This window comes from Ochotona curzoniae, unplaced genomic scaffold (assembly GCF_017591425.1).
Source record: "Ochotona curzoniae isolate NIBS_2020 unplaced genomic scaffold, NIBS_Ocur_1.0 contig_1014, whole genome shotgun sequence".
In the NCBI taxonomy this organism is placed as follows: domain Eukaryota; kingdom Metazoa; phylum Chordata; class Mammalia; order Lagomorpha; family Ochotonidae; genus Ochotona; species Ochotona curzoniae.
Window position 1 is genome coordinate 45,865,837 of NW_024464920.1, and position 141,876 is coordinate 46,007,712.

The window sequence follows — 141,876 nt, forward strand, 5'->3', positions numbered from 1 at the left end:
CCTTAGACATGCTTTTAGGACAGGGCACTCATCTTGGCGTTTCAGAACAACTTACTCTGCCTAAGGAGACATTACAGCTTATCTCCTCCCTGGCACTAGGAGCATGGAGACGCTTGCCATCTCCAGATCAAAAGTCTCCAGGTTTTGTAAATGTTAAGCAGAAGCCTGAGGAGCCTTTTGCAGATTTTGTAACTAGACTCACCGAAGCAGTCAGCCGGACAGTAACTAACAATACAGCTACAGATCTCATAGTTAAACAGCTAGCTTTTGAGAATGCCACTCCAACTTGCCAAACCTTAATTCAGCCAGTGAGAAGGACAGGAGATTTGGCAGACTATGTTCGAGCTTGTGCTGAGGTAACTCCATCTTATATGCAAGCGTTAACTATCGCTGCAGCTCTTCAGGGTCAAACTGCTACTCAGATTTTAAAGAACATAAGAGGCAATCAAAGAAATAGAAAAAGAAACAATTGCTATTCTTGTGGTGGAGTAGGGCATATCAGCCACAGCTGTCCTGCCAGAAACTCATCCCAAAATTTCAAACAGGAAAAAACTTATAGGGACACTCCTAAATCCAATTTAAATATTCCTCGCACTGTCTGTCCGCGGTGTGAGAAGGGATTTCATTGGCAAAAGGCTTGTCAGTCTAAATTCCACAAGAATGGGACAGTTCTATTGCCTCGCAGTCGATCTAAATTGAGTAAACAGTCTGTACAGGATGAGATGCAGGGAAAGGAGAGATGGGCCCTGTCCTGGGCCCCCCAAGTAATGAGGACATGTATGGATATTGTCTCTGAAAGGTACAAAACTAAAATGATGAGTGCTGCATTAAGCAATGGTTTAAAGCAAAATAGATCTAAATGTCATAATTGTGGCAAATTGGGACATATGTGGAAAGATTGTAGGAAACGAAATACCCGAAAATTTGGTGAACAGGTTATGGGTTATCTAAAAGCCTGTGGTAACATGGGGACTTTCAAACACCCTACTCACCTTGCAAGGTTTCAAACCACTGCTATTCAGAAGCAAATGAATGCTAAGTGTTCTAACTGTGGGAAACCCAGCCACCTTCCAAAACAATGCCAAGCAACACCTCCTTTAGCTCAAAAATGTGGCACTAATACTGTTAAGGATCAATGCCCTAAGATAAATTCTGAATGTCACAGAGGTGTACATTGGGCAAAAGTATGTAAATGTAAATCTAAAATTGATCATGATGGCCAGCAGCTGTGGTCAGGAAACTCCTGGCGGGGCCAGTCTCGGGCCCTAAACAATCAGAGGTTTAAAAGACAGCAATATTTTACCCACGCTGTGCCTATAGAAGAGTAACAGACTTAAAATCTGATATTGATTATGGAAATGCTAATTAAAAGTTGGTATCTTCCTTGGCAATTAATTATGCTACCTACTGTTCATACCCCAACTGGATGTTTGTGACAACAAGGGTCTTTAGAGTGGCTGCATCTCCTTTCCATGTATAAAAAGGTTATTACTCCTTATTGTGCTTTGGTCTCCACCTTAATTATTAAGAGATATCATAGGAATAGGAGCCTTTTTGCAAAGATGTAAATTAAATAATTATTTCTTATAACTCTTAACAGCTTAGTTATCTAATATCTGAGGATGAGACATGACAAATAGCACTCTTAACCCTTGTGGGTACAATTTCATACCATTTAACTAAAAATCTCCTTGTTAAAAGTCATCCGGTAATATTTCAAAAGATTTGCTTCTTTAGTCTTTACAGATGGGTCATCTAACAAAATAGTTTCTCTAATCATAGATTTTGAAAATATCCTTACTGACCAATGGAAAGAACCCAATTTCCTCTTAAAATTTGGAGGAGGGAATGCTTTCATTTTTCCACAGGTCACGGACTTGCTGATGTGGATTCCAGATCGACTGATTAGGCATCCTTGCCCAATTTACATTTTGCAGCGGCAAGCATCCTCTACTGAAGTTCCTCCTCCTGCCCAGCAACTTCAGGGTTAAACTCTCTTCTCTCCAGCAGGTACAATCACTCCCTGACCTCCTCCCCCTCCTCTCTGTTAGGATACTCAGCCCACAGATGCAGTTTCTCCAGGACCTTTTACTTTTTTTTTCCTTTGTCAAGCCTACCACCTCCAACCTTTTTTAGCCAAAAGCAGCAGGGTAGGAGATAAACTAACCTGGGTCCACAGAAAAATATCTAACATCTTGTACTTTATAAATAATGTTTTCTCATAATTAACATCTCTTTTTTAACTCTATTGAATCTTTATATTGAATTTTTGAATTTTATGAATATAACTCTTAAGGTATTGTTTAAGACATTCCTTTAAAAGTGTAACATTTACACCAAACATAAATTGGAATCAAAGTAACATCTAATCCATTGTTAAATTTTTTCCAGGTATGGGATGCACCCATGCTTTTATCTGCTAGTCTTTATATTTAGATATATCGACTTAAAAATACTGTTTGCAGCGTTTTCTAAAATGTTCATTATTGCTTCATGGAATTAAAGTCTGATCCTCTGTTATTACAACAAAGTTTTGAAAGCACATATTATTATAACATCTCCTCTTAATTGTTTTTATCTAATTAATGATTACCTCCTTCTAGTTAGCTCCAGTGAACTCCAGACCTGACTTTGTTGAAGTGTCTCAGCATATAAGATTCTATGTTGAAGTGATCTTTGTGTTTTCTGCCTTTCAGTATGTTCACATTGCTTCAGATTGATAAAAGTTATGTACTTATTTTATAGGTATTTAAAGTGATCACTTAATGCCAATAATTACATCTCATCTATATTGTGTTATATAACGAGATTCCATTTCAACTAGATGTTATAAATCTTGACATCCTTTATGCATTTTAAAAATTCAAAAGTTTTACTTAGTAGATACAACTGAGTAGGCATTTGGATTGTATTAAAGATACTGTCAGATGCCAAGTGGGGTAAAATTTTGTCATCAATATATACTACAAAAAATTTTTTTTATTTGCAGAAGTCTAATTCAAATTTTTGTATTTCCAACAGTACCAGGACAGGTAATACTTAACAACAAAAAGCCAGATAAGGATAAATGTTTACAGTTTTGCAAATATGTCTAGGCTGTTGACTACATATCTCTTGGGTTAATTTATATTGCTAAGATAACTAAAATCAGGGTCTTCGATAATGACCAATTTTTTTCCTCTCAGGTTTCAATTCAGACCGAGTTATCATTGTTGACTTTTCTCTTACTAATTTTTTAATAAGTACTGCTATCACCAAGCTTGGTTTATAAAGTCACCTCAGTAAATCCTAAATGTATCTGACATGATCTGTCATGCATTTTGTAACATTTTGGAGGCCTCAGTCAGAGGGTAGTAGCCATCCTGTGTTCTGGAGCCTGGCTTGGTCATCTGGGGAGGCCACCGTGATGATTTACACGGCCCCACTGCCAGTCCTGGCTTCCTGGCTCACAGGATTTGCACTGACCTCTGCCTATATACAGTTACATCATCATCCAAATTTGCTTGTTTTGAGTACTCATCCTCATCTGGGACTCAAGAGGGCTGGATACAACACAACTTCTTGAGTCAGGGTCCATATGAGACCCTCATTAGCTATTTAAAATTGAATGAGTGTGGTGGCCACCTATGTCTGTCTTGCTGTATGTCTTTTTGTTAAAATTGCTTGAAATTATACTCTTACAGTCCTCTATAGTTAAAAAAAAAAAAAAAAAAGCGGGAGTGTGTGTGTTTTACTGTTTGGTCTCAATGTTCCTTGAGATCAGATGAGAAACCATCTGAATAACCACGCAAACTTATTATACAACAAGCAACAAGTTATTCTAACCAATTTATAATTTCAAAATGTCTAAGATCTTAGATCATTACTGAAACTATTTTATTGCTTTTTCCTAAATTAAGGTTGCTTTTGGCTCACATAATTTAAGCCTCAGACTATCATTGAAAATGTTTTAAGTCATCCATATGTTTGTGCTCAGGTTCACTTAATAACCAGGTTACTCATGGTATATTCTCACTGCCTTTTCAATGTACTATGTAAGCCAGTATCTTTATTTTAAATTTATTATTTAATAGTTTTCACCTGATATTATTACTAAGCATGATTAGCTTTCTCTTCACTTCTCTTCTCTTCCTCTCTGAAACTCCAAAATGCCTCTCAGAATATACAGGTAGACCTCCAGAATTTATATAGGTATGGCTAACTTATAAACCTGACATCCCAAAGACTGCCTTTACAGCCCAATTTCCTAGAGGCCCAGAGGAAGAGTAGCGACCTAGGTACCAGGAGGAACCCTGGTGCCATCTCTCCTTCTTGCTTCCCTCTGGCCAAAACAACAGAAAGAGTTCCACTAGCCTCAGTGCTACCCTTGCTGAGGTCAATGGACACTTCCACCTGGAACTGTTTTAAAGGCCAAGTATGCGCAGAAGATCAACACCTGCCACGAGGACACGTCACATGTACATCTGCTGACCACCCTCAGCCACCGAAGACATCCCTGCGCAGGACTCAAGCTACTTCCAAAAGGACTGCTGATAAGTAACATTCCTCCCTTACAAGATGGAGCCTTAAGCTCCCTCTCGCTTTTCTGAGATGGCTCTGTATACACTGTAACGTGTACTAAGTGTGTTGTCACTAATTGTCTTAATTCTAACCTTATGCCTGGTACTTTTGGTGTCTTGAGAAGGTCCTTATATGTAATGTTAACTGTAAATTTGACTGAACCATGGTATGATGCTGATCTTTATGCTTTGGAATTGTTTTCAACAACTTTGTCCATGCTTTGTGGTTTATATTTGGGCCTGACTGCATTTGTTACCCTTACTGGACCTCTTACAGCTGGTGCAATAAGTTCATAGGAAAGTATTGATAGATTTAGAAGCCAAGATTGGTGCATTAGAAGAAGCAGATATTTATATTGGCACTGAAACTTAACACTTAAAAACCAGATTTGGTACCACTTGCCATAGTATCTACAAATGGATTTGTGTCACTCCCCTTCCTTATAATGATTCGCATGTCCCTTGGAGTAATGTTAAGGCTCATCTCCAAGGTATATGGAATGACACATCCACCAGCCTTAGCATTCAGGAATTACATGCCCGGATCTCTGCCATTTCTCACTCTCACCTTCAGGCTCTCTCTGCAGGAGGCGTTACTAACCATTTCTTGCAATCTCTTTCATCTTTTATTTCCGATAAGACCTCCTACTCATTTTTTATAAATTTGGGGATCACACTAATTATTCTCCTTTTTGTATTGTTTTTTGGCCCAGTCATCTTCCAACGTTTAAGCTCCACAATTCAAGCCACTCGCAGAGAACTCCGCACCCTCCAACTTAATAATAGGAAAGGGGGAGATGCTGGAGTCCGTGTGATGGGGGTGGAAGACAGGAAGGTGTGAAGAGCATGGCTCCATTGCAGGCAAGGTTGCAAGGAACTTCCCGCTGTGTGGCAAGGCCTGGCGGATGTCTCTACAACACCTGAATGCGGCTCTGCCTCCCTTTGCATGGACACCAGACAACCCCACTGAGAATTCTGTAATCTATTTAGGCATTGTCTGCCTCTGCGGAGTTACTGTTAAACGTCAGTAGGAACTTAGAAGCTAATGTTGCTAGTGGCTAGTTTTCAGCCAAAGAGCTATTATCGCTGTTAGGGCTGCGTCCTGTGGCAATATGTTAATCAAGAGTGTTAACTCCCCCTTTTGATCCTATGCTAATCTTTTAGGTCCCTTCCTTCCTTGACTGTCTCAAGACCTAGCTGTAAAGTAATTGTGGTAGGAATGTGCTACTGACTGATATGCATCATCTATTGAAAACCTTTTCCTAGCCAGGCACCAGTTGGTTAACATTCTAGCCTTAGGTGAAACAAATGGCAGAGTTATCTTTGGAAACACCCACTTGACCATGACGTAAAAAGTCTGAGCCAGAGTTTGACTGATTTTGTATAAATAAAGCGGACAGCTTTTGTGCGTGGTCCATTATGATGATGAAGAGTTACTAGTGGTCCGTCTCTTTCTTTGCGCCTCATCCATGCACCCTTCGCGAGTTCCGAACTCAGCTGGAGCTGGACTCCGGCACCCAGGTGTCTACGGGGAGAGCCCGAGGAAGGGGTTCTGGCACTGTATTGTAGTGGGAGCAGCTGAGGGCATGTTTGACAGTTTGACAGGGGAGGAACAGTTTCTAGAGTCTTCTACAGACTAGATCACTACACTCGTGGATGGGTGAGGAAACTAAGACCAAGTGGTTTCGAGGTAGGGGAACTGGGGAAGACGCAGCTCCCACTGATGATGCGCATGAGAGCAGGGTTAGGAGCAGGCCAGGCCAGACTGGACTACAACATATGTGTAAGCCAGGTCTGTGGGTGGGCTGGGCAGGTCCACAGCACATTCTGGCATGAATGAGAGCCAGGACGGGGTGCAGACCCGGCTGGGTTGGACTCAATACCTGTGAGTTCACATGTGGGCTGGTGCTGCTAGTGGGGCAGGATGGACCAGGATGCTGCACCTGCTGTCGAATGCTGAGTCTCCCCTGGGGAGCTTCTGGGACTCCTTTGCTAGGCAGCTGCTTCCATTGTTGTCTCAGAGCTGGGACTGGGGTGGGCTGGTCTGGGCAAGGCTGTAGCACCCATCAGCTAGCATTTGGGCTGGGCCATGAGACGAGCTAGGCTGCTGAACCTGCTCATGTGAGAGAAAGCCAGGATGGGTGTGAGCCAGCTAGGCTAGGTCACGGCACAAGCTGGCAAGTGTCAGGCTGGATCACAGTACCCCCTGGCAAGATCTGGGGCTTTGAGTATGCCTGGCAGGGAAACTGCGGGCACTGTAATGCTAGGCTGTACCTATTGCTGGTGAGCATGAGAACCAGGGCTGGGGGTGGGTCAGGCTGAACAAGGCGGTAGCACCTGTTGGCATATGTGAGGGCCAAGTCTGGGGGCAGAGCAGGCTGAGCTAAGCTGTAGCATCCATGGGCATTCCCAAGAGCCAGAAATGTGGGCTAGGCCACAGCAGAGGCTGGCACACTCAAAAACCAGGGCTGGGGTGGGCCGGGTGGAGGTACTGGGGGTGGCCCCGACTAGGCTGCAGCACCCACTGGTGTGTGCGAGGATCGGGTCTGTGGTGGGCTGGCTAGGCTGCCTGGGCTGGGCTGTAGCACCTGTCAGTTTGCGTGACTTATGTGCTGGGGCAGAATGACCAGGAAGCTGCATCCACTGAGATGTATGTCGGCTGGTGTAGGTGACAAACCAAGCCTGACCCTGCACTGACTAGTGCACAAGAGTCAAGTCTGAGTTCACCCCAGATGAAGTTTCTTGGGAGTCTCCCTAACTAGACTGCTGGACTCAGACTCCAGCCACAGGGAAAATCACATATGTGGTCCAAACTTGGATTGCATGTGTTGGGACTGGGCCTCCTCAGCTGGTGATGGCTGTGCATTGGAAATCAGGCCCACATGAACACTGGTGACATTATGGCTAGTCCATTTTAGCCAGCAGGGTACACTGACTGCCTTGTCACAGGGTGAAAAGTAGGACAGGCTGGACGGTTTTCCTGGCCAAGCTTTGCAGCAAGTGTCCAGGGCTGTGGATGCGCTAAGATGGACTTGGCCAGTCAGTAGACCTTGGAAAGATTTTCTCAACTCTGGAGCAACAAAACCAACAACATTTCAGAATGATCAAAACCACTCTAATAACCCTCAGAATACTTTTCCCCACACCGGAATCTCTAAGGCATAATCAGATGGCTGTCTCCCATCCCCAGGGATGCGTGCTGATGTAGTTTGACAGCAAGGAGCGCCCCCCTCCCTTTCCTTCCCTGTGGATACAGGAAGAAAATAACCTGGAAGTTTGTTCCACCCATCTTCCTCCATACTTGACCCTCCCCATTCTAATCAGAGGCCCACATGGGTATGTTTCTCTCTCAACTGTGTAAACAATATTAAAAAGAAAATTGAAATTTTAAAAAACATTTTTAGGGGTTCTTGTCTTCCTGCCACTATGGCAGAACACTGGGGTCCTTTTCCTCTTGCCACTGTGGCAGGGGGTGAGGGTCCTTTCTATCTCAAAACCCCCTCCCGTCACTAGGATGGGAGTCTTCTCTTCTCAGCTTTTCTAATAAATCTTGTGTTAAAACTAAAAAAAAAAAAACAAAAAACCACATTTTTAAATAGAATATGCATTCTCAGGATCCAGCTGGCCCCTGAATGGCTTCTTGTTATGAAGAATAATGACTTGCTTTAGCATGACAATGTATGTGACGAAGTCCTGAGTTCATTTGAGCCTCATGACTACAATATTGTAATATCAACTTTATACCTGATAAAGTTCAGACAGGCCCAGGTTCCTGACTTAGGCCTGGCCTAGCACTGGCTGTTGGGGTATTTGGAAAGTCAACTGATGGATGGAAGATCTGCCTCTGTTTCCCTGTCTTGGAAATGAACAAAATAGAAAGTTTTAAAAAGATAAAAAGTCCCAAAAATCTTGTTATAGAGAAAATATGCCTGACAAAAGGTGTCGGCTGAAACCAGCCCCTGTTCAGTGGGGCATATGATCGCCCTTGGGGAGAAATGTTGAAATAGCCCTTTTTTCTGGCTGTCCACTGCTGTGTAACAAATCACTCTGAAATTTAGAAGCTAGAACAACAGTGGTCGTTGGTTAGCTCTTTGGCTTATGTGGGTCAGGAGTTGGGGAAGGATCCAGCTGGCTGGTTCTGGCCGGGAATCTTCTTCTGACTCTGGGGTAGGTGTGGGAGGAGCTGGATCAGCTGGCTGTTGGCTCTGCCTCCCTTCCCCTATTTAGTCTCTGGGTTTTCTGAAGTCCACGTGGGTAGTTGGGCTTCTTCACAAGATGGGGGCTTTGGGGACATCAGGTTACCTTACACAGGGGCTGAAGACACGAGAGCAAGCGTTCCCATGAGCTAGCCAGAAGCTGCACTGCCATCTGCCTCTGGGACTTGTTGGTCACCATTGAGTCACAAGCTTGCCTGAGGTCTAGAGAAGAGTGTTCACATGATTTCCTGCAGGTGAGGCCCGGTTTGGGGAGAAGCATGTGACAGTTGAGGCCATTTGAGGAACACCAATGGGCCTTGCTCAAGTTGCCCGGAATGTGTGAGTGAAGAGTCTGAGACACCTCAGATGGCACACTCAGTTTCAAGGGGTGTCTGGTTGGGAGGAAGCAGCTGCCTGGGGTGTGCTTCCCTGAGACTCTCTTTAGAGAAAGAGTGTGTGGAAGAGCCCCTCGGGCCTGGGAGAGAAGGAAGGGCTGGCGGCATGCACAGGGCAGGCACGTAACTGCTGGCCCAGGCAGAGCTTCTGCTCTCTCTCCTGAGACAGCTGCTCTGCCAGTTAGTGGGTTTGCTCTTGATGTTTTATTTGAGAAGCAGAGTGAGAGAGAGGGTGAGAGGGATCCTTTCTGCTGGTTTACTCTGTAAATGCCCACAGTGGCCAGGGAAGTGGAGTTGAGTCCAGCAGCTGGAAACTCAATCCAGGTCTCTTATATGAGTGGCTGGTATCCAACAATTTGAGCCACCTCTTGCTGCCTGCTGTGGTCTACACTAGCAGGCAACGGGAGTCAGGAGCTGGAGCTGGGAGTGGGGGATGCCAGGGTCTTAACCGCTCTGCTAGATGCCACTCTGGCCAATGCTGATCCTGCTACTCATTCTGACTCCTTTGCTCATATAACCCTGTGAGGCCAGGGATCCCCATGGAATGGCCAAGGTGGGGAAGCAGGTGCTGGCTGGGCCTGCAAAAGCATCCCACCAGAGCCTGTGTTGCTTGTGCTCCTGGTGATAGACCTTCTGGTCGTGCGGTGGCTTTGTACGCCTGGCTGATGGGACTCCTCCCCCTCCTGGTGTGCAGACACAGCCCTGATGTGCTGCGGTGGACTCTCCCCTGGTGACGTCTGTGGGGCTGGTCACCACCCCCTCCCTGGCAACCCACATTTCCTCACATGCCTTCTAGGACCGCCGGTAGAATCCTCACTTGGTTTTATAGACTGAGGATCCAAGGGAAGGGCCGCTGTGCCCCAGGTCAGCCAGCTGGCCAAGTTGCATCAGGTATAGAAATCTAGGTGCACTTGTCGCCAGAGCTGCCAGTCCTCATTCTCAAACGCCTCCCATCCCCCAATCCAGAAGGCGTTGGTGTGAACTGGAAATGAGTTCTCCCTGCTATTTCAATCTGTATGGATATTCATACATTCTACTGCAGTATAGTGAGGTAGAGCCACACTAAACCATTCTAGAATGGGGTTTCAGATGAGGAACTGTGGAGGCAGAGACCACTGCTCCCATTTCACAGATAAGAAAGACAGGGTGGAGGCTGGATGTCCCAGGCAGAACTGTAATTATTTCATCATCCTGTCGGAGGCTGCGTCAGTGGGAAGGGACACTTTCAAGACCCCTCTTCCCCACCCCCGCCTCCCAAGAGTCCTAGCAGAAGTTTAAAAATAGAAAACCTGGAAGAATGAAAGCCCCCAGAGGCTGCTCCATGACCCACAAGATGGAAAACTTTGTCTCAGAGGTCGCCATTCAAAGCTATTTATTTTTTTCTTTCAGCTGGAACTACACTCACCCATCACAGGACCGGCTCTCAGAATAGAGGGGTACCTGTTGAGCCTCCCTCCCACTTCCTGCCTTGCGCGGGCACTTGTCCAAATGCTGAGCCATCCGCTTCGCCGCCGCAGCCTGAGATAGATCAGGATTTGCAGTGCTGGCGGCGGGAGACAAAATAGACTCCCATTTCCTTCAGAGTCACTCACCTACTTTAGAGAGCAGTCAGCGGCGTCCATGGCCTGAGCAAGTCCCCATGCCTCTCCTTGACCCGTTCTCTCTGTCCTGCTCATGTGCCTCTGTTGGAAGCTGTGACTTTGACCTGACTGTGCAGCCTTGGGCTAGTGGGTGCTCCTCTCTGAACCAACATCAGCGCTGATCTTTCCTGTTTGCCTGCCATGCCATGGTTCCCACTGTCCCACGGTGGGGGATGTGGTTCCCACTGTCCCACGGTGGGGGATGTGGTTCCCACTGTCCCACGGTGGGGGATGCACAGGGCTGCTGAGGCGCTGCAGGAGTTACTGAAGGGAGCTGCACAGGGCAGGGGGTGAGAGGATACAGGCAATGCAGGCAGGCTGTGGCTTAGCCACATCACAGGCATGTGACCTCGGGCTGGCTGCTAGTGGCAAGGCAAGGGACTCTCCAAAAGGCAGATTTTGATATGATAATCCAGATATTTGGCTTCTCTTAAAAATCAAGCAGCATTAGGCCGGCCTTTTTGTGCAGTGGTATGAAGCTGGAGTAGAAGAAAAGCTGTCTGCTTGGCCAGTCGTCTCTCTGCTTTGCCCTAGTCTCCACTGCTCCCTATTGCACCGACCCAACCAGCTTGAGATTCGTGTGTGTTTGCGACCTGGGCCCAGGAGGACTCGCAGCCAAGGCACAATGTGCTCCTGTGGGTGCTTTGGCACATTAGCAAGGAGCTGGCTCAGAAGCAGAGCAGTCAGGATTTGAGCCAGATCTCCTAAGGGACACCGGTATTGCAGGCAGTAGCTTTACTTGTTACGCCACCCTGCCCGCTCTTCCCTATGTGAGCTCTGCCATTTGCTGAGGGAACCAGGGCAAGGGTTATGACCTCAGGGTTCACATGAGAAAACTGAGCCCAGAGAGGCCAGTGGTCTACTCAGAATCATGCAGTGTGTGAGTGGCAGGGCCAAGTTCAAGTCTTCTCTGATGGGAAGCAAGAAGCCCCTCCCACAGGGTCTGGCCAGGCAGCCTGAACTCATGACTGGACTGCCCTCTGGGCACTGCTTTACCCAGACTCCAGTGCAGGGAGGCAATGCAGCATGCTACCCGCGCTCTGTGGACAGGGGGTGCCACCACCGGGGGTGGAGCGGTTCTGCCTCTGTGGGGTTGGGCCTTCAGCAGCCCTTTCCTGATCGGGGCTCCTGCACCCTGGCCACACGGTGGCGCTGCGCCCCAAGTCATGAAAAGTCACCGCCTGCCCCAGGCTACACCTTTTCCCATTCCCCACCCCACTGTGTGCAAACCTTGGGGGCTGCTGGCAGGATGGAGCTGCGGCTACCCAGGAGACCCAGGAAGAGTGGCAGCAGGACTTGCACTGAGGTGCGACACCGCCTCCATGCTCCTAGGCCGTGGGGATTGATTGTGTGGTATCATCCTGACACATGAGAAGGGGTGGGTCTTTCCACCCTTGTTCAAGGGGCACAGGACTTGCAGAGTGACAGTGGGTGGCATCCAGTAGGCACTCTGTGCTTTGGAGGTGGTAGATGGGATGGGGTGGATCCAGAGTCTGGCTCTTCTACTCCCTCTCTGTCTATAAGGTCAGGCACTGAGTCTTAGTTAGCATCTTCAGCAGACCCCTGCAGCAGGTGGAAGGGAGGCAGGGGCCCCCTGAGATGCCTGGCTCCTGGGGGAGGCTGAGTGATGAGCTGCCGTGGCCTTCCTGCCAGGCCTGGAAACCTTTGGGGTGCACTCCGGCTGTGAGCTGCAGCTTCCAGGGTGGAGCTGTGGAGGAGACTGCAGGGCCTTGGGGACTCACCTGCAGGCTGCCAGATGGCTGAGTGGGCGGGGATGACCATTCATTTGTTCATTCATTCACTCAGTGAGCACCTTCTGGGTGCCAGCTACCTGCTGGTCAAGGGGAGGCCAGATGCTAACAGTGCGGTTGCTGATCTGAAATTGGTACCAATCACCATGGGGGAGGGGCAGGGGCTGGCAGTGGCAAGGGAAGTCTCCATAGAGGAGGGGAAAAGAGGACTGTCCCAGAACCACTGTCATGCATTTGCAGCTAAGGATGAGGTGTAGCAGGGAGGGCCAGCCAGAGAGGACCTTGGCAGCTGTCCTGAAGCTGTCAGAATCTTCAGGCAGGGAGCCGAGCCAAGCTCTGGGCCCCAGCGTCAGAGCTGTGGTTCTCCTCTTCCGCTCCAAGCCCTGCGGCCAAGGTGGACAGAGAGGGCTGTCCCTCACGTTTCCTGAGCTCCGACCCCCTGCCATGAGTCAGGCGCCATTACCTCTCCCCATCATACTGATGAGTAAACCGAGGTTTGCAGTGCTGGAGTAAGTTGTGCAAAGTCACAAAATCAATGCTGCTACAGATGTGTCAGCTTTCTAAAGTGAGCGAACTAACCACGTGGGGCACGGAATCCAAAACATTCAAAGGAAGTTGGGGGAGACTGCTCTCTTGTTGCTTTCTTGCTCTTAGGGCTTATCCAGACACAGGCTTGCATGGTAAAAAAAAAAAAAAAAAAAAAAAAAGCCAGGCATGCCAGTCGCAGGTGTGGCCTGAGCAAGGGGCTGCCTTTACCCATGAGCCTGCATGTCATCACTCAGTTACAGTTTGAGCAAGGGTGGGAGGTGGTGTAAGAACTGGGATGTGAATGTCAGCAGACCCCTGTACCTGTCTGATGGTGGAGACTGGGCCCAGGGCTGGGGTGACAGGGTGGAGACAAAGGAATGCAAACCAGTGGGGCCTGGAGGGGAAGACAGCATGAGACGAGAGGCACCAGCATGCTGGCAGGTGTTGGGCAGGGCTGGAGGCACTCAGAGAGGCTGTGGGTAGACACAGGGCCTGTTGAGGCCCTGGCTGGCTCCAGGAGCAGGTGCAAGAGCCATCGGCCATGCCCCAGAGCAGAGCCCTGGGACTGGGCAGGTCTCAGAAGCTGAGTGCTGGAGGGGCTTCTGAGCAATTATTTTCACCCCTAGGCTTTGGTGCTTATTAGGGCCATGTGGAAGTCGGGGTGCTCCTGTCAGTTTCCATTGTGGAGGGAAAGACGGGAGTGGCCTTGGAAGGGCTCAGACTGGCATGGGTTGGTACGGGCTGGGCACTGCATCTGCTCATGTACCCACCATGTACAAGTGTCCTAGTGCCTGCTAGGCAAGTTTGGGTACCTGTGATGTCCCCGTGGCGTGTCACAGAAGAAGTAAGGAAGATGCATTGCAAGACATACTGGTTTCAGGCATACCTCTTCCTTTTGCTTTCTGCCGTCCTCCCCACACCCTCTGCTAAGCAAACGGCCCCTTCGGGTGGGAGCCTCAGAGCCGAACCTCCCAATCTGCTCTTCAGTTTCTGGTCACTTCTGGGCTTTCTGGAGGAGCAGGTGCTCCCACCTCATCTTGTCCTTTCCCCACCCCAAGCCATTACCCGTCTCCAAGGAGCTGTCTGGCAAGGCTGCTGTCTGGGTAGAGGCTGTTTAGGGAGAGCCCCTGATTTGGACAGTCCCCTAGCTCTGAGCATGTCTCCCAAACTCCCTGGGGGTGGGGTGTTCAAAGACCATGTGATCCCCCTCTGGGCTTGTCTGAGGCTGGTGGAGAAGATGTGGGAAGACTTCAAGCTGCAGCCCCCTGGGTTGCAGTGGCACACAGTGAATGCTGGCAGACTGGGATTCCGGTGCCAGCTCTGCCAGTGTGAGGCTATGTGGTTCTGAGCATGAAACTTGAGGTCCTCATCTGTGAGGTGAGACTAACAGGGCACACATGGGGCCCAGGTGAGCTGATGCGTGTTGTGGCACCTCTTAGGGCTTTTCCAGACACAGGCAGGTTGAGTTTCTTCTCCCTCAGCAGCCATCTGACCGCAGCACACCAGGAGATGAGGACTGGGTCCCTGTGCTGGGGCAGAGGGTGCTAAGGTGAATGGGACCCCTCCCCTGCCCCCAGGAGCGCCAGCTCCAAGCAATGAGCTCCCCCCCCCCTGCCCGATTCCTCTTATGCTCTGTGGCTCTGAAGGTGCCGAGCCTCGGGGGGCAACTGGCAGAGGGTTTTTGTTGCGTGCCTCTGGGTAGCGGTCCGCTAGGGTTGGAGTTGGCTGTGAGCAGCGGGAGGAGGACGCTGCAGTGTTCTTAGTGCGGAGGACACACTGTAATCTGTCAGTGTCACCCTGGGAGCAGCTGGCCTGGGAGCCATCATGCTGTTAACTCCTCTGTTCCCAGCAGGCAATGAGTACGCAACTTGGACATGACTTGCCCCTCTGCCTCCCTGTCTCGCTAGATGAGGGAGAATGTGAGTGTTTTAGTCTTTTCTTGCTTCTCTCTGGCATGACCTGTCAGCCACACGCATGCTGTGGGCATTCCTACTTCTGTGTCTTCTGTTAGTGGATTTCCTTATCAGCTGTGATCAGTAACCAGTCCTCTCTCTGCTTTCCTCCCTCCTTACAGGCACCCAATCACCTGCCCATTCTATCCTCCAACTTGCAACCATTTTTACACTTATCCCACTGAAATATCCATTCGTCTTACAATCCATCCATCCTTCCTTCTTTCCACCCTTTCATCCTCCTCTTCATCCACTCACTGCTAGCCTCCATCCATTCAAACTTGAACTTCAGTTTGATTCAGTTAAACTTGGTTCAGTGAAACCCATTTTCATTCACCCTTATGCAGTGAATCAGGTCACTGGGCTTTGTTCTGCGCCAAGCCAGGGACGAGTGAGGCACGCCTGTGCTTGCGAGGAGTCCGTGGGCGAATCCTCCCTGCCCTTCACGGCCTCTCAGCCTCTTAGCCCTCTGCCAGCCACTGCGCAGAAGGCACAGACTCCAGAGGGCTGCAGTGGAAGAATCTTTGGACTGGTTTTCCTGAACTCACAGGACAGAACTGAAACAGGGAGGGACACAAAGGGCGGTAAGGATGTGAAAGTGAGACAAGTTAGTGGGACAGGTCCCTTGGCCCCTTGAGGGAGGCACAGTAGTTCAACAGGGGAGTGTCCTGAGTGGGAATTAAGGGAGGAGAAAGAGCAGGAGGCAAGGACAGCACTGTTGGAGAGCGGAGCCAGCGCAAGGCAGAGTCAGGCATGCTGCATCCCCCTGCGGTGACTTGTCTAACTGACCCAGCTGTTCCGTGGGAGGACCTAGGCACAGAGCTTCCCCTCCTGGAACTTCAGCATACTCGTCTGTGACGTGGTGCTAACACATACCTACAGGTGAAGGGATCACACTTAAGCCTGGCCAAGACGGAAGGCTCCACCTGAGGGAATTTCTGTGTCTGTGGCATCCCAGATACATCCGGGAGGCACAGGCCTGGGGCTGCCACTGTCTCTTTTGCATCCCAGCTGTGAGGCCTGGGTGGGGATCCCTGAGCTCGTTTTGTAGATGAGGACATGAAGGACAGGGAGGCCAGCCCATATGTGCATCACACAGCTGGTGAAGGGGGCAGCTGAGTCCAAATTCAGGCCTGTTTGTTTTGGCTGCCTCCACTGCCCTGCCTGCTCATGCCTGTGCCTCTTAAGGAACAATGCTTCCACAGGGAGAGATGCTAAGACTTCCTGCCCAGTTTCTGTCTGGGGTACTCCGTTAGCCTCCTGAATTTTGGCTTTGAGTTGGTCATTACTGTTCCCTGTGTGTTTTCGCTCTTCCCCAGAGAGCTTGAGGTCAAGAAAAAAATTTTCCTCTCCGTAGACCTCAAGTGTTTTCTGCCTCATTTAAAAAAATGTTTTTAAATTTCTTTAAAAGGCAAAGCAACAAAGAGAGAGGGAAGAGATCTTCCATTTGCTAGTTCCCTCCCCACATGAATGCAGTGACTAAAACTCCAAGCAGGTCTCCCGTGTGCGTGGCTGGGACCCAAGCTCTCGGCCATCCTCTGCTGTCTTCCCGGTCAAACCAGCCCTCAGATGTGTGATGCCAACTTTGTTTAACCTGCCATGCCACAGAGCTGGCCCTGGTTTTCTGCCTTCAAAAGCCTTTTTATTTATGTATCTTTTACTGTAAGCTGTCCCACTTAGAGAAGGAATGCAATAAATGGAAGCTGAATTGAGGGGAAAAAGGCAGATTGCAAGTGACATGTAAATAACTCAAACAAAACAAAATGCATCAGGAAAGAAGCATGTCTTTCTCTTACAGGGACCAGTTCCTGCTCCTGGTGCGTGCTGCGTCTGTCCTGGAAAACCCCGGTCACACCTATCACTCTTCTGCCACATCCTGCATACCACCCCTTTCCCGTCCTCCCCAGTAGTGCTGGATCTTTCAGGTATGCTCGCCTGCCACGATCTTTCCTACCCTGGCTCCTCCTCTTGCCCAGAGTCCTCCCAGTTCCGTCATTCCCTGCTTTGGCCCTGGTCAGCCTCCGAACCCTGCTGGTCTCACGTGAAGGTCAACTTCTTGCAGGGGCCTCCCCTGATTGCCCTATCTTCAGGGATGGGAGCAGCTGGGCCTCTGAGATGTTTTCCCACATTCCCCCACCTCTTGTGCATGCTGCTGCTTTTCCCTGACCCTCTTCAGGAGCTGGGCTGTATGTCTGGTTCTGTTTGTACCTGGAGCTGGGCTGGGCCATTGGGACTGACTTGAGGCCACCAGAAGGTGGCATAGGCAACTTGCTGAGCTGAAATGAGGCCTTCAGATGATCAACAGCTTTGACCTTCTGCCCCCGGGGACCCAGCTGGCCTGCTTGGAGAGGCTCAGGTCAGGCAGACAGACCTCAGTGGGGGAAGAGACAGGTGCGCAGGTCTGCACCCCAGCTGAGCGCCCCACTGATGGTCTGCATTGACTCCAAGCAAGTGCATCAGCTAGTGTCGTTGCTACCGCCTTGAGAAGGATCCACGGTCCTTATCCAATTGTGTGGCACAGATGAGCCACCTGCTTGGTTCATAGAACTGACAACCTGGTTATGGTTGTTTTAAGCTACTGAGTCTTAGGAAATGAAAGGTCAACTCTAGGGAGGGAGTGAGGTGGGGGACCGGAGTTTGGAGAGAGAGAGAAAGAATGGAGGTTGGAGTGAGAGGGAGAATGAGCAGACAAATATGGGCATATTTGCTGGTTCCCTCCCCAAGTGCCTGCAGCAGCTGGAGCTGGGCCAGGCCAAAGCCGGGAGCCCAGAACTTGGTCCAGGTCTTCCACGTGAGTGGCAGGTGGCCCACGACTTGAACTAGCCCTGCTGTCTCTCAGGGCATACACTGGCAGAGAGCTGGAATTGGGATCGGAACTAGGACTTGAACCCAGACATGCCTGTATGGGCTGTGAGCACGCCATGCAGGCCCATAACCGCTGTGCCAAACGCCAGCAACCCTGGTGTCATCTGAACCATGACCCCACAGGCATTTCCTCTGCAGCATTCATGATGATCGGCAATGATATAATTATTTAATTCTGGCTAATGTCCTTGTCTCCCCATGAACATGATCTCCTGGAGGCAGCGGCCATGTCTGTGGGTCACAGCTGCTCCCAGCTTGGAGCTCAGTGAGTGTCCCAGCAGGAGCTGAAGGGATGGATCAATGTATCCCCAGGGGCCAATGCCTGTCACCCCTAACCCTGGAGCCCCAGTTGTCACATTTGCAAAGGTGGGGCTCATGGCTGCTCCCTACAGCACAGGCAATCTCAAATCCCAGGGGCCGGGCTGAGGAAGCCCTTCTGGCTTCACAGAGGGCTAGGGAGCCACAGGAGGTTCCTGAGTGAGAAGTGACACAAGTCGAAGTCCTGCACTGTTCCTCCTCTGCCCCACCAGCCTGCCTGAGTGTGCTGGCTGACTTCCATAGTCCTGCCTTTTGTCTCTGTGAACTATTGGGGTCTGAGCTGCTTGAAGCTATTGTTACCCCAGACCTCCTGCAGTGAGAGGGAGGTCTCAGTCTTCCCTCCATGACAGGCGACCCCAGTTTCCGCTGGTCCCACCATGGCCATTACCAGCTGCCCAAGGGACCTTCCTGAACACACTGGTGAAGAGATGAAGAGAGCTGCGTCTGTGTGTGTGCACGTGTGTGTGTGTGTGTGTGTGTGTGTGTGTGACCTGTAGGAGCCTGGGAGGTACACTGAGCTCATGGCACAGACTTGGGTCTGTGACGGCTGGTGGCAGTGCAGGACTGGACACAGTGACATTCCATTGGCCTCTTCCGGTCATTAGGGTCAGCTCCTGCCAGAGCTGGAGCACTAACTGAGCAGGCATGGGTTGGCCACTAGCCACCTTTCCCAGTTATCCAGTCACTTGGTTGTCACCTCAGCAGTCGCCTCTTGGCAGATGGGGGCAGGGTGTGAGAGTCCTCAGGGGAGGCAATTGGAGAGGGGCCGTGGGAGGGAACTCTATGAATGGAGAAGGAAGAACGAAGCTTCAGTGTCACCACCCCTCCCTCATGTCCAGGTGGCTACCTGAAGGTGGAGAACGGAGGCCGTTTTCTACCTGTGACGTTGTCAGTGGTTGTACAGTTCTTAGACTTACCACATATGGGCTTCTGTTTGTACTGCTGCGCCGGGGGTCTGGCAAGTGCCAGGGGGTGAATCTGGAAAGAGAGAGGCCTGGGCTTGTGGGGTAAGGGGTAGAGGAGGCTGGGGCGGGGACACTGGGCGATGGGGCTGAGCTGAACCGGGCGTCGAGAACCTCAGTCAGTTCTGGGCCTGGGGCAGGGCAGGGATGACCTCCTCTTGGGTCTGTGTGTGGCACAGGTCTCCCCTGCAGGCTTTGCTTGTGAGTCCCCAGTGAACTGCCCACTCCTCCCACCGGAGTTCCCAAGGTCATGGTCAGGGCTGGACCTGGAATCTGGTACTCACAGTCATTGCAGCTGTGCCATCAGGGCTGTTTCTAGAGTGACCCGGATGCTGGATTAGTTCCCTCTCCAAATATCCAGAGGAAAACTTGGAAGGAGCCAGGCCGATGACAACCAGTCATGGGGGGTTGGTGGAAGGAAGGGCTTTCCCTTGGGAGCAAGCTTGGGCTGGCTTTCTTTCCCTCCTTTCCTTGTCTGCTGAGTGCTGGGGACAACGGGAATCTAGGGCTGTGCTTGGCGTGGTGAGCAGGCTGGGTTGGATTCTTCTGTTAAAGTCTTTCTGTAATTTAATATTTTTAAAAATATTTTTGGAATTACTAATCTGTAATGTGTATTGTTTGTTTTCACCTTAGAGGTGGGAGGAGGAGAGAGAGAGAGAAGGAGAGAGCGCTTCCTTCTGTTGGTCTACTCCCTGAATCCTCGGGCCAGACCCAAGCTAAGAGCCTGGGCTTCAGTGCAGGGCTGCCCTGTGGCAGGCAAGGACACAAGCACTTGAGCCATCATTGCTGCTTTCCAAGGTGCCCAAGAGCAGGGAGCGAGATTGGACACGGAGTCTTCCCAGAACTCAAACCAGGAGCTCTGCTGGGCGATGGGTGATCCGGCAGTGACTAAGTTACTGTGCCAAGTATGTGTCTCAAGCGGCTGGACTGCTCTTTATTATATACTTCTAAAAACTTATTTATTATTGTTGGAAATGCAGATTTATATATATACAGAGAGACAGGGAAAGATCTTCCATCTACTGGCTCACTCCCCAAATGCTTGCAAATGGCTAGAGCTGTGCCCGATCTGAAGCCAGGATTCCCCTCAGGGTCTCCCACGTGGGTGCAGGGGTCCAAGGCTTCAGGTTGTTCTCTGTTGCTTTCCCAGGCCACAAGCAGGGGATTGGATGGGAAGTGGAACAGCTGGGACATGAACTGGCGCCCATATGGGATCCTGATACTTGCTGGTAGAGGATTAACAACTGATTTATTCCAAAAGAGGAAAATGTCCTGTTCTCTGTCTCCAGCTTCTGGGGAGTGAAGGGGGTTCCTCGTGTGGGAATGGGAGAGATACTGCCCTCAACTTTGGAGGGGTGAGCCTCTCGTCACTGGTGGCATGCAAGTGTCTGCTAAGAGGGAACTCTTGGCCTACAGAGGGGGGACCTCCACTTCCCAGCCCCCAATCATAAGACTGTGGCTATAGGGTCGTTTGATATGGAATGCCCAAAGTTGGGGAGTGATGAAAGAAATCCACTAAAGTGAAGACCAGGCTATAAAAAAAGATCTTTATTTCATGTACCAGGATTTTTTTTTTTTTTTAGTTTTCAGCTTTTTAAAATTTTTTCTGTTAACAGTCTGAAAAAAAAAAAAGGGACCCGCCAAGAAAATAAAATGGAGGTTGGTTTCTCAAACAGATTTGAGCTGGACACAAGCATTCGTCCACTCCGAAAACAGGGCCCTTGCATTCCGTCCCAGCTCCTTTCCTCCAGGGCCCCTAGCCCTTACTTGGCCACGCTTGGTGACCACCCCCTCCCCCAACCCCCCTACCCTTTCTTCCTGGCAGCCTGGAAAGAACCAGGAGTGCCAGGAAACTGGCATGGCCTACTTGGGGCCTCACTCTCCCCTCTAGTCCGAGTGTGGAGGCTGGTGGGGCAGCAAGCAAGGCTTGGGTGCTGGAGGGACAGTCCATGCTTGTGCCCGGAGTGAGAAGCTCGTCTTGAGTGAGCACAGGGGCTGTGTCCAGGACCCTCAGCCTCCCCACAGCACTTCTCTGGCTGACTTGCCAGCCTGCAGCTGGAAAAGTGCAAACGCCCTAAACCTCGTGGCCAACCCCCTACCCTCCCTAGAGTCCCTAGAGACAACCAGGGGAGGTAGCAGGTGCCTGGCCTTGGTGGAGTGACGCTCTTGTCCCTCTGGGGGGATACAAGGGGAGAGACAAAGGGCGCCCCCAGACTTGACTCTGGGCCTCTCATCCTGGGATTGAACTTTTTCTGTTGAAGCCCTCTTTTTAGCACCAGGGGTGCCTTAACTCCTCCCGGCAAGCATCCGGGGACCCTCTTTTCCACCCAACTCCCCAAGGCAGTGAGAATACCTGTTGGCCCATTTTGGATGACTCCCACCTCTCAGGGACTGGGGCAGCACAGAAAGGAGATGCAAAATGAACCGGGGGTTTGGGGACCTCCGCCACCTCCTTTGTCGGGAGGGCAGCATACGTTGGCTCATGGGGTGTATTTTTGCTTCGACACTGAATGTGGGGGCAGGGTATGGGGAGCACAGTGAGGAGGCATACAGTGTGTGTGTGAGTGTGTGTGTGTGTGTGTGTGTGTGTGTGTGGCTGATGGACGAGGTGGACTGTTGGTGTCTGGGGACCTGGGTGGCAGCTGTCGGGTCCTCCCTGGTGTCTTCCACTGGGTAGGTGGCTGATCTGAAAAGTCACCAACATCTAGAATGAAAATGAGCCTCGGGAGCTCATCGGGTCAGCCCACAGTGGGGGGTCAGGGTAGGAGGGAAGCTGAGACCACATAGCAAGGAGTTCCAGAACACGTGTGTGTATGCGTGTGTGTGTGCGTGTGTGTGTCTGATGTGTGAGATGTAGTGAGAGGTATGAGCGTAAAGGCCAAAGTGAAGGAGTTGTGGTTGTGGCCATGGCTTTGGAGGGGTGAGTCTGCTTTCTCTGAGCCGTGCCCCTGACTGAGAATGTGATGGAAGGATTGGGGCCGAGCATGTGTCCCTATGAGCCATCAGCGTGGCGCTGGCTTGGGAGGTCTGTGGCTGTGTGTGTGAACAGGGTGTGTGGTTTCTGCGCCCCTCAGCAACGGCAGGGCCTTCCTCCGGGCCAGAGACTCCTTGCAAGTTGACTGGGGCCTGGCTCCCCTCTCTGCAGCAGCTTTACGCCCAGCTCTGAGCTCTCACTGCATTGTTTCTATTGTTTTAAAATGGATTTGTATATTTGTTTTCTGTTTTGTTCTTTACAAGTTCCCTGCTAAATTTTTTAAGTCCCCCATCCCACCCCACCCTACCCTTTTTTTTTTGATTTCACAGTTTAAAGCTGGAAAAGAATTAAAAGAAAAATACTATCTGATTTTCTTGCAAGTAAATCCACTTATTATATATTTACATTTATGTATAGTCTGTGGTTTTTTTATTAAAAAAAAATCACCACTTGTTTTTCCTTTTTTTTCTTTTGTAAAAAGAAAACCTTTTTGCAGTGTCATTGTTGGACCCGCCCAGGGCCCCTAGGGGGCGGCAGCGAGTCCCAGGACCCTCCCCAGAAAGGGTCCTGGAGCCCCTTCCCAGGGGACAGGGCGGGTCTATGAGTGGGGATGGGGGAGTCCACCATCACCCCAGGGTCACCAGGTGGCCCTGTGGTGAGGGGGGAGGAGAGAGAGTTGCTTTGTAACCCCCTGGAGGGCGGATGTCCCCGAAGGCCCCAAGGATAGGGACTTGGTGGACAGTGGCCCCAAGAGGCTTACCCTGAGGATTCCGGGGGTGTCTGGCCTCCCAGGAAGTCCCCAGCAGCCACCCCCCCTCTCCTTCCCTTCCCTCAAGGCCTAGAAAGTCATCACAGTGGCTTAAGGACCATTCAGGACTGGGCACCTGGGGCTGGGCACACCGCAAGGGCTTCCCCCTCCAGGCACCTGAGGGACAGACAGGAGAGACCCAAGACTCAGTCACCTGGAGGCCTGCACTCCAGGCCCCTTGAGCTTTCCCAGCATTCCTGGGGCACCCAGCCTTTGTTGGGGGGCAGGGAGGTCAGGCTCCAGGGACCTGGCAGTGACCCCCTGAGGCTCCACCCCGCACTGGGGGTTAAAGGGAACAAGAAAGAAATCTCTCCCGCATTGAAAAATAAAAATAACCAAAAACTCAAGAAAGCAAAGGAAGCCAAGGCTGACCACCGGGAGAACAGCCCCTCGCCCTGTGGCTGTTCCCTTTATTGTTCCAGTTTAATGGTTTTCTTTTTTTTTTTTTTCTTAAATGTTAAAATAATGGTACATGGGAAATCATGCATTTTCTTTTAGATTTATTTTCTAGTTTAAATTTTTTATTATCTCTCTCACTTTTTTTTTTAAAGTTTTTCTTCTCTCTATTCCTCCACATTTCCTGTTAGTTTACTTGTTGATTCCTCTTAGCTTTTGTTCTTTTTTTTTTTTAATTTACGTGTTATGTTTTTCTCTTTTTTTGTGTGTGTCTGTGTTTTTGTTGTTGTTGTTTTTTGCTTTGGGAAGGGCTCCCCGCCCCCCAGCCCGCCAGTGCTTCCCCGGGGTCTTTACACGGGGGTGGTCCGGCGGTTGGCTGTGTTGGAGTGAAGCGAGTCTTTGTTCTCCTTCTGAATACAGTTGTGGACCTGGAGGAAGCTGTTGTCCCTGTCGGAGTTGTAGGTGGCGGTGGGCGTGGTGGCGGCCTTCAGGGGGTCCCTGCTGAGGGTGTACATGGAAATCTCCGTGGACGGTAGGGTGTTGAAGCCCTTGATGCCCACGGGCGAGGCGTCCCTGGAGTGGGAGGGCTCGGTGGAGCGCGAGCTGGAGCGGCTGCGGCGCTGGTAGCGGTAGCGGTAGCTGGGGATGCGGGTGATGGCCGAGGCCTGGAGGTAGTCCGTGGCGCGGGCTGTGGCCCGCAGCTGTTTGTGCCGGTCGATAAACATGTGCACGGCCAGCACCCCGACCATCTCGGCGATGATGAAGGACAGGGCCCCGAAGTAGAAGGACCAGCCGTACGAGTAGCTGTTCTTCTTGGAGTCGCTCTTGGAGGGGTCCCCGGCGTTGGCGGATATGTACACGATGATGCCGATGATGTTGCTCAGCCCTGGGGGGGGGGGAGGGCAGGTAGGAAGGCAGTGAGGCCCTGGCAGGGCGAGGACGCTGCCGCTCCTGCCGCTCCACCCTCCGAGGGGCCCAGAGAAGATGTTTGCTGTGGTCTTCCAACCACTCAGGGCTTGGCCCATGGGGGAGACAGAAGCAGAGAGGGGCTGAACCAGCGGCTCAAGCCAGGATCTCAGGTGTGTGTCTGAACCTAAAGCCTTGGGTAAGCTGGCCTGGGGAGTTCTGGGATCTAGGAAAGCCGGGGTGGGATTGAGGGTGGAATGGGGGGATGACAGGCCTGGTACTTGGTCCTTGGGGCCTGTGCTTCTTGATGATGGGTGTGGCCAGGGCTCCTTTCATGCCAGTCTCCTGGGTGCCCACGGAGCCTCTAGGGCCAGAGTGACTCAGGATAGTGACCTGGCCTGCTTGCTCCCATAAGGACACGTTTGGGAGGGCATGGTGGAGCTGGGCACAGGGCAGGGGCTGCAGGAAGAGGGAGAGGAGGGACAGCTTGGCTGACCCCTCTTTCCTTCTCACCTTTTTTTTCTGGCACCAGGAAGGGGTGACAGCAGGTAACCACATGCCTTGTCATCTGTGAGTTTTCGGGGGCTCTTTCCCAAGGGCGGCAGGAAGGTGGAAGGAGGGCCAGGGCAGAGGTCTCGGGTCACCATGGCAGTGCTGGGGATGGGCACTGCGGCCCCCCCACCCCGCCAGACACCCCGGAGATGGCTACCTGCGGACACGAAGAAGATGCCGGCACTCAGGATGATGTTGTGTCGCGTCTTGTAGAACTCACTGGCCGCCACGCACAGGCCGCCCATGAAGAGCAGGATCACGCTCAGTATCGGGAAGATGCTTGAGGCCCGCACCGCCCCTGTGGACACAATGGGAGGGTCAGGCACTGCCCCAGAGCAGCCACGGAGCAGGGGAGGAAGCCAGCCACTCCTCACCGGCACTAGGGATCAGCCATCCCCGGCCTTGGCTAACTTCCCAACACTGGAATGCCTTTCCTGCTGTCACTCAGCAAGCTCCTATCCATCTGTCAGAACCCCAACACAAAGTCCCCTTCTCCATGAAGCCTCCCCTGACTGCCTTCGGTGAGCATAGTAGCGCCCTCCGCAGGACTTTGTGGGGGCACTGTGGAGAGACAACTGCGCTAGAGTGGTTAGGTTGACCGCGTGGACTTGGATTAGAATCTGCGAGCTGGGTGTTTGGGACCATTGGCCTTGGTTTTCTCTTCTGTAAAATGGAGTTGGTAAAAGAGTCTGCTTCCTGGGGCTGCAGCCAGGGTTAAGTGAGCTGACGCAGGTGAGACTTATCAGGGTAAGTCAGTGGGCACACTGGAGAAGAATGTTGTAATAAATATTTGCTCCTACCCTGAGCCACGAGGCCAGGACATGGGCTGTCTTTTTGCTAAGTTTCTCCTCTTTCCCATCCCCAGTACCTTGTTCATGGCCAAGGACATCACAGGCCCTCAGTCCAAGCTTGTCTGATGGATATGTAGCATGTGTGACGAGAGAGCAAAAACAGCACACAGGAGACAAAACCTCCCCGGGGCAAGGTGAGAAGGAACAGCTGACCGGCAGGACGGGAGACGAGAAGGCCGTTTTATGGGCAGAGGGTGCAGACGTGGCTGGGGCAGGTGGGCAGTGGGGCTGTATCTGAGTGAGGCTGCTAAGGAAGTGTCTGTGCGAAGTGAAGTGTGTCTCTGTGCAAATTCAGGTACCAGGGGACCTGAGGGTCCTGGCGGTGCCACAGGCAGGGCATGGGCCCTGCATTCTCTGGCACCTGTTTTGGCTGCAGAAGGGACTTCCAAAGAGCTGGCCTTGGGGCCAAGGACTACCTGGGAAGGTGCATGTGGGGTGCACAGGTGCCAGGAGCTCAGCCTTTCCCAGTGCTTGTCCCTGCCACCCATGGGTGTGGCCCAGCAGATGGGTGAGATGGGACGAGCTGGACGGCTTTTCCCTGGATGACTGGCTATGGCTCTGTGTCTGCCCCTCCATAGACCTGCTGTGGAGGTGTTGGGCGTCCCCTGGGGGCGGGACCTGAGGGACAGGCCTCTGTGTCTAGGCAGGCAGCACAGGGCAGAACCCAGCTGTCGGTGTGGAAGCAACGGGCCGGAGCCAAGGGCACAGACAGCCGGGACAGCAGGTATTCTTAGTACCTTCTCCCTCCGGGGGAGGATGGGCTGTTCTGCCACTGCAAAGCATTTCTAAGTGCACTGAGTGGCCAGCTCACACACACACACACACACACACACACACATGCGCACATGCACAATTAAATGCTTCGGTGATCCTCGTCTTTGTCACATAGGGCCGGGGAGAGTTTGCTGAAGGTAGCCTGAAAGAGAATCTTTGCTAAGCCCCCCACTCTCAGCTCTTGAGTGGACCCTGAAACAGAATTTTACGTAACAGCGTCATAACAGTGCCACAGGCTGTGTGATTTGCTGCAATTTAGAGATGAGAAAACAGATTCAGAGAGCTGAGATCACGGTCCCAAAGCCACCCAGCTGGTAAGGATCAGAATCAGATGAGCACTTGTACTTCCCCTTTGGGAAGGGGGCTTCAGGGGGCCTGGCTGTGCTCCTCACTGGCTGTGTGGCTAAGGCAGGTCCCTGACCCTCTCTGGTTTTCCTTGGTGTGAGATGGGGTGTGGATTGCCAGATGATTTCTGGAAGCCATATGGAGAAGGTCTCCAGCCGGCTGGAGGGGGAATGCCAGCAAGCAAGGAAGCGGGTGCCGTGGCTCCTGGGGGGCAACAGCAGCTGGTCCGATGGGCCAGGTGGAGGGAGGGCCCAAGACTTCCCTTCCCAGCAAGGAGCAGACCCCGACTGCACTTTCAGAGCAAGCAACCTTGGAGCAGCTTGAGGCTGGGTGTCTGCCACCAGCTTCTCCTGCTGGGAGGCCTGGATGCCGGCCGTGCAGCAGCCATGGAGGAAGCTGGGATGCCAGCTGTGCACACACATGATGCACCTGTGTGCATCTACACCCATGCATATGTTTCTGTGTGGGTTCACGTGTGGACACTGGCTGACATACATACAAGGTCACCCCCAGTCGCTTCCATCTCCATCCTTTACCTGCTCCTTGGTAAGAGGGAATAGACACATCTGTCAGGCCTTGGTCCGGTCCCCAGTGGGAAGAGGGGTCAGTACTGCACTGGCCACACCCCCAAGGGATCCAGAGGCTGTGTTGGCTGTCCTCAGGGGGCCTCTGGACTCCAGTTCAAGAGAGGCTGTGGGGAGTGAGTGCTCACTCCCTCATTTACTCAGTCATACATTCGTTCATTCACTCATTCACCCACTCATTAATTCACTCAGTCATGCATTCACTCATTCATTCATTTAATCATTCAGTTACTAATTCATTTATTTATTCATTCAGTCACTAATTCATTCACTGATTCATTCATTCATTCAATCACTCATTTACTCACTCACTGGTCAGATGTTATAGAGTGGCCCCGTCAACTTCTGGCTTGGGAAAATAAACCCTGGACGCCCGACCAGAGTGCCCTTCTGGAGTCCTCTCTTCTCCTTCTTGGTTCTACATGCTGGGTTGAGCTGTGACGCCCGGTGGACAGGTGTCACCCTTCACTGACCATGCCTCCCCTCCTGGGGCCTCCTCGCCTAAACCTCGGTGTCCAAAACTTGGTGTCTGGGCCTCTCCTAGGTGGGTGCACAGAGCCCCATGACTGGAAATACCTGTCTTCCTTCTGCTCACACCTCTGTTGAGCACCCTAGTCCCCAGGGCTGCTACTGGGTCCTGCCCCACAGCCTTGCCCAGTCCCTGGCCAGCACCTGGGCTCCCTTGAGGCCCCAGGTCCCATCCCATACTGACACCATAATCCACCCAGTACTGACGGTGGTGGTTAGCCCTGGGTGTGTGCTTGTTCAGTCTCTTGTAAGTGGATCCCTTGAGTCTGAGAATCAGTTCTGGTGCCACCTTCCCTAGGAGCCCTTCTGGAATGATTTCTGTCATTCTGGCTCAGGGGGCAAGCAGTCCCCTGAGTGTGGACCCCCATGCCTCCTTCTAAATCTATGAAATATCAGGTTCCCGGTTTTGTCTCTACATGCTAGCCCTCAGGCACAGAGCCTGCTTCTGTCTCTCTCGTAGCCTCTCACGTAGCTGGTGAACTTCGCAAATAAAGTAGGCTTGACATACCCTAACCATTGGTGGAGGCTCTGCCCACCTCAGTGAAGCCCCACCAACCTATGGGAGAAGCCCCGCCCCCACCCTGTTTCTCCGCAAGCTTGCCTGGCCCATACTGTCTTCCATGGCCCTTGATCATGACTCACTAACCACCTGCAGAGAGGACAACGCACTTGATGGGGCACTAGTTCCCTGCCAGGTCCTGAGCTTGGTGCCTGTGGTGTCCACACAAGTGGGCAAAGCGTCAGGGTCTAGTGAGAATGCCAGTGTGTACTGACAAGATGACAGTTAAGGGTGGTGAAGGCTGGGAAGTGGCGGAGGCCCCCAAGGCAGCTACCAACCCAGATAAAGGAGGGTAGGGTAGGGAGCAGGGCTCAGAGATCCTTCTAGAAAGAAAGACAACTCCTGTCTTCTGGTTTCTCTCACCAGTCAGGACAGAGCTTCCTAGAGAAGGAGAGGAATGCATGTCTTCCAGGCCCAGAGCACGGGCGCTGCTGTCATTCAGGCTTGGCTTGACCCACAGCTGGCTCAGCATACGGCCAAGTGCAGACCGCAGTTGCCATCTGAGGACAGTCTAGCTGCCCTGGAGCCACCACATTCCCCTGCGTCCCTGTGGCCCGTGGCTGTGTTCATGCAGGGATGAGTAGGGGGAGATAGATCACAAAGTCTCAGGGTCTAGTTCTGTCCAGAAGAACTAAATGAATCCCAGGATTAAGTTGACTTGAATCCGGCCCTCTGATCCCTGCTGCAGCCCTTGAGTCCAGCCAGTTCTCTATAACCCACTCAACCACCAGCTTCTCCTTGGGGATCAGGGACCGTGCTGTGTCCTACCTTGGTAACCTCTGACACTGGCACAGGGCAAACATATGGCCAAACATTTGGCCAGTACCCATCCCACGGCTCCTGCACTGCCAGGCATCTGCAGCCGTACGATCAGGCTTGGTAAGAGCCCTTACAGGAATCGACACCCTGCCTTTAAGAGCTATGTTCCCAGGGCTTTCCTAAAAAAAAAAAAAAAATACTAAGTCTACAAATCACCTCCTGATTCCTTCTCTGCCTTCCTAGTTGCCTGGCCACCCTTGTTCACCTTGCGTGGGCCTTTCTGTGGCTGAGCCTCTGAAAGCTGGCTGAGATGGCCTGAGCTGCATTACAAAGCGGCTGGTAGATTGTTCATCTCTCTTCCCCTCCCCAACCTTGCTACGTGGAAAGGGGAGGACAGACAGAGGGGGCAGGAGAGATGGGGCAGGGGCAGCGGTGCTGCGGGGAGGAGAGCCAAGCTGGGCTGCAGAGCCAGCTGCAGCTGCTGCGGGCTCAGCGCTCAGCGGGCCCTGGACCTTGAATGCTTAAGGGCTCTCTTGGCCCCTCTCTGGGAAATCCCTTCCTCTGGGAGCAGGTAACTATGTTAGTTTTTGCCGTCGCTTGAGAAATTTCCCTGGGGCCTAAAAATGCTCCCACTTGACAGGCAGGCGGCTCAGGCAGATTTAAGATGGCAGTGGTGGCCCCTGGGGTTAGCTTCCCCTGGACTAGTTTCCCCCCAGCTCCACTCCCGCCCAGCAGAAGATCCTCCTCCGCAGTGTCTCATGGCCTTGTTGATCTGCGTGTTACTCAAGAAATATTGATAAGGTGCCGAGGTGGCTGCTGATGGTGGGAACAGTGGTCTATGAGATAGGGAAGGTCCCTGCTGGTCATCTACAAAGCATGATTTTGTGTTGTGCAATGGAAACCTGTTTAGCAGGTGGGGAGGGCTTCCTGGAGGAGGTGATATTTCAGTTAAGATGAATGACAGTTTGTCAGGCAAGGAGAGGGAGGGAAGAGTGCTTCAGGCTGTGGGTGAGGGTAGGGGTGGGCACAGCCTGCAGAAAAATCCCAGCATGCTCCCATGGAGACATGTTGCTGCCTTCTGCTGTGACAGTGCCCTCTGGGTCAGCCTGGTCCTTGGCTCTCGGAAGGGTGGAAGGCAGGAGAGGGGTTAGATGAAAACCTGTGGCACACTCACGGAGGAAATATTCTGCCGTGTCAGCTTCGTAATCCGCATCCTCAGGGAAGTGGTCGATTTGCTTGCATAGGCCTTTGAAGTTCCCTGCAAGGCAAGGGTAGAGGGGGCGCATGAGACCTCAGTGCACCTGCTTCTCCCTGCTTCTTGGTGCTCTTTGGACTTCTGCCTGGTGGGGGGGACCTCCCCCTGCCAATTTCCCAGCACCGCAGAGAGGTTCCGGTAAACCCTGCCTCCCTCCCCTCCCTTGCCTGGCCCGGTCTGGAGCTTGGCTATGGTGGCTGCTGGGGTTTGCTTCTGGGTTGGGGACGACATCGTTAAGGGTGCTGCACCATGAACATCTGCCTGCCTGGGTGTCTGGCTTGCCTAGGAGTCATGGTGCATTTTGAAGGTGAGAAAACAGCCGTGGCTTATCCTTGGAGGCAGAGCCAGGACTGTTGCCGGGAACCCCTTCCATGCCTGCCACCTGGGCCTGCATGCTTTCCATGTGCGGCTGCTGCAAGTGTGCACCGCTGAGCCCTGGACAGCTCTGGATTGGATTATTCTGAAGGCAAGAGATGGGCATGGGGCCCTGGGGCCGATCCTGGAGCCAAATTCTGGCTTTGTTAGGTCTGATCACAGGCTTGTAGGAGGTATCCTATCACCTCCACTGAATGGATGACTAAACTGAGGCTCGCAGAGACCAAATGATCTGAATAAGGGTTCATGGTAGGAAATTGATGGCATCAGGGTCTAGACTGAAGCCACTCTGAACATTTCCTGGTGATGGATGAGCAGCCCCGCCTTACCACCCGACTACATCAGGCACAGTGCTCCGCTCTGAGCAAATGCATGGACCATCGAGCGCAGCCTTCCTGGAAACCAACCTGTCCACTGTCATAGTCCCCGGCCCCAGCTGCAGGCACAAATGGCGCCTGTGGTTTAGAAAAGTCATCAAACCTGGGGGCAATGACAGAGGGCAGGAGGGACACGGGCCCTGCCTTGCTGCAGCCTGGGTTCCGCTCAGCTTCCCTGAGCTGGTAGCTTCATCTGCTGAAAGTGGAGAGAATAAGAATTCTTCCCACAAGGATTGTCGGGGAAATGCACCGAGTTAACACAGTGTGAGGGCTGCTGCCTGATGCTCTGAACTGGTCCTTGGGGGTCATGACGTGGAGGAAGCATGAACTTGGACGTGTTCAACTCCCAACACTGGCATTCTTTTTTTAAAGATTTATTATTTTTATTACAAAGTCAAAGATACAGAGAGGGTGAGAGAGAGGAAGATCTTCCATCTGCTGATTCACTCCTCAAGTGGCCACAATGGCTGGAGCTGTGCCAGTCCAAAGCCAGGAGCCCAGAGCCTTTTCCAGGTCTCCCACGCCCCTACAGGATTCTAAGGCTTTAGGCTATCCTTGACTGCTTTCCCAGGCTACAAGCAGGGAGCTGGATGGGAAGCAAGGCTACCAGGATTAGAACTGGTGCCCATAAAGGATCGTGGCATGTTCAAGGCAAGGACTTTAGCCACTAGGCTACCACGACACTGGCATTCTTTGCACCTCATTGCTACAGGCTTCTGTCCCTGCTGTGATGTATCTGTCCACACGGTACTGAGAGTCTGCTTCTCACGATGGAGCAGTAGGTTTGGCGATGGATGATGGATACTTTGAAGGCATCTCAAGGCGTTCTTAAATGGATCAATTAGCTTGTCAATATGCATATGACCTACCATGTACAGTTCATGGGAAAACAGAATGAAGAAGTATATTTTGGTTCAAAAAAAACGTTAAAATCCACACATTTTTTCTTTTTCATGATGTGCATTTCCTGTGAACTTTTGGAAGGTATTGGGTACAAATGTATACATGTAGGGCTGTCCAGTTGCTCTGATGAGGCCACCTGTGGTGGTGAAGCCCTGGTCCCCATTCACACATTCACCAACTTTCTTGATTTTGTGAGAAAAACAATTCCCAGAGTACCTTGGGCCCTCCAGTTGTGCAGGGGAGCCTTGGAGGGTCTCTTAACCTGGACACACTGGGGATGGTCCCTACTGTGCTGTTTGAACTCTCCCTCTGCTGGCCCCTGTGCCCTGTTCTCTCCCCATTCTCTCCTGCTACCCACCCCCTGCAGCCGGGAAGACAGCTCCCCCCATGCCCGCCTGTGTCTGGGGACATTCCCAGGTGCCCTGTTCCCCTCCTGGTGAGTGACTCACTCTGCCCATCCTGCCACACATCATGCTCTGCACTCATACCAGCTGCTAAGAGCGGAAGAAACCCTCCCTATTGTTCTCATCACAAATCGGCATCTTTGAAAAACACTTTCACTTCCTTCCAGTCCAATCTGACAAGTGTTTTGTCAGCACTTGCTCTCAGGACTGGGCCTTGGGCAGATGCTCACGTGGTGATGCCTCAGGGACCCCACATGAATCGAAGTACTTGCGGCACCTGTAGTTCCCAGCATAGGGCGTGGTTCAGAAGGAGGCCTTGAGGGATGACAGGAGTGCGGTACTGTCTTTTGAGGCCCAGTCTGGGGCGCCAGCTGCCTGTTGATCATCTCCTGGGAGCTTTGGCCAAGGCACTGTTGGCTCAGCAGGTTACACTCTTCCTTAATCCTGATGACTTGGAGGCCCTGGATTCAGCAAATGCCTGCCCAAGGCTCCCGTAGGCCAGCCCAAGTCCAGGCAAGGTGGCCAATGGTGTCGCTCCATTGCGATGTCCTGCTTGGGTCAGTTGCTCAGTGTCTCTCTGTCTGCAGCAGTGCCCACACCCAAGCGACTGTCCCTGCTGTTCTAGATAACTGCGTGACTTCCCTAACTGCGTGACTTCCCCACCTGTCACCTTGCACCCACTCCCATCCTTCCCTACATGGTAATTGCACAGATCTAATCACGGCGCCTCCAGCTTAAAGCACTTTCCAGTGTGCTTTGGGGTGGGTATAGGCAGGGTGTGCCCTTTAGAGGGGTAGCAGGAAGAAATAGAGGTGTTTATGAAAACACATCCCAGGTTCCAAGCTGGGAAAAGGGGAAGTGAGAACCTGAGGGGATCCAAGAGGCATGACACACATTCACACATGTGTATGCTGGGAGTGTGTGAGCGTGCATGTGTGAGTGCATGCACAAGCATGTGGGGGCTTGTCTGTGCATTGGGAACCTTATGGGGGGGCTCCAAGAACTGTCAGAGCTGGGGCATCTTGGGGTGCACGGTGCTTGGAGAGGATGCAGAAGACAGTGTGGATGGGGCGTGGTTTTTGGTGACTCCAAGTTCAGGGGTTAAGACCCTGAACATGGGTATTTCATGCCAGGTGAAGGTGAGGTGATACCCAAAGAAAGTCACAGAAATGAACGAATGAGACAAAGAGACACACCACTCTGGTTTTCTCTAAATGTGTGTTACAACTTCCCATCCTCTTAAATGCCCAAATGTGAATGACTGACCTGGGATTCCAAGCAGCCCCCCATGGTCCATTGGCCAGTGTTCAGAAAAACTGGTACTATCTTTGGATAGAGAGGCTGTCACATGCCAAATCAGGACCGGATTTGTTTAGGGAACTACACGGTGACTCCTGCTGGAGAAGGTGTCACTTTTGCCCAGTCAGGAGGACTGTTACCCAAGGGGCCGACCCTTCCCTAGAGGCCAGGCCAGCATTGGGGAGGAGGGCAGAGACCTCAGCCATGAGGAAGGTCCTGTTGCTTTTGGCCTCTGCAGGGCCATATCTAACCTTGGGCAGAGTGAGAGGTGATGGAACCCCTAGCCTAGCCCCTCCTTTCTTTCTGCTCATCATAAGCCAGGAGCCACCTGTATCCCCAACCCTTCTCCTTGTACCTGGGATAGTGTTGCCGTGCTTAACCACTGCGAGGCAGCACCTGAACATGTTGGTTACATTCAAGAAGGTGAGAAGAAGGGGTCAAGGCAGGGGGGAGCTGCCTGCCTGGCTGTGTACTCCTTGGGGAGAGTCCCAACAGTAGCTCTGGGGTGGAGGCAACAGTGCGAGATGGTTCAATGGAGAGGGCTATTTTGAAATTCTTACACCTGAGAGGCAGGAGCATACTGCTAACTCTGGGTCACAAATTTAGCAGGGCCCAGGGCTAGGACCTGGGGAGTGGGAGATGGGGTGAGGATGAGAGTGGACCCAGGGCCCTCTGAGGCTGATGGTGACAGGTTAGGAAAGGCACGGGGTCTCCAGGGGCCCAGGAGGCAGGCTGACTGAGGGCGGCCGGTGCTGGGGCTCAGCAGGGCACCGGGATGCACTGGAGGTACCTGGTCACTGCTGGTGAACTTGGCTTTGAAGGCCAATGGGGGGCCATGGCCTTGCTGACAGCTGGCGGACAGTGCTGTGGTTCCGATGCCAGCTCAGAGCCCCATGGGGCAGTGCCTGCTCCAGGCTTAGACGGACATGGTGTCCGTCTCCGTCTCTGGTCGCCTCTCCTGTTGGTTGGCATTTTCTAGGGAAGGCTCTCTCCTGCGCTGTGGGACCTGAAGGTTGGTGGGGGGCAGGGAGGTGGTAAAAGTAACCCTCTTGTGCCCTCTGCCCTTCCAGGGGACACAGATGGAAGGAAGGAGATGTCCAGAGCGAAGTGTCTCCCTGGCTGTGCGAGATGGGGCTTTGACGCATGTGCGAGGAAGGGAGTGAACAGGGAAGCTTGTTTTGGCACACACATTCTCAGGAAGAGACTCCCCAGCAAGTACAAGGCAAGGGGTGGGCTTTTGCCCTCACTCAACCTCAGAGTGCCCAGTGTGATGCCCAGCACTGGCTCCTGATTTCAGCTTCCTGCCCATGAGCCCTGGGAAGCAGCTGGTGATGGCTTCAGTACTTGGGTCTCTGCCACCCCCAAGCAGACTTAGATGCAATCTCAGGCTCCTGGATTTGCCATCCCCCCAGCCCATCCCTGGCTGTTGCTGATATTTGGGGAGTGAATTAGAAGACATGAGTGCTCTTTCCCACATAGTTTCTCTGCCTCTTCAAATAAAGAAATAAAATATTTTAAACATTTTGTGAAAAGTGCCTGTCATGGAAAAAAAAATCTGAGCATAAATTTCATTTTTTTTTCCCACCAAAACAAACACAACTTGTGTTTCCATTTCCTCCACGCAAACGTTTGGAAGTGCCCTTGTATCACAGGAAGGTGCAAAGCCTTCTGGGAGCACAGGTCTCTTGCTGTGTGTCAGAACAACTATGCACCTGCTGAGGACACAGGAAGAACATTGTTTCTGTCCTCCTGGCTGTCTGTGGTGGGGATGGACACATGGCATGGCAGGTGTCCCTTGGGACAGAGGGGAGCAGAGTCTGCCTGGGCATGTGAGCATGTGGGTGTAGACGTGGTAGAGAAGGAGTCAACCAGGTGAAGCAGGGAGGGGGTGCATGCGCAGGCGTTCTGGGGCAGGCTGAGGACATGGTGTGGGTGAGAAACATTTTCTAGGAAGAGGGCTCAGCAAGCAATAGCAGCCTGGACGGGCTGGATACACAGGGTGTCAGAGGGGGGTCTCCCAGTGCAGAGTTGCGGGGCGAGGGTGGGGTGGTGGCAAGACTTGAGAAGCAGTGTGAGGGTGGCATGGGCCAGATGGAGCTGGCTTGCACCTGCTCAGGGCGGCCAAACGGGGGTCTCTGTTCCTGACTCATAATAGGAGTTTGAAATCATCCGGGGTGGAAGGGAGACTGATGGCTCTGAGGGCTGTGACCAGCATTACAAATAAGATCTCCACTGCCTGTCCGAGAGCCAGTTGTTACCTAGCGGCACAGCCCTGGATGGAGGGCGACCCCAATGGGTCTCTGTCCCAGTCAATGAGTGCTGTTGAGGATTTGCCAAAAGATGGATCCCAGGCAGAGGGCTGAGTGAGTCACGATGAGGGCACGGGCCAGACCCTGAAGATTCAGGCTGAATCCAGGAGGGGACATCTCTTTGTCATCCCCCCCCCCAACCCCTACAGCCTGAACTCCCCTCCCAAGGGCAGTGGTGCCCACCAGCCTCCAGGCCAAAGGGATTCAGGTCCAGGCAGAGCCAGCGAGCTGCCCGAAGGCTGCGCCTCCGGCAGCTCCCGCTCTGCCTCTAGGAATTGGCCCTGGAGGGCTGGGCGTCTGGCCTCGCAGGTGCTAAGTCGTTTCCGTGGAGATTTCCTCGGCTTTGTACAAAGGCACGCTAATATCTCCCCATGCCAACTGCTGCCTCATTGCCGCAGCTACAATCAGCTCCCGGCGTACCTGGTCATTAGGGGGCTGAGAGACGCGGTTTGATTTCCCACGTGGGCACGAGAAGCCGCAGGAGCAGCCGCGGAGCCAGGAGGGGGCGCGGCGGAGCAACGCGCCAGACCCGGAGAGGGGGCTGGCCAGGAATTTATTAGCGAAGCAAATGAAGGGCTGGGTGGCAGCTGCGTGGTCTGGGCTGTGAACCTTTCCCAGCAGGTTGCAGACTCCTCCGGATTCAGAGCCCTCCCCCGCGTCCTCAGCCTCCCCCCCATCCTCCCAGCTCCACCCAGTACCGCGTCGCCACCAGCTGCCTTGGATGGTTTGAATGATAGCCCATGCAGCAGCCGTGGGTGCAATCATTAACTCACTCATTCATTTCTTCCTTCATTTGTTTGTTTCCTGGACAGTTTTGAGTGCTTAAGTTGTGCCAGGTGCTGGGCAGGCCCTGGCACAGGGTTAAAATGGAACCAGAGATGGACATGACCCGCAGGAAGCCTTTCTTGATTGACCTCAGCTACAAAGAGTTTCTTCCTGCCTCAGGCTCCTCCCAAGCCAAGCTTCTCAGGGATGTAAGTATGACCAGGATCCTCCTCAGCCAGAGCCTGATTCTGTGGCCCAGGGAGCGGCCTGAGACCATGCGTGTCTCAAAGCTCCAGGGTGATGCCCAGGCTGCAGGTTCTTTGGGTCGATGACAAAGCTGTTGGGCACTTGGCCTGCACTCTGGCATTGTTGTTTAGGAACAAACAGCTGCAGGTCTACAAGTCCCTCGAGGGCACAATTAATTCTAGAAAGTTCGCTTGGCTGTCCTTGATTCTGCGATGTTCTCAGGCCCATGTCAGGGTGGGCCTGAGAATGACAGCTCAGCCACTGAAGTGGCCTCTGGACTGCCAGGCACCTGGGATGACTTTTAATGAAGGATGAGAGCAACCTGGCAGAAGCTTATGGAACAAACGAATGTAGCCATGAATGAGTCAGCGCGGGGTGCATTGCACACTTCCAGTCTCTTAAGCAGAGGGACATCAGGCCCACGTACTGGGATCTCTGGAGACATAGGACCCTCTGTGGCTGTCCTCTGAAAAGCCTATTTGACACCTCGTACTTAGTAATTGCGCTCTGAAATGTGTGGAGAATTCACTGCATAAATGCACAAGGAAATGTGAGAATGCTCACAACGGCGCTGCCTAGAGCCTGGAGCAGGGGACTGACAGTGTGGCATGGTGGCTTAGCTGCTGCCTGCAAGGCTGCCGTTCTAGCTGCACTCCTTCCAATCTAGCCCCCTGCTAAAACACCTGGGAAAGCCGCGGAGGAAAGAGCCAGGAACTTCATCCGGGTCTCCTGCATGGGTAGCAGGGGCGCAGGCACTTGGGCCATCCTCTGTTGCTTTTGCCAAGTTATTAGCAGGGAGCTGAGTTGGAAGTGGAACAGGTGGAACTCAAACCAGTACCCATGTGGGCTGCTGGCACTGCAGGTGGTAGTTTTACTTAATGTGCCATCACAAGTAAACCTTAAAACAAACAAACAAACAACCCTGGGAACAAACCTCATTTCTATTGTCACAAGACTGCTAGTATCTTGTATGTGAAAGCTTCAAACTTTTTTTTTGCAGTAGGATAAACCTATCCTTTAACTCCATTTAGACAACGCTTCACATAATGAGATACTGAATGTCAGAGAAAATGAGCTGATTGTGGCTCTCTGTGTCAACACAGAAGAATGTCACAAACACAACAATTTACAGGAACGCCCAGCTGTAGAAAGCACACGCGAACCACCAGGTTCTAGTCTGGCTAGAAACATAGGCTGTCCCCCCAGCCCTCTGCCTTCCAGCCCTCGTCCCCATGGATGCAAAAACAGGAGGATGCCCAACTCTCCTCACCTGCCAGCAGAGGTTGGGTTTGTGGCCAGAGAGGGCCAACTGTCCGTGTGAATGTGGGAAAACAGTGAGGTCAAACCAGGGAATAATGAAACAGCAACACTTAAGAGCATTTGCATGAATAGGAAGGAGGCAGGATGCTTCAAGGCACCTGGAATGCCCCATGCTTTCCCCTGGTGGAGAGGGAACATTTTATTACTCCTTGCACCTGCTTGTGACAGAGCCTGCTGGGTGTCTTGCCCTGTCCTGTTCTCTCCATCTTTCTGGGCATGTGGCTTCTCAGAATGGAGATTGTATTGTTGGGTTCCATTGCAGCTAGATACAGCCATGTGATTAAGTTCTGGCCAATGGGATGTAAGTGGAAGTGGGTGGGGGGAGCAGCTTGAGAGAAACGACCTTCAGAGCATGGACTGTGCCCTTCTTAGTCCTTTCCTGCTGCCCTTGTGGATGGTGGCATACCAGCTGCCACACTAGACCAAGAACAACCATGAGGATGGGGTATTGAGGGATGGCAGGACAAGAGCAGGTGTCTGGGCTCCAATGCCAGAAAGTTATCCTGGGCCTGGACAGCCTGTGCAGTGAGAGAAGGAAGCCATCATTTTTATCTTAGGAGAAAGAGCTTACAACCCAACTTAATCCTATTGAGCACAACTGTTTGAGTTAAAATAGTCTTTTAAAACCCTATTGTAAAATGAATTTGGTGGTGTGTATTTAAAGTATGCACTATGATGTTGTAATATATTTGATCAATGTCTACTATAGCTGTAATGTGTATATAAATGTTTTCACTGTGATGGCACTGAGTAACAATGGCACAGGGTTACTCATATCCCCTTCTTCCTCAGCGCGGCTGCAACTATAAGCTGCTAATTTAACACAACTTCTGAATGCATGCTGTATGACCCACCGTAGTCCCTGCAGGAGGCTGACAGTGAAGCAGCACTGTCACAGGCCAGCAACTCTGAGCTCACTGCAGGTGGCCCTGTGGTATGGCTGTGGAGGCCGAGTCCTATCTTCTGCCAACCGTATGCTGTGTGATCTTAGACAAGTTGTACATTGGTTCACCCGGTATTCCAGCAAGCCCCTGAATATTTTTAAAAGATTTTTAAATAGCCAAGCAGCTAAAGTCCTCACTTTCAGTGTCCTGGGATCCCATATGGGCGCCAGCTCTAACCCTGGTAGCCCCACTTCCCATCCAGCTCCCCTTTAAAAGATTTACTTATTTTTATTGCAAAGTCAGATATACAGAGAGGAGAGACAGAGAAAAAGATCTTTGTCCTCTGGTTCTCTTCCCAAGTGGCCTCAACAATCAGAGCTGAGCTGAGCTGATCCAAAGCCAGGAGTCAGGAGCTTCCTCCATGTCTCCCACACGGGTGCAGCGTCCCAAGGCCTTGGGCCATGCCCCACTATCCTCCCCAGACCAAAAACACGGAGCTGGGTGGGAAGTGAAGCAATCAGGATATGAACTGGCGCCCGCCCATATGGGATCCCAGTGGAGGCAAGGCAAGGACTTGAGCTACTAGGCTATTGTGCCCCTAATAGATGCCTTCATGGAGTCAGCTGCCACGGGAGAGGGGACGTCCCAGCCCCTCAATCTGTCTACAAAGGAGGCCCCTAGAGAGTGATCAATGCCTGTGACCCAGAGCGACCACCATGTGGGGAGTGACAGTGGACAAGCTGTCATGAACTGGGTACTGGGGGAATCCCTGTACATGGCTGGAGTGGGAGCCAATGTTATCTCTGCCTTATGGGGACATTGAGGACAGGGAGTAAGGGGAAACAGTGGAGGATTTGTCACCAGTGCCAGGGGTCCAAGCCTGTGGTGACCACTGTGCAGATCACAGGCAGACGGGGGCGTATGAGTGCATATGGCTCAACCTCCTGGAGGTGAGTTGTCAGGAAGGCTTCCGTAAAGAGGCTGGGTCTCAGATGCTTAGAGGCTAAGTAGGAATTGGCAGATGAAAGGGGGGTCAGAGGGTGCTAGGAGGAGGATGCTCAGACAGAGGGGACAGGAGGTCAAGGCCAAGGGCATGTATGTGTGTGCGCTGTATGCATGTTTGTAGGTACGTGTGTATGCTCAGCAATCGGGAGAGAAGGCAGCAGTGGTCATAGCATTCAGGTACTAAGAAGCCATCCAGTGTAGGAACCTAGGAACACCAGGGAGTCACCCTCAAGTTCTCAGTAGAAAGTCACTGGGACCAGATTTGTGCATCGGGGTGACAGCCCCACTGGCAGTGTGGGGAAGGAACTGGGAAGGCCTTTCCAGAAGCCATATGCCCAGATTGATCCTCTGTGGAGTGAGCAAATGCCAGCGGTCCTTTCTGCTTGACAAAATCTACCCAATTTTCTGAGCACAGAGTTCCCCAGCCCCCACCGGTTCATCCTCATTGCTATGGTGGCTCAGAGCCAGTCAAATCGGCCATGTGGCACTTACACTGCTTCGCCATGGTGTGGGGGATGGCTCAGGCCACCAAGAGCCCCAGGCCTGGTCAGCCCACCGCAGCACACCATTTCCCCCCCCCCCCGAGTCAGAGGCGCTGACATGGTCCTTTAGCACGTCCCTCGCCTGCTGCCTGGCACCAGCCATTTCTGGCCATGTTCAGGGCACATCCAAGGCATGTGTGGGAAGTACCTCCCTGGCTGCACCTAGAAGCCTGGTGCCAGCTCAAGAACCTGGTGAGTGTTGGGGTTGTCAGGGCTGTCTCTGATGGGCATGAGCTTCCTGTCAAGGGAGGGATTCATGAACGAGGTTTTGTTGGTGCTTAGGGATGCAGAAGAGGGACTGTCCGCAATACCTGGGATTCTGAGGTTCCTTCTGTCCCTTAGAAGCTGCCATTGGAAGGAGCCTTCCCAGACCTCACAGCCTGGACCCGCTCCTCCCTCCTCTCGTCTGTACAGCCACCATTCAGATCGCTCCCCAGGCAGCCTGTGCCAGCCCCTGTACTGCTGTCTTGCTTATTGCTTCAGACCTCGTGAGTTTCCATGTCAGTTCCCCAACAGAATCACATCGAGGACAGCAATGATCTTCTCAGTGTGGGTGGGAGACTTTTATTTATTAAAATCCCTATCTGTGCTGATACTCCATGTATCACTTCATCATCACCCCAGTGGATCCAGTAGGTCCTTTTAAGGGTTCCATTTTACAGGTGAGGCACTGGAGGCTCTTGGAAGTTGACACATATTAGTTGCAATTTTTGGTAGAAAATTTAGGACCCATGCTGCTAGAATACCTGGGCAGAGGTAGACCAGGTTGCTTCCCCTCTAGGAGCCTCAGTTTACTTACCTATTGCACAGTGTCTTGTGGAGGTTAAGGGACTCAACATACATGTAAAACTCCTGGAATAGAGCACTGGGTGAGCTCTCTGATGTTACTGTGATGGCAATAGTGGCCATCACAAGGATGGTGAGCCTTGTGAAATTTACAAAAGATGGACAGAAGGCAAGTCTGTGTTTCAATGGCCCCATATGGGTGATGCGGGGGGACAGAGGGGCTGTCCACCTGCAGAGCTTCTGGTCACTTCCATCCTGTTCTCCGGGAAAGGACATTCTGGCCCAGCAGCTACTTGGAGAAATAAAAATGTGGGTCTCTTGTGAGCCTCATTGGCAGCAATCAGTTCTCCCAGAACTTGACCTGCTTGGGAATGTGGAAAGTGAGGGGAAGCAAGTGCAAAGAGGCCGAATCTGGTTAACTAAATAAGAACACCCTGGCAGGCATCTTTGGGCCAGGTGCTGCTAGCATTTACTGTGGGTAAGGAGGAGGACACTGGAATTTTAATTCTGAAGCTATCACAGGGAGAGAGGGTAGAGTGGTGGGAGGGCAAAGAGAGAAATGGGCCCCTAGATAACTCTATCCTGCTCCCTTAAAAGTTAGGCTGTGCAGAGAGAGCAGCAGGCGAGACAGCCGAGCCACCTCTGCTTCTGCACACAGTCTCCAGTGGCCAGGAGTTCCTGAGGGAGGAGGAAAATTACCAAGAGGAGCTGATGAGACAGGGCGGTGAGGACAAAGGAGGCTGGCTGGTTGCACCAGTCCCTGCACATGTTGGGGAGGGCTGGCGAGGCTAGGGGAGGGGCACTGCCAAGGCCCCTGGCCCCTCCCCTCACAGGATGGGCTCTGGGAAGAGGCATGGCATCTGACTCCAGCCCGCAGTGACTGCTTCGGTGGCTTCTTGGGAAGCCAACAGTGTTTGTACACACACACACACACACACACACACACACACACACACACACATATTTGTCATTTAGAACAATGTGGTGTTGTGACATACTGGAATCTGGAGATAAATGTTTAATAAAAGGATTCAATTGGATACGATGTTGGAACTTAATTAGATCCACAATACACAGAGGGCTTTGCAAGCTCTTCCGTTAGGAGCTACTTAAGGGTCTTGTGTGTGCTGATCTACAGTGCCTAGAGGGATTGTGGGGGGATGGGGGTGGGGGGGTTGCTGCATGGCTCACCCCAGCCTCAAGGGCACCTGCTTTCTGGCAGTTTTGGAGCAGGGAATGAAGGGGGCTAGCTCAGAGTGTGCTTGGGAATCTAGCATTAGGCTGCAGTATATGACTGTAGCATGAAGCAAATGAACTTGACCTATTTGAGGCTCAAGGCCATGACCATGGATCAGGTGAGGGCTCCTCAGAAGCCAGACTTGGACAAAGGAACTGTCTTAAAGCCCAACTGGCTCTGGGTGCAGGGGCATTGAAGGTCAAGGCTGAGAGAAACTGGTAAACTACTGAATTTACAAGCTCAGCCAGGACCAGCATTACACAGGTACGCACCAATATGGCTACACAGATTGTCAAATAGGAGTTGATGTAATGCCTGCTGCTCCAGCCACTCCAGATATCCCACCCCAACTCTGCCCACCCTTTCAGGATTTCTGGAACCCCTCAGGCAGCTAAAGAGTTGGAGCACGTGGCTCAGCATGGCCCTAGGAAGCAGTTCCAGCACCCTGCCCAGTGCCCTATTGCTGGCCCAGCTCAGACATGCATATTCGCAGTGAAATACATGGACTACTGCCTCCATTCTGGCTCCTAAAACTGACAGCAGCAAAGTGGAGACCTGGAGGCATGAACTTTGCAGTTATATCACCCCCTCTGGATTCTGGAGTCTCGGCACTGCCTGCTATGAGTTGTGTTAATAATACTCTGAGTCTCCTCTGTAAGTGCCGTTGACAACGCCTACGGTAAAATGCTGGTTGTGAAGATTAAAGAACATAAATAACGTGGGTGGTTTGGGGTGTAATGGCTAGCACTTTAGATTCAGACTTCAGCAATCCAAGTTCAAGTATTGGCATGACATTTTCAGGTGCACAGAATACAGCGTTGAAGAGCACAGGACTGGGTACCATCTCAGCACTGCCACTTAACTAGGTATGACTCGGGCAAGAAATGTTACCCCTCAATGCCTTACTCTCTTAACAGAGAGTGTTGTGATGAGTTCTGATGGGTTGTTGGGAGGACAGATACGATCACCTTTGAAAGGGACTTAGAGGAATATTGGTGTAGTGTAGGAATTTTTAGAAATGGTAGCTATTATTGTATTACTATTATGTAAGTGCCTGGTATACAGTAGGCACTTAGTAAGTAATAACACTTGCAAATACATTGAGAATAGTGTTCTACTCTGCCTGGAGTAAGATCCCTCAGTCTCCTGGACCCCCTAGAACCCTGAGCCTGGCTAATATTTGTTATTGACCACTTCATGGCAATGTTTTTCTCTCCCAAGTGGCCAGCACCTGCCTGTTATGTGGCAGTGACCACAATGAGCATCCTACATGTGTCCTAAGAATGCCTCCCTAGGGCTCTTCTGTTCTCATGTCCCTAAACATACCCTCTCTGTCACCTTGAGAAACCTGTGACACAACTTAATAAATGGGGACTTTATGAATTTTAAATTAGTGAAAGAGTGGATGAAGGAAACCAGACTCAAGAAATCTCTGTTTTCAGCTCAAAGAGGACAGTCTTTCCCCAGGGGTTTGTGATAGGCTTCCAGCTCTGTCATTTCAATAGGAAGAGACACCTCTTTCCACTAAGACTTAAGTTCCTGAGGTATGTTTGGTTATGCTGATACCAGCCCTGGAGGTGGAGCCACAATACAAAGGAGTTCTGGTGCCAAATGAGCTTGGGAAATTCTGGGTCAAAAGGTTTCCTTACATTAAGGTTTTCTGAACCTTTACTCTGCAAATCGTCATTATTGAGCTCCAATATGGGAGATCATTACACTATCTTTGTGACATCCACTTCACTACAGATGCTCTGTGTGTTTGTGTGTGCATCTTTGATCTCTCTAGGGAAGTTTCAGGACATCTTTTGGCAAGCATGGTCCTAAATTAATCTTGAGTTTCATACCAGCCTTTCCATGTCAAGCCGAGGGTAGTGACTAGGCAGTGTGCAAAGCTTTCCAACACCTCTTTCCCCTTTGGCACCAACACCTTTCCCCCTTCCATGACTTCACCTGCATCTATGTACTGATGGCCCATGTCCCCTATATCTAACCAGACCTGTTCCTGCTGCCCCCCACAAATACTTGGTATGCTGGCTGTTCCTCCATTTTTTACCCATCCCACAGGTATCTGCGCCTCACTCTGAGTGGCCTTCTGTGGCACCCACAGCTCCCTTCCCCACAGGCCCACTCTTAACAAAGCACACCTTCCTTCAGCCCTGGGTCCCACCTGCAGAACTGGCACTCACGGCTGACTTAGCTCTTCATCCCCAGGTGGATGCTTGACCATGACCATCTTTCACTGTCACCCTGTCCAAGTCCCCAGCTGGCATCCCTGCTTCCCTCTTACCCAGCTGGCTCCACTCTGCAACCACCTGATTTACACAAGGTGAAATTTGGCCTGCCTCTCTCTGGATGCCTTCCATTCCTGTAGAGTGCAGAGGCCCATAGGATCCAGTGCGATTTGGCCTCTGCCTTGCTCCTGGACGCTTCCCTGAACCCAGAATTCACTGTGTTCATTTTGATCTCTGGATTCTTCTACATGGCTCCTGTTCATCCCACCCTTCCCACTCCCTCTTCTATGCTTGGCTCCTGGAGTCCTCCTCCTGGCCTTTTAGTGCTCTGTCAACATCTGAATTGCTCCAGGAAGGCTTTATGGGAGATTTATCCTCCCCTCATCACCTCAAAGACTGTCTCCCACAGCCCCCCACATCCACACATTGAGTGCTGGAATGCCTTAGTGTCTTGCTTTCTCCTTCACTGGGGGCATGAGTCTCTAGAAGGGGTGCTGTGTTTACCAGAAGTCTTCATGCAGGAAGTAGGCTGCCCACCTGCTCCTGTTTCCACAGCCACAGAGAGCCAACAGGCTGCTAGCAGTGATACTTAACAGGGCCTTGGGCAATCAATCCATTGTGTTGGGTTAGTGCAGCCCACAGTAGCAATAGTCAAGGCCAATGGAGTTTGTAGACTCTCCATGGTTTTGCAATGGTTCATTTGCTCCAACGCCAGCTGATATCTGAAATTGGCAGCCCTGACCAATGGCCTGACCCACTGCCCAAAGAGGAGGCAGAGCCAGTTTCTCTTTGCCTAGCTTCTCTTGTCCTTGCCTCCCCTTTTGACCAGTGCCAGCTGGATGACAAGCACCTCTGCTACCAAGCATGGAGACTTGGTTTACTTTCATTTGCCTCTCTAGGAGATACCTGTTTTTGGAACAGACACAGTTGTGTGTGTTTCACCTTCCCCACCAGGCACCTAGGAAAGGGATGGAGTAAAGGACTTACAGCTACATGTCCACTACAGCACACACAGAGAAGCCCACGAGCGTGGCCCGCTGTCCAGGTCACGTCTTGTGTGTGTGTCACATGTCCCTCCATGTGGGTGACTGCTCCCAGGATACTAGGAATAGAAGCTAATCTGTAACAGGGCCAGGGCAGGCCTGAAAGCAGAGTGAGTGCCTTTTTCAGGTTGAGTGATGGCAGGTGCAGCGAATTTATTAACCCAGTCATTCTGGACATGCTGGTATCTGGCCATTTGCTTGGGAGAGGGGAGACACCCGACCTGGGTTGGATCCTGGCTCTGTTCTTTACCAGCTAGTTCATGCTAAGCCCATTACCTGATCTCTTGGAGTCTGTTTCCTCATCTGAAAAAGACATCTAGTCATATCTACCCTAGAGGCTTATTATGAAGACAGAGGGAAAAACCCTTGTAAAAATCCATTCCACTGGGCCTGGCATGGTAACCTAGTGACTAAAGTCCTTGCCTTCATGCGCCGGGATTCAATACGGGTCCCAGTTCATATCCCAGCTGTTTGACTTCCCATCCAGTTCCCTGCTTGTGGTCTGGGGAGGGCAGTGGAGAATGGCCCAAAGCCTTGGGACCCTGCACCTACCATAGGAGACCCGGAAGAAATTCCTGGCTCCTGTCTTTAGATATCTCAGTTCAGGCTGTTGTGGACCAGCAGATGGAAGATCTTTCTGTCTCTCCTTCTCTCTGTAATTATGATTTTTCCAATTGAAAATTTAAAAAAAATCTTTAAAAATTCCTTCTGCTGGTACCTGGTAAGTATTCAATAAGACATCAGCCTGTTTCCCCCTCCAGTGCCCTGTGGTGGAGAGAATACAGCTTTTGAACCAGACAGGTCAGGGTTGGAAGTCTGACTTCATCACCCCTCTTCTGTTCTCCCTATAGAAGTGGGTGACAATTCCTGCTTTTGAGGATTTCTGGGAAGATTCTTCAAGACCATGAATGTGGACCTCCTGCCACATCCTCAGGGCTGCTAATGGCTGAGCACTGATCTAAAAAACTTAGAGGCCCTCTGTGTGCCAACTGCTTGCCAAGAGCACAGACAGAAGGGCTGCACATCTGCCTATCTGATCAGAGGAGCTATGTGAGTCAGATTTTGTCATCATAGTGAAGTACCTCAGTTTTTGTTGTTGTTGTTGTTGTTGCTTTGCCCCTAGTGTTGGAGATTCACAGTCTAAGATCAATAAGACCCCACTGGCTTGACCTCTGGTGACAGCTTCCCTCAGCCAGAGTGCAAGGGGGTGCAGGGTGACACTTGGCAGGAAGAAGCCTGTGTGGGCTGTGTGTCTGGGGGAGAGGAACCTTCTGGAATGGGGTGGGCACTGTGCCAAAGTGGGTTAAGCCACTACCAACTGGGCTTCTGGCCTCCCATATGAGCACCAGTTCAAGTATCAGCTGCTTCACTTTCAATCTAGCTCCCTGTTCATGTATTGGGAAAGCAGTGGAAGATGGCCTAAGTACCTGGGTCCCTGTCACCAACATGGGAGACCCATATGGAATTCTAGGCTCCTGGCATTGGCCCACTACAGCCCTGACCGTTACAACCATTTGGGGAATGAATCAACAGGCAGGCTCTCTCTCCTTTCTCTCTGTAATTCTGCCCACAAAACAACCAGCCTTAAAAGAGGATTGATTTAATCACTGGGTCCATCCTTAATGACCGAATCCAATCCATCACCTCCCAAACGTCCACTGTGATTGAGCTAACTTTCCACTCTCTTAATTCCAACAAAAGAAGACCTCGAGGGACCCAAACCCTTATCATGCTGGGCCTAGAGTGGCATTCAACACACACACCAACCTCAGGTCGTAGCAGCACCCGAGCAATAAACACAGCTGAGTGTGAGGGTATATGTGGAGGAGGTAGCAGGTGTCAGGGGCAGGTAGCTGGTGGATTCTGTGCTGTGTGCTGGTGACACCTGGCAGCTCTGGATAGGTTCCGGGACTCTGGATCCAGGGCACTGCCAGTCTCTGCTCTGTGTCTTTGCCCTGCCTGGGCATTGGAGGCCTGACCTTCCCTCTCTTCCCAAAGAGGAGCTTGCTGCCATATGGCCTCGTCTTCAGCTGGCCTGGAATCGGGTGAAGCCCGGAGGAGATCAGCCAAGTGTGCCTGCGGGGGCTGCTCACAGGCAGCTGCTCCTCTGACACTGCCTGGGCTGCAGAGGCTGCCCCAATCTGCTGCCAGGCCTGAGAGCTGGCTCTCCCCTTCCTGGGGAGGCAGGTGGCAGTAGTGGACCCCAAGTGCCCTCTCTGCCTCTTCCTGCTGGCCGCAAGACCTTGCCTGCCTGCAGTTCTGGTAAGGCAGGAAGGAGGAAATCAATGTATGCTGGCCAGGCAGGAGCTGCCCCGACACTGACTGAGGCTGTGATCCTGGACCTTAGCTTGCAGGGTGGTGGGGGAAGGTGGGAAATGGAAGCTGGGGCATGCAGCTAAGTCTACAACTCACACAAAGGTGGGTGACAGACTTCTAGAACTTTCTGTGTAAATTCTCATGGCCAACTGGGGAAGTCCAGAAAGGCTAAGGATCAGCCAGGTCACAGAATGGCTCTGTGCAGAGGCAAAAACTCAGCTGGGGCCAGGCCCCTAGTTCTAGGCTCAATCCTTCACCTTGGGGCTCTTCAAACTTGACAAACATGGGGATTCGTGTCATGCATACACAGGATGACAGATTTGAAAAAACTGGATGTGGGCAGCTGGCCTTGTGGCATAGTGGCATAGCCTGTGGTGTCATCATATCATTTGGGCTTCAGTTCATGTTCTGACTGTTCCATTTCTGCTCTAGCTCCCTGCTAGTGTCCTGGGTGCTTGGGCCCCTACATGCTTGTACAAGACCTATAAGAAGCTGCTGGTTCCCGGCTTTGACCTGACCAGCCCTGGCTGTTAGCACCATCTGAAGAGTGAATCAGTAGATGGAAAATGCTCTTCCTTTCTTTCTGTCTCTCCCCTTTTCTGTTTAAAATGCTTAAATGTAAAAATATAGCACAAGCATGCATTTCCCAGGCTTACAACCCTTATACAATTGTAAAATACAAACAACATGACCTAGGAAATACAGTTTCAATCCTAACAGCATTGAAACTGTACCATGCTGATTTAACGCACCACAGGTATTCTGTTGGAGTGTCTGCTGAGATCACTGTGCCTTGGCCAGTGTGTCCCAAGGGCTGATGGTTTGTCCAGCGCTGTGGCTTGTGTGGGGTTCAGCCTTCACCTTGGGTTTCTTGTGTTGGGAGCCTAGCTTTTAGTGTGGTGACGTTAAGAGGTGGGGCCTATCAGGGTGGAGCCTTCAGGAGCGGTTAAGGAACCCTTGAGATCTCATGAGAGGATACCCTTCACCTCTTGCTTCCACACACATTTCTGCTGTGCCCCCATTCCCATCAGGCCCGCACCAGTGGCTGACCCAGTAGGACTTGCAGTCTGCAAGAATGTGTACCAAATAAACTTCTGCTTCAAGAAGTTAACCTGCCTCAGGCATTTCATTCTAGTTACTAAAGATGAACTGGGAGATGTGCCTGAGTTTTCACTTTGATTCTCACCCATAAAAGCCCACGATGGTGCCATCTAACCCCAGCTGACACCTGTCCATTGCCCACATTTACCTCTGTCTTTTTTTCATTTGATAAGCAAGGCAGTCACTTTCCTGGCTAATAGCACTGTTTCTGCATCATAAAATCGAAGCTGGTTTCCCGAGCTAATGCCGGCTGTGGAGGTGCTAGTCTGCGAGTCTGACTTCCCAGGAATATAAACTTGCTGAGACTTTAGACCCAGTGAAGAAAAAGATTTCCATCAGAGGGCAGGTGGTTGTCACTTGGAAGTTGGACGTACCTGTCAGTGTCATGGCAGCTGGACATGTTTATCAATCTGTTAAAAGGTAAACACTGTCACTCGGGGTCACTGCTTTGTGTAGAAACACAAAGACAGGCTGCAGCACCAAGCTGGCGCAGTCGGCCTGGCTCCAAAGGCACCGCTGCAGAGCCTTATAAGCCAGTTACGCTTAAGTGGATTTTCAAAGATTATTGTCAAGTAGGAACCACACACACGTGCACACACGCAAACACATGCACGCACGCACGCACACAGTGTGTCTGGATGGGTGACCTCACTGATGGCAACAGTGCAGGCCAGAGGGACAAGTAATTGGATGTTCAGCTTTGAGCACACATCTTCCTGTTTGCAGAGGGAGAGTGGCTCAGACAGGCAATCCCTTACTGGCTTGCGAATTCAAGGAGCCGTTTCAGGGATGACTAAGTGAGAGCAAAACCCACGTTCCCGAGAGAGGCCGACAGCACCAAGAGAAATGTCCACTTGTTCACATTTGAGAAACAGGCTTTTCTTATTTTCCTGTTTCCCTCCAACAGACAAGCCCCACAGAGAGGATTTCTCCCAGTCCCCTCCATCACTTCACTCGTTCTGTGACCTGGTGACAGGTTCAACGGCCTGAGATTAGATCAGAATCCCAGCACTACCACTCGTAGGTCTTGGGCTCCTTCCTGCAATGGATACAGGGGTTAGAATGGAATGAATTCCATCCCAGGTGTCCATTCGTGCCTTTAAGGAAAGATTTATGCATTTATTTGAGACGTGGGAAGCAGATAGTGGCTGGTTCATGCTCCCAAATGCTTCCCAGCAGCCAGGGCTGAGCCGTGAGCTCAAGCTGGGAGGCAGGGCCTCAATCCAGCTCCATGTGATGGGTAGGAATCTGAGCCATCACCTCTGCCTCTGAAGGTCAGCACTAGCAGGAAGTTGAAGTCCGGAGCTAGAGCTGATATGGGACCCCAGGCACTCAGATTTGCTATGTAGGTATATTTTTTTGTTTTAAAGATTTATTTTATTTTTTATTGTAAAGTCAGATATACAGAGAGGAGGAGAGACAGAGAGAAAAATCTTCCGTCTGTTGATTCACTCTTCAAGCGGCCACAAGGGCCAGAGCTGAGCCAAGCCAAAGCCAGGTGCCAGGAGCTAGTAGCCTCTACTGGGTCTCTCACACAGGTGTAGGATCCCGAGGCTTTGGGCTGTCCTTGACTGCTTTCCCAGGTCATAAGCAGGGAACTGGATGGGAAGTGGGGTCACATGTAGGTATCTTAATCAGGATCTTAACTGTGAAGCTGAAATACTCATTGGCTATGTGCTTTTCATTAGGAAGAAATCGAAAATCAAGTAGGAGTGCATGTGGCTCCTTTTCTGCTGCACATGTGTGTCCTGGGACACACAAGCCTTGTCCTGGTTGAATTTGTCTTCAGCAGCAGTGTCTTGTTAATTGAAATAGCATCAGCAAATTAGTAGATGCTTAGTGGATACTTCACGTTCTTGAAGGGAACTGGCGTAAGGAGGCGGTTGGAGTGTCAGCCGTGGAAGAGCTTTGCAGGTCTGCAAGGCCAGCCATGCTGCCTCCCTCGTGCTCAGTACGCATGTTGGTTCATGTTTTTGCCAGTGATGACAATTAGCCAGCAGGTGGCATGTGCTGAGTGCTCACTCTCTGCTGCTCACTTATCAAGCTCCACGCTTTCTATCTGCCGTCTCCTTTACCCCTCCCAACATCGCCACAAAGTTGGCACTGCTGTCATCTGCTGACCATAAACGCAACGATGGGACACAGAGAGGCTAAGTGACTTGCCAGAGTTGGCTCAGACAACTGCCTGAGCTCCTGTGTGTGCTAAGTCTGGGGAACCCAGCTTTCACGGGTGCCAGTGAATGAGCAGCAGTGTTCCTTGAGGGTTTGCTGAGACACAGATCGCTGAACCCCATCTCTGGAATTTTCATCCAGTGGGCTTGGGGCAAAGCCAGATAATCTCTCTAGCAACTTCTTAGGGCTGACAGTCTGACAATGGCAACTAGAGACCTGGGCATGTGAAATCTTTCTTTGCTACCCTTCATCAAGAAAAAGAGAATTCAGTCACGTATGTGCAGGTATGTACAAGTCAGCTAAGCAGGACCAGGAGCCCAGGGACACCTGTGACAGCATTGGCTTTGCTCAGAATTCCAGCCAGTGCGGGTGGCAGGGAAGGGACCACAGTATGAACAATATTTAAGTCCCTGCCCTGTGCACATCATGGACACCTGTCACATCTCAAAGCCCAAAGGTTCTCTCATTTAGGATCTATTCCCCCAGGGACCTGGGATCCCTGGGGTTCATGGCTTGGCATTCCAGACAACCCAGGGAGCCGTTGCCAAACCATGCAGCAACTACCGAGATTGGCAGTCTTCATGGGAGGTGAAACCCTGAACCAGGCTGAGAATTCTCGCATCCTCCTGGCTTTCTGCACAGTGTTGATTGTGAGCTGGCCACCCCTCCTGGTGTCCCCAGGCCCTGAGCCCTGTGCAGGAAACTTAGTCTCACTTTGGCAGGTGAGGAGATGGGATCAGAGAGGTCAGCCACTCAGCCCGAGGGTCAGAGCCTGCAGTGGCTCCATGGGAGCCACCCTGAACCAGCTCCCTATGTTCCCTTCCGCTTTCTTCTGGATTCCCACCTATGCCTCACCTGCTGGCTCCTCCACCCCTGCTCCAGCTGCCCTGGCAAGCTCTGGGATGCACTTCTATGTGGCAAAGACACAGTTCAGAGTTTCAATGCCAGAGACAAAGTCTGTGGCTTCCAGTGATGTACGCCTTGACTAAGATCCACAGGGTCGAGCAATTCTTGGGGTTCTTCCTTGGTAACTTGTGGGAGAGTAGGGGCCTAAGGAATTAAAAAGGGCTGTCTGTTCTTCCACCTGGCTTTTCACAACCCCAGACATGGGATATGACTCTTTAAAACACCAACAAACAAACAACAACAACAAACCCTAAAGGTGATTCTTTATAAAGCAAAGGGCACTGAATCTGAAGTGTGAAAACTCACTGTGGTGGGTTCTTCCTCTAGGTTGTCATGTGGGGTCAGTTCTGGCCTGTGCCTCTAACATCCCGTATAGGCACCAGTTTGTGTCCCAACCGCTATGCTTTCAATCCAGCCCCCTGCTAATATACCTGGGAAAGTAGTGGAAGATGGCCTAAATGACCAGGCCATTGCCTCCCATATAGGAGACCCTGATGAAGCTCCTAGCTCCTGACTTCTGATGGTCCAACCATGGCTGTTACAGCCATTAGGGCAGTGCACCAGCAGATCAAACTATCTCCCTCTTTCATCTCTGTCTTTTCTGTAACTATGCCTTTGGGATAAACAGCTTTTTTTAAAGAAGAGATTTGTTTATTTTTATTTGAAAGATTTATAGAGAGAAGGAAAGACAGAAAGATCTTCGATTTGTTGGTTCACTCTCCAAATGACCACAATGGATGGAAATGATCAGATTTGATCTGAGGCCAGGAGGTTTTTCCTGGTCTCCCATGTGGATGCAGGGTCCCAAGATTTTGGGCCATCCTGTACTGCTTTCCCAGGCCACAAGCAGGGAGCTGGATGGGAAGCGAAGCAGCCGAGACATGAACTGGAGCCTCTATGGGATGTTGATGATTGCAGGAGGAGTATCAGCCTGTTGATCCACTGTGCCAGCCCTAATAGATACATCTTTAAAATAAACGGCTTGCTGTGTGACCTTGGGTAAGTCCCACCTCTCTCTGTGCCTGTTTTCTAGATGATCTTTGGGAGACTATATGCATTTACAGGTTGTGAAGGTGCCTGCCCAATCCCTTGGCTGGAGGGTCAAGTCTGCTTTTCCTCCTGCCTTCCTTGCCCCATCACCTGGGCTGGTACCTCTAGGGTCTCCACAAAACCTTTTCCAAATTCTATGTTCTGCAGCTCCCCACCCAGAGTCACGCTTCCCAAGGTGTAGCAGGCTGCTCAGTCTGCACACAGTAAGGGATTACACCCAGATAAACTCCAGTGAGAGAACTAAGCTGCTACTTAAGAAGAAACTGTAGGATGTTTTGTCTGACTTGATGAAACAGCTCTGCTTGGCAAAAAACATGTTTCACTGCAGTTAAAATTCTTTTTCATTGCTTGTGAAACCTTCCGCCAGTCATTGGGTGATAACAGGTTTTCCTACCTCTAGTCATTTTCTTGAAAAAAAAAAAAAAAACCCAACAACCACAAAGCAAGAAAACTAGAGCAGGCGCATTCCTCGGTCACAGGCCAGGCTGCTTCGGAATTTAAAGGCACAGGGATACAAGCCGTGTTCACCTGGTTAGAAGCAGGCACATGCCCGATGTACAGCAGTGGGCTCCACCCTCTAATCTGGTTTCCCGGGCAGCCTTGCTTTCCATCACTGGAGTCACTTCAGTGCACGGCCCCAGCTGGCTTCCCTGGCGGAGACTGACAGCATCGACCTACTTCCCTCTCTACGATGGTTTCTTTTTAAAGAACCATCTGATCCACTCCATTCTTTCCCATTTTTATCCCCCGCTTCTCCTCTCCTCTTCCTCCTCCTCCTTCCGTCCCCCTTCCTTCTCCCTTTTCTCCTTATCTTTTGACCGGTTTAAATATGGGGTCAGAGAACGGAGAGATGCTGCAGGGGCTTCAGGGGCTCTTGTCTTGATCAATGAAGGAGTCAGGTAGGGCACATCTTTGTGGGTTTCACAGCAGAGACAGGCTTGGAGCCTCAGGCAACCAGGTGGGAGCTTTCTTGGGAGCTGCGTGGAATTTGGGCTCTTTTGAACCCAGAGACTCAGTCCCAGGTGAGGGTGTCTGGCTGCAGTGCTAAAAAGATGCCACTTTCATCTGAGCAGGAAAGCCCCTGGCATGGATGAAAACTCGAAAGATATAGTTAAGGTGCATGTGGCCTTGGCCTTAGCCACGGCAGTACTGGCAGACCTGGAGGAAGATGAAAGTTCCCGAAGGGGCCAGGACAGGTGGGGTGCTGCCACAAACTGGGCATTCTTGTCCTTGCTTCACGGATGCAGACATGGAGGTTCAAGGGGTCAAGGGACTCGGCCAAGGCCATCCACATTGGAAGCAACGCAGCTCTTCGACGCCAAAGCTCGTTTCCATCAGTGGTTTCTCCTTTTCCTGTGGAGCCACACTGCTGCCTGGCATTGGATCTGAGGCAAGTGGAGTGGAGACAGACAGGGTGGGTGGAGGAGCTTGAGGGCTGGAAGTCAGCCTCACCACTGCAGTCCCATCCACCTAGGACCAGGACTGCCTGGAATAGTAGGGAAAGGGGATGGGAAATGGGTCAAGGTGGTGGTGGTGTTGCATGTGTGCAGAGAGGAGGGAAATATCAGGGTAACTACACAATGAGGTGCTGTTGGCTTCCAGCATGACAATAGCACGATGGCTTGCTTTTGATTGTCCTTCTAGCCCCACATTTAGTCTGGCAGAAAGGAACAGCAATGGAAGTGGAAACTGCCCATGAGTCCACGGTTGAAGTAGAGGGGAGACCCACAGCCAGGATCTGAGTTCTCCATTCTTTGGCATGGCTGCCTTAAACCCACCTCGGGCTTGCCTGTTGGCAGGTTGCCACAGAGACCGTCAGCAAGCAGGTGACATGAATCACTCAGTTGTGGATGTTGCCCTCACTTGGCCCCTCGGCGTGACTGGGTTGCTGTCACCTGATAACTTCCTAGACTTTCCTCTCAAATGGGTTTGAAGATGACCACAATGTGATCATGCTATCACAGTTGTCTTGTCAGATTCTGGACATGGATTTTTTTTTGTTTTGTTTTTTGGCCTGATGGTAATAAAAAGGAGAACATAAAACTGTTCTGGGTTGCATGGTGGTGCAGCGGGTGGTGCTGCCACTGGGGACAGTGGCATCCCTGCTTGGGATCCTGCTCCCTGTTAAGGCTCCTGGAAAAGCAGCATACGATGGCCCCATACGTGAACCCCTGCTACCTATCGAGAAGACCCAGAAGAAGCTCCTGGCATCTGGCTTTGGACCAGCATAGCTCTGGTTGTTGTGGTCATTTGGGGAGTGAGATCAGCGATGGAAAATCTCTCTTTCCATCTTTAAGTAAATTAAATAGATCCTTAATAATAAAAAGGCACACAGGAACCATTGAGGGTGGAGACCCAGCAAAGCACAGTGTTCAACCATTTCCCTCTGACTCGAAGCTCCACTCTGGCCTGGATGCGTCTGGAGGAGGGGTACGGCTGGAACAGAGACTGCTCATCAGTTTCTGGAAGATTCATCGCCTGCAGATGCCTGGGTGCTGCAGCAGCTCTTAGGCCTAGGATGAGGACAGGGAAGATCCTTTCTTGGGGTGAGTCCCAAATCCTCGCTTATTTATTTTCAAGGTATCCACTCTCCCCAGGGCAATCAGCGGTTTTGTCCATGGCTGTCTGCCAGAAGCCCTCACAAAGGCACAAGTGGGAGAAGAGACCTCACCATTTTGGCTCCCTCAAATAAGCATCCTGCACCTGGTGTGTGTCTCCAGCATGAAACTGTCAAGAAGTCTCTTGAAACCTGCGACCAGACACACTGGCACTCATGAACCCTACAGACCTCCCTGGGTGGGGCTCTAAGCCTCTTCTTCCTCCTGCCCACACATTCTCCCTGGCCCCACCTCTGTCCTTTTGAAATGAGTGGCAAAGAGCACAATAAAAAGCAAGAAGGCTCACCTCCCGGGGGAGCATAGAGAGGCAAAGGCAGAGCTGTTACGGTGCACCTTCAATAAAGCGATTTACAGGTGAGTCATGTTCTCTTCTTTCTAGGTGTGAGATTGAGTCAGCAGGCTCAATCACAGGGAGAGTTCAGGATACAAACAACAGCAACCACCAAAACCCAATAAAACCTGACAACTGTCAAAACAAATAGCCACCAATCAGAAACACAACACTGGGAGAGGCTGCCGTTCCAAAATATTCGAGAAGCAGTAGCCTGCCACAGCCAAGCAGGGGCTGGAATGAACACTTGTTGGAAGGAATTCGGATGCTCTCCCTACCTGTCTCTGGCTTGAAGACTGGTGGAGAGGAATATGGGTCTAATTTTGCCTCTTATGGAATAAGCAAAGCCTTAAGGATCAATGGAAAGGGACACTCCCCAGCCCTGTCACAGTGCTTTCTTGGGCCAGCTGGGAGCAGGGGATGGAGTTGTGGCCTAAGGTGACAGCCCCAGCTCCGACCAGCTCAGAGCCCAGGGAAAGGGTTTCTGTGACAAAGCTAGGGCACCGTGCCCCACACAGGGCTGGTGTGAGTGCTGGGCGGTGGGGAGGGTGTTGTGGTGGGAGTCAGGACAGCCATCTCCACGTGCAGGTACACATGTGGGAGCTGGAGGTGGGCGGGGCTGACTTCAAAGGACACCATGAAGAAGCTTGGCAGATGCAGGGGGTGGAGTATGGATGACAAATACTCTAGCTACCAAGGTGGAACCGTCATTTGCTCATTTGTGGACCCAGCACAGACAGTGAGGTCCTACTGTATACTGGGCCTGGGGTCCTCAGCGGTGCAAGGACTGAGCAAGCCAGGTAGGTCCCTACATTCAGACAGCTTCTACTCTAGGGAGCATCAGAGAAACCAACCCAGATGAGGCTTGCCTGCAGCACCTGGTCGTGAGGACTGTGGGAAAGCGTAACGTGATTGGAGGGTAGTGTGGGCCAGTGAGAGGCTAGCTCCAAGATGACCTGCTTCATCCTTGGTCAGTGGTGGAAAGTTCTGGGGAGCAGCAAGGGCAAGGGGTTTCAGAGGGGACCAAGCTCAGGATCTACCAGCATCAGAAGGTGACTAGCTAGGGGTTGATGGAAGGGGGCCGGCCACACATGGTCCAGGGGCCCTGGTGAGGACTCTATGAGAAAAGTATGCATGGAACAGGAGCAGGTGGGCAGACCAGATGTCCTGCTGTCATTTTTGAGCAATGGCACACCCCAATGGCCTGGGCTGAGCTGGACATCGTGGACATGCATAGAAGACAAGAATCTGGGGTGGTGTCTCAGAGGCAGGGTTACCATCTCCCACCAGAAGTGTCACATGTGAGTGGTAAAAGCCAGAGTGGAATCAAGGCTAATGCATGGGATGCTGCCCAAGCTGCAGGCGGGTAGGTGGTGGTTGTTTATAGAGCTGGGGAGGAGGGACTGCCTTTGGAACAGGGGAGCGTGAGCCCCAGGAGACTCAAGAGGGTTCCACATGGCATAATCCCAGGTTTGTGGCAGGGGGTAGGAGATGGCAGTAGGGACAGACAGCAGTCACATGGATTTGCAGGGGCCCTGGGGCCGATGCAGACAGCCTGGAAGTGCGGGCAGATGCTGCCGACATGGGTTTGTCTTTGGAGATGTGGGCTCCCAGCGTGGGCCTCATATGAAAGCTGGGGCAGGACACAGAGGCCAAGCAGAGCTGGCATGGGAAGGTGCACTATGAACAGGAGAAAGGACTATTGGGTGAGAAGCACAGCAACCAGTGACTCAGCATACACAGGAGGCCATCACAGCATGGGTGGGGTTCATTGCTCACAGTGCCACCAGGAGCAGAGGCGAGGTGTGGCCTGGGAGGCAGTGGGCATGCTGTGTCCAGTTGGGTCTTCTGCCATCCTCTCAGAACTTACGTCTGTTGTACAGCTCTCTCCCTGCTCCTTTCTCTGCATTGTCCCTGTCCAGTCAGATGGCCCATCCTTAGCCAATGATGAGCAGGAGGGTGGTCATGTGACCACTTTGGACCAACAAGCCAACAGGACAGGAGCAATTTCCTGCAGGCTTCTGGGAAGGCAGTGTCCTTGTTTATGCCTGAGAATATTTGGAGAGGCCCCTTGCTGGTCCCTGACATCACCAAACCTGCTTCACCACTGGCTTGGGGAGGGTGAGGAAGAGGCCAAAAGTTTGGAGCTGCCCTGTTGTGTATTCCTCATTATGTGAATGCCCCATTTTGTGTGTGTGTGCTTGTTACATGTGCCCTGTTTCCTCGTTGTGAAGCCAGTGAGAATTGTGTTTGGCCTTGTGGCTCAATATGTTACGACAGGTGCAAGAGCCAGTGGGGCATGCTGGTTGACAGTCCAGGCAGACCCAGGGGGACTTGTGTCCAGGGCTGAAACTCAGGCTACGGTCTGAGAGCAAGAGAGAATCCCCTCATGCTGGATCCTCTCTGACAGCTTATGCCAATAGTATTCTTTTTAATAAGGAAGGAACTGGAGAAATTCAGGGAAGGACTTCCTGAATGTATTCCACTATGTGGCCATGGACAGGGGTGGATTATGGCCCCTCTGTAATGAAAAAGGCTAATCGTGAAGATTCTCACATAATTCAAAGTGCATGCAAATGACCTATTTTCCCGAGATTTTGGAAGCGGGGATTCGTTTCGTGTGAGTTGTCCCAGATGACCTCCAGAGTGCACCGGTCAGCCCCAAGGAAAAGAGGCGGGAGCTCTGGGAAAGTCAAGGCCAGCATTCACCCTCCTATGCTATGAACCTCTCTGAGCCTCATGGGGAGCAGAGAGAACATAGCCATCCATAACAGCGAGCTGGGAGTTAAATGGGAGACCTACAGCAGGAGCCCACCCTGCACTCAGCCAAGATAGGCAGAGATGGAGACAGAGACAGGGATGAAGATGGAGAGAGGCAGAGACACAGAGGTGGAAAGAGAGATGGGCATAGAGATGGACAAGAGAGATGGAGACGGAGTGGAGTCAGAGATGGAGCTATAGATGGAAAGGAGAGAGAATGAGACAACAGAACGATAGAGATGAGTTAAAGAGTGATCAAATAAGTGCTCTTCCCTTTGCTCTCTCTCCCATCAGCAGCAGCCTTTCTCACGTTATGGCTCCCAGTGATTTTTCATGCCAGGTCTGAGGGTCAGTTCCTGTCTTCTCGTACTTGGTCAGTCAGCAATGGTTGACTTGCTTGTCCCTCCTTTCTGCCTTTCCTCCAGGCATAGCCCATGTGTCTCACTGGCTCCTGCTCATCCCCTTGATCCCCTAATCATGGAGGACCTAGGACTTGACCCTCAACCCTCCTTTTGCTTCCAGCTATATTCACCGCTCAAGGCCCCTTCTCCGGGTCTAAGTAAAACTCAACATCTTGACCAGGGATTACAAGACCCTACCTACTCCAGCTATTTCCATTCCCAATCTCTCCTGCTCTTTCTCCCATCTTTGTCCCCCAGGTCATCTGGTCTACTTGCAGTTTCTGGGAAAAGCCAAGCTGGTTCTCGCCTTCAGCCTCTTCCCTAACTCTGCCCTTGGCCGGGGCCTCACCCTCACTGTCATTGTTTTTCCAGTCTTCGTTCAGATGTTAGTGGGAGCCTCGCCAGCCACCTGTGTAACTTGGCCACCCTCCACCCCATCACCCTGCACCCTCACTCCTTGCTCTATTTGTCACCATGGCACTTGTGCCCCCTTCACATGTGACATGCTCATCCATGTATCAGCCCTTCCCCCCATCAGCACATCAGCCCCACAATGACCTGATTTTGGGTACAGTTCTGTCTTCAGGGGCTGAAACAGAGTTCAGCACAAAATGGGCTTTCAGTAAGCATGTACTGAATACATGCATTCATCAAGGATAATGGCTATTGTTAGAATTCACACCATTACTGCCCCCAATTTGAAGGTTCTGCAGTTCATGTTTGCAGCCAGAAGAGGTGACTCCATGACATTCGTGCCCTCCCTCCCTCCCTGCAATATCCCTTTGCATTTTCCACCACCCAGCGGATAGATGTCAACTTGCTCACTCATGAAGAGACCCAAATGGAATGACTGAAGTTCAAGGGCATCAGTAGCTGCACACCCCTGGATGCCCCAGGTTTCCTAAAAAGCCCTTCTAAGCATCGTACTTAGATAGCCATTCAGGCATGCCTGTGTGGCAGGTAATCTGACCCATGGTGAGAATGTCAAATGAAACCCAAACATTCTGACATTTTAAGTGCTTTAATTCACTCATGATGAAAGCCATGGCTTCTGAATACATCAAGTTTTGCAGGAGTAGCCTTAAGAACATGAATATGCCTTGATCTAATGCCAAGGGACACGAGGGAGTGAATTGATGTGTCAGAGGAGGACACCAGGGACAGGTTTGGGGGAAGCAGGGCAAGCGGCTGGAACCTGGGACTGGGTGAATCTGTCATTCTCACTGCTGTCTGAAATGCAGTGACTTGTGGGCTTAAAGCAGCTTACAAGGCACAGAGGATCAAGAATCTTCCTACTTCTCCCCTTTCATCTACATGGTGACTGAGCACCCCAACTGGGCTTCCCACCTGTGTCCTGGGCTCCCCTCCCATCTGTCAAGTTCACTTCTGTTATTTTACCCCTGCCATTGCTCAGCCCCAACACTCCTCCATGAACTTTGCACGCCTTTTGGAGCGCATTGAGCATTCTTGACATGGTCCACCCAGCAGCTTGTGGTCTGAGCCACACCTCTCTCCAGCCTCATCTCATTCAATCCACCTCCCCTTCCTTCTCTGCAGACTGGCTGTGGACATAGCCCAAGCCATCCCCTCTGATCAAAGGGCACTTTCCAAGCCCCTCAGTCCTGTGCCTACCCTGCCCCTAAGGCACCATCAGTGGGTTCACAACACCATAACCTCTCTCATAGACTCAGCCACCTCACAGAAGCCCTCCGTGATTCCCTACTCTCATGGTGCTTTTACCATTTGCTTCACTGGTTTCAAGCCCTGGGTGCTAGGAAAGAAGAACCTGTGTGCCTGACATGAGTAAGAAAGACATGGGATTTCCCTGGTCTCAGTGGCAGTCACAGTCCTCAGGGACTGCCAGGGTTGTGTCGTTGGCGGGCAGTCAGACACCACGCTGATGAGATCCTTGGGGATCTTTGGCCTTGAGTGTGATGCAGGAAAAGCTGGGCTTTGAATTTGAGCTGGGAGAAAGGGTGATCCTGCCTGGGCTCTTCCGTCTGTCCCCTGGCAGACTCGTGCTGTTAAAGCAGGCAGCAGAATAGGTCCTGGCTGGCAAGGACCCAAGGATTAGTGTCCAGGGTGTGAACATCCTCATAGGGCTGCCAGCGAAGGCAGAACATCTGCTGTGGGGGTTCCAGTGCCAGGGCCCACAGCACCTCCCAGCTGGCAGGTGCCCCTGTCATAGGAGGCAGCCTGGGTGGCCTGCAGCTGATACTTAGCACACACACGATAGCTCCTGTCAGGTGGTGAAAAGCTCTCATTAGGGCCAAGAAACTGACTGGTGTCCTGGGCTTTTAAGCCAAACTGTGGGGACCCATGGGAGAGGTGCCGTGTCTGCAGGTGCACAGGGACTGGTAATTGAGTGATGAGAGGCTGTGGTTGGTGACGAGTGTTGGTGGCATGAGGCTGGCTGTTTGATGGTTCCTTTTAGGCATCTAGGGCTAGCTCACTGTTTTTAAAAACATTCCCCAGGGCTATTGGGGCCCAGCAGTCAGGGGAGAAGTTACACTACCAGCACTTGGAGGAGGCGAAGGGTTGATGGCTCATCAGAGGAGAGTCCCCGTACATCACACTGTCACACGCATTGTCCCCTTGAAAGTCCACATTGCTAGGGAGACTGATTCACTTCTACTTATTTTCAGAATGAGGAAACCAATGGCTCCATGGGGGGGGAGGAGGGTGTGACCTCCTGACCCCATGCAGCCAGGTGATTGGTGGAGTCCAGGGCCGCCAGCTCCCACCATGGCTGCATCTGCTGACATGGTCAGACTATGTTACTGCTATCACTTCCAAAGAGAGCCCAAATCCAGCCACAGCCCAAGACCCACATGGCTCCCATCTGGATGACCAGAAGAGCCTTTTTCGCCCCTTCTCACAGCCCTTGTGGCTTCCCCAGCCCACTGTACTCTAGGACATCATTGCTGTCCTTGCCCCACTTCACACTTTCTAGGGCCTTCCCATGGCCACAGCGTGGAGCCCAAAGTACTCCACAAGTCCCATTGGACTTTGTATCCTCCAGCCTTCTCCATCTCCATCCACCTTCCCTACTTTGGCTCTAACCACAGCGGTATTATGGTATTTTCAACAAGGCTCTAAGACCTGCCTTGGGACTTTGGCTTAAGCCGTACCTCCTGCCTGGAACACTCACCTCCAGCTTTTGCCTGGATGACTGTCAATCTTAAAAGTTTCCACTTTTGGGACTAGTGCTGTGACATTGCTAGCTTAGTCTCCTCTGATACTGGCATCCATATGAGCACTGGTTCGAGTCCTGGCTGCCCCACATCTGATCTAGCTCCCTTCCAATGCATCTGGGAAAACAGTGGCAGATGACCCAAGTGTTTGGGTCCCCGCCCCAATGTGCAAGTCCCAGAAGAAGCTCCTGGCTTTCAACCTGGCCCAGCCATGGTCTCTGTAGCCATTTGGGGGAGTGAACCAGTAAATGGAAGATTGTCTCTTGTCTCTCCTCCTTTTCCTCTCTCTCTGTAGCTGTGCCTTTCAAGTAAAAAAAGTAAATATTAAAAAAAAATTCCTGCTCGAAGATCACTCCTGGAGCCTGTTGTCTGACTATCCCTTCATCCTTGGTATCCTGTTGTTGGCCTTCATCAGTTTGTGATCCTGTACCAGGATCCCTTCAAACGTTATTGGTTACTTGTTAATTTAAGGGGCCTTCTACCCCATCCACAGAGCTTTGCACATTGCCCAGTGGGCTCCTAATAAGTACTTAAAAAAATCTGTTGAATGACTCCACAGATCTCAAGAGCTGCTGGCATTGTCTGACAGTGTGCGTGTGTGTGAATTAGAGAATCCAGTTCATTAGGACTCGGGTTTCATCCACTTATTCAGCTGTGAGTCACTTCCATCAATATTTACCAAGCACCAACTGGGTGCTGGGGATGTAAAAGCAAGTGAGGAGATGTGCCAGCTCTTCAGTCACATGGCCCCAGTGGGGAGTAGGGGGAGAGACAAGCTCCAGGGATGAGGTTGGAAGGCAACAACCCGGGCTTCCCAAATAGCATTCACTCTACTGTGCGTGTCTGTCCTCCGTCCTCAGATCCTAGGCTGCGTGGCCCTGGGTAAGCCCCGTCACTTTTCTGAGCTCCAGCTGTCCCCTCTGTAGAGCGAGATAACGATGCTCATCCCACAGGCCTGTCTGGATGCTAAGTTGAAAGCGGGAGAAGCCAGGCTTGGATAGGTGCTGCAGCTGGTGGTGGTGGTCTAGTTCTGCTGGGCGAGTGTGGTGCCGAGGGAAGCTGGGTCCTGCTTACCTAAGGAGAGGGGAGGTTCAACAGGCTCCCATGGCTGAGTAAGTACCACCAAGGCACGTGGAGGAGGAGGAGGAGCTGAGGGCTTTTGGGGTGCCATAAAGGGGACTGGATTGTGTGATGGTTAGACAACTTGTATCCCTTTGTTTCTTTCTCAGGGCATGTCCCACCCTCTCTCCTTTCCAGAACAGTTCTGCTTGCCTTTGGGCAGGGGGAGGGTCTTGTACTCTTCATTTCTTTCTTGTTTCTCTCCCAGTCCCATCCATGTCTTCCCTGCATAAGGATGTGCCTCTAGTGACCCTGCCCCCCCACAAAGTCAGGAAGCAGGGAGGGCTGGACCATGTCCACCATCCATCAGCTAAAATCGAGAGTTGGCAGCCACACTTTCCTTAATGATTTTCATTTCTTCTCTCCCTGTACCCAGCTGGGAGACCTGTGCCCCAGGCTGGACAAGTCGATGCTACACAGCGGGGGCCACATCGACTTGGGAGATGGATGGGAAGCCCAAGGGTCTCTCATCTGTCTTTTGCATCCTGGCGAGGATGCCCCCGCCCCTCCCTGGCGAGGAGAGACCTCAGCCCCCAGCACAGGCACTCTACGCTTCTCACAGTGCCTTTGACAGCATGTTGGCGGGAAAGCTTGTGGCAAAGTCAAAAGCGCCAACACTGTGAGCAGGTAGCCCACAGGACTCAAGTTCAGCTGCTTATGATCTGTTTGACCTTGCCACAACTGTGCTCCATTTCTGTACCTTGATTTTCCCATCTGCAGGATGGGGCCTGTACTGCCTGCACCAGCCGGTGGCTCTGACCACTCAGCAATGCTGCCCTGGTTCACGCCTGCCTTCTTTTCTGACTTGCGTCATTGCAGTGCCCTCTGGTTCCATGCTTGTTCCGTAAACACTGTCCTCCACCCAGCAGCCCAAACACACTTCTGTAGACTCACACCTTGATTGTTGTTCTTTGCTAATTCCTCTGTTGGCTCTGAGGGTCCCCTCGGGGTATGACAGCATCTTCCCGTGACCTTCCCTCTGCTCTCTCCTGCTTCGTGGCAAATGTCACCAAACACTCTCAAGATGGTAGCACCTGCTGTTCCCAGATCTGGAATATATTTCCCTCCAGAGAGCAACATGGCTAGTTTGCTCATGCTTTCTGGGGACTTAGTTCAACTCGCATCTCCTCCAAGAAGGTCTCATTCTCCCCTCCTGTCATTCTCTAGCCGCCTCCCTTCTGTGCTTACACATCAAAAACTTTACTTATGATTCCCATCATCCCACAGGATGAGGGGGCAAGGAGGGTGTTGTGTCTCAGATCTCCGGTGACTTCTGGCTCCTAGATCTGTGCCTGGCTCAGGTAGATAGTCAATAAATAAGTATGTGAATGAAGGAGCGGGTGCATGGTATGTAGTAGGGATTAGCAATGTTTGTGGAGATGTGCCTGAGCTATTGTGGGCATTTGATAAATGCGGGCTGTTAATCCCCTCATCTTCAGGCTAGCAAGTGTGTTTGGAAAGCACATTCCCTGGGAGCGGTCCAGTGAGGACTGAAAGTCGTGCTGGATGCCCACAGAAGAGGGGCCCTAGCTTGGAGGCCAGAGGATCGAGAGTCAGGGGCCCAGCAGACAGACTTCCTCTTGCAAAGGAATTTCGCTTCTGGCCAGCCCTGTTTATGGTTGCATGTACCGCAAGTCTCTAGGGCAATTGAATTGCATTACCCTTTTCATTCTAATCCTATGAACGGAATCCAGAGGCGGTATTTGATGATGTCTTGTCTATTGAATGGCTCCAGGTCTGCCTGGCTCAGTGCAGAAAATTACTGCCGACTGGAGGGCCGCTGTGCCTGCACCAAAGTGCCAGCGTTGCTGTGGAAAATCCCGGTCATTTACCGTTTATGTCTCAAAAATGAATTTTGATTTCATTGTGGCTTAATCTTTACAGGGATCAGAAACGTGCGCTTATTCCCAGGGAGGCTTGAGACGCCAGACACTTCTCACAAGCTCGGAGCTGGAAGAGTTCCTGGAGGGGCGGGGGCGGGGGAGGAGGGAGACACCAGTGTTCCCTGCCTGGCTCCAATTGCTGTTTGCACGGTACCTGCTGAGCGAGAGAAGAGGGTAGACTGGATCCCTTCCAAACTTTGGAAGGGAAGCTGACTCCGACTTGGGAGGCTGTGAAGATGGAGCGGAGGGCGTGCGGGGGAGGGGCGAGGCAATGGCAGCATCCTCTCTGGGAAGCAGATGCCTGAGCCTGTGACACACTCCGCAGTTCCAGGGCTCTGGCACGTAGTAAGCACTCAGTCAACGGAAGCGGAATTGGAGTGGAAGTCAGCTTGGGGAGGGTGTGGATGCTGTGTCAGCTGCTGGTGTGCCCATGGGAATTCGACTTTGCTTCTCTCCACCTCCAGCCCCCAGGGCATCCTTCCTGCCTACAAATGAGAGGGACCTAGCTTCCTCAGGGGAATCTCCCTGTCCCAGAGTCACACCCAATGCCGCCCACGGGCTGCGCGTGAGTCAGGAAGGCTTGTGTCTACTAAGCCCAATTTTACCACTGTTGTTTTGACCCACATCAGTAAAAAACCTAGTAGGTTTCAGGGAAGGGGCCTGCATCTGCTGAGGTCCTGAGGTTGACTGGCTGAAGAAAGAAGAGCTTTGCTAAGCAACCTCCTCCTCCACTTCCTCAGACACCCGGGAGGAAGCTGCTTCACCAACACCTCTCCCAGTTCTGCTGGGAATGGCGGTGGGGGAATCACGCACATGTGGTGGAGTGACTGCAGCCGGCAGTGCCAAGGCAAAACAACTGAGGCAGTGGTCGTAACAGAGCTAAGGAAACGGACTGTTGTGAGCAACGGTTATGGGCAGATGTGAGAAGGAATAACCGGGTCCTTGCCCAAACAAGTTGTGAGACAGTTAGGTACTCAAAAGGGGTGGGGGAGGGAATTGGAAAGGAAGGTTCTCTCTCCTCTTTTTCTACTTTCTCTGTATTTTCAATTGTCTGGTGGATGTTTCCTAAGCCCTCGCTAAATGCTTGCATTGCCCCATTCCTCTGGGGGCACAGAGAAAACACAAGAGACAAAGCTCTTTGGGCATAGGGGAAATTCATCTTCTAATGATCTGCATCTATCTGCCTGTGCAGGGATCTGAGATGATGCGGATAATAAGACGACAAAATGAATCAGACTCAAAGATTATGCCGATCAGGACGGAAGAAGGTCAGGCCTGTAGCAGAAATAGAAAGTACAATGGGCAGCCCATAGAGTTGCAAACACCAAGTGCCAACCTTGGCCTGGAGCTCCCTGCCAGCCAAAGCAAGGAGAGAAAGTGTTATCAGCTACAGATTTGTATTGTTTGGAAAGACTCACCACTGCTTTTCTTACTTCTTCTTATGATAAAGCCTATCTACTAATGTTCCCTTACTTCAGCCTTAGAACAATGTCATTTAATCATCTCCTGACTCAGCTACCATGAATAGCCCCATTTTATAGATGAAAAGAGTTGAGGCCTAAAGTAAGGTTGACCCCTTGCCCAATGTCACATTTGGAGAGGAGCAGCCTGAGACGTGTTCTAAGTTGTCTACACTCTTTGCCTGTCACAGCTGTGCTTCCGGGGCAAACTAGTAAAGGATATTGGGGACCCTGGATGAAGACACCTGCCAGGGATCTGAGGAAAATCATGAGTGAGGTACACTTAGCACCAGCTGTGAGGCGCAAGACATCTCAATAGTCCAAGAATGGGAGGCCAGGGTGGTCAATGCAGGGTTAAGCTGACCTGCACTACAGGGCGGCAGAAGTCACTGTCCAAGGTGCTGAAGCGAGTGGTTCCATTTCCTCTCTTCCCATCAGCTTCTTGCCTCTGCATCACTACTTCTGGTCATCCCACTAGTGTTCCAGCAGGTTTGAGAAAGATGGCAGAAGCCAAGGCACAGTGCCAATTTGCAAGTGTTCCGGTTTACTCACGGGCAGTGCCTGCTCTGAGAGGCAGCATAGTTAGGAGTGACCTTGGGCAGATTTCTTTAAAAATGTTTTGTTGTTTTTCCTTAAATCTTTGATGCCTCAATTTTCTCACCTGCAGAATGGAATTCACGACTAGTGTTACTGTGCTGACCCCCTTAAAGAGGAGCTGTGAGGATCAAATGAGTTTTGAGTTACTGTGGGCTTAAAATAGTGCCAAGCAAATAATAAGTCCTCTGTCCGTGTTTGTTTTTAAAAGTGGGTTTCATTCCTGAAGGCAGAATTGCTTGGTAATGGGGTCATCTCTTGGATGATGAATCTGGCAGAGTTACAGCATGCCATGGGATAAATCGAGCCCGAGGGGATGCAGTGATGGCAGATGACACAGAAAGCAACATCGCCCTCTCATCTTTCTCACTCACATTTACACGACAAAAGCCCACACCAGAGCCAATTTTCTGCTGCCTCTCAGAACCCTGAGTCCTTCAATAACGTTGTGAAGTGTGCAATTCTGAGTGGCTGTCTGGTTTTTAAACAACAGCTGTGTGTCAACCCAGAGGTGACAGCAACTCAGTGCCACCCACATCTCTGGGCTCCTTCGCAGCAATGTCAGGAGCCCAATTAACGGTGCTTACTGAGAAATCCTCTACTGAGAGTTGCTATCGAAATGCAAGTGGCCGAGTTATGATGACGTGTGTTTATAACTGTTTTCAAAGTTTACTTATTGGGCAGGGAAAGAGGGAGAAGATGTTTTCTTCTTTGATGGCTGTGAATAATGCTTTATGAATTGGTACTTATGGACACAAAAGCACTTTGCAGAGACCCAGCCTCTCTATAGCGACAGGGATCTCATCACGGGAAATGCACAGAAATGTCTTTGTCTCTCACTTAACCTCCGTTTCCACAAAAACATGAAGAAAATATGAGAGGACTTCCAAAAGTTCATGGAAAATGGAATGGAAAGACATGTTAATTTTAGTGCAAAAACATTTGCATCCATGCATGACTTTTTCATAAGCCTCAGTCTCCATAAATCTTTTGAAGAGATAACTGTATCCAACCTTAAAAAGCTCCAATTCAATATTTCAATATGAAATTTCCTGCACAGTGTCAGGATTTGTTGGGGAAGAGCATTCCTATTCATTCATGCTAAGGTTTTAGCAAGGTAAGGTTGGAATCACAGTTTGAAACAAAGGAAGCTTCAACAACTAAAATAATGCATCGAGCTCCTCCATCTAACAGGCCATGGAAAACTCCCAACTCGGCTTGATATTGTGGAGCTGAGAAATATGATAAGTGGAATGGCTAAAACTGTTTGACATGACTAAGAGCAAGCCTCCATCTGGGAAACATCTTTCCATATTTAAGTAGATGTGTTTCTTTTCCCTCGCCATCCATTTCCCCCTAATTTACAGGTCACGTTGGCCCCCGCTCAACGAAACCTAACCCCTTTCCTTGTACGTGTCTGTTTCCCAACTCGGGTTCAGATAATGACATCACTCCCCACACACTGAGTTCACTGGAATTAAAATGTAACACTGCACAGAGGAGAAAAAAAAAAAAGCAGGGCTCTGTTTCTGAGCTGCCGGAGTGGCGATGAAATCTAAATTAGATAAGAATGCTATCGGCACTGCTAACTGCTATCAGCCGTTCCCTAGCCAAGTTTTCTCTCTCTAGCATCACAAAAAACTGATTTGCAATCAGTCATATTTGTTTTATAAAAATCTGAGCAGCCGGTTTCAGCCTGTAAAATGGATAATTTTACAGAGACTTGCCTTGGTCTTATGAAGAGAATGTGAAGCCCAAAACCTGGGGGTGGGGTAGAGGGGATGGCCATTTCAGAACTCCCACCAGTCCTTTGAGCTCCCAGCTCACCATGCACCTCCAAATTTTCGTCTGAGACTCTTAAGCAGCTAGGTGTGCCCGTTGGCCCTTTCTCCCCTGGCTCATCCTTTCCGGCTGCAGGCGGAGGCTTCTCTCCTCTTTAGGAGCTACCTCACGTAGTCATGAATAAAGGGATGATTGGGGACCTTATTTTAGGTTTCCTCACAGTTCCTGGTGTGACAGCATGGTTGCAAGGAGGCAGGCAGTGAACCTCTCTATTTGCACTCTCTTGTCGCTGTCGGCTCCTAACGGCTCCAAGGGCTTTGGAGAACTCTTTGGCTTTGATCAAATTGCCAAAGGTTGATAAGGTTAATGATCTTGGCATGTCCTGACTTCTAGATGCTGTCCTCCACCTAGTTGCACATCGTCCTACTGATTCACCTGTTAAGCCTGCCACTTCTCTCCCTCTCTATCCTTCTGCTTGGTTCAGGCCCCCTCCATCTCCCACCTGGACAGGTGCAGAGGTTTTTTATGCTTCCCCTCCATCCTCCTTATTTGAGCTATATCAGGTGGGAATCCCTTAAATACAGATCTGGTCACATCACCTCCTGGTTTCTTTAACCCCTTTATCTTGCTTGTTGGTCCTTCATGAGCTCATCTTGCTCCCCTGCCCTAGGGCTCTTGTACATGTGATTTTCTTGGCCAGGAATCCTCTTTCCCTTCTCACCTGGTGACCAAGGTATCCCTTGTCCTCTAGCCTGGTTGTGCCTCTAGTGTCACATTTTGCTGACTCTGCTCTTGTCTTTTGCAACACTCAACACTGTGTGTGTGTGTGTGTGTGTGTGTGTGTGTGTGTGTGTAACTCCACGAGAGCATGAACTGCTCCTGTGGCTCACTCCATAGCCTGATCCCAGAACTCAGATCCCCCCAGAAAAGGTAGGTATTTTAAAAATATTGCTGGAGGTGGAGAGGGGTGGATTGTGATGTATCAGGGTCTGTCTGTTGTGCCAGCATCCCATATGGGCATCAGTTCATGTCCCACATGTTCCATTATTTTATCCAGCTCCCTGCTAATAACCTGGAAAGGTAGTGGAGAATGGCACAAATCCTTCGACCCCTGCACACATGTGGGAGATCTGGAAGAAACTCCTGGCTCCTAGTTTTAGACTGGCACAGCTCTAGCTATTGTGGCCATTTGGGGAGTGAGTCAGTGGTTGGAAGATCTCTTTCTCCCTCTTTGTCTCTCCTCTCTGTAGCTCTGTTTTTCAAATAAAAAATAATATTCAAAGAGTATGGCTAGGGGCTAGCATTGTGATATAGCAGGCTAAACCCCTAGTTGCAATGCCAGCATCCCATATTGGCACTGGTTTAAGTCCCAGCTGTTCCACTTGCAATCCAGCTCCCTACTAATGTGCCTGGGAAAGAAACAGAAGATGGATCAACTGTATGGGTCCATGCATCAACATAGGATCCAGTTGAAGTTCTGGGCTCCTGGCTTAGCCCTGACCATTGTGGTTATTTGATGGGTAAGCGAGATGATGGAAAAATCTGTCTTTCCTCTCTTTATAACCCTACCTTTCAAATAAAAATAAATCTTCAAAAGAATTGATGAACAACTCTCAGAAAAAACTAAGATCTCTGCCTGATAAAGCAAGAGCCAGAGGTAACATCTTGATGCCCAGACACATGTTTGCCAGCCCCAGGGAAGGTACAGGTTGGTCTGGTAATGGCACTGCCCAGCTCTACTCCCAGCAAGTGCTGGGTGCCAACCTGAGAAATGGGGCAGTTTTGTTCCCAGCACAAGTTCAGTCCCTAGCAAAATGACTCCATCAAGTTATGTTAAGTGTCCAGGAGGCCCATCATAAAAGGCAAGTGAAGCATCCACAAGGAACCCATGGGTTCCAAATCAAGCAATAGACATGCAACCCCAAAGACTGTAGATTCTTTCCTGGCAAAATGCATAACCCAAGATGTGACGGCATGGTAGGCAGTGAACAATGAATGACTCTCTCACCTGGCTCCTTTGGACCCTGTCATTTTCCTGTCCCAGCATACACTTCAACACAAACTCGGGGTCCCCAAACATACCCATGCTGGGAGCCCTGGCTCCTCTGAGTCATCCACAGCTTCCCTATTCACCCTTCCATCTCCAATGCCCCACGTGGCTGCCCTTCCTCAGTCCCTGCTCTCCGGTCTTCTTGCCCCACAGCATTTCTTGACCTGAATGAAGCTCTCATGTCCCCCATCTCATTTTCACCTTCATCCTCTCCTGCTGAAGATGGGTACTTGGGGACCCCCAAAACTGCTTGCTTCTCCCTGACTACCTGCCATGCTCTGTCACCCACAAGGTTTGTTCCATAGATAATCCTTTCTCTAAGTCCACCAGCCTCATCCTTTAAAAAAGTTGGTGTTTTAAGTTAACACATAAAATTGTACATATTGATGAGGAGCCATCTGATGTGACATTCACATGCATGGTGGACCATTCAAATCAGGGTAATCAAATCCATCTCCTCAAACATTTAGTGCTTCTTGTGAGAGAAACCCCCAAATCCTCTATGCCAGCTTTTGTTTTCTGGCAATAGACAAGTATATCAGCATCATTTGTATCACTCCACCATCCAGAATGTCAAACTTACTGCTGACTAACTTGCCGTTCAGGCACCTGCCTCACCCCCTGCCTCCCTCCCTTCACTTCCAGCCTCTGGTTCAGCTTCGATGGGATCCGTGCTCCCAGATTCCACGTTCAAGTGAGATCACACCAGGCATGTCTTTCTGTGTCTAGTTTATTTCACTCAACAAAATGATAACACCATAAGCTTCCACCAGCTGCTGAATCGATCTGGAAGATGTCCCATTTGTGCACACAATGGGATGCCACTCAGCCGTGAGTACCAATGAGCCCATCTTGGCATGGTTGGGAAGGGAGATCACTGGGAGCCACTTTCCCAGTCTTGTTGCTCTTGTTCCACAGGGTTCTTGCCTTCTGTCTGTCATGGTTAGCACAGTTTTGGAACTCTCCCTAAAGCTCGTCTGTGACTTTCCACACAGAGCAGCCAACCTCCCTTCTGGGGCATATACAGCTCTACCTGGACTTGGCTTCACCCGTCACACTTCAGCGCTGGCCACCCTGAAAGCCTTCCCACCCCAACTGCTTCACACCCTCCACTGGGTTCCTGACCCCACCCCCACCCTAGCCTTTGACCTCTCAATGGACAGCAGCTCTCTACTCTGGGTACGCAGCCAGAAAGCATGTGCTGATTCTTCACTCCTCTCTCTCATTTTTGCTGGTTCCCAACACCCAGGAAATCCTTCCAGAGTGTATCCCAGATGTGACCCCTCCTCACAGCCATTCCCTGGTCCAAGCCCCTAAGCCACATCTGCCCAGTGCCATTGTCATGCCTCCTCTGACCTACACATCACTACGGTTCTGTTATCACCCTTCACCCATCTCTCCCCTTTGGTTTATTGAGCATACTGAGAATCTGGAAAATACTTTCCATGGTCCTGGCATGTGCCTGGCCAACCTCTCTGAATGTCTCCTTTGTTACTTGGCTCAAGGACTCCATGTTTCCAAACCGTTCCCCACCATGACAGCTTTCTACCATAGAGCTCAGGATGAAGGTCAAAGTTCTGGTCATGGCCTTGAGGCCCTGCCCTAGTTGGCTGTGCCCTCATCTTCTGCCACATGTCTCCCTCTCTCCCAGTCTCTCTGACCTCTTGTCCCCTTGAAGACACGTTGTCTGTTATTTCCAGGACACACCCCCATTCTTGCTCCACCCTCACAGCTCAGCCATGAGGTCTGGAGGGCAGGACCATACTTCTGAAACCCTTGTGTGCCCACTGCCCAACAAACAAACAGGGGTGTGGTGGGAGGAGCAGTGGCTCTGTCTGGAACCCAGTTCCTCAGCTCCCCCAAGGATGGTCCTCTCCATGAGCGAGCTGTCTGGCCATTCTGAACCCCGTAGGCTGTGTATTCGGCACAGATCATAGGGGCAACAGAGCTGGATTCTCAGAAACAAGAAGGTCTGTTTGGTTCCTAGCACTGGGCTGCCAGCCTGGGTCCACTTTTGTGGAAACGAAGGAGCTGCCCACCTCCAGGCTCAGGAGCGCAGGGGCACGAGGTGGCCGAAGGTAATGGACCATCTGTGGCAAGGCCTTTGGGGGTCATATATGATGTTAAGGGAAGACAGAGCCTCTCAAGAACATGGCATCTGTGGGATTTGACGTTTAAATGACAAAAAGAGTGTGCATGGCTGTGTGTGTATCAGCGTGTGTATGCATGTATGTGCACGTGTGGGTAAGTACATGTGCATATTGTGTATGTATGTATGTGTGTTTATGTGCGTATGTGTATTTATTTGGGTGGGTATATTTGTGTTTATATGTGTGCACATGTGTATGTACATATTTGTGTGTGTGTGTTTGAAAAATCCATACATGCCTCAATACAAGTGGATGACAGTCCCCAGATTGCCACAAGAGCAGATCTGTTTTTGGAAGGGCACTTGGCAATGCTCCTGGGTGTGTCTCTCAAGATTGTAAGCAGGCCTTAGGCCACTTGTGCTCCTCCCCTCTGGCATTGTTTGCACCCAGGCTGCTGGGGAGGCTTTCCTGACTCCTCACTGCACATGTGAAGAGCTACAAGAACAACTAGGCCTTTCTGTGAACCACAGTCAAAAGGCAGAGCCAGCAGCTTCATGAAGAAATGTGGTCTCACCTCGCCCTTCTTCCAGGGTGCCATCCCATCCAGATGCATGGCAGTGGCAGGCTGGCCTTCACCTGACCCTGACCCTGCTCAGGGTCGCTGAGACCTTGGCACAGTTGGGTCTCTGGGAGGTTGGTCTCAGCCAGAAGAACAGATCTCAGCTCTTTGAAGCAATGTGCTTAGGAATATTCCTGCTCCTCCCCATCCTGACCTGGCCTTTGGTAAACTGATGTCTGGGCAGGATTGGGGAGGGGATAGGACATTAGATTGTGGTGAACTGTGGCATTTGTGGGCAGAGGCTCTGGAAGTGAGGCAGGCTCCTATGGGCCATGACTTGAGTCCTGTTGGAAGTCCTTCTGGGAATGTATATAGAACTGCTGTTAGAGTTCTCTTTTCATTGCTCTTTAGCTCCTTAACATGGGACCCTTGATAGGTCATAGGACCCAGAGCTCTATTGTTTGTTCAGGTTATACAAGCTTACCCTGCCTGGTATGTAGCACAGCTGTTCCCAGCAGGAGACCGTTACCTGTTCTACCAGAGACCCTTAATGAGATAATGAAAGCCTGGAGTAGGTGTCACCTTATTGCATGAAGCCTCTGACTACGTGTCCAGCAATGAATGAGCCTTGCACCAGTGGGTTCATCATCTATTCTAGCATTTTCTGCTACATATGGCAACTGGTCAGGTCCTATGCTTGCCTCTCTTTCTTGGCCCTGGAGATCTGCAGAGTAGGAACCAACTATGTTGATAGCTCTTGGGCATGTCAACCCACAACTGAGCCCACGATGGCTGGCACTGATTAGGCACCTAGTTAAGCATCTGTGCATCCAGTGAATGAGGCTGACAAATGGTGCGACTGACTTCAGATGTTCTAGCATCAGTAATGAGGCCCAGACCAAGGGCTTCTGAGACATCCAGGTGGCACAGGGTGGAGCAGTGTAATAAACCAGCTCTGTGTTACTACATCTAGGGACTCATTTCAATCAGAAAACAAATGTTCCCAAGAAATGGTATGGTGAGAGTTCTTGTACGTATCATTCACCTTAGGGAAACACCTTAGGGAAAGAGAAAGCCAATGGCATTGGCCAGTGTGTGGGTGGCACCAGGCTGGCCCCCAAACTCACACTCCTTGTTGACTCCTGTCATTTTGCAATGACCCACATCTGGTCCATCTGACTTCATTATTGCCATACAGCATGGATGGGACCACCTCTCATCACCACCTGTACCACCATGCATCTAAGCCTTGCCCTGTGGCACACCTGGTTTCACTCCTGCCACCCAAACTCTATGGCTTGTTTTCCACCCCAGCCAGATGACGACTTTCTTGTACTCCAAGTTGCCCAGTGCTCCCATCGTCAGCACAGCAGACGCTGCTGCCTCCCGCACCTTGCACAGCTCCGGATACACTCGCCTCCACACACTTCCTCCCATGCACCATGCACTGCCTGTTCCTCTCAGCATCAGGCCATGGCGGCTCACCCCCTCACTTCCTTTGGACTCTCTCTATAGGGCCTTGTCTGGCCACCCCACTGGCAATGGCACTGCATCTGCCTGCTGCTCCCTGGCCCCTGCTTGGCTCATTCTTCTCCCTGATGTTCATCCCCAGCTAACTCCTCCTTTGCTCTTTTCACTCGATGGATGGCTTCCCTATCTCCTATAGAGCCTAGTCTCTTTGCACAAGGCCAAGCCTTCTGGTTCCTGCGATTATCATTGTGGTTCCTGGGCAGGGAGTAGTGCCCAACACACAGATAACATTCCACAGCTATTTGGTGAGGGACTCCTGGGCATGGCTGCAAGGGCGACTTGTTGCCCTTTTTGGCAGGGGGCAATCCAGTGGCAGTGGGATGGAGGGGAACCCAGGCATTCAGGGAGGTGGACAAGGTTATAGATCAACAGTGAAGAGAAGGTAGAGCTGGTGTTTGCTCGTCAGACTCGGCTGCACTAGGGAGATGCTTCAAGGAGTTTGTGGAAAATAGAGTGAACACGTGATTTCATTTTGGTGCAAAATGATTTTAAACACATGCATCTAAGGGGGTCTTTAAAACATTCATGGAAATTCACACTGTGCATCAGTTTCTAAAATTTGGGAACAAAAGACACTTATTTTTGAATTTCATTTTCCACAAACTTTGAAAACTGCCTCCGTGAAACCCACTTCAGGGGAAAAGAACAGATTCCCTCCCCACAACACTCACACCTACGGATCACAGGCAATCGGGAGGAGAGACCGGGCTGGGACAAGCAGGGTGGGAAGGTTCCTCCTGGAGCCAGGTGGAGAACCCCATGGCTGGAACTGGTTTCATTTGGAGGTGAGTCCCCAGGATGGTGGAGTTGACCTTAGGATTTCATTTCTCAGACTGGAGGAGGCTGGCTGTTGTATCTACCTTCTGTGCTTAGCACTGTAAACAGTTTTAATCTGTTTCATTTTTCTAAATCCTATACACTTGGTAATTTACATTTATAAATCTACAAAATAGATTTTAGGGCCCGGTGCGGTAGCCTAGTGACAAAAGCCCTTGCCTTGCACGCACCAGGATCCCATATAGGCACATAGGAGAGTCTCAAAAAGAACCCTGCAGTGGTTACTATCATTCCCATTTTTTGGAAGAGGAAAATAAAGGCCACAAACTAGATCATTTGCTGTCTCCCATGTCTTGCTTATGCAGTCTCTTTTTGATTCTTGGCTTTCTCCCCTTGTTCAATGACACGGGATCCAGATCCCATCCCAATACCAGGTCCCCCGCGGGGAGCAAAGCCAGGATATTCCTAACTTCATGGGGCTTTCCATCCCCGAGGCTGTGTCAGAGTGGATGGAATGGCCATCCTGCAGAGAGGGGTCAGGGGTGGTCTCCCTGCAGAAGCTGAAGGTGAGGTGCAGCAGCGAGCAGAACAGCAAGGACAGTGGGGTGTGGGGTGGGGTGCAGAACGCTGGCAAGCTGGAGAGAAGAGGGCAGTCTGGCGAGGTCTCCTGAAGCCTGTGCCCTTCTTCCTCCAGTGCGTGGCTTTGTGCGAGATGCATGTTGAGTCAGCAGAGGAAACACCGCTTTACACAGTGCCACCTGCTTCTCCCCAGGTGTGGGAAAAGGCCTGTGGAGGAGTGTGCCTGGTCACCATCAGGCCAGCCAGGGAGTGTGGGGAGCCTGGTGGGCATGGGGTAGAGGGTGAGGGCCGGGCCAGAGCCATCCTGATGTCATTTCTCTTGGAGGAAGAAAGGATGGGCTATGGGAAGTTGTGGGGGAGGTCTTGGGCAGGGGACCGGTGGTGTTGCTGTGTCTGCTGAAGGTTGCTTCCCATCTCATCCCACAAGTGGGGAAACCGAGGCTCTTGCCTGGTAGAGCAGTATACCCTAGGCTGCTCAGTGAGTGCTTACTGCATCTTCCCAATTCCCCCCAGTCCTGGAAGGGTGGCTGGGATGCTGAGTGATTCTGGGAGGAGGTATTGGGGCAGAGGGCAGGTGCATGCTGGTGTGTGGACAGGCTTGGCTTCTGGGCTCTGAAATTACTGGTCCTCTTGGACCAACTGTCGGGCTGCAGAGGTTACACAGACACCTGCAATTTCCCACTTGCCATACTGCCCCACCCCTTGGCCCACCAGCTCTCCCGTCCGCCTGCCTGAATAAACAATCCCCTTTTCAAATAGCCTGGCTTTCTGCCACAGGAGCTGCAGTGGGCAGAGGACCTCACTCCTCTCCCCCCACCTCCCATGCTCAGGGCTTGGTACCTCCCAGCTTGGGAAACAAACAGGCAAGGACAGTCCCACCACCACTTCAACGCTGCTCTCAGTGTGTGCAGGAGCCTCAGCCTCCCAGGTAACTTGCTGTGGCCTCTCACTGCCCTATCTGTGGTTGTGTATCCCCCATAGCAATGTCCCTAACTGGGCTATGAGCTCTGCCAGGCAGGAATGAGCCTGAGACATCCCAGTGTCCCTAGTGCTTGGGACAGCACATGGCCCAGTAACGACTGCCCAGCAACAGTAGTTGAATTCAAACCAGAAATCCCCTGACTGGAGACCAGGTACCCCCTGACCACAGCTTCTAGAGCTGCTCGTCCCACTGCCAGCCCCTTGGGTGCTTGCACACACGCAGAGGCTTGCGTCTCTCTCAGCACTGTTTTCCTTGCTGCACTTTTGATGGCTGCTCTCGTTCCAGCCCATCCTCCCTTTCTGTCTTGGAACATCACAAGGAGATTCCACGCCGCGCCTGGAATTCTTGCCAGCAGAGTTGAGCACATGGTGCTGAGCTCCCACGCAAACATGCTGCTCCTTTCCCTGCGGCGGCCTTGCCCTGCCCCCACAACTGAGTCCTCATTCTGCCCAGGTGAGAGCCAACAGGTGTGTCTTGTGGCCCAGTCTTTGAGCCTCAAGACTGGTTGGTTGGCCACATCTCATCCAGGAAGTGCCTTTGGTGGGTGTGTCCATCAGAAACACCCTGGCTGGGGGGCGGGGGTACATCCCCATCCCAAGCCCCACCCACCCCCTAGTCACCTACAGTTTTTCAGGCCATGAATTCTTCGCAATTTCTAACTGGACAACTTGGAGCAAATAACCTACTCTCTCTGTGCATCTGCTTTCTCATTTGGGTGACAGCATGAGATGCTGCCCAAAGTTCCTGGAAAAGGCAATGAAAAACACTAGTTGTTCTTGATGGAATCCTGCAGTCTTTTCAAAATCTGCACATTCCATGTATTGCAAATAAATAAATAAATGAAAATAAGTTTGCACCAAAGCGAACTCCTCTCTAATTCTTCCCATGAACTTTAGTGCTTATAGCACATGATTGTTACAGGGAAGGAATGAGATATAAGGTGGAGCTGGTGCACTTGGCCATGGCTGGGTTAGTGTCTAGATGCCCGTTCTCTGAGCTCAGGCCTCCACAAGCCCCTCCTGTCGTGAAATCAGTCACTTGACACTGCAGCCCTTCCAGAGGACACAGTCAGAATAGAACTGGTGGAAATTGCCAGACCCTGTCCCCCAAGTCAGGGAGTAGCCTGGGGAGCTGAGGCTGACACATCCCTGCCTCACACCATGACCCCTTGAGGGGTTTGCCATGGTCCCTGTACAGGCCATTGAGTCCAACACACAAATGCAGCATTCCCAAGATTGTATGTGAAACCGAGCCACCTCGCATCCTTTGCTGGAGATTCTCTGACTGCTTCAGCATGTTCGTGGGAAGTGCGCTTGGAAGGTAAGCTGCTATGCGTGCACAACAGCTGAAACCCATGCACTGTGTTTTTGTCTTATGCAACTTGCTCGTACTTTTTACAGACCCCCTTTGCACGCACAGACCCAGGCTGGCTGGGGTCAGCTTGGCCAGGGCCTGGGGTGGGAATCACAGGAGTCCTTGTGCTACAAGCAGTGCCCTTCACCTGCAGTCTTGTGCTCCTTTCAGCCCCGGTTTGCCAGGGAACCTGCCATCAGGCATGGCTGCCTGTCTACCAGCCCCATTGCAGGCATCCGATCAAGGGGATACCGCATCCTGGTCCAGAACTTGTTATGGGATAAAACTTTACGGGTCTGAAAGCACAGCAGGGTGATGGGGCTGGGATGCAGATGGCCTGGCTCTGAATTGTTGTTTCCCCCCTCGTGCCCTGTGGGACCTCTGGCAATCACCGTAGTGGGCTTAGACCTCAGTTTCTGCACCTGGAACATGGGTGCAACAGTACTTCCCCAGCAGGTGTCCCTGTGAGACTTGCACTTCTTCCGCAGGGTCTGTTGCTACCCTAAGCTACGCTGTGAAGGTGTTATAGCCATCAGTCTCACCTGACAGAAAGGGAAACCAAGGCACGGAGAGGGCAGCGGCTTGCTTGGTCACTCACTCAACCCCTTTCCTCACCTGTCAGCTCTCCTTCCTCTGGTCTCCTCACTCCCCTACCTGCCCGTGCCACCCTGAACTGCATTCCTTTCCCAGCACGTCTGCCCATCTCTGCCATATGTCTCCTCCTCTAGGAAGCTCCCCATCCCAGGCACTGGCGGGAAGTACCTCTGGAGCCAGGACTCCCTGCTCCCTGTCTCTCAGGGCACTTGTCAGGTCCTTCACACTCAGGCTGGCATTTAGCGTGCCCTGCAACTGCCCACTGGGCATCTGTCCTTGTGGGGGCACTAGGACCAGCCCTCAGATCAGTCCTGCCACAAAGGGTTTGTGCTCTCCTGGGACACCTGGTCCTGAACTTCTCACCCTTCACTTCTGCCACTGGACTTCGGTGTGCTTATTCTGTGGTTCTAGGGAAGGATTCAAATAAAGGTTGCAGAATCATATAAAATGGAACAACTCAGAGGGGTCTCTCTGGAATTTCCCAGTTTGACATCTTCCTCCCTAGCTTAAGGCACATGCTCGGGATTGGGGGGAGCAGCAGTCGTGTGAGGGAGATGCCTCCCACCCTAGCTGAGGGGCCCACGTCTGCCCACTCCAGTTCCTGGCATGGGCAGGTAGACACCTTGCTGCCGTGGATCCAGTAACTTCGTTCTGTTCCTATGAGCTCGGCCTACTCAGGGACCCTCAAGTTCAAGGGCTTTGATGGACACCAAGGGTCCTTTGAGGAAAGGGCTGTCCTCCCTCCCCACCTGCAACTCCAGCATGCGTCAGCAAGAAATGGAACGACAAGACCACAAATGGCATGTCTTCTGCAGGCATCCCGAGCCTTTGCTTTTTAGAGCAAACCCCTGTTATCTCCACAGACGCCGGAGAGAAGACGAGGAGAGAGACTCTTTTTCCCTTTGACATGGCGGAGATCACAGGGCCTGGAGAGACCTTTAATCTGTATTAATGTGTCGCAAGGGGGCCTCTCCTGCCAGCTGTGGGAAGCAGACATCCAAAGCGCCAGCCTCGCGCCGTGCTTGGCCTCACTGGGCGCCCCAGATGACTGTCAGATACTGTTCAGAGTCTGGTAGGACCGCATCACGGGGACCCGCTGTGTTCTAGGCAAGAACAAGACAGCCTTAACCTGGCTTCCCTCCACGGGTGGGGTTGGGGGAGCAGAAAGACAAGCAAATTCAGGCCAGGCCTCGGTCACATGGCCCTGCTCTGACCAAGGGCACTGATGCCCTGAAGAGGCTCAGGGGGAGGCAGGCTGGCAGGTGCAGGAGGAGCACAAGGCATGCTGAGGACAACTGCACCTGCGCAGCACACGCTGGGCACATCCAGTAACCAGCATCTTCGTCCAGGTTACCCCTCAGCCTCTTCTCTGCCATGTTTCCTTCCACTGCCCCTCCCCTGGTGGGACTTGGAGGAGGCTGGCAAAATCTGGAACTCGGTATCCTGCAGACCTTGTTCCATTGCCTTAGTGGGTCACATCTGCCTGGTTGAAGAGCAGATTCTTCTGGCTAGGATTAAAGGGCCAAGCGAATTGCAGGGTCAGGTGCACACACACACACACACAGGGGCATGCATGCATAGTCCCAGAGACTGAGAAACATACTCAGACATAGGTGTGCACACACTTGTCATTCATACACACACTATTAATCACTTACTTGGTGCCAAGCACTGTTCTAGACCTTGAGGACTCAGTAGTGAATAAAAAATGGCCAAGACCCTTGCTCCTCAGGAATGAAGAGTTCCTCGGGTGCCAGGCTGGTCACCGGGTTAACCTCATGAATGCAAAAGCTGGGGAGGAGCATCATTGCACTCCTCCTTCCCCGGGTAAGGGCTCCAAGCTTCCTCCCACTGGGTTGTGCCTCTTCAATGCTAGACCTGATTTTCTAAGTTGCCTCACTGCTCAAAGGCTCAAACACGACAGTGGGCAGCCGAACAGGAGCCGGGAGGGATGGCGCAAGTCGGGAAGCAAGCAGCCGACAGAAGTGAACTCAAATAAGGCGTTGGCTAATTTGATTATGTTTGCTAGACTGCAGGGTAATAAAACAGAGTTCTCTTAGCAGTTTCATCTCCCTGCATGCACAAAGCAAGATGGCAAAAATGGAGCCAGGAATTTTCGGCGAGAAAAACACAGGTTTCTGGCTGCAATGTGAAGAGAACGAACCCAGAAGGAAGGAGAGTGCAGCTCAGCTCTGATAAGGTGATGATGGGGGAATGCCTTTTCCCCTCCCCTGCTGCCAGGAAAGGCCAGGCTGGCACCCGCAGGAAGCTGGCTAGGCTGGCAGGTCCTGCGGACACCAGGCTGCTGAGCATGACGGGAAAAGAGAAAAGAGTTGGTACAGGCAAGTGATGGTGCAGACCTGGATGCACACTGGGTGTGTCTCCGATGTCTCCTCACTCCTCTGCAGCCCTCCAGCTTCTCTCCCCAGTGCCTAGCCTTCCTGTGCAGCTGGAGGGATTTTGCCAAGTAAGCAGGGGCCAGCGATTAGCCAGTGGGCCCTGGGAGGCCAAGGTGCCTGGGTTGCAAGGCTTGTCTGTCCCTTCCTGCACTGCACAAGTTAGCTAACCTCTCTGAATATTTGCCTACTCATCTCTGAGTGAAGGCTGAAGTCTTGCCACACTCACAGAATGGTCGTGTGGATCAAGGAACCTCTTAGCCAGGGACCGGCAGACAGTGCATGTTGCATTAATAGGAGCTGCTGCAGCTATCCTAAGTCTGCTTAGGATAGCACGCCCCTGTGAGGGAAAAAAAAAAGTCAGACAATTCAATTCTGAGATGGGCAAAGGTCTTGAACAGACATTTCCCCAAGGTAGAGATGCAGATGGTCAGTGAGGATTGAGAAAGATACTTTGTATCATTTTTCATTACAGATGTGCAAATCAAAACCACAGTGAGCTACTGTGTCACATTCCAAAAGCTCAAAATACCACCAGGCGTGCCCAGACATCTGAGCTCCCTGGGTGGGAAACATTTTGGTGGCTCCCTCAGCATAGAAATAGAATCACCATGGGATCAAGCAACTCCACTGCTGGGATATATCCAAAACAAGAACCAGGGTCTGTAGCAGATCCCCGTGCACCCGCATTCACAACAGACAAAATTCAACTGCAGACACAGCTGAGCAGACAAGCCAAGTGGCAGCCCAGACCCATCCCGGCCCATGCTGCAGCCTAGAAAAGGAAGAGGACCCAGACACAGGTTCTGTCATGGATCAGCCGTGAGGATCTGGCTCAGAGCAAGACGAGCCAGACACAGACAGGCAGATGCTGTGCACCTGTATTTATAGGAAATGCCCAGAATAGTCAGGATCCCAGCATGGGTGTGGGAGGGAGTCAGTGCTTAAGGGGTAGGAAGCTTCAGGGTTCTGAGGTTTGAAGAGAATTCTGAGATGTGTGGTGGTGGTGGCTGTCCATGGCTGTATCTAGCGCCACTGACAAATGATTGAAATGGGAACTCTGAGGCAGTTAGCTACAATCAGAAAAAAAAAAAAACTGAACTGAACAGCTTGGAGTTCTGGCTGTTCTGCTTCCAATTCCCTGCTCGTGCACCTGGGAAGTCGGCAGATGGTGGTCCAAGTACCCAGGTTCCTGTCCAGATGTGTGGGAGACCTGGCTGGAGTTCCTGGCTCCTGGCATCACCCTGGTGCAACTCTGGCCATGGTGGCCATTTGGGGGAGTGAACCAGCAGATGGAAGATCCTTCCCTCTCCCAGAAAAACAAAACAAAACAAAATAAAACAACAACAACAAAAACAAACTCTACGAGAAGAGACTGTGCCTTGGAGGAAGCCATGCTTTGGAGTTGACATTCAAGGCTTCTCCTCCTGGCTCCCTCTCTCCACCCCAAGCTCCTGCAATGGACCGAGCGACCTGAGGCCCCACCTCACTGCAACCCCTCCCTTGGTAGGGAGGACCCCTCCCCTGGGCCCATCTGGAATCAACTGGAAGGCTTAGCTCTCACCTTGGTCAGAACATGCCCCACCCAGACCACCCTGGAACCCACCACTCCCCAGTTCTTGTCTCTACACAGCTCCTCTTTGGCTGTGATTCCCAACCCTTTGGGTTCTCAGCACCCAGAGCCCTTGACAGGTGTATTTCACCCTCCTTGGACAGTTGTGGTGCATGCCTGGCAGCTGCCGGCCCCCTGGTCCACTCAGGACTTGGCCTCATGCCTCGGCCAGTGTCTGTTGAAGGGGCTTGTCCTTCGCCAAAAGATAGTGTGAGACAGAAGGGGCACATACGAGCTGTTCTTATTACAAAATAAGCAAATGCCAGGGCTCAGGGGAGATGCTATATTCATGCAGAGCCCAGGGGCAGCCACTGAGTTTGTTTTCCTGGTGACAAACCTTGCTCACCATGGAGCGGGGGCGGGGATGTTGCAGGAACAGGGAGCCAGAACGCAAGGGTTCGTGGCACTCCTTGGAGAAATTAGGTCACTGGGTGTCGCTAAGTGTGCCTTACAGAGCTATGCTAATCAGTTCTCTTCTGGCCTAAATATCTGGTAATTATCTTGGTTTTTTGCTTTGCTAGACTTGGCTTCCTAAAAACGGTTCATCTACACCGTGTACTTCCTGACTCCAGACCTCCAAGACGATGTTAACCTCCAGCAGCTGCCTGCAAATATGCCTTGCTCCCACTTCGCCTGCTAGGCTCAGCCTCTTGCTTGTATCTGGCCATGGCTGAGAGGCAGGTGATTCTGCCAGCCCCAGGCCTGTGGCTCATGGCTACTTGTGGTGCTGCGTCCTTAATGCCTGTTGCTGGGCTCCTGGCCCTTTTCTGTTCTCTTCTCCTGCTCCTCTATCCCTGCTCCCAGCCCTAGTCCTTGTCCCAGTCATGATCCCAGGATGACCCAGGGCCATGGGGAGACTCAAGGTCCCTGCCTCTTCCATGTTCCTGCCCACATGCATTAGCTAGGGTCTGTAGAAAAACAGAACCAGTTGCACCAATGGACAGAGACAGGCATGAGCTGGTGGAGTGTTATCAGTGGGCTGGTTCATGCAAAGTAAGAGAACCAGGAGCCCAAAGCCTCAATCATTTGTGGCTGAGTTTCAGGCACAGGTACGCCCATCCCAGATGGTGGGACCAGCTCTGCACCCTTCCTCTGCCTTTATCTCCCTCTGGGCCTTCAGTGGATTGGTGTGGGCACGACTTTACTCACGCTCTGGATTCAAGGGCTCATCTCTGCTGAGCATGCCAGCAGTAGCCTTTGACCCAGGCATGCTGATGTGCAGAAGGTGCCTGCAGAAGGTGCCTGCACAACAACCACCCTAGAATGCCTGCCAGCCTTGAGTCCAGTCCCTCCATGCATCCTTGAAGGCGGGGTTCAGGTCTAGATGAAAGAGAAGCCACCTGCCTAAACGTTTGACTTCCCAGGGATTGCATGTGTGTGTGCATGTATGTGTGACTACATGTGTATGTTATGTATGCACAATGTGTATGCATGCAATGAGTCTGCACACGTACAACTGTGTGTGTGCATGGGTGATGTGTGGTTTGTACATGTGCTGTACAGACATTGTTCTGTGTGGTTACAGATGGGTGCATGGCTGAACTACGTGCACAGGTATATATAACATGTACACACATACATGACTCAGTGTACAGGCATGTATGACGCATGTGTGGTTGTGCATGCAAGGCTGTTTGTGTGAGCATGCACATGCTCAAATGACTGCTTTCCGTCCACACTTAGATTCTTAACTAGTTAGCACAGGAGTCAAGTCCATTCTCTCCCATCTCCTCTTTCCGCCTTGGTCTCACCTCCTATAGGTTACTCATCAGGCCACAGGGTTCTCCTTATAAACTTCAAAACAAGCCTCTCCTGGGTGCCAGACACTGTGGTGGGCACTCAGTGATGGCAAGGCACTGACAGGCAAATATGAGATGCTAATGAAGGACACAACCTGTAGAACATGGTCACTTTCTCTTTGGGAACCCCAAGCTCTGGAACTGCTGCTTTCAACTGCACACATTATGCCATCAATTACACATACATGCCACAGACACACAAACAATAGCTAAGCATCTTCTGACTAGCTGCTTCACGTGGAGAGATCTGTTTTTCTGTTAGTATCCTGATAACATGGCAAGGTCATTGTTCTGTTAGGATAATGATGATTGTAATAGGGAAATAACTGCACATCTGTTACAGCTGTTATTTACAATATGCTCATTGTCCAGAACATACTGTTGGAGGGGGCATCAGACCCATTTCTCTGATTGAGGCTCAAAGGTGGGGAAGGCACAGTTGTAAACCGGGTCCCCAAGTTGCATCCTTTATTCAACTCGTTGCTCTCTGTTGTTTCTGAAGTTCTAAAATTACATGCACAGAGAGAAATGCTTTGACCTTGTGGTAATATATTTTCTGTTAGGTCAGAAATAAGTAAGTAAAAAATCATCCAGGAACCCACGAGCAGGCTGCACTGTGCTGCTCTGTGCTCCCCTGGGGTTCTCATGCCTGGTCTGTGCATGGACAGCTGATTGGCTTCAATCACTCACACCTTTTGGTGGGCTGGTTCCCTCCAGCCAGGATTTGCCCACTAGGGTCTCTAACTGGCAGTGATTACAGAGTGCATGAGGCAAACAGGCCCAATGCTGTTCCCTGTCCCTACAGTCTTTGTGTCTTTTCAGATTAATTTGTTATTTGAAAACAAGAGTTGAAGAGAGACAGAGAGACAGAGAGAGAGAGAGAGAGAGAGAGAGAGAGAGAGAGAGAGAGAAACTCGCCCATCTGCTGGTTCATTCCCCAAATGGCTGCAACCACTAGGGCTGGGCCAGGAGGAAATCTGAAACCTGAATGCCATGCAGGTGTCCCACGTGGGTACAGGGGTGCAAGCACTTAATTCATCTTCCCTTGCTTTCCTAGGCGCATGAACAGGACTCGAACTGACATCCATATAGGATGCTGGTAATTCAAGGTGAATGTGCCTGTGCCACATTGGCCCAGTCCCCAGAGTCAAAACAAATCTCTGTGCTATGATCTTGAGCTGCCCTGAAGCACTCCCATTGTGAGCTCGCTGCTCCTCTGTGCTCCTACCTTCCTGCTGCCTATATTTCCTGGGACACCTGGAGACCCCCATGCCTTGTCACAGGCTCTTCTCTCCAGCCCTGTGCCCAGCCAAAAACTTGTGCTAGTGAGTAAAATTGCCAGGCTTTGGAAGAGAAGAGACAGCAGGCAGGTTCAGGGGATGAAGACAAATGGGCACAAGGCATGGCAACCCCCACCAAAGGCAGCAATGAGGGCATGTGAGGAATGACAGGAAGAAAGAACAGGTGACAGTTTCAGATAGGGGGGAGGTGGGCTTTCCTCGCACCCATGGCTGGAGTGGGAAGGTAAACACGTAGAAACACAAGTGGGGCAGGCCAGAAAGGGGCTTCCAGGAGGGGTGGGAGGAAGCGCAGGAAGTGTGGAAGGAATTGGGAATCACGGGCAGTTCAGCTTTAGCCACCAGGACAGCCAATGTGAGGCTGTTGCAGCAAACAGCTTCAACTAGCCAGGCTTAGAACATCTGACTGCTCCTGCCTGTTGGAGTGACCTTGAACTTGGAAGCACTTGTAGCTCTCTTTTGATTTTCAGGTCATGGGGTTGTTCCTTCTCCAGGCTCCCATGGCCATCCCTCACCTGGATGCACCAAACCCCAAAATACACTTTTGCAAGACTCCAGCTGATTTCTGCACATCAGGAGTAAAGAAGAAAACTGGAGGGGCAGGTGCAGGTCCGACTCAGAGTGCTGATTCCAGTCCCCCTAGCCCTACTTCTGATCCAGCTCCCTGCTAACAACACACCTGCGAAGGCAGAGGAAGACAGCCCAAGTGCTTGAGACCCTGCACACGCCCCTGTACACGTGTGGGAGACCTAGACAGAATTTCTGGCTCCTGACTTCGGCTTGGCCTAATCTTGGATGTTGCAGCCACTCGGAGAATCAACTAGAGGATGGAATATCTGTCTCTCCTCTTTGTTCCTTTACTTTTTGAATAGATAAGTAATTAATACATAATAAAAACAAGAAGAAAAAGCTGCGGTCTTGTTCTGAATCTGCATTCAGAGAGGCCAACTTGAAGTAAGAAATGGTGAGCTAAGAATGTTGGCCACGGTGCTGAGGTCTTTATATCTCTAAGTGGAAGGCTGGGCACAGAGCGGGAGGGTTGCAAGTTGAAGGCACGAACAAAACTAATGAATCTCCAAGAAGGCCAAGATGCAGGGTGGGGCCAGGCTCCAGCATGAGGGAAGACGGGGATCGATCATTCTGAGTGGGCACCAAGGATTAAGAGGGGATGGAAAAGACTGGAAATCGAATCCTCTGGACTCTAATAATGTCAGAAGGATCGGTAAAACCTTCATGCGGATGGTGGCCTGCCTGGGAAATAAACATTTCGCCGAAAACACATTGATCTCTTGCGCGAATTCTTAAATGTTGTCAAGCTGGCATCCCTGAGGAGGAGGCGGAGGTGGAAGAGGGAGAGATGGGGACAGGTGGGGAGTGAAGAGCAGGGGGTTCGGCCAAGGCAGTGGGGGAGCCGGCTGCCAGGCCCCCCCACCCCTTGTGCTGAAGGTCATGGACAAGCCCAGAGCTTCCAGCCTCTACACAAAGCCATCCCACGGGCAGAGCACAGCATGGAGGATGGTGCCACCGAGGGTCACCATGCTTGTCACTTCCAGGAAGGGAAGACACCCCAGGTGATGGACAGCGCAAGGAGGAGCCTGAATGAGGGAGTATGGGGTGACCTGGTGATGCTCTCACTATTGCATGGAGGGCCACAGAGCAGGGGCAGCTGGCAACTATCCCTCCTTCACAGTCCAGTAAAACTCAGGCTTGGTTGTGTCAGCCCCAGCAGCTGGAGAGATGTCTTGAGCGCATGATGCCTGCAGGTGGACATTGGTGATGAGGCAGGCTGAGATCCAGCTGTCACCTCTCTCTGTCATTGCTAAGGGGGCACCTGGAAGAAGTATGTCGCCTGTCCCAACCCTCACGTCCTCAGCATAGGCTGAGGATAAGCTCATATTGAATTTTCCATCCATGTCTGGGATCAGGACTCATTATAACCCCATTTTGCAGATGAGGACACTGAGGCCCATGACAGCTCCCTGGGTTGAGCACAGGCAGCCTGGACCCTGGGATCACATCTTCTCCCAGCATGCCATGCCACAGGTAAGCAGGAGATGAGGACTCCATGTGGGAACTGGGCCCGGGCTTGGATCCCAGCTGTTTGCCAAGGGGTTGTATGGCCTCGTGCAAGTGAGGTGACCTCCCATCAGCCTCCTCATCTGGGAAACACGTCTCAGGACAGAAACTGTCCTCCTAGGATCGGGAAGGCAGAAAGGAGGTCACTTAGATCAGAGGGAAACACTCAAAAAATGCCAGTTCCAAATACTCACGAGGGACCTCAAGAAGTCCTTTATGAGATAGGAATAAGGGTTCCCCTCCCTCTTCTTGCTCCTTGGCCCGATAACTACACTAGCTCTGACCAGTTTCCAAAGGCAGATGGGACTGAATCCGGCCCTGTGAGCATGGTCTTCCCGTTGATGTCGGCTGGGGACATTTCAAAGATGCTGCATCTCACTCCAGGGATGGTGGTCCCAGGGAGCCAGTCCCATCCGAAGACCCCAGGGCCTGTGGCTGGGCCATGTTAAGGGTCTGCTCTCCCCCCACCAGAGTTGTATCTGAACCCTGCAGGGCCCAGCTCCCTGCCTTCCCATGCTGTGCCGTCCACTCTCCGCTTGTCCTGGCCCTCTGCACCATCTAAGGAGAAATACCACAAAGGGAGGAAGAGTAATCATCAACAACAGTGTCCTGCTCTGGCCCTGCGTCCTCAGCACACCCTCTGAGGCTCACGTGGCTGCCATCCTCCCCTCCTCGGAGGAGGCTAAGACAACTTCAGAGGAGTAGTTTGCACTTCCTCTTTCTCTGCTACTGTCTAGGAAGCCCTGCAAAATCTGAATCTTGGTCTTCTCCAGCCGGAGCCACAACATCCTGCTTAGGGAAGTGTCTCTGCCACTGGAACCAGTGTAAACCGCTTCTCTGTCTGGGACCCTCTCCTCTAGTTTCAGCCCAGGAGTTCACTCAAATGGCAACATCACTCGGTTTGCCATGGAGAAATGTGAGGCCACACAACTGGCCTAAGGCTACCTGCTGAATCATATTTTAATTCATCCAAGCCTCAGTATGCCCCCAACACCGCCATGTCCACATCTCCTTTTCCTGGGAGCCGGTGGGGCCCTGTTGACCCTTCGGGCTGCCCGGGCTGAGGGTCCACAATGGAAACCTTGGGTCTTCTCTGCTCTTTGGTGGCTCAGGGAGGGTAAATGTTAGTCAAGGTCAGGATGCTCAGGGACAGAGGGCACGCAGGCAGTCTCTCATACAGCCAGTCTGCTTCCATGTCCGGTGCATTGCCACCACCCCATCGTCTGGGACCTCACTTCTCTGACCTGCCTGCTTGAACCGCTTCCCTTTCTGCTATTTCCCGGAGCATGTGTGTACATGTGTGGATGCACATGTCTGTATATGCACATGTGTACATGTGTGAGTATGCGTGTATGTTAAGAATCTTTTGCCAGCATCACATTCATCTGGAATTGCAGTAAGAATAATACTTCAGGGCACTCTTCACTTTCTTTGGTTTTCATCATCCTACAGTATCAAACAGCCTCCGCTTCAGAGGAAAAATAATAATGAATGACTCAAAATAACTCCGCCGAAGAGAAGGAGGGCTTGATTTGAATTGCAGAAGGACCGAGCCCTTTTAGTTTCTCTCTCTCTCATTTCCTGGAGAAGGCGTTCAGAAGCTGCAAGATCTTGCTACAGTCAAAGATGACACGAGTCAGGGAAAAGCCAGAGCCCAGGTGTGTTTGATCCAGAAGCGTATTTACCAGGTAGCTAGGAGCTCTCACTGCCATCCCAGAACACGCTGCAGGACAGGAAGCAGCGTTTGGGCTTCTCCAGGCAGCCGCAATCATTTCCTGGCCCACAAGAAAGGATGTGGCTTGCTCCCCTGGGGTACTGCCTAAGTGTGCATTGTTCTCTGGGAGGGGTGAGTTAGGATGGTGCCATCCCCACAGCCACCCACCACAGTAAATCGCAGTAAATCACAGCAACAGAAGGGAATTCTCCAAAGAAACCAAAAACTCAGGCTCAACACATGCATTCCTAGTTCATCAGGTTCATTGCCACTCCATGCCGAGGTCCCAGGGGGAGATGGCACATCAAGGGCACACACTTCAGGAGAAACGCTACTTAACCTACAACAGGGCATTCACAAGGCTGAAATTACCAGAGAAACATACCCTGGTATGTGCCAACACTGTGGTCCCACTCAACTCTAATAGAGTTTCATGGGTTTCAGGCATTTCTCTGCAGAGCGTCAAGGCAAACCGAATGGCATACACTCTGTGTTGGAGAACACTTCTATTCAACCAAGTAGCCAATCGGAGTTCAGCTGATTGACAAAAGTCTGTTCCTTTTAATTTGGAGGGCTATTGTGGCTCCACGGCTCTGTGATTGCATGGATTTGAACAAAGCCAGCCTGGAAGCCATTGAAAGGAATATATTAGGCAGCTTGTATTTACAATTTTTTTTGAGACTCCAAGTCATGCAAGGATGCTAGCAGTCAGGGAGGAGAAGCAGGGAGATTGGGTATTGGAGTGTGGGCAGCCAGGACCCCAGAGGCAAGGCAACCACCCGCTAGCCATAGATCTCCAGTAAAAAAAAAAAAAGTTTTTGTGCAAATCCAGAATTACTACATCCCCCCACCCCAACCCCGCCACGAAAGCCAGCATGGTGTGGGTTAGCTTGCAAAGTGCTGCAGAATGAACAACAGTGGGGCCTGGCACAGATTGACGGCGTGTGATTTGGGGTAGCAGTGAGAGAGCTCAGTCAAAGTACAGCATTGCAGGAGAGGAGGCTCCCAGTCAAGGGACTTGGGAAGTTATGAGGGGAGCTTCGTGGCTGCTCCCTCCTTCCCCTCCCCCCACGGAGCTCAGGGAGCCAGCCCACTCCAACCATCACCTTCTACCATGCTCTTCCCATACCCGGCCACACTTGACCCAATTCCCCCTTCTATCCAAAGGCTCGACCCAATTCTCAAGCCTTCTCCCCCACAGTTCTGACCCAATTCTCTCATCATTTCCACAAAGACATGACCTAATTTGCCATCATCCTCTCCCCTCCCCTCCCCCAGGCCTGCACACATGCAATAATATCCAACCCTCCCGCCCCCGCCCCCAACCCAGCTCTTATATTACAGAGCTGACCTCACCTTCACCCTATGCTTGTTGTTCACACACCCATTCCCTCTAGGTTCCCCCTGCCCACCCCCTGCGGACCGGAGCCAGATCTGTTCCCCTCTCACCCAGCCACGCCACCACCATCCCTTCCCCTGGCATAGAGGACACAGTCTCACATAGGCACAGCCACCCTGGCCTCTCTCCCGAGGCACACCCCCAAGAACTGGACCCACATCTCTCATTTTGCAAATCCCGCTCCAAACACTTCTCTGGCCCCCACTTCTCAAGGACACAGGCCTGTGCCATTGCTGCAAGGTCAGGCCCTCCGACACGGCCCGCATTCTCAATTCAACTTCATAGCACAAGCCAGGGCAGGCAATTACCGCGGCACCTGGCATGGCCAGAGGAAACCACACAGCTGCCCGCGCCTTCATCTGATATTCCATTATTAGGTTATTTTTAAAGAAATCATTTTGTGGGCAGCCTATCTGTCAACATTTCAGATTTTCTTTGAGAAAAATAAATCCCAATGTGTGATTAGTTGTGGTGAAGGGTGATACACTTGACAGGCAGGGACTGAAGTCTACATAAAAATGTGAAAAGAACAGAGGCGTGGCTACAGATGCCACCTCTGCCCCTGCCACCCCCATGCCATGGCAGAAGGGGCTTCTTAAGAGGGTATCAGAAACGGTTCTCCAGGGTGTCCTCATTCTTTGCTGCCGCCTAATTAAAAAATAAATATGTTTCAATGATCACAAGTGATCTTTATTTATCCACTAGGAGCCAGACTGCAATCATTTATGCATTTTATAAAGGCTGCTAACCAGTCCTCGGGCGACAAGGACATTAAGTACTAGCAATTTCAAGGACCCAGAAACCTTGCGGGGAGAGGGTGAGGATGACGGGGCCGAGGGAAGACTAGACAGGGTTTTTGTAGTGTTGCCCTCGTTTCCCTAAGTGCCCTTCCCTCTTCCATCCAACTGTCCAGTGACGTGTGATGGAGAAAGCAACTACCATAGTCCCCTTTCACCCTGAATGTGGCCGAGCTGGGGTGACACTTAAGGTGGAGCTAGGCTTGGAGATGATGGATGTTTGGGAACAGGTGTTTACCTGTGGTGATGAGATCCGGGACCCACATCTGAGATTTGATTTTTGGCTCTAGCTCCTGGCTCCAGCTGCCTGCTCATGCAGACCTTGGGAGACAGTGGTGATGGTTCAAGTCCCCCTTGTGAGGGGGCCTGCAGGGTCTTCCTGCATCCCAGCTTTGGCCCTGGTCCAACAGTGGGCATCTGGGAATTGAATCAGCCATTAGTAGCTCTTTCCATCTGTCTGCCTGTCCAATACTAATTTCAAAAGAAACAGCTGTTTTTTGTAAAACCCAGTTTTTCGCCTCCTTTGAAGGAATGTGAATGGAAGGTTTTAGAAACGATGAAGAATTGTTCCAAATGGTAGTGATTATGGCTCTCGACAATCACCACCTTTTGTCACCACCTCCCTCGCTACCCCCACCCTGGGTCACAGTCACCATGACTGTGTTACCACCTCCTCCATCACAATCACTACACCTTCACCACCACCGCCACCCGTGAACAGCTCCAAGGCTGACCTTTCCCTCGGAAATGATATCCTCTCCTGTCATTTTCTTCACCTACACATTGACTGTTTAAAAAGAACAGGAAGATGATCTTCTATTTTATTGCAAGAGTTTGAGCTCTCTAGAAGCCAAAAAAACCCAGTGCCTTTTCTGCCTCCCTGTCACCCTCCATCATTCGTCTTTGGCTTAGGGCTGAGTTCCAGTGGCTTTTTCCTTTTCTCCTCATCTGGACACCTTCATTTTCAGTGGGTGAAGCATTCAGAAGTGGGTAACCAAAGCAGAACCTTGGCGTACAGAGAACGATGGGACAGGGGTTTGGCACACAGGCAGAAATTGTCACGTGGCATGCCTGTCAGAGTCATGGTTGCTCTGCATGTGATCCAGCTTCCTGCAGGTGTGGACCCTGGGAGGCAACCCAGGCTGGTGGCTCAGGTGCTTTGGACACTGTTTTGTCTAGCGGAGGCCCGCATGGAGTTTTGGCCTGGCCTCTCCAGGTTGTTGTCAGCATTTAGAGAGCCAGTTTGTAGATGAAAGTTCTCTCTCTCTCTCTCTCTCTGGCTTTCAAACAGAAAGAAAATAAATAAAAACAGAATGCCAAGAACACCTCCTTTAAATGCCCACTGGAGAGATCGGAGCATTTGTTTGAAAACAGTGTGGAGAAGAGCAACTCAATTATTTCCCTTCTTTGTGGGAAGGAGTCCATCTCTTTATTCAGAGGTCGCAGTCTTTAAATAGGGAGAAGGCAGTAAATCCACTCCTCGGGCAGCACCCAGTGCTCGGGTGGGATGATTTGCACTTTGTCAGCACCCAGCAAATGCTGGCAGAATCAAACTTGAGTATTGGCTTCTGGCAGCAAAGGGATGAAATCCAGAGTCCTGTGGATTGCTACCTTCGCTCTCAGTCTCCCGGGAGGCCGCTTCCCGGGTCTCTCTCTCTTCTTCCTTTCGTCTCCTACCAAAATTTATGCCGCTGAGGCTGCCGTGAGACCCACTACATTTGGACTCTCAGGTGGACTATGTTTGAAATCTCAACTCCACTAATGACTAAGCAGAAAAATCAGGTGATGTCTTTCTGCTCCTGGCCTCTCACAGGAGCAATGGGACTTCTTGCCATGGGCAGGTGCGCATGCGGCACCTGCACACTTCCTGTGTATACACAGCGCATCATATTTCCTGTCTGCAAGACCTACTTCTGGGGCAGCTGAAGGGAGCCTGTGTCCATCATGCCTTGCTCAGCCACTGGGAGCATCTGATGATTGGATCGGGGAAGTAGGACAGTGGCCCACCAGGAGTCAGGGTGCCTGTGTGAAATGGCTGTCCTTTTCCAAATTGCAGGAGTGGTAGGAGACGGATGGGGACAGTCCTCACAACTGCCTGACCCCACCTCCCAATGCTGAAGTAGGGAAAGTGGAGACATCTTATGAAGGTGACCACCACTCCCAGGTCTGACCCTGCTAGCTCTAGCTCCGGACATGGTCATTTCACCAATGGGAATCCCGAAGCAGGTTTTGCAAAGTTGTTACTGGACAACACTGTTTGGCATGCAGGAGGGGGCTCGCTGGATACTGTTCCCCTTCCCTTCTTTCTCTGTCTTCTCTTTCTTTTGCAAGAGTCCCTTGGTCTTTCCTCCTCTTCCCAGGTTTCTGAATATTGAGTTCTACCTGTAGGGGGTGGACTGCAGGGAACCTGAAGATCTTGAGATGGGGCCTGAAGCATCCACTGAGTGACCCATGGCTGATTGCGTGAATGAGAACAATTGCACAATCATTCAGGATAATTATTAAATTGTGAAATCAAGTGAAGCCAAAATAATAATAACGGCATCGAAAGTCGGTGGACAGTTCCACCCTCCAATTTGCTTGAGAATGCAGCTCTAATTTATTATGGAGGCCCAATCCCGCGGTTATTAACAAGAAGACGTCCAAACTGACAATACTAATAATGGTGATAAATCCTTCTGGCATGGCCACTCTCACTTTGTTTTAATTGAAGGGAAGCTATGGAAGTCTTTTCCCTCATTTAAAAAAAATCACTATTTTTTTTTTTCAGGCCATCTGTCTAGCTATTAGAATCTCATCAACTTCATTGCGAGATCACTTACTTCCCCCATGCCTGCCATCCCAAAGGGGGCTCTTGGAGCCAACTAGCTCATGGCATTGCAAATCCCTCCAAAGGGGAGCAAATTTACTCTCTGCTCCCCCTGGGGTGGGGGAGCATCCCATCTATCCTCCTGGCCTCTCCCTACTGCCAAGACAAGAGACTGATTTACGTCGGGCCCCCACTTCCATACTCAGAAATGAGCTTCTATCCTTACTAATGTGTGGACTCATTCAACCGTGTAGGAGAGAACCATGTTTCTTCCCAGTGGGCTGGGGGTCTAACAAGACAGTGCTGGATCTGCACAAGAGAAACAGCACTGGGGGTCGGAGTTCAACACTTGAAGCTCAAGTCCAGCGCTTACTTTCTGGATGGTGGGAAGATAGGAAATACAAGTGGCTGAGTCAGATTTAAAGAGAATTGGCTGAGCCCCTTCTGGACTGCTCTCTGAGTCCTAACGCCCGAGGCTATCTTCTGAGGGCTCCTATGTCACTTCATCCAAGAGAGGAATTCTGATCTGCCTGGCATTACTCTAATGCTGTTTGACCTTTGTCTTCCTTACTGGCACCGGCACCACCGGGAAGTCCCTGAGCTTCTTCCCAGCAAGTGAACCTGCCTTTTCTTCTCTGTGGGTCCTGCATTCATTCAAACAACTGTGGCTCAAAAACATTAAAAAAAAATATCTGTACCTACAGAGCTGGTGCAGTGGCATGATTAAATTAAGTCTCCACTTGCGGTATTGGCATCCCAAAATGGGTGACAGTTTGAGTTCCTGCTGCTCCACTTCTAATCCAACTCCCTGTTAATGTGTCTGGAAAAGCAGCAAAAGATGGCCTAAGTCCTTGAGCCATTGCACCCACATGGATGACCAGGAAGAAGCTCCAGGCTCCTGGCTTTGAAATAGCCCAAGCTCCAGCAAACTATAGCTGTTTGAGGAGTAAACCAGCAGTTGGAAGATTCTCTCTCTCTTGCCCTCTCTCTCTCTCTTCCTTTCTTTCTCCCTCTAGATCTCTGTAAATCTGCATTTCAAAAAAAGAAAATAAATCTTCAAAAAAATTTGCTTCTATACTAATGAAAGTTTGCATCCATACCAATCAAGTACAGATACTGCTTTTGTCATGATTCACCAAGTAACACAGTGAAACAGATATTGGACTTGGGGTGAGGTAAGTCAGTTGCAGATGAAGGAAGAATGCAGGAGGAGGAGAATGAGCTCCATGCAGACACAATGCCACTTTACCCAGGGGACTCACCGAGGCACAAGGATCCCTCTTTGAAAACCACAGCATGGGCAAGCAAAGCCCTTCTCTGACTGATGGACAGAAAAGCTAATTCTCTCAGAATCTCAGGGAGGGGGCCTCGAAGGGAAATCAAAAGTACAATCCTCCTGCAAACACCAGCAAGCAAGGGAGGAGGGGAGCCGCCTATCCCCAGGACGCTATCCCTACTAGCCCCTTGTCCAGGCCAAATGTCAGCTGAGAGCCACGTTCCCCCAGCATCCTCCACTATTTGAGCCCCTTTGTCGTGTCCAGGTGCGTTACAGAGAGTCTTGGAATGTGAACTGTATCCTGTCTGCTAAGTACCTGTTCCTGTTGTCACGATGCTGCCTGCCCGAGGTAGCAAAACCAGTCAAAATCCATGCCCAGCCCGGCAGAGGCTTTTGCTGGATCACGCTGCCCAATCAATATAGGAAGAAACTAGGGCAGAAAGGGTTGGGTTCGAGGGAAAATCCATTGGTTCTGGTGGCTGTGGTTCTGCCTCCTGCCGGCTGAGGCCCTGGCTGCAGGCCCTGTGGCTTGCTCTTGTGGCCCAGGCCACCCACATTTCTTCTCTTGGGCTTCCTCCATGCCATCTTGTCCCTTGCTAGGCTGGGTATTTGAGGAGCAGGGGCCTCTGTTCCCACCTGGAGATGGGACAGACCTCTTCCCATATATTGCTGCCACTTGTCCTGCTCTGACCCAATGGCCCAAGACTCCATCTCTGTGAGGACAGCCCTGAGCCCAATCATCTTCCCTCCCCCAGGTGGGCCTCTGTTCTGGGTCCCCTCCTGCACAGTTCCCGCTTCCTGCCTTTGAGGTGGTTCCTGTTGGCAGGTGGTCTAAACACCCACTGACTAGGTATAGGCGGGATCCACCTTCAACCAGTCCTGTCCAGGCACACCCACTTCCCCCATCCCCCTGGCCTCTAGAATGGCCCACGGGCACACCTGCCTGAGGGACACCTTTGAAGCAGACCTTTGAGGCCAGGCCATTCTGTCATCCAGTGACCCATGTTCTTCCCGAGAGGACTCCGGGATTCAAGGAGTGTAGCCAGGAGACACCTGCTCCCCCGACTTCCGCCGCTTCCCTGGGAAGCTGAGGCTCACATCCATTTGTCCCTCTGGCCTCCTCCACCCACATCCTGTCCTTCCTCTCTGTGTTCCTCTCCTTCCTGTTCTTCCAATTTTAGTATATGTGCTGCCGAAGCGAGCACTCCTTCCTGTTCTTGACATTTGCAGCTGAGGACCTATCCCAGGCCTTCACAGTTGCATTCCAAATCAGTGGCCAATCCTCTGTCCAGCAACCAAATACCACCCTCCTGGGCTAGGCACTGTGCCAGTGGTAGGGGCATGGTAGTCGGGCAGCCCCTGGCCCTGCTAAGAGATGGACACTGACGAAGCAGATGCCCCAGGAAGTGGGCAGATCCTTGTGCATTTGGCGATAGCATCTGCGGGGAGAGCCAAAGGTTGGCACCTGCGTCCAGCTTCTGTCAGCCCCATCTACCCTTTCCCTGTGCCAAATATACACCGTGGACCCACCAGATGCTGGGAATAGCTTCCTGTCCACCTCCCCGGATAAAGTCTCATCTAGTGGGCAATGCCCCAGGTATGAATAGTCCCATACTTCAGGCCTGCAGGTTTATTTACATGAAAGAGCCTTTTTATCTTACTGAAGCCACCATCATTTGTAGCCTAATATTGTCCTTCCTGGTACCAGTTCTAAAATCCCTACCATTCTGAGGTTGTGACATGAAGCAAACAAGAAGGACTCCCCAAAGAGGTCCATACCCCAATTCCTGCAGCTCATGTATGCTTCATGATACAGCAGAGTGAAGACTGCAAGTGGGGTTAACGCTGCTCATCAGACAGGGAGGGGCCAGTACCATGGGATAGTAGGCTAAGCCTCTGCCTGTGGCAACCACATTCCTTATAAGCATTGATTATTGTCCCAGCTACTCCAGTTCCAATCCAGCTCCCTGCCTGGGGCCTGGGAAAGCAGTTGAGGATGGCCCAAGTCCTTGGGTCCCTTCACCCACATAGGAGACCTGGGAGAAGCTCCTGGCTCACAACTTCAGACCAGCCAGCTCTGGCCACTGTGGCCATTTGGGGAGTAAGCAGTATATGAAAGATTCTCTCTCTGGTTCCCTCTGTCCCACCTTCTCTCTGTAAATATGCCTTTCAAATAAAAATAAAGATTAAATCTTTAAAAAATAAAAGACAGGGAAATGACCTGGATGACCTGTCTGGGCTCAGGGTTATCGTCCTAAGGGTCCTTATGTGGGAAGGAGGCATGAAGCCGTGAGGAAGACTCCAACCTGCTGTTATCCCTGAAGATGTGGGAAGGGTCCACGGGGCCAAGGGGAGTGTGTACAGCTGCCAGGAGCTGGGACATGCAGCCGAGACTCTGCCGAGAGTGTGCCCGAAGGTACCTAGTTCCCTGGCTATCCGCTATAGGTCCCGGGAAGCCCAATCTGGGGGGTCTAAATCTGAACTGACTGGACAGGAAAGCACTAGGAGTGGACAGCAGCAGCAAGGATAAGCGTCAGGTTTCTTGATGTGGGGTCCAGAGACCTGTGACATCAGGCTCACCTGGGAGCTGAAAGTGCCATGTCTCCATGTCCACCTGGATGTTCCCATCAGCACTGGGCTTGTCCCAAGCTCCTAAGGCAACTGTCCACATTCAAGTCTTAGAGCTGCTGCTCTGGACCCAGTGTGGTTTTAAACTGTCAGGGCTCTTTGCTTGACCTCATCCTGTGGGGTGAAGCCACCCTTGGATAATTTCTGTACTTGCATCTGCTGTGGGCCTTCTCCCCTGTTTGGCATGGTGAACTCCTCTGCATCCTGCAGAACCCGCTGAAGAGGGCACTGGTTTAGGATCTCCGTTCTTGTCTGACAGTCCCATGCACTTCTCAGGGCCCTGAGTTCAGTGGCCATGGCCTGCACTACCACCTGTCTCCTCCAGCTCTCAATCTCCTTCTGGTGTCTTCTCCAGGCCATGAGCATCTACTCAATACCTATTCTGTGCCAGGAGCCCATCTCAGCTCTAGGACTGTGGCTGTAAATCAGCACCTTGGTCTTACAGAACTCAGATTCTGGTTAGGAGAGAAACAGTATACAGTGGAAACAGGCAGATCCGGAGAGCAGGGCATATAGCAAAGCAAACAGAACAGGGAGAGAGGAACAGAGGAGTAGCTGACCTGTGGTACAGGGCCAGCTGATGGACATTCATATTCAACAGGTCCTGAACTGGATCAGCAGTCCCTGGCCATTCTCCCAGAGCACCCTGCACATCTTGAAATTCAGATCCTGTTTGGACAGATGCAGGGCTGTTCTTCCAGACTCAGACTTTCCTGCTCTTAGAGGCATAAAAACAGATGGAGAGAATCCCCTGACACTTCCACCAGCCCTTGCCCCTCTCCCTGCACCACCTTCCTTACCAAGTCAGGTGTACCATGGGGCTGGTCAGCATGACCATGAAGGGAGGCATGCACTTCCCCCTGGGGGCCAAGGGCAGCTCGTGGGAGCAATGCGTAGCATGTGTGAGAGCCTTCACTGCCCTGGGTTGCTGGGCACAGGGAGAAGTGGGGACCAGCTTGGTACCTGGCCTGCAGGAAGGTGGGATATATATCCGTGTTGCAGAGGTTTGGCTCATGTGCCTGTGGTGCTGGAAGCCACTACACTCCAGTTGCACTAGTGCGGTTTTAAACTGTCAAAAGACTAAAGTGCAGCTTGTGATTTGCCAATGGCACGGTGGAGGGTTTGCAAACTCTCAGGAGCCTGCAGAGGCCAGGCAAGGGCCACTTCTGGGGAGGGAAGCTGCCTGAGAGTGCAGGGGACTCAGCCGTGCAGAGAGCACCTGCCCTGCCGAAGAGACATTTGCCTTCCGCCTCCTGCCAGTTGTCCCCAAGCAGGGACAAAGCTCTGGGTGACAAAAATCTTCTGATTTTTTTTTTATGGCTAGGGAAGCCCACATTATGGATTTTGATGAGAAAGTTTCCAGTTGGTACAACCCATGAAGGCCACCATGCAACTCCTTGACAGGTCCCCTCAGAAGCTGTGAAAACGGGACTCATCCAAGAAGCCACGGGCAGCACCAAGCTCTCTGATTCTACCTGAGCCTTGGCTGCCAGTGGGCACCTGCAACATCACCCCAAACTGCCACAACCAGCTCACAAAGGTAGGTGCAAGCATGACCCCCCACTCCATGGTTTTTAGAGTTTAGGGAGCATGGGTTCCTGGTTGAATATCACATAGCTGGAAAGTGGCAAGATATGGATCTGATGCCCAGGCCATCAGGTGTCAGAGCCCACATGAGTGCACGTGCTCTGGGTACGATCCTGCTGGGAAAGCCAGGGTGTGTTATGTGTGATAATGATTTCAGATAAGAAATGGCATTGTGTGATTTTCACCACACTCAAGTGCAGGGTCAGCGATGACCTTCCCCTGCCACCTCTCCCACACGCAGACCTCTGCCCAAAGTCTATACCCGCTGCAGTCTCTCCCCAAAGCACCGTTCTCTCACACCACTTTCTGAGTTGGTGCTTGGCACATGACAGCAACTTGGAAAACTTTACGGATGAAACGTGTAAGGGGCCTCAGGGTCTACGGTGTGCCAAAGGGAGGCAGGGAGAGCACACACCCTGGTGGCAGGGATGCAGGGGGAGGTGACAGCAATGCTGAGGCCCACAGCTGAGCTCCAGGCAGAGAAGGGTGTTGGGGGCTCACACCTATGAGGGCAAGGCGGTCCTGGCATCAGGAAGTGCCCTTTTTGTTTCCATAGCAACAAGAAAGCCTGGTAGTCCTTCCATTCTCCTCCAGTCTTCCTGGGTAAGGAGTGAGGCCCAAGCAATTCTGACTTCATCCTGCAAGGGGTTTCAAATAGCCACCTCTGTCCAGCCCTGCTGTCAGCTTCTCAAATGATTGTATATAGTGTGTGGGGCGGTGCAGAGGGAGGGTAGGGGGAGAACTGCTAACACAATCAGCATAACAAAAGGCAGACTTGGGTTGGGAGTCCAGCTCTACAACTGGCTGTGTGACCTTGGGCAGGTGACATAACATCTCTGAACCCAGTAACGAACGGCTCCACACCCTCAGAAATGTGAAAGCCGAATAAGACCTAACCTACTCCATTGAACATGAAGCAAATACTGCATGCCTGAGCAGTTGTTATTATTATTGCCGTCGGTATTGCTATGTTAGAGTGGCTGATGGTATAAGAGGAGGTGCCGCCTTTGCAGGATCTCATGGAGGAAATGTCTGTGTGTGTGTGTGTGTGTGTGTGTGTGTGTGTGTGTGTGATGGGAAGGGGAGAATTCCACACTAATGTTGGAAAGGGCAGGGGGAATGTGATGGTGAAGAGGGCAGGGCAATGGCGTGATCTTGGACTAAGGACAAGCCTGGGACCAGCAGCCAAGGATGGCTTCAGGTGCATCAAGCCTGGTGATGAGGCCAGGGACAGGCTGGCCTGGGGCGGGGAAGGCAGAGAGTGTAGATGCCCTGTACAAGGAGGCCACGGTGGCCACATCACTGGGAGGGACCCTGAATTTCAGCTTTGGTATTCCCGTTAGCAGCTGTGAGGTTGCCCAAGCTCAGAGACACCAGGGGAGAGAGAATCAGTTTTCACCGAGGTCCCCAATCTCTGTGTTCCCAGAATCTGCCACACTTGTCATCATCATGTTTGCTGGTGCAGCTTCTTTACCAGACTGGACTCCTCAAGAGCCGAACTGGAGCCTTTAGCTCTTTCTGCATCCCCTGGCACACCTGGGAGGTGCTCTGCTGCTGAACAGCAAGGGACCACCACACTTTGACAAGAAAAGCTGTCCCTTCTGTCCCTTCCTCCACCCCCTGCTACTTCCTAAGTCAGGGGGCAGGCACCAGAGGCTGCATCTGCAAAGGTTGCCCCTGGGCCTGACAGCATGAGAGCTCATCATTCTCCCTGTTCTGGGATACCCAACTGCAGTTTCAAAGTTGATGCAATTGGGGTTTGTTTTACAATTAATGTGGACCATCAGATCTGCTTTCCGTCCCCACTCCAAAGCTGTTTCTGGGACGTAGATCATTTGTCTCACAATTGGCGGTGCCTTAGAAGTGGAAGAAGAAGGCAACTGGAGGAAGGGGCCCTTTCTGTGTTCCAGGGGGATGGAGTAGGGTGCAGGTGTGGCCCTGGGGGTTCATGGGCACCGACATAAAGGCTCCCTACCACTGGGAGCACAGCTAATCGCCCACCTCTCGTTCCTAGTTCCCCGGATCCTCACACGGATCTCTGTCTCATTCAGATTCCAGCCGCAATCCCGTGTGATCCTACAGTTGTGGAAGACACAGGAAATCTCTCTGAATTTGCGGGCGGGTAGGAGGCAAAGAGGGCTGCAGGCTCTGGGGCTGCCTCTGATGTCTGGGATAAAAGGAGACATTTGGTGAGATGCGAGGGCTTTAGGGCCCCACACAGGAGGGTCCCGGCAGCAGACGTGCAGGCCACGGCTTCCCTCTGCTTGGCACCACATGTGTCGTGTTCTGCATGTAGCAGATTATCGTTTGGTGGCCTTGACTTCCCTACACGATTAGGGGATGTTAGGAGGCCTGGGGGACTCCTACATTCAGGGCTGGGTGAAAACTGAGTGGGCAGAGCCAATGAGAGGAGCAAATGACAGCAGGGACACTCAAAGAACTCAGTACGCTAAGGTCACACAGCTTACAAACAAGTAGCCGAAAGACCAAGAACAAAACCCTGGGTGAGACTGGCAAGGTCAGGTGGGTCCCCTGACTGCCTCCCACATAGCCACTCCCTGCCCCCCAACACAACTCTTCCCTTCACCTCGGTTGTTGGTGACCCTGGCCTTCTCCCACTGCCTGTCCCGCTTCCTGCCTTATCCCTTCTGCATTTGCTGTTCCCTTATGGGGCATTTTCTTCCTTCCTCTCTGCCTGGTTATTTCAAAGCATCCTTCAGACTTTCATTCCCATCTTGATTCTACAGGGAAGCCTGCCCTGATGAGACACAAACCCAAGATTATGAACTTGGACTCCCATGTATCATGCCTTGGTGGCACATAGTGACGTTGCTATGTGTGTGTGTGCAGACGTAAGAGGGAGGGGATCTTTGGGTCTCTCTCTCTAGGCTGCATGGACCTTGAGGTCAGTGACCCCGAAGAATGTGGCTTCCCATTACATTCTCACTCCCCAGACATGACAGTGGGCCACGGCCCATCCAAGATGAAGCAACAAAATCAGTGCAGGAAGGAATTGCTTATCCATGCCCATGAACTGACCCGGAAGCTTACAACACAGACATGGCTCCTCTAAAACACGGAATGAACAGGTAAGTTTACACTGGGGCCTCCCCATTGAAATCCATGCATTTTTCCATACTTGTGAATTTTCATGCATATTTTGAAGAGCCCACGCAAACTCTTTCAATTCTATTTTCCAAAGTCCTCTTGTATTTTTCTAGGAGGTGAATTTTTGGCTAAAGGAGCCATGGAGTTTTATCCATTTGATTCCTCTTGTGTTCTCGGTCTGATATATTGTGTTCTCCCCTTTCCAGCCCAACAGGGAGCAGTCACAGGAAGCTCTGGCCTGTGCAGATCAGGGTGGCATGGAGCGTGGAGGAGCTGGCTAGAGGACTCACACTCTCAGCCCTTCCATCTCAAACCCTTAGCCTCTCCCCCAGCACTTCCTATCATTCTGTCTTAGGGCATTAACCCTCTCCCCTATCTTTCTCCCCATCTCTCCCTCCCATTTGCTTCTCTCTCATTCGCCTTTTGTGTTGCATCCACTATTTATTCCAAAAGAAAGTGATGTTTTCGCTACCACTGCTCACTGGGTCTAAAGGACAAAAACCCCCTGACAAGGAGAAGAGACGGCCATTTCTGAAGGCCCGCCCTGTCCTGGATGGTGGTTTCTTGTCCGTTGCTCAACCAGGGTGGGTTCCCACCTTGTATCACAGTCACTGCTGTAGACCCAGCCCTCAGATAGCCTAGTATCCAAGCTAGCAAGCAGACATAAGTATAAGGGCCATGTACAGGGGGTGGTAAGAGGAATGAAATAAACAAGATATAAGCGCGGAGGGGGGGCGTCACAAGGTCATGGAAAATGAGAATCCTCACAAACCCACACATGGACATCAAGATTTTTTGTGCCCAGAGAGACTTCTTTCTTAAACATGCATTGAGACACACAGAGAAAGAGGACTAGAGAGAGAGAGAGTGCTCCCATCTGCTGGTTTACTCCCCAACTGCCTGCAACAGCTGGGTCTGGGCCAGGCTGAAGCCAGGAGCCTGGAACTCAAGTCTAGATCTCTCACTGATCCCCCTTCTGGTTTGTTCAGTTTGAGCCACTAAATGCTATCAGCGGTAACTCCTTGAGCCTCTGTCACCTGTTGCCCACTCCCCCAGCAGGAAGCTGGAATGAGGAATGGAGCCGGGATGTAAATTCAGGTACTCTGTGGAGACATAAGCATCCAACTGACATCTGAACACTGGGACCAAATGCTCGCCCCCAACTTATTTTCTTAATTCTCTTTACCATAATGTTTCTCCACTACCCTGTATAGGGGAGGGGTGATTCATTGTGATTTCAAAGGAGGAGGAGGCCAGAAATGACACTTGTCTCTTTCATCTTTGATGCCCCCTTTCCACCTTTATGAGGAAGAAGGCCCTCACCTTTCCTTACAGCAAAGGAAACTGACTTGGTGTGGTCAACAAACTGGACCCAAGCTATAGCTCCTAAGACTGCTCTGCAAGCTGTGAACCCTGCCTGCAGAGAGCTGTAAACCTCCGCCAGCCACACCCCAAAGCTTCCCCTGCAAACTGAGCAGCAGCTGGTGGGCGTTTCCTGTTTCTGATAAGCCTTGAAAACATTAAACCAAAGCATTTTTTTTTTTTAAATGTTGAGGAGCTTCCAACCCGATTCCCATCCAGCTCCCTGCTTGTGGCCTGGGAAAGTAGTCAAGGACAGGCGGAAGCCTTGGGACCCTACTCTCATGTGGGAGACCCAGAAGAGGCTCCTAGTTCCTGGCTTTGGATTGGCTCAGCTCTGGCCATTGTGGCCACTTGGGGAGTGAATCATCGGACAGAAGATCTTTGTCTCTCCTTCTTTCTGTATATCTGCCTTTCCGATAAAAAAATATATATATAAATAAATAAAATAAATCTTTGAAAACAAAAAAAAGCAAAAAGAAGGAGACATGTAGTGCTGGCTGAAGCTCAGTGTCTTAATCCAGGAGTCACCCTTCACTAAGGGAGAGGGGAGCTACGGGGAAAGAAAGGGCTGCCTGAGGGAGTAGTCTGTTGGCTGAGGCAGGTGCACAGGCTCAGGTCACGGCTCCTTGGGGCTGTGTGTGTGTCAGCCAAGCATCTTAGGTGAGTGGTGACCATGGCAGGCCCCTGCAGGCTGTCAGGATGTCTGGATACAGTCAGGAGGGGCCTGGTTCTGCTACCTCCTTCCCCATGAGCTAGATTTGGTGCAAATCTCCCAGGGGCCTCATTCAGCTCAGCTTCAGGGAACAAGCAGGGCAGAGTGTTGGGTGTGGCCGCCGAGACGAGAATGGCTAGAAATGGTAGGCCTGGATCTATGGAAAACCTTGGACTAGAACTCAGGCCCTTGGACAGGTAGATTATTAAAAAATAAAGAAAAGGAAAGGTGATGGGGAAGCCAGACAAATATGGCCCGTTATAACACCTGCTCTGAGCCCAAAGATGTCAGATATGGTGGACATCAAGGATGAATGGAACTTTGGTGAACTTTGGTAACAGGAAAGAAGAGAAAATCATTGAGGTACTTTTTCCTTCCCTATAAAGGCAGTGTGTTCTGATCCTTTTTGCTTTTTACCTTCCCTTGGCTAACGTGCCTTCACTTCAACCAATGAGCAGCCGAGCAGCCCCAGTGGCTGACTCTTCTTGAATCCTCTTAGTTTTAGAATAATGGATTCGTGACTCATTCTTCTTCTTTTAAAAAAGAAGTTCCAGGAAGAACAAACAAATCATTCTGACCTCCTCACCCTCCCGTCTCTCTCCCCATCTCTTTCCTCTTTCTTTTCTCTCGCTCTCTCAATTACCTGTCACATGTCTTTATGGTGCTGGTTTCCATTTCAGGTCATTTTCAGACTCTCTGAATGAACCCATGGATAAATATTTCACATGCACCTACTGTCTGCCAAAGTTCTTTTAAAAAGCCAAATAATCTCAGGGATGCTGGGGCAATTCACCTGCCGTGGGAAGGCCCACGTTGGTGTCCTCCAACTTGGCTCATCCACATATGCGGATCAGGATTTGTGGGAAAGCTTGCAAGCAAAACAAAACCTGCTCCTTCTACAGAATCGGACAGCTGTGACCCACCAGGGCATGGAATGCTTTCTCCATTCCTGTAGCAAGACAAGCAAGGACTGCACAGCCATGAACTTGGCAGAGATCATTCAGGATACTTCAGTGCCCTGTGGCTCAAAGAGGCCAAGGCTGTGGAGTGGCTGGCAAAGGCATGATGAGCCAGCAGCTTGGGGAGGGAAAGACTGGAGATGCAATGGATGTAAAAGAAGCTGAACAATTTGGCAGATGAGAGAGACAGAGAAAAAAAGATGCTGCTGTGCCTCACAGCAAGGCAACAGGGCTCCTTTGTGCTACAGACCGTGCTGTACCAGCTGCTGGCGCGTGCTCTGCAGCGCTGCAAATCCTTTGAGGGAAAGCGCCTGGGCAGAGGGAAGCAAGGTGCAGACAGAGAAAGAGACTGAATTTCTCCCTGCCCCTGGAGATGCCGCTTACTTGGGGTGAGAGTGGAGGTGAACTTCCGAAGCATTAAGCCACTGTGTGGCTCAGAGACAGCATGCTTGGAACACTGGTCCTGCTGCAGGCTAGATGAACTCTTTCCCTGGAAGGAGCAATTCATCTCTCAGCTTGGAAACTCTACAGCTTTTTTTGATAAGTTCAAGAGCTCCTCTCAGTCCTCTCCACCTACCTGTGTGCAAGTGCTGACTTTAGTGGGCTGGTGGCCTCTGGAGGGTTGAGGCCACCAGCCCATTGCACAGTTCACACACTAAAGCTTGCATTCATTCACTCCGTAGAGAGGAATGGAAGGAAGGATGTGGGGATTTTTTTTGGTGGTGGTTGCAGGAATCTCCTTGCCCTGTGTCAGTGTGGCCATGTCTTTTCTCACTCATTGGCAAATTCATTCATTTCAAAAGCCACAATAGAGGCTAGAAAATCTTTTCCAGTTCCTATGGTTGTTAGCAGGTGAGCATGAAGAATCATTGCCAATGCCGAAAAACCCCAAATGAAAGCCAGAGAGTGAGAGAGATCAGGGCAGGACTGGGCTGCTTTGTGGCTGGAGGCCTCAGCAAGTGGATCAGAGAGAAGACCTAGAAATCCTTCCCTGCCAGCATGGGCAGAAAACACAGATAAGGAGGTGATGGCTAGGGGTCTTCCCTAAAGTCTGATTTCTCACATGCATAGAGGCTGGGGGAGCCAGAAGCATGAACAAGTGGATCTTATGAACACTGACTCCAATAGGGGTGCTCAGAGGAAGCCAGCCAGGCTACTGTCGTCCAAGAGCTGACAAGGCCAACTTTTGGAAACAAGTGAACTCCTAATCATTGGAAACCAAGAGAACCAGAGGCTTGAAATCTCCAGAGCACATTAGCAGCTGAGGCCAGTCCCAGGCCTGCTGTGGCCCATCTTGAAAGAGACTTTGGAAGTTAAAGGCCCGGTGTGGCCAGGGCCCAGCCTGCAGAGGCCTTGGTGACCAGTGAAGACTCGCCAGGCATCTGAACAAAGCCTGGGCCTCTCTTAATCGCTTGGAGGCCAGGGTCGGGGGCCTGAGGTTGGATGCACCCACTTGGTGGAGTGGCCGAACCCCTAAGGCTCTGGGGTGCAGGTGCTCCGGGGCCTGTGGGAAGTGTTGCTGTGTTGAACAATCATGAGTGATCCAGGGACATGGACACGGCAGTGGGGAGGTGGGTGGCAATGTGGGGAGAAAGTTACAGAGGTGGGCAGCGCATGGTGGGGGTGGACACGGACATCCAACAGATGGGATTTTAATTTAAAAAAATCCTTAAGCCTTTTGATGCACAAGTAATCCTGGGGCTACTGTTAGTCTATGTGCCTCCTGGGGTTAGAAAAATGTGGGTTCCAAACTTGCATGTAAGACCCTGGCCCAAGAGTTTGCAGGTAGCACTCCATCATGACTGGGAGTGTGTCCCCTCAAGTCAGCTCCTGTCTTTGCTCCCTCTCTTAACTAGATGGATCCATCACTCTGCTTAGACACCAACACGGCAAATTGCTACTGGGATCACTTCCCTCATTCACTCTGCCTTCCTTCTCGTGTGGAATAGAAGTCCGTCATAAATGTTTAATTAAATGGAAGTCTTTTCCTCCACTAATGATGAGCTGTCTGAAAGAAAGGCTTCTCTCTCTCTTTCTTTTTCTTTCTTAAGAGGAGGGGTGGGTGCGCATGCATCTGCAAAAGTCCCTATTAATTCCCTGGGATAGAATCTCTCTCCTGTGAGAGCTGGGCACCCAGCACCCAGCCAGGAGCGCCTCTGCAGTGTGTGTGTGTGTGTGTGTGTGTGTGTGTGTGTGTGTGTGTGAGAGAGAGAGAGAGAGAGAGAGAAAGGCAGCAGCTTGGGTTGAGAAAGGGCACCAAATGCAGTATGCGTCAAACAGACCATCGCTCAATGAAGTCACTTAGCTATTCAAAACATGTCTAGCCGTCACTCAGCCGCGCGCGCACCAGGAACACTGGGAGGGGGCCTGGTCCAGCCACTTCTCTCCCAGATCTCACCACTGCCCTCAGAGCAGTTTGGACTCAGTTCGGGCGAACCCTCTCCACCCCTGGCTACGCCGTCACCTTTCCCCAGAGTGAGGGCTCCATCAGTTTCTCCCTCTGCCAATCCAGTCCCTCTCATCTTCTCCCCCCACCTCTTGGCTTTAACTGCCTGCATCGCCAGCCCATGTTGAGCTGGACAAACAATCCTGCAGTCCCTGCTTCCCCACACTGCCTCCTACGGCCTCCAGGACTGGCTCGCCTTGGGAACATAGCACAGGAGCCTTTCCTACCCCACAGAAACACAGTCCAGCTGTCCAGGGATGGCTGTCACTTGTACACTCGGGACACAGTCATTCAAATGCAGGCCCCCTGCCCCCTGGGTTAAGGTCTCTTGCTACATGTAGGTTGTGTGACCTGCAGGAGTTGTCCCCTCACCCCTTCCCAAGCTTATTAATGGGTTCTTAGCAGCACATGCCTTGGTCCAGCCCCCAATCTCCCAGCCTACACCAGGAGGGCCTCTCCGCCAACCACACAGACATACATCTCAACGACCCTGCAAGATCAAGGCCAACAGAGAATATCCCCACCCCACCGTGCCCCACAGTGCCCCCTCACCCTCCCCATGCCCTCGCTGCCCTCCCTGCCTTGCCGGCACAATGTCTGACTCTCCAGCCGGCTGCAATATTCATTCCACTGGACCCTGCTTAGCAGGCATGTCATTCTGTAGGGACGCGCGTTGGTGCTCAGCCTAACCTGCAAGCCTACTGCTGTTTATTAGAACTTGGGCTTGCTTCCTGCGAGAGACGCATGTATTTTTAGACTTTGTCAACGTTAAAACACACAGACACGCACACAGCCAGCCGCCTCTCACGCTGTGTGCGGCTCACGGTCATCAGAAAATGCTCTCGAGACCCCGAAATCGTTAGGATTTACCAAGCAAGGATTCTTAGAAACAACAGATTTTTTTTTCCTTTTTGATTTTTTGACATGCCTGAGACTTTTAGAGTGTGAGGTGCAGAGGAGGGGGTAGGGAAGGAAACAGAGTATTTTTTAGTTCATCATTGCAGAAAAGGGACTATGGCACTGAGAGAAGCAATTATTTGTCTCCTCCTGCACGGCCAGGGCCAAGTGGAATGACAAATCCTAATGAAGCCGAGGCAGGTAGAGCCCGCTCGACTTTTTGAGACGGTCTCTTGTTTTTATCATTTCCCACAGGATGCTGACGGACAGGTTTTAGGGAAAGGGGGTGGCAGAGGGTGTGAGAGTATGATGTTTTTCTTTTTCCTGTTTGATTTCTCTTGCCTCTGAAACTAACCCAACCAACCTTGACGTGTGGTAGATGGAGTGAAGTGGGAAAATGGTGGAATGTGAAGGGGACTGGGGGGGGGGCAGTGCGGCGGGGAGCGGAGGGGCGGGGTGGAGAGGGGAGGAGATGCGAAAGCAAATACCTTCTAGGCAGCAGGTTCTCCACAATCCCGAATGGGTCATCACTTCCTCGTTCTTTTTGCTTGTCTCATTCTCACTGACACTCTTGGTCTTGCAAACCCCTCTGGAGTAGAGCCAGTAGTCGGTCCCCACAGCAATGGTCATGAGACTGAAGGCGGCGAAGGCACCAACCGTGGTTAAAAGCATTTGAACACCTCGATCAAACAGCCCCATAATTCTTCATTATATAAACACCCAACCGACTTCTGGTTCTCGGTGGAGTGTGTGCAAGGGTGCAAGGACTAAAGCCAAAAAGAGGCAAAAACAGAAAACCCCAAAAAATTCAATAAAGAGAATTCCTCTACTAATATAACAGATCTGTGGGTGAGTAGAGAAGACGGAGAGAGATACATTTAAAAAAAAAAAGGCGGTAAGAAGCTCACAGAAGAGTGTAAATTAGAAAGATCACACGAAAAGAGGCTTGCCTTTTGAGATCAGAAACTGCTCCAATTGCAGTGATTAAAAAAAAGGAAAAATTAAAATAAAAAGACACCCCCCACCCCCCAAGTGAGATGCCTTAATCTCTTTTCCTAAAATTCTGGTCTCCAGTTTCCATATGTGATAGCTAATTTGGAGATGGCTTCCACAGTGAGCCAGGGAAGGGCGCAATCCTCAACACCACCTCCCATGGTCGGGACCTAGACAGTTAGAGACTGTGGGAGCTGCGCCGGGGGCTTCGCTCTTCGTTCCCGGCTCTGCGGCCTGCGCCATGAAAAAATCCGTGGCTTCGCCAGTTCTCTTCCTTGGGGGGCGGAGGTGGAGCGGGGGCGGGGGGTGGTCTCGGGCGCTTCCGCTTCAAACCAGACTCCCCGGTATTCCGTGAGCCCTGGATCTCAGCGGCGCAGGTGCGGGGGTCTCGCCTTCCATGGCTCGGCCCCGGCGGCGGCGGTGGCGGGGCGGGCAGGCGCGGCCGCGGCGGGTATTGTTGTCGGTGGCGGTGGCGGCGGTGGTGGCGGCGGCGGGGGTAGAGTCGGCGAAGTGGGGGAGGGAGGGGGTTTCTCCCGGAGCACCGAGGCGGGCTTCCCTCCCCCTATCTGCAAAGCGGCCGCCAGCGAGGGAGCGGGCGTCTTTGCTGCAGGATGGGCCGCCGCCCCCCTCCCGGCTCGGCGCGGCCCCGCCGAGGCTCCCAGCTACTGCAGCGCCGGGCGGTGCTGAACTGGACAGCTCCGCGCGCCGCGCCCGCCGCTTGGCGCTCGGGGCCGGCCCGCCGGCAGGGGGGCGCGGGCCGTGGGGCTCGCTCCCTGGGGTGCGGGCCGGGGTAGGAGGGTGGGGAGGGGAAGGGGAGGCGGCGGGGATGGGGTGCGGGCGCGGGGCTCGCTGCCCTGCCCAGCCCCTTGCCAGGAGCGCTCGGCCGGCTGGGCTTGCCGGGGCTTGGAGGAAGGCTTCGCTGGAGCGCGCTAGCTCCCTCTCTCTCGCTCGCTCGCTCGCACCCTTTCCCCTCTCCCGCCCTCCCCCTTCGGTGCGCCTTCCAGCTCAGCCTCCTTCTCGCTCCATCTCTACGTGCCCAGAGCTCCAAACACCACCCTCCCACCACAATCAGACGGGCACCAAACTTCAACCAGCCGTGGGGCTGCCTGCAAGCAGAAAAATAACCTGCATGGGTAACTACAGACCCGGTCTCTGTGTTTCGGACGTCATCGTTTTCACTTTGCTTGTTTTTTTTTTTTTTGGAAGGGTGGGGTGGGTTGTTGTATCTATTTGTTTTAGGGGGCTCGATTGTGTCTCTCTCATCGCTTTGTCTCTGGCTGACACGGATGTGCCTTGCACTGTGTGTGTCTCTAGTCCTGCCCGAAATTCCAAACCTTGCACCTGCAAGCAGACATTTTGGAAAGATTATTGGTGGGAAAGCGTGCCAAGGAGGTGACCGGTATTTGGGGGTCGCGGCTGTGGTTTTCCCCCTCCAAGGGTAGACACTTTGCATGGGAAGCCGAAGAGAGTGGCAGTCCCTCTGGGCATGCGGGGCCATTCATAAACTGTTGGCCGTGGAAAACCACCCCGCGGGGGAGAGGGGAAGGGGGAAGGACAAGATACTGACTCTCCAGCACCGGGGTTCACTCCAACCTCACGTCTACATGGGCAGCTTTTCCTTCTCTTTGCCACTAATCTTGGATCCGTTTTGCCATTGAGAGGGTGGATGTGCCGGAGTCAAGATGTGACTGTCTAGTTTGGAGTTTTGTTTTTTTTCTTTCCCAGAGTTGGGGTGGGGTGGGGGAGAGCTGGCAGAGGGCCGCTGAGCTGTTTCCACATTGGACCTCTGTCTCCTCCACTTTTTGTCTTAAGGTTATTGCCTTCATAATTTCTCAGTGTCAAAGAGGAGAGAGATTCCCCAATGACAAACTTTTGGCGCAAACGTTCCCTGCCTGGCTGCCTAGCTGCCTGGCCTCTGGCTGGCGGTGGGGCAGCAGGTGGGGCAGTGGCTTTCAGAAAGACTCAGGCCTGGCCTCGGACCACTCTCAGCTTCCAGAGGTGCCTGGGGGAGGACCCTGCATCAGCACCCAACAGCCTCTGCCAGGCCACCTAAGGGTCTCCAGGACCACGCTTACAGGCTGCAGGGCTCTGCACATGGTGTCGCATCCTGGCGGGTGGACAGGGACCAGGAACTGAGGGGGCCACTCCCCCCCCCCCCCGGGGCTGGTCTGCTGCTCCCATTTAGCTGGGAATCCAGTTAGTCTAACCAGTAGTGGGGGCTCTTCCAGGCTCCTGTCCTAAACGCATGCAAGGCACAAACACGAAAGCCTCCAGGACCAGCTAGGTATTTGGAGGGAGTGGAGAGAAGCTTCATGAAAACTGGTCACTGGAGTGGCTGTTGTCACTCCTGTCCCATTGTTGCCTTTGACAGATCCAAGGACCCATCTTTTCTCCCCCTCCCTGCCTTGGACCAAGCCCCTGAACAGGAGGAGCAGAGGCCCCCCGAGGCTTCTGTATAGGCATGGAAGCTGCTACAAAGTCTCAGCCCCGCACAGCCATGGCTACAGCGGCTTTAGCAGCATTTGATTAATCTTCTGGCCAGATGATCATTGAGAAAAGGCAAGGGGTGGGGGAGGAAGCCGTTGGACTGTCAGTCTGGGAGGGAGGTGGTTGGGAAGAGAGAGAGAGACCTCTGAAGACAGCACAGGCATGGGGTGCTGCTTCCTGCTTGCTGCTGCTCATGACGCCCCCATGGCTACAAAAGAATTGATCTCAGTTTCCTGCCTCATACTTCCTGAAACTGCCCCCAGGCTTACCACTGCCTGCCACTGCATTCAGATGCCAGCCACCACAGTGGTGGCACTTTGTTCTGCGTGTCCTGTGTCCCTTCCTGGCTTACCAGCCTGCGGAGGTCAGTAGCCGGGTCTTGTTCACTCCTAACTGGAGGTGCAGTCGGCCCAGCGGTGATGGTGCAGATGGAATGGGGGTAAGGTTGGGGATGTGCCTGACACTGTGGTGACTGCTTGATCTCCTCTCAAGTTACCCCCTCTCCCTTTTCCATTCAGGTGATCTTTCACTTCTTCACCCACATGAACATTGTGCCATGGCCCTCCTCCTCCCTGCCACCTTGCCAAACTGCTTCCACTGCTCCCAGGTCCTTTCTGCACATCATGCCAGGCTCCCTGAGTGGAACTGGCTTGGGACAAGCCCCATGCAGAGGTGGGCACCCAGCAGGTGCCCTGACTTTGGGAGTTGCTGAATGGGGGAGCTGCTGGGTGCGCATGCAGCGGGCTCTCCCGGAAAGGCTTAGAGGAAATTAGCTGAAATGCCGCAGGCCTATTTTGAGAGGCTGCTCTGATGGGATAGAAATGACATGGGATTTGGACGCCAAGTCCCCCACTTCCTCCTTGTTTGACCTTGGTCAGTCTTTGAACTTCTCTGGAAACTTGTCCTTTGGTCTGTCAGGAGGGAAATGGTGTGGCTGTGTGCGAGCCATGACAACAGTTCATGCAACTGGAATTAGCTCCATGCAAAGCACTGACCCACGCCAAACCCCGCAGCCATCCTGTAAGGTAGGTGCTTTTGTGATTCCCATTTTACAATTAGAGAAACTAAGTCACATCAGTTTCTGATCTGTGATCAGACATATGGCTGTCTGGTTAGTAAACTGCATGGCTAGCAGGCTGGCCCAGTAACCTGGCTTGACAGTCTATGTGCCTTTTTTTTTTTAAAAAAAAAGATTTATCTATTTGAAAGGGAGGATTACACGGAGAAAGAGCTTCCATCTGCCGGTTCATCCCCCACATGACTGCGACTGCTGGGCCTGGGCCAGGCTGAAGCCAGAAGCCTGGAGCTTCTTCTGGGTCTCCCATATAGGTGACAGGGGCCCAAGGAGTTGGGCCATCCTCTGCTGCTCTCCCAGGAACATTAGCAGGGAGCTGGATAGGAAGTTGAACAGCTGGGTCTTGAACCAATGTTCACATAGGATGCTGGCACCACAATTAGCAGGTTAGCCTGCTGTGCCATGACACTGGCACACCGTATGCTTCTTCATTGTGTCTTTCTGTGTGAGGGTGTTAGTTCTAGGCTAACACTCTTCATCTATAGACCTGGGGAGCAGTTAGGGAGGAACTTCCCCCTGCCGGGCCCTTGCACTTGGTTTCCCCAGTCTGACCCTCCGGGTGTCCTGCAGATGCACTTTTATGCTCATAGCTAGCCAAGTAAACAGCTCCAAGAGCCCCTGCATCATGTCCAAGGTCATGTTGCAAGTCCGCAGAACAGCAGAGATCTGAGCTCTTGATATTTCTTCCAGTTCCATAGCCTCAAGTCCAGTTCATCAGTGTCTATTCATTCACAGAAGCAAGCACCTGCTGGGTCCCAGGCAGTGTGCTGAGCTGATTCCTGGTGCTGGCAAGCAGGATAGATGCGCCCTTCCTGTGGGTGGGACCTTTAAGCAGACAGATGTGTGGGAAGGAGAAAGTAGCTGGGCCAAGATGGTAGTGGGCAGGTGGGTGGGAGGGGAGCTGATGGAGGAAAAACATTCCAGAACGTTTGAATGGGAAGATAACTGGGGTCATGGTTGGGAAGTGTGGGAGAAGGTCCTTAGGCTGGCTGATCCTCAGGCAGTGATGGGAAATGGTTGAGGCTAAGCCCCCTGGGGGCTGTGGGGAGGTCCCTGCGAAGAAGCAGGTGCCATATAGATGGGGAGACCCTTTATGGCCATTGCTGAACTCCAAGCAAAAATCAGTGGTGGCCTGGGGACAGAGAGAAGTGGAGACAAGAGGCAGGGTGTCTAGGGAAGAGACTAACTGTGAGGATGTGCACTACTGAGCTGGGTGACCATGAGGGGTCCGTGAGACCCCCGTGCTCCCTGTTGCCATTGCCTGGCTTCTCAGTGTGGCAGTGGCAGAATCGGGGATGTAAATAACTCATTCCACTCCATCTAGCCCTGCAGGAAGGAGAGCCTCACCAAGGCAGACATTTGCACAGTAGGTGCTCAGAAAGGATGCCTGATGTTGCTGATCTAAACATCCAAGTTCTGTGTCAGGTGCTGGGCTGAGTTGTGAAGGATGCAGATGAGAAGAAAACATCCAAATCATGGAGGCTGGCAAGCAGACAGCTGGGCCAGGACACTGCAGCCAGCCTAAGAGAGCTGTGGGCTGTGTGTGTGTGTGTGTGTGTGTGTGTGTGTGTGAGAGAGAGAGAGAGAGAGAGAGAGAGAGAGAGATCATCTGCTCTTCCTCCCTGTGTTTTGCAGCTGTTGTTTGAGCTTGTGTGGCACAAGGTGGGTCTGCGACACAGGTTTGAGGAGTGAATGACTTAAAGCAGTACAGGCAGGTGCCGTGAAGTCCTGGGTAGGAAGCCTTTGTGTGTTGGAGTGTCTTAGGAGACTGCTTTGGTGATAAGCCGAGCCTTGAAGACCAAGGGGAAGATTGGAGCAGGCAGTGGTGGGAGAGAGGAGAGAGAGAATGAGGGTGTTCCAAGCAGAGCAACAACACAGAATGAAGTAGAGAGAGGGTTGGGGTAGTTGGGGTAGCATCAGGACCCCCAAGGAGGGGGCATGCATGGGACAGGCTCCAGAGGGATGCTAGGCCAGCACTTGGTACATTCCCCGACACCGCTGTCTTGTGGCCGTTGCTCAGGCAGGAGAAATGTAGACTGTACAGCCAGGTGGCCCTCGGTTTGAGACCCGGCTAGGCGGCTTGCTCTCTGGGAGATCTCGGGCTGTGGTTGGACCCCCATGAGCTGCAGCTTCCTGCTCTGGAGATAGGGAGCAAAGGGGCCAGGTCCGTGTCTACCCCAGGTCCTTGACACCTGCCCTTCCCCCTGTTTAGCCAGGCTGAGCGGCAGCATCCCCTCTGGGAAGGCACTGGCAGTCACATGATTTGAAAGTTACTCTGACTGGGGCCTGTTTGGTTTTCTGTCTAGTGTGGCTGAGCTTTCTTTGCTCTGTGGTCCCAGATCTGCCAGACTTTGCCTGTTCTTTTTTGGGTCCTTCCCAATGCCTGGAATGCTGGTGGAGGATTTCTGAGTGCATGGATACAGCTGTGGTTGTTGGGGCAAAGTAAGGAGAATCATCTGTCCTAAGCCTTTGGCCCATGGAGGAGCAGGACCTAGACAGATCATGGTAACAAAGCACTCACCATGAAAACTCTATGGAAGAGAGCCTCATTCTGGTTCCATGATGTCACCCATTTCACAGATGGGTAGAATAACTTATCCCTGGCAGGTCCGACCCAAGAGCAGAGCTGTTCAGCTCCACCCTGCAGCACTGGCCATGCAGGAACCTATTTGGGTGCTGGGAGTTGGCACCTGCAGGGAGGGAGCTACAGGCAAATGGAAGGTTGTACCCGCTGGTGCTGGAAGTGGGGCATATGTGTGTTGGGAGCATTCCTGAGTTCTGAGCCCATGAGAGCCGGAAACAGAAACCCCGTGTGTGTGGCACCGTGACAAAACTCCCAGGAAAAGTCACCTCCATCCCTGCACCCCATACTCCCCTGTAGGATGGCCACCTCTGCCAGGACTGTGCCAATGCCACCACCCCCAGGCGGAAGCAAATGAAAGAGAGCAGAAGAAATGAGCTGCAATGGATGGTGGGTGGGTTCAGCTGCAGCCGTGGCCCAAGAGGAGTGGTAAAGGATGGGTGAGGCGGGAAGGGGTCTTTTGAGCCACAAGGCATCCAGTGGTGGAGGGAGAAAAATGAGGCTCCAGTGCCAGCACACTTGAGGGGCAAAGTCCCAAAAGGCCACGTGCCCAGGCTTGGGCACCTCACTGCCCGCCTCTCACACAGTTTCCCACCCTCCTTCCCTTTTCTCTCTTCCTGGACCCCCAAGTCCACGCCCACCCCAGGGCCTTGGCATCACACCCTGTCTGCCTGAGATGCTCATTCCCTCATTCCCACAAGTGTCTGTCCAGAGAGCCCAGCCGACCACCTAAAAGCAGGGCTGCTGCCCCCTACCCTACAGCCCTGCCCTGTGCACCTGCTCCTGGCCTTCAGCAGCACCCCTTTCCTGCCACGGGCATTTCTTGTCTTATTTGAAGAGTAAAGGGCTGTGAATTGAGGGTGCGGAGCTTGGCTGTGTTGCTGTTAAGGTCCCTGTCTCTCACATGGTATCCAGCATATAATAGGTGCTCAACAAACACATAAATGCCCGGAACAAGAGGAAGGGGATGGGGACAGACTGATGGGACTCCCTGGGGAAGATGGTGATGTCTTCAGGGAAGAGGCTGGGGGGTGGTCTCTGGACGAAGGGGGTACTGATAAGATTTGTTGGCAACATAGCACCTGGAGCCAAGTGTCTCTGTGTGGATTTCAGCAGAGCTCATTGTTGGGGTGTCAGGATTAGACCCCCATGCAGGCTGGAGTCAGGTCCCACTTTGGAAGCTTCCTAGCAGTGTGGCTTTGGGTAAGTGGCAGCTGTCTGAGGTCTCAGCCTTCCTGTCTGGAAAATGGGGAGAGCAGCATCGCCTGCCTTCAGGTGCCATTCTGGTTATCAAATGCAATTGTATGACATCCTTGCAGTGCCAGCTGCCAAATAAATATTGGCTACTTTGAGAGCTCCTACTGAAGGTGGGGTGAGGAAAATTATGAAAATGCAAAGATCTGGTCCCTGCTTGGAAGCCTTCCTAACTGTGTAACCTGTAAATAGGCTCTTCACATCACCTGGGCTGCAGTGTGCACCTGCAGAGGTAGAAGGGGTGGGGATGGGGACAGGAGGTGATGACAGCCAGTGTGGGATGAGAGGATGACAAGTCGGGAAAGTGTTTTCTAGGCAGAGGGACAACAAGGCCCAAGATGCAGGGTGTGGGGGCTTCTGCCCTCCAAGTTTACCGACCACCTACTATGTGATTCCTGCATGTCAGCAAACAAGACCGGCACAGCTGCTGCCTCCAGAAACACATTCTCAGGAGGCAGAGACTGCCGAGTAATTGATACCGCTATCGTTTGTTTAACTGCAGGCATGGCAAATGCATGGTGTGGTGCTAGGAGCTCCAGGGGTTCCTGTTTTCCAAAGAGCTGGGCGGGCAGAGCACAGAGCTGCCGAGAAGTGGGGCCAGGCTGGGGTGGGGGTGTTGAGCAAGCCCAGGGCCTACTGGGTGCCTCGCTTGCAGTGTTGGGCACACAGGTAAGCCAAGCCAAGTGTGTCCTTGGCAGGACCCAAGGATTGGATATAGGGTGGTCAGAAGGAGAGCAAGGAGGACTTCTGAGAGGAGGTGATCCTTGCACTTTGCTTCAAGCCAGCAGCAGTCCCTGGGCTTGGTGCTGATTTGGGAGTGGGGCCTCCTACCCTGTTGGCTGCAGGGAGCCTGGGTCACATCTGAGAGAGGTGCAGAACTGAGGGGTCCCAGTGGGGCAGCTCCTTCTCCAGACTTTGCCAGAAATGAAGTAGATGTTGGCATCGTACTGAGATGCAGGTCTCCAGAACAGACTGTGGGTGGACCAGCAGATACCCCCTGTGGCCAGGTGGGGGAAGGGCCAAGGGCTTTAGCTAGCTCAGCGCCACCTCTCCCTTCTACCACTCTAGGATGCTCTTTGCCCACCTGTGAGATGGGCGCAATGATGCCATCACAGGAACCAAGGGAGGCTCTCTGTCCTGGTGAATTGCATTATACATGTTGTGTCATTAGGACCTGCCAAGCACACTCCTGCCAAAATCCTTCCAAAAGCCAAGAATGGTCCTGGGCACCTGTGAGCTCTGCTCAGAGCCACCTCCTGTGTCAGTGAGCAGGCCTGGTTGGGAGCAAACCGAGGGGGTAGACCCCATCTCCTGAACAGCAGATCTGTGGGGAACAGCCAAGAGGGCTTCTTAGAGGAGGCGACCCTTAGACTTTGCTCCAGGGCTCCTTACTGGTGACAGCCAGGGTTTCTTATGTGGTTGTGGTGAGCCAAGGACTCACAACAAATGCCCAGAACCCACTGGCAACCTAAGGGACATTGGGGTTTCCTTGGGCACCCCAGGGAGGGCTCCTGCCCTCACCCACCTGATGGTTTGGGCTTTGTGCCGCACCCCTGCCACAGGGGAGACATGGAGTTGGCTACAAAATGACTGACACATTTACTTCTCCTTGTGCAGAATCTCTCCCAGCAAGACCTCAGGGAGGGCCAGGAGGTTGCCCAGGGTCACACGGTGGGTGTGTGTTGGAGCCAGAGTTCCAGTCCCAAGGCTGTCTGGTTGTACAGCCTCCAGTTAGTAAGCACTTGTTATGTACTGGGCCCTGCCTCCTTTCACACTGCACACGCCTTGGGGAAACAGTCTCATGGCAGTGGCCATGTCGACAGGTGGCAGAGCCACAGTTTGCACATAGTTCTGTCTGTGAGGTCCTAGTCACCCCCAGAGCCCAGCGTGGGGAGAACTTCCAGCTAAGCCGGTGGACTTCATGGGTATTTCCTGGACCCCAGCCCCTCATCCAGGCTCCATGTTGTCCTGCAGGACTAACACCCAGGGCATTGTGTGGATCTGTGGAGGCCAGACCAGGTAGGCTAGTGGGGAGAATCTGGGGCCTGGAGTCAAAGTCTGGGTTAGAGTCCCAGACACTTCGGAGAAGAAGCTTCTTTCTCTCGAAGACTCAGTTTTCACATCTGGGAAATGGGAAGAATGACTCCCTCTCTGGCAAAATGGCTTTATTGATACTAAGCTCCCAGGCTGTGTGGGATGTAGGGAAGGGCTGAGAGAAGTGGGTGAGGTGATGGGGCATGCCCTGTTTTGAGCGACTTCCCCTCTCGTTTGTGAGGCCATGTCCATTTCCTTCATTCTCACCCGTCATCTCGCCCGCCCCACATTTTCCCCATCTTGCCCATGACCATTTGTCTTCTGCACTCACTGCGTTTTGAAGACACGTGTGGGGGAACCTGCAGAAGGGAACCCACAGGCTGGAGTCATCTGCTGCTCTCACACACAGCATTCTCCCATCTCCTTAATGCCTGTTAACCTGCCTAGGGCCCAACGCTGGGGTACAGCGAGCAGGTGAGGCATCTGCCTGCAATGCCGACATCACATTTCAGAGCACCAGTTAAAATCCCTGCTCTGCTTTTGATCCAGCGCCCTGCTAATGCATGTTAGAAAGCAGCAGAGAATGGTCCAAGTGCTTGGGCCTCTGTCCCCATGTGGGAGACCCAGCAGAAAAGTCTGGCTCCTGGTTTCATCTTGGCCTCTCTTTGACCATTGCAGCCATTTGGGGAATGAATCAGTGGATGGAAGATCTTGCTCTGTCTCTTTTTCTCCCCATCCCCCTATCCTCTTTTTTCCCAAGTAAGTCAATATAATCTTTGAAAACCACCCGGCATATTTCCATGTGTTCTTGCTCTCCTAAGCAAAACAGATGTACAAATGGCACTCCCCAGTAAACACACCTGCACGTTCCCATGGGCACACTCACGCACAGGGGCTGCGTCACTCTCTCCTGTGATGGGATGACATGAGGCTGCCTGTCTGCTGCTCGCTCAGGCCCCTTGCAGCAGCTCCGAGTCAGCTGCCGTGGCTCACACTGATTCTTTTAATCGTGGCGTCATCCTCATCACGTTTCCTACTGAAGCTGCGCTGTGATGCCTTCTAGGGCATTCGCTTTGCTTCCTGTTCGTCTCCCTTTCCTATAGACCATGTTGCCATACATCTCTCCGTTCTCCTATCCCGCCAGCTGGAGCTTTTATTCTGATGGAGTAGATTCCCAGGAGTGGCAAGTGGAAAGGCTGACTTTTTTTTTTGAGTTTAGTTGATGTGGATGGATTGCTTCTTCCAAATGCCATACCATCTTGCGTCTTCTCCAGCATTTTGTGAGTTTACTATTTCTCCATATCCACTCCAGCAACAGGAGATAACATTGTTTTTAAAAATTCTTGCTTGCCTTGGGGGGGGGGCGGAAATGAAATGATCTTGCAACATTTATTTTCCATTCCTTGTACACCTAGTGAGTTTGTGCATCTTTGTGTGTGTGTGTCGACTGCTTGGACGTGTGCCGTCTTGTCTAATCATACCTTTGGACTTCCTCCAGCCCTCCCTGTCCATTTATCAATCTGGGGCAGCTATCTGCTGGTAACCTTTGCTTTGACAGTTAGGTTGCCCGTGGTTGATATGATCTCATTTTCATATCGACTTTGGGAATATTTGTTGCTACATATGTCATTTTTGTGTAATGAGGTATGTCTTTCTTTTATAAAAGGATTTTTATTAATTTCATTTGAAAGTCAGAGAGAGGGAGAGAGAGCGCTTTTCCATTCTGCCCGGATACCTGTAACAGGCCTGAGCCTTGTAACAGATCAGACTGGGTCTCTCACATGGGTGGCAAGGACCCAAGCACCTGCCCCATCTGTTGTGTCCCAGGGTAGGCATTAACCAGAAGTGGAGGCAGGGCCAGGACTCCAGCCCAGGTAGGGCAGTCTAATTATGGGGTGTGGGTAACCCACAGGGCATCTTCCCCACTGCCCGCCCCCTGCTGCATTTTCTCCGAAGACATTGTTTAATTATTTTATTTGAGGTGGGGGTGAGGCACGATCTTTAGCACTTCCAGGATTTGCTTGGGCTCTGCCTTTCTTACAAGAGCTCATCAGTGGTGCCAGCATTATCCATGAAGCCGTTGCACCTGCCATGGGTGGGAATCGTTGGTCCATGACTGAACTCTGTGTCCTGTCCCCTTGTTCTCTGCATCCTTCCTCCACAGCCCCATCTGAATTGTCTCATGGGAGGTGGGTGGGAGGGGGTGTCCTTCAATGTTGTCAGCTCTGAATAGACAGGCTGGTTGCATTCCCACGTGTCTGCACTGTTAGCCCTGGGTCTTGGCCCCTGTGTGTGACCTTGGAACTTGTTTGACTCCAGAGTGTCTGGAGGCCTGGTCCCTCCCATCAGGGCTGCAGTGACCACAGTGGAGCCGGATGTTCCGGAGGGAGTAGGAGAGATGGGCTGAACACCCTCTCCAGGCCACCTGTCTCTCCCACAGGACCCTAAAATACTCTTAGTTACCAGGAAAACGTCTATAGAGCAGACAGACCTAACTGACTGGAGTATCTTCAAGGGTGCTGAGTCCCACAGCTGTCGCGTTGGAGACCCTGGAGGTAAGGAACTGAGAAGCCATTGACTTGGGCGGTGCCTCCTGGCTGAGTACCTGCCTAAATGCCAGATCTGGCTCGAGGACCAGGGGAGGGAGTAGGGACTCAGGCAGGTGGAAGTTCAATTTCAAGACGTGCCCATGGTATCCTGGTAATGGTTTTTGGTAGGATAATGATGTCATGGTTCTACCTTTCACACAAAGACTCCCTGAGTTTTAGAGACACTTGAGGATAGAGATACAGGGAGAATTGGATGAAGGCTGGAATGTGCTCCCGTGCCCTCTGTGGTGGGGAGAAGAAGATGGACACAGGGATAGAACAAGACAGACCCATAAACTGGCAATTATGGAAGCTCTTTATCAGGTTAATAGGGATTTATGACATAATTTCTCCTCCTTTTATCTGTATTTGAAATATCCCAGCATAAAACAAGTTCTAAAATGCAGACACAGCTTCTTAGGTTCCAGGCAGCGCTGAAATCATCTTAGATCCCTTCATCCATCCATTCCTCGAAGCAGCTTGGTGCGGTGGGTGTGATCACCCAGTCTGGTGGATGGGTGCCTCAGCCAACTCAGTGTGGCAGGTGGGGCCAGGGTGACAGTACGTGGCAGGGCTCCCAGTGCCACAGCCCTGGCTTTCACACGCCACGTCACGTGTGCGTTTTCTGGCTGCTCCTCCTTCCTGCTCCCACTTGCAGGCTACCTGGGCAGGGCCAGACCAAATGATCTCCATGGCCACCTGCTCTGGCTGCGTTACAGCAACAGGTGAATGACAGCCCTTAGTCAAGGGGGGCGGGGGTGGGGCAGGTGGGACTGAGGGCCAGGGGAGGGTCCTTGCTGGGGGGCGGGCGGGGCTGAGATCCGCCTGGAGCTTGGGGCTGCACAGGACCGTGTGGCCAGGACTGGATCTCAGCATGGCGTCGGTCAGGTGTCTCCAGGTCTAGACCAAGTGAACTGAAACAGCTCAGTAAGATCCTAACAATTGATGGGATTGATAAGCTTGAAGATCATTTAAATACATTTTCCTACATGGTACGGCACTAAATTCATCTCTTACAGAGGAGTAATTTAATTCTGTCACCAAATTAACTGCTCTTTGCCTTCTCCCAGTCACTTGCTTCTGATTTTTTTTTTTTTTTGCATAAGTTAATTCAATTTTTCTGCACTTGCCACGTTTGCTGCAGCTCCTACACACTTTTTTGGGGAAGGGAGGAGATGGTGGTTTTAATGTTGTTATCTTGTTGTTAGTCACTAACCAAGGATAATTCACTTTTCCAATTGAGCTTTGCCGGTTACACAATGCCAGATCAACTGGCAGCACTGTGTAGTTAGGGAGCTCTAAGAACTGGTACAGACAGACGGCCAACTGCGTGTGGCAGGCCGGAGACCCGGCAGTGCTGATCTGCATTAACAGTCAGGACAGCATGCACACGCTGCATTTTTGCATTTTCAAGGGCACAGCATACGGCAGGTGCAACCTCCAACCTGTGGGTGTTATGGCTTGCAGCACTCAGAGCTCTGTTGTTCTAAGTAAGGCTCTGACAGTGTCAAGTTCAATGGATGCTCTGGAGAAAACGCCCCTAAGCACAGTAGCTCTGGGAAGAAATGGCTGATTATCTATGCGCATTTGTAGTGTCGCCTTTCACCTGAGCTAGGCTTACTTCAGGGGAAGGTGGAAGAGCCTGCAGGGGACCCAGGAGCTCTTCCGCTATTCTGCCTTCAGCCTGGCGGGGTGGGGTGAGGAGCGGTGTTAATAGTGGGTGAGCATGGTTTGGGGAACCCACAGTTGCCCAGGCTACTGGATGCTAGAATGGCCCCTTGGTGGGGTTCCCAGGGTGTACCCAAAGGGCAGGGTGGGGATGCAGTCCTCACTGCAGCAGCGTCCGGGGGACTGGGTGCCTGTGTGAGGGGCCCGTGCTAGGATCAGTGCAGTTATCCTGGGAGCGGGCTGGGGGTAGAAGCTGGTCCACTGCTTCCGGCTCTCTCCATCTCTCATGTTCCTTGCCCTGCCACCTTCCTCCATGGAACAAGGCTCTGGAGGGCCAGCACCTGCGTACTGGACTTCCCAGCCTCCAGAGGGTGAGGCAGCTGCATCTTGGGGTGTAAAACACCTAGTCTGAACAGTGACAACCAGACAAAGGGACCCCGGAAGCTGTGTGAGAATGTGAGAGGAGAAAATAAAGAGGAAACAGTGCCTGACTCACTAGGAGGGGCTGGGAAGTCGAGGGTCTGGGGAGGGAACGCCACATTGGCTAGGAGAAGGCTCATGGGGCCAGAGCCAGTGCTGGCTGGTGACCCACTGGCTTGGGCTCCTTACTTACTCATTCGGGGAGCAGCTTTGGGGTACGCACTCAAGAGTTAAGGGGGAGAGGACATGGATAGGAGGCCCCCAGTGGAATTTTATAGGTGTTGGAGGGGAGCATGTTGGAGGAGCTATGGGGTGAGCCAGGGCAGGTGGTTGGGACCAGAAAGAATTGTTTTTGTTATTACATGGTTCAGATTTTTTTTTAAAGATTTATTTATTTTTATTGGAAAGGCAGATTTTACAGAGGAGAGACAGAAGGAAAGCTCTTCCATCTGTTGATTCACTCCCCAAGAGACCATGATGGCTGGAACTGAGTTGACCTGAAGTTAGGAGCCAGGAGCCTCTTCTGAGTCTCCCATGTAGGTACAGGGTCCCAAGGTTTTGAGCCATCCTCTACTGTCTTCCCAGACCACAAGCAGGGAGCTGGATAGGAAGTAGGGCAGCCGGGACATGAACCCAGTGCCCACATGGGATTCCAGCGCATGCAAGGCAAGGATTTAGACCTTGAGCCATCCTGTGGGACCCTACTGCAGGATTTTCTAGGCTGAGGCCCTAGGCTGTTGGGGTTTACCTTTTGGCCCTGTTGCTAACTAGCTGTGTGAACATAGACAAGGGGCTCTGTCACTCTGGGCCTCAGCTAGTCCACACGCAGACAGGCACTTGTCCCGGCCGGTGGGGGCCCTGGAAACAATATCATCATTCATGCCTCTGGAGTGGTAGCCTAGCAGTTAAAGTCCTCTCTTTGAAAGCCGGGATCCCATATGGGTGCTGGTCCTAATCCCAGCTGCTCCACTTCCCATCCAGCTTCCTGTTGTGGTCTGGGAAAATAGTAGAGGATGGCCCAAAGCTTTGGGGCCCTGCACTTGTGTGGGAGACCCAAAAGAAGCTCCTGACTTTGGATCAGATCAGCTCTGGCTGTTGTAGTCACTTGGGAAGTGAACCAGAGGTTGGAAGATCTTTCTGTCTCTTCTCCTCTCTGTATATCTGACCTTACAATAAATCAATAAACAAATCTTAAAAAAAAAAAAACTTAGGTGGACTTTCACTCTTTCAGTCCCACAGACCCTAGGCACTCTCTCTGGGCTGCCTGAAAGCCAGCGGGGAGGCACTTTGAGGCGGGTGCATTTATGGTCCCATTGTTTCCAGGTGAGATCACTCCGGCCCAGAGAGGGCCAGGATTCACCAAAGGGCACACAGTGAGTGGGAGTGAGCATGTCACAGATCAGAGCCCTGTGGCTTGGACTTAGTCCAGGAGGCCTGTGGCTGCCCCGGGCAGCCCTTGAGACATCTCGGCAGGTTTGCAGAGCCTGTGGCAGTAGTCAGGAATTTCGCAGAGAGCAGCCGGCTCTAGGGCTGCCTGTTGCTGCTGAGGCCTCACCCAGACAGGCTGTGATTTCAAACGTACACTGGCACAGGCCGAGTCCTTCCTTGACTTGGCTTCTAGGCTAGCCGGAGAAAGTCACATGCTTCGGATGCAGGTGTCGGGGGTGGGGGAGGGGGCACACCTCTGCCTTGCCTGCCAAATGCAGCCCAAGTCTGGGTCCCAGATCCCCAGGCCTCAGCTGTGTGAGCTCAGAAATCACCCCATTCTCTGGGCCTCAGTTGGTTCAGCTGTGAAATTGGGGGTGGGGTTGAAATTGTCAGAGCAGTGTTGCTGGGGCTACATGGTATGCAGCCTGCTGGCCTTGGCACCCCATCCTTCAAGCTGGGCATCTGGGGGACCCCAAAGACTCCCATCCATGTCTTTTCCCTCATGAGAAGAGCTGCTATGTTCCGCCTTTCTCTTACTTGTCCCCAACTGGGGCTCTCTTCTTGCTGTCAGGAGGTCACACCTTGGCACTCACGGAACCCCAGTCCCTCATTCTGTGGGGTCCCTGACCAGCCCCCACGCGGCCTTTGCATGAGACTGTTCATCCACACCAAGCATCTGCTGGGGCGTGGAGACGGACCTTGACTTCCAGGTAAGAATGTGGGGACAGAGGGTGCCTTGCCGGGGTCTGGGTAACCTGCCCCTGGGCAGCCTGCAGGGCATGGGGCTGTTCCAAGTTTACTTCAGCCCCCTGGAGCCCTGCCTTCTGTTCCGCTCTCTGTGTCCCGCAGTCACTGGAGTGTTGGGAATGCTGCCACTGGTCAATGAGCTAATGGTGCAATTGGAAACTCAAGGGCTGGTGGCAGGGGGGAAGGGCCAGAGAGAGAGGCATTGATACATGGGCAGGAGGCTGGGTGAATGGGAGGATTCTGCGTACAGTGGACAGAAGCGGAAGTCATGTGGAAGAGAGCTGACCAGGAGGAAGGCAAGAGTGTCTGGAAGTCCTCCTGGGTTTGGGTAGATGAATCTGATGCCAACCCTAGCCTTGTCCGGTGAAATAGGGAGGTGGGCCCTGTTATCTTGGGACTTCCCTGAGCCAATCAGGCAGAGAACCTGGCAGGAGTTGGCACCAAACAGGTGCTCACAAAACAGAAGCACCTGGAAGCTTCACCTACCAGGGCGGGGAGGAGACAACCTCCGGTGTCGGTAGAAGATGGTATCTGATCCTGCTATTGCTGTGCGGCTAATTCCTAGTGCTGGGAGGGCCCAGTGCGCATGTGCCTGAACAGGGCAGTTGTGTCCGGCATTCTTCCCACACCCCACTGGTGGAGCCAGGTGTGATGAGCTCCATGCAGGGGACGACCCTGGGATTGGCCAGGGCATACAGCTAGCCAGCAGCAGGCCCCATCATCCCACCGTGAGTTCCTGCCTACACCCACGACCCCTTATCATCCTAGGAAGTTGTGTGAAAAGGGGAGGAGAGGAGCCAGTTGGAAGGGAGGGAGAACCATGGTACACCTTGCCTGGTTGAGGATTTTTCCCAGATCCCTTAGGCTAAGCAACTCAACTGCCTAGTCAGGCTTTGACAGCAGCCTGGCCATGGCGAGAGTGCCTCCAATGCATCCATTTTTTTGCTTACACTTTGGATTCCCATATTCATTGGGTGCCACGAGGATGCCAAGCCAGCTTCCAGCCTGAAGCTGGCAGATCATGGGGCTTTACGTGGCTGGGCTGTGGGAGGCAAATGGGACAAAGTTCTGTTGTTTTCTTACAATCACTGTGGTGAGCTTGCTTTTTGTGCTGAGTAGCTGGCTCCCTAAAGGACACCTTAGGCTACTTTCAGAATGTTCCAGTCACTTTCAAGTGTTAAAAAAGAATGGTCTTAGTTTTTTGTGTTTTTTTTTTGTTTGTTTTTATTTTGTTTTGTTTTGTTTTTAGGATTTATTTTATTTTAATTGGAAAAGTAGATTTACAGAAAGAAGGAGAGACAAAGATCTTCCATCTGCTGCTTCACTCCCAAATGGCCACAATGGCTGGAGCTGAGCCCATCCAAAGCCAGGATCCAGGAGCTTCTTCTGAGTCTCCCATGTGAGCCCCCAGCCTGACTGGGGCTGCCCATCTCTTCCTGTGGTTTTGCTGGCTCTTACCAGCAAGCCTCAGCCAGGTGGGGCTGGGCTCAACCACCTTGTCATCAGCATCCTTTTGAAGAGGTCATTGTGAACACCTGCTGTGTGCCCAGCCCTTTAATGACTCAGGAAAATCCCCGTCATAAAAGTCCCAGCAACGTTCTTGCCTTAGTTCATTCTACCCAGCACTCTGAGGATGAGGCTTGCGCCCACTCTGTGGGTGAGCAAGTGGAGGCTGTGGCCTTTCGCTAAGGCTCCACTGGATGTCTCTATCTTCTGCAGTTGTGGCTGTGGCTGGTTTTGAACCCTTCATGAAGGTGGAGACAGCGGAGGCTGAGTGACAACACAGGCTTCATTGCTGTGGTCTGGACATGGTTTGAATTTTCCGAACAGGTTGTAGGTTGGAGGCTTGTCCCCCAGTGTGGGGGTACTGAGTGGTGGTGGGGTCCTTAAGAGGTGGCACTTGTGGGAGCTGTTCGGGTGATTGGGGTGCCATGCTGGGAAAGGACTAAGATGCTCTTGGGGGACCCTGTCAGTTCTCTCAGCAGTGGGTGGTTCTGAGAGCAAGCCCCCAGCCCTCAAGCCCTTTGGGTTTCCTGTCTTGGTACTACTACTCCTGCACCTGCTAATTGTGATGCCTCCTCTGTGCAGTCCTCACCACAGCGGAGCTGAGACCCTTTCCCTGCTGAACTGGGAAATAGCCCTCTTCTTCATAAAGCAGCCAGCCACAGGGATTTCGTTATAGTAACCAAAGCCTGACTCCTGCACACATACCCTCCTGGTCATGGAGACCTCATCTCCTCTCTAGGCCATGGCTGCATCCTGAGGGACAGATGGGGCCATGTTCATGCAGACCCCTGCATGTCTGTCTCTAGTCCTACAGTGGCTTTGGCACTTGGGTGTCACTGACTCGGCAAGACTCCATACCGAGAGTCTTGCTCTGCTCCCTGCCCCTTCCGTGCCCGCTTCGCCACCTGCTTCTCCCCTTCCTGCCTCCTGCAGCTCCATTGCTGGCAACTGCAGCTTCTTAGGCTCAGCTTGAAACCCTGTAGTCAGTTCTGGCTCCAATCCATCAGGAAATCTTCCCTGCTTCCACCTGGGCCCGAGCCGCCATCCTCTGTTGGCCAAATTGCCTCAGTATCTTCCTTATCATCCCCTTGCTCCTATCCTGGTCCCCCCCCACACCCTCTCCCAGAACAGTGACTGGAAGAGTCATCTAAGAAACAAAGCAGGGGCTGCCATTGTGGCACAGGAGCTTACAACACATGCATCTCATACTAAAGGTTGGTTTAAACCCCAGTGATCCTGCTTCCAATCCAGTTTCCTGCCAGTGTGCCTGAGAGATAGCAAAGAATGGTTCAAGTACTGGGGTGCTGCCACTCACATGGGCAACATGAAATGGCTGGAGGGGTTCTAGGCTCCTGGTGTTGGCCTGGCCCAGCCCTGGCTGTTGCAGGATTTGGGGAAGTGAACCAGCAGATGGAAGGTCTCCTCTCGCTGTCATTCTGATGTTTAAGTGGACCATGTTACCTGCTTGGGCTGTGCCTCTCCATGTCACTCAAGTGAAAGCTTAGGGTTGGAGGCCCCCTAAGCAGGGCTCCCCTCCTAGCCCACAGCTCTGACCAGCCACCCTGGTCAGCTTGCTGTTGTCCATCACCCCAGACTTATCCTTGCCCTGGGACCTTTACAGTCACCTGTCCTCCCACCCCCACTCCCAGTTTGTTTCCTCAGCAACTTTGAGTTCGTTAAAAACAGATGTCCAGGGCCCAGCGCGGTGGCGCAAGTGGTTAAGGTCCTCGCCTTGCACGCCCGGGATCCCATATGGGCGCCGGTTTTATCCCGGCAGCCCCGCTTCCCTTCCAGCTCCCTGCCTGTGGCCCGGGAAAGCAGTTGAGGACGGCCCAAGGCTTTGGGACCATGCACCCGCGTGGGAGACCCAGAAGAGGCTCCTGGCTTCGGATCGGCATAGTATCGGCCGTTGCACTCACTTGGGGAGTGAATCATCGGACGGAAGATCTTCCTCTCTGTCTCTCCTCTCTTTCCATCTCACCTTCCTGCCAGCTCTAGGTGTCCCTAGGCCCCTGGGATCCTGTACCCTTGCCCACCCCTGGCTCATCTGGCCTTAGCAGCTTTGCATTTGGCAGGGAGGCAGGCCCTTTCTCTCCTCCTTCGCAGCCACCCTTCTCTGTCCACCCTGTGTACTGGGGTGCATCCCCTGCATGCTACCCCAAGCTCGTCTCTATTCCCATGGTATCAGCGACCCTGGAATTCTAGGAGCAGGTAAAGCTCCAGAGCTCAGAAACTGAAGCCAGTCCGAGAGCTTCTCCTTCACCTCCGCGTGTCCATTCTGCAGCTTGGCCCTGCTAGCAGGTCCAGAACACAGACTCCACTCATGCTGTTGTTGTTGACCTTGAATCTGCTCACATGGCAATGTGCCTCTGGGCAAGGTAGGGCCTGAGCTGAGGCCATGGTGTGGCCGAGAGGTTGTAGTCTTGTCCACTGGCTGACCCCCATGTCTCTCAGTAGCCTCTCCCCTCCCAATCTGGATGTTGGTTGTTCTCAGAGCCCCAGGTATGGAAGGCTTGGCCCTGGATGGCATCCTTGGCAGGGGCCTGGGAAGTTGAGCAGTTGTGGCTAAGTGAGAAGTCCTCAGATCCCTGGAATGCTGCCCTCCAAGAGGATCCTGGACCAGGGTTTTCCTTCTTCCTCCAGCTCCAGGGGTGTCATATCGTTCCATGTCCCCTCTGTGCAGTGCTGCCACCCACTGCCCTTACCAGAAATGAAGCCCCGTGGGGGGCCACTGCATCTTGGACTTGAACTTGCAAAATAGCAAGCTAGATCTACCCTTGTTCCTTATGAAGCTGTCTGTGACCTGACTCTCCCTGCAGTGATGCATGTCTGATTGACACATCTGTCTGGAGGAGGGGATGTGCAGTGAGCATGGGCAAGAGACGGACACTGACCTGGCGGTTCTCTGCAGGCTGCAGCAAGGCTGGGAAAGCACCCGGCAGGTGGCTGGACCGGAGCATGGTTGTAGTTGGAAGGAGACAGGAGTGGACCCCATCCCGGGCCTTGCAGCTGAGGGCTGCATAGGCAGAGGGCGGCTGTGAGCCTAGCTTTAACTTTACACATTCCTGGCCAGCATGTGGGACCTCACCCAAGAACTGACTCAGCCTCTGGGCTGCCTGACCCAGCCCAAGCCAGGGGATATAGCACGCACTGATCACCACAGTCAGGGTCTCTGACAGCAGCCATGTGTCATCGGCTCGTGAAGGCAGACAGGCCGGACCCTCAGTCTCCCTTCAAAGGCAAGGAGAGCTGACACTGATTGAGGACCTACTGTGGGCCAGACATCCTCTTAAGTGCTTGACGCCCACGAGTCTTGAGTTCCTGGGAGCTCAGGGCCGGTCACTGCTCCCATTGCACGAGTGAAGCCACTAAGATTTAGGACACTTTTGGGAAATTAGAAGCAGGATGGGAATGGGGGGTACCCAAAGGCTGTCCATTGAAACTTCCCCAAATCCCATCACAGAAAGCAGAGAGGCACTGAAAGGATCAGAACAGCTTAGTTGGAGAAGGCTCATGGTTACCACCTGTCAAATGGGTACAGTCACACTCCCCTGTCAGGGGAGTGAAGTTCTGCTGTTGCCAGCTCCATGACTTGTGCATGCCTGTCTCTTCTTAACTGCACCCCATTTTTTTGCATAGCGGCCAGAGGCATTTTTTTTGGAAATAGAAACTAAATCATGTCAGTTCCTTACTTAATATCTTTCTGTGAATTCCAATCCATTCCTGGGGCCCCGTGTGAGACCTGGCCCTTCTCATCTCCCAGGGACCACCTCTCACCCCCTGACCTTGAGCTTGAGCTCTCTTCAGCCCCCTCTCCATCTTTCTGACGCTTCATCACCTGTGCTCTTTCCACCCTCGAGGCCTTTGCACCTGCGCTTTCCTCAATACCTGTAGCACACTTGTTTCAAACTCTTCAGCTGGGTCACACCTGCCCCCACTTCATCCCTGCCCGCCGCAGCTATTTCTCTTTTGTAGAGATGTGTACACACACACACACACACACACACACACACACACACACACACACACACACACTCTGCCTGCCCACCTCTTCCAACTCCAAGAGGTGCCACAATTTTCTCATCTGCATTGCTTCCCTCACCAGGCTCAATGGGCTGGTGCCTGTCTGTCAACTTGTGTGTAAGTGTCTCGCTCTTGGGAGGTGAGCTCTGCATCGTGTCTGTTCTGCCCACTGTCACACCGCTCCCCAGCGCCATACCCTGCATGACAAGGTCCCCAGCACTTTTCTCTTTGCAGGAGTGAGTGAGGGTGCTGGTTCAGTCTCAGTTTCCTCATTTGCAGATGGGGAGAGCTGGGCTTAGACAGGATAAGGCTTAGAAATCCCTGGCACCCTGAACATGCCTCCTGTTCAGTAAATGTCCTTGACCCTCCTGGGATCTGGCAAGGACTCTGAGGACCCAAAAACTCAAGCGGTTGGCCTGCAAACACAGCGGCAGAACTAGGCACGAGATGGGACGCCTGACTCTTCCACCTGCCAGAGATTGGGGGTGGGACCAGGATGCCCACAGAACAACCTGTACCTATCCATCTTCCTCACTTGCCCCTGTTCCTGTCCCTTGTCCCTCAGCCCAACTTTCTCAAAGACACCACCATGGCCCCCTCTGCAGAGCCAGGTCCCCAGTGACAAGGTTCTCCTCTCGCCAGGCCCCGGGGGGACACTGCGTGACAATTGACCTATATTAATTGCAAGTGCGATTCGCCCGCTCGGTTCCCTCCCGCCCAAGCCCCAAACCCTACCCTGCACAGACACCTCGATCCATCCAAGGACATTGCAAAAATAAAATGATGGCACGCCAGCCCCCCGGGAGCCTGGCCTCACCACGTGGCCTCTCGGCGGGCCTGCAGCAGCGTACACAACCCAGTTTGCCAGGAAGAAGGGGACGAGACGAGGGAGGACTCAGGGTTGGGGGGCAAGGGAAGCAGACACTCAGGACGTGGGCGGGTTGAGGCCGGGCAGGAGGCAGAGGGGCAGCTTGTCATCACATCCTTGGAGTTGCCTCCAGGCCCCTCCCAAGAGTGACCTGGGCTTTGGTCTTTGCTGTGGCTGCTTTCATTGTGCGAAGAGAAACTGAGAATGAGAAAAGCTGTCACATCTAGCAGCTCTTGGCTCCATTGTATTTAAGCATTTATTCTTTAGCTTCTGTTAGTGACAGAGGCGGGACTTTCTGACACCTGAGGGATGGGTACAATCTGGCAATCGGCAGGGGGCATGTCAGGCAGGGAGAGAGGGCAAGGGGCAAAGAAAATGTGCTGGGAGACCCCAGAGCAGCCAGGTGCCAGCCCGTTGCTTCCCTCTCTCTTGCTTTCTTTGCACATTCAGTTTCTCCTTCCACTCCCAGGTGAGCACATTTCAGGCCTGTTTCTCCATCTTCACATCATAACCCCCTCTCCCCCGGGTTGGTCTGGGGGGGTAGGTCCATTTGCCCATTTGGAGAGTGACTTATCAAGGCGCGAGGTGAATATCGCTCAGAGGAGCACCCTTGCTCCTGAGAATCTGCATTTGTTTTTATAGAAAAAACCCCAACCTCAGTGTCTTCACACAAGAGTTTATTTCTCGCTATGCACAGTTGCTGTGTTGCTCCACCCTCCTCGAAGAACCATGACCGGTTTTTGTAAATAAAGTTTTATTGAGACCCAATCACGCTCATTCGCTTGTATTTTGTCGATGACTGTCATTGCCCTTCCTGGGACTGCGTGACTCAGAAAACTTAAAATACCTGCTTTCTGACTTCCACGAGAAAAGTGTGTTAGCCCCAGCCCTGGGGGCCCTGCAGGCTGAGTGAAGGATGATGGGGAAGGTGTCTAGGGGTTGGACCAGAAATGCTTGGTGTCATTTCCTCCCCAGTTCCACTGGCCATGGCTGTTCATGTGACCCCAGCAAGCTGCAAGGAGGCTGGATGTGTAGTCTTCCTGGGCGCTCAGGAAGATTGGCTGGCAGCACCATGTCCTCTCCCCCTCTCTATCTTCACTGCTCTGCTCCCAGCTGCTCCTCCCTACCACGTTCCCTGCAACTTGGAGAGCCCCATGAGGGTGGAGGCTTTGCCCAGTGCATTGGTCATCGCCTCCCTGTGCTCAGCACAATAGGCACTCACACACAGTTCCCAAGGGAAGGGTGAGGGGCTTCCAGCCTGTCCCAGGTGCTCTGCTTGGGTCTGCTTCCCTGCTCATCCTGGCTCCTTTCCCTTTTCCAGCAGCTACTTCTCAGCCCACTGCTGCTGGCTGGGCCTGCTCTGGAAATGTCCTGTGAGAGCAGAGCCAACCTGGCCTGTGCCCCCGGGGAGCTCGCCCTCCAGAAGGCGAGACAGGCAGCCAGCAAAGGATGGCACGTCATTGGCAAAGACATTGAAAGTGAATGTTGCTTTGATCCAGGTGCTCTAGGAAGGCTTCTTGGGGGAGGAAGAGCTACTTGGGAGTGTAAGCGGAGATAGGCAGACAGGTGTGAAGAATGGGGCAAAGGCCCTGCAGTGAGAGAGGACATAAGGACATCGTCATGGATAATAATAAACATCTTTGTTAATTAGCCCAGACTCACTGAATTCTTGCCAGAGTGGGGAGCATACAACACATATTAGATCCGGTTTGTCACATGACACCAGGAGAATGATACCAACGTCAGCAGGTGCTGCCAGCATCCTGCCCCTGACCCTTTAGTCCACTCCAGAAATGACCCAAGAATGGCTTCCACACCTGCTTGTAGCTTCCTGGATCACTAAGCAGGGCTATGATGACTTGGATGTCCTGGGGGTCTTTGGAACCATGGGGGCATCACCCAGGACAGGAGTGCCCTGATTAGGGGTTCTGCTCCCTGCACCCCTGCCCACAGCATTCATCTCCTAGATGAGCACACGTGGTCTGCCTGTGTCTCCCTCCCTACCACGTCCCTTCCTGTCCTCTTGGCACTTCCCACCCCAGGACCTCTGCAGGGAACAGCATCTCTGCAGCCCAGGCAGGGCCAGCAGCTGCCGCGGGCAGGCCAGGGCAGCCAGGTCTCCTGTCTAGCCTGCAGGTCCCAGGGGTGAGCACATGGCTGGCCAGGTGCTGCCATTTCTGTCCCAGTACCCTGTGCCGCCTGGTCCACCTGAGCAGATGGCCTTGTGACCACTATCAAGTAGGGTCGGCAGGGTCTGCAGGGCTCAACTTCCCGTTCTCAACCTCTATGGGGCTCCACTGTCCTTGCCTGCTGTCCTGGAGAGGCAGGTGGACTCAACTGGCTAGGGGTAGTGCCTGGTAGGGGGCCGTGAGGCAATGGTACATTTGTTCCTGGCACCCAGTGGGGCAGAGCACAAAGGATGTTGGGACCATGGGGCTCTGGAGGGGGTGGACGATGGTAAGAGTCAGCAGGGGCTGCCCTGTGGTGCTTCTGGAAGCTTCTGACTGCACAGTAAGGCCCTCACTAGCTTGTGGTGATGGCAGTGCTTCCACTGGGGACCCCGAAGAAGAGGAAAAAGGAACTCGTGTTTGCTGAGGGCCTCCTACATGCCTGGGCCTCAGAAGATACCCATGGGTTATGACCTATCCCACCAACCCCAACTTCCCGAGAGGGCCTTTGCCCTCACTCCTGCCCTACTCCCCAGCGGGTGCCATTCCAGCTCCTTCCATGGCTCCCCAGCCTACTATTGTGATGGAATTTTCCAAGAGCCCATTTTCCAGAGAAGTAAACCAAGGCCCAGAGAATGGCAGAGTCACACAGATGGTAGTGGTGAAGGGGGGATGCCAGTGGACTGTGCTGCCCTCTCTCACCCTGCTCCCCATTATCTGTAGTCACTCATCTCATTTTGGCAACTACTCTCCCAAGCCCCCAGTCTAATGGAACTCCACTGTCTACACCACACATTTCATCGTGCCATGGGCTAACTATATGCCAAGTCACTGTCTCCACACTGCTAAGTGTATTTAGTGCAGAAGGGGGAGAGAGAGAGAGCACTCATACTCATTCACCCCCCAGATACTGACTCAGTGCTAGTTGTGAAGCCAGGACAGAGATGGCAACCCCAGTCTCCCACGCGGACGGTGGACTTAACCCCATGAGCCATCAACTGCTGTCGTCCAGGGTCTGCCTTAGCAGGAAGCTGGAGTCGGCAAAGTCGGATGCTGAACCCAAGGACTCTTACGTGAGACGTGTGTGCCTCTCTTTACCATTTTGTGAATTTGAAAGATAGAATGGCAGAGGTCAAAGTGGTCACAACAGCTGGGACTGGTGCAGTCCAAAGCCAGGAACCTAAAGCTCCATCCGAGTTTTCCAAATGGATACAGAGACCTGACACTTGGGCCATCTTCCACTGCTTTCCCAGGAACATTAGCACGGAGCTGGATTGGAAGTACAGCAGCCAGGACTTCGACTGGTGCTCACATGCCATGCTGGCGCCAGAGACAGGGGTTTAACCTGATAAGCCACAACACGAGTCACTAAATGTAATTTTAAATTCCATTTTCCCCTCAAGCCTTTAGAAGCACAATTCATGAATGTCCTTATTGTTTCTTCCCAACCAGAGTGAGAAAGGAGGGGGCAGCCATACCTGTCCTGTTCTACTGGGCAGACCCTGCACCTAGGGCAAGGCTACCCAGGGTAGTGCTTGGGGAGATTGGACCATACCTGCTCTGTGTCCCCCTGGTCTGCTTGCTGGGCAGGTGCAATAGGACCCGATGCAGTAGCCTAGTGGCTGGAGTCCTCGCCTTGCATGAGCCAGGATCCCATTTGGGTGCCAGTTTAATCCCAGTGGCCCTGCTTCCCACCCAGCTCCCTGCTTCTGGCCTGGGAAAGCAGTCAAGGATAGCCCAAAGCCTTGGGACCCTGTACCCACGTGGGAGACATGGAAAAAGTTCCTGGCTCCTGGCTTTGGATTGGCTAATTTCCGGCCATTGCTGTCACTTGGGGAGTGAATCATGAGACGGAAGAGCTTCCTCTCTGTCTCTCCTCCTCTCTGTATATCTGTCTTTCCAGTAAGGACAAAGAAAAAAGGCCAAAGCCCTGGCCTCTGCCTTCTGTTGGAACAGGAGGCAGCCACAGGTGGGGCCTGGCTCTGTTTTGGCTGAGTCCTGAGCTCCTCTTCCTGCCCCAGAGGCCTGAGAGAAGTAGAATGGGCATGGCTAGAGAGCTGCCCCTGGGGAACAAAGCTGCCTCACAGTCCCTCCCCATACTGGTAGCTCCTTCCGTCCTGCTTAGGGTTTGGGTCCCCCCTGCTTGGTCCTCCACTCAGTTCCTGGACCCCAACACCCCCCACCCTCCCAGGGGGCAGGGGCTCAGGGTCCCAGGTGCCAGGAGGGCAGGTGGAGGTCCTAGAAGGAGTCCCAGGGAGCCCCGGGGTGGAGCTGTGGGAGGACATGGAGGGTTCCTTTGCTCCCTTGTGACTACAGGTGCAGAACGCCGCCTGCTGGCAGCTGCTGCCTCCACAGCCCATCGGAATGGGAAAAATGGCGTACCCAGGGGGGAGAGGGGACTCCAAACGACTCATGGGAACTGAAAGGAAAGGTGAGTTCATTCAGGAGCAAAACTTCCTGTTGAAGACCCAGGTGTGTTTTTTTTGTACCGCCCATTTTTCCTGAACTGTGTGTGAAGACTGCACATCTGTCATGTAAGTCGTTTGGAGTTTCCTTTCAAAACTTTCTTCTCTGCCAGCAAGAGTCTGCCACGCCTGCCCGCTACGTGCTCCTTTTTTTTTTTTTCTAAACTGGAAAAGCGGAGTTATAGAGAGAAAAGGAAAGAGAGAGAGAGATAAGATGAGTGTGTGTGTGTGTGTGAGAAAGAGAGAGAATGTTCTATCTGCTGGGTCGCTGCCCACATGGCTGCAACAGCCAGAGCTGGACTGGTCTGAAGCCAGGAGCTTCTTTTGGATCTGTCATATGCGTGCAGGGGCCTAAGCACTTGGACCACTCTCTGCTGCTTTCCCAGGTGCGTTAGCAGGAAGTGGAACTGATGCCCCATGAGATGCTGGTGCTGCAGACAGAGGTTTAGTGTGGTGTGTCATGGCACCAGCCCCATGTTTTTCCTTTAAATCCTTTAAATGTTACACACAGTCCCTGCTGGTGGTCCCCTGCCCAGGGCATGTCTGAACCTGGCACCGCAACCTTCTCCTAGTCCTGTGTCGGGAGACTTCCTGCACACTGTCAGGTGGTAGATGGAAAAGGGGCTCATTTTTATTCTCAGGCTGCTCTTGTTTGGGGCCCCGGATGTCCTCAGCATGTGAATGTTGCAGTGCAAGGCTGAGATAGACTGTGAAGAGCAAGGGCCTCAAAGATGAGCAGGACATCACGGTGTCCACCTGGCAGTAACCTCCGCCCCACCTCCGCCAGGTTACCAGGACCAGCGTAGCAGATCATCCTGTGTGTGCTGTCTGCTCTGCCTCCCTCTCCAGCCCTCAGGTTCTCTTCTCTGGGGAAGAGAACCCGTGACCCTGGCAATCAAGCTGAGGAGTTTAGGAAAACAGATAAGCTCACAGCTCAGCTGGGCTGCAGTGTGTGTGTGTGTGTGTGTGTGTGTGTGTGTGTGTGTGTGTGTGTGTGTGTGTGAGCATTTTCCTTCCTTTTGCCTTCAGCTCCTAATTAGCACAGATCCAAAGAACCTCCATTCCAGCTTTGCTCTTAGTCTCCAGTGCTTGGCTGCTCCGAGACCAGATCTGGTGCAGCTGCCTGTGAGCTGGGCCCCTCCCCACACTCTCTCTGCGCTCAGGTTGGCCTGGGTGGGCTGGACATGGCAGGAGGGCGGGAGTGGGGGCACCGAGCAGCTCTCCCTCCAGGCCTCCCTTCTGTGTCTCCTTTCTCCGCACCTGCTTTCTCTGCCTGTAATTTCCTTTCATTAACAATCTCGGGTTGTCCAGGGTGCCAGTCCCTGCTGGTGGGAGTGTAAATTGGTACGATTTCTCTGGAGGGCAATTTGTCAAATGCTATTAAAAGCTTAAAAGAAAAAAAAAAGCACAAAGGTACACATAGGCTCTGACCTGGAAAGTTCTCTTCTAGGAACTTGCCCTTCAGGAATCATTGGATGGGGGTCCATGGCCATGGGCAAGTGGATGTGGCCCCTGGGGCTATTCGTGAGTAATCCCTACCGGTTGCCCATCGAAAGGGGATCATGAACCACAGTCACTGAGCGAGCCAGTCAGAGATGCAGTCCCAGGAGTAACCCAAAGAATGTGAGTGTGGACTGAACGTGACTCCTACGGAGCCACCGTTAATTGTGTCAGCTGCAGCCACGCCTTCGGGACTGGCTTAGAGCCGGGACAAGCGGGCTAGAATGTGCTGCAAATTAGTCTGTTGCCAGCCATCAAAGAAGAGGTGATCTGATGTAGCAAAAGTGCCCCCCACCCCCGGTTGTGGAGCCATGAATGGCTTTGGGATTGCTCTCTGTTAACTATTTGTTAAGTATCTGTGGTTTAAAAGGAATTAAATCACCTCATCAGACAATACTTTTAAAAACATTTATTTTCATTGGAAAGGCAGATTTATAGAGAGGAGAGACAAAGAACATCCATCCACTAGTTCATTCCTCAAGTGGCTGCAACGGCTGGAGCTGAACCACTCTGAGACCAGGAGCCAGGAGCTTCTTCCAGGTCTCCCATGTGGGTACAGGGCCCAGGGTATCAGGCTACCCTCCTCTGCTGCCCTCCCAGTCCACATGCGGTGAGCTAGATAGGAAGTGGAGCTGCTGGGCCACAAACCATCACCCATATGGGATCCTGGTGCTTGAAGAGAGAGAGGATTTAGCCATTGTACCATCATGTTGGGACCCCAGACAATTTTTTTTCTTGACCTGGAGTCGTGTTCATGAGATATGGTGAAGTGAAAAGACAGAAGGTACAAATGGGATATGGGGAGGGGATTA

At 52.1% G+C, this 141,876-nt stretch overlaps 1 protein-coding gene across 1 annotated transcript; it reads right to left on the reverse strand.

The window, feature by feature from the left end:
- Positions 1-23,398: 23,398 nt before the first annotated feature.
- CACNG2 (calcium voltage-gated channel auxiliary subunit gamma 2) lies at positions 23,399-112,027 on the reverse strand. The gene is made up of 4 exons (XM_040991031.1): positions 111,748-112,027; positions 30,377-30,460; positions 24,960-25,100; positions 23,399-24,230 (listed from the first exon to the last, which is right to left on the reverse strand). Exons 1-4 carry the CDS (start codon positions 111,956-111,958, stop codon positions 23,695-23,697), a joined length of 972 nt encoding a protein of 323 aa, XP_040846965.1. The 5' UTR covers positions 111,959-112,027; the 3' UTR covers positions 23,399-23,694.
- Between the last annotated feature and the right edge of the window lie 29,849 nt (positions 112,028-141,876).

Bases quoted from the DNA above. Each gene is read 5' to 3' on its own strand.
- CACNG2 (XM_040991031.1), bottom strand. From the start codon at position 111,958: ATGGGGCTGTTTGATCGAGGTGTTCAAATGCTTTTAACCACGGTTGGT. The intron at 30,461-111,747 runs GTATTTGCTTTC...CTTGCCTTGCAG, and splicing joins GAGAACCTGCTGCCTAGAAG to GGAACTTCAAAGGCCTATGC. The intron at 24,231-24,959 runs GTAGCCATCTCC...CCCCCCCCCCAG, and splicing joins CATCTTCTTCGTGTCCGCAG to GGCTGAGCAACATCATCGGC.